The following is a 144,179-nucleotide window of genomic DNA, read 5'->3' as shown; positions in this document are numbered from 1 at the left end:
TCAACAAGTTGAGCACTGGTGATGTCAATACTTTGCTCCATCATGGGCTCCCCATATAGGGTGAGTACACTTATGTGTTCAGTTTTTCTAGGAAAAGTTTTATCTCACAACAGCAAGTACTGCACCCTTTTGAGCTTTTTTTCCCAGCTGTTTTAGTTAGAGTTTTATTTCTGTGAAGAGACAACATGGCCAAGGCAACTCTTTAATGGAAAACATTTAATCGAGGCTCTGTTACAGTTTCACAGGTTCAGTACATTATTATCATGGCAGGAAGCATGACAGAGTGAAAGCAGATATGGCACTGAAGGAGGAGGTAGGAGTTCTACATATTGATCCAAAGGCAGTCAGAAAGAGTCTAGCTTCTCCAGGCAGCCAAGAGAAAGGTATGAATCACACTGTCTAGACTTGAGAATATACTTAAGACCTTAAAGCCCCACCTCCACTGTGAAACACAATAAGGGCATACTTTTCAAAAGTCCCACTTCTGATGGGCCAAGCATATGTAAACCACAATAGCAACCTAACAAACTATTGATTCACTACTTTTCCCAATGTTGCAAAGATAAATTTTCTTTTTTGTTGTTTTACACACAGATACACTCACACACACCCACCAACCCCCCCCCCCCACACAATAATACTAAAGAGTACATCTGAATTTCTCAATTGGAGTAAGTAATAAAGTTTTAATATAATAACTATACACCAGTGTACCTATTATTATATGTATCACATCCAAAATAATACATGTTTGCATAAGATTAAATAAATAACAATTACTAATTAATTCTAATCAGTACTAAAATGTATGGTTCCATATATTTTATTATTCATGCCAATTAATCTTAGATTTTAAATTTAAAAACAGCAAATTTAATCTCACTTTGTAATGTTTTAATTAAGAACAGGATATTCAGGCTAACACCTACTTCATAATAAGTAGAGTATTATTTCAAATTCCAGGTGGACCAATTAAAATATTCTTTTTGATGTAGGTATCTGTTTTTATCTAAATTTAAAAATATACTACAAGAATATAAAATTATTTATGTATATGTTAATGAAGTACCTTTAATTTTTTACTACAGAGTGTGAGCAAAATATTAAGTAATTTTTCCATTTTAAATTCCCCAGGAAACCCCCCCCCCAATTCAGTGTTGTATTTCAATTTCCTTGTTATTGGGAGGTTAAACATTTTTAACTGTGGCTAACTGAAGTTACATATTACAGTGAAAAATTATACCCCTCCCTTCATATCAAGAACAGAAGCCTATTTTAAAGTAAAAGCAAATAAAAATTATACTTCTCAGAATATGAATGCCATTGAAAACTACAGGCCAGATTTTGTATATAAATACTTTGTAAAACCTACCTACACCTTCTATCAGATCAGTTGGTTGTACAAACTAGACACAATTTACTCTAGCAGCATTATAGACATGAAGACAGAGAATAGGGTGGAAGATTAATATCTGGAGGTCTTCCACAAAGGATAAAAATACTAGCATGCAGAATAAAACATACAGGAATGCAGAAAGAAAAGTTTTCACTATAGGATGTCTGGAAGTCTTTCTTGTCAGAAGCCCAACCTTCTGATATATAATAGAGAGAACATAGGCAAGAAAAATCAGACTTTACTAATGACACAGAAATTCTACTCTTTGACACAAAAATTACCAAATGCATAATCAAGACTGTTGTTTAAATCTTGAGCTTATTCTTGTCCACTTCCTCCATGAAACTACTCCTTTTAAACAAAGTATATTGCTTAATCTCTTGTCTAGGGACATTTTTATGGTTACCTACCTAATCCTAGTTCCAATCATCAGTTGGTGAGCTAGTGTAGGAGTGAAATTTATGTTCACTTATACATTGCACTAATTTCTGGGTCGGTCAAGAAAAGTCATTGTAAACTGTAGGCCTGATTTAGACAGTACTCCCTCTGTTATCCTTTACTGCTCATATTGGTTCCCAGACCCCTGATAAAAAACTAATCAGCCACTTCAAAGGAATTGTGTGTCCTTTTCAGCTTTCTCTTCTCTGATATGTATGCCTTGACCAACAACTTCTATCTTGCTTCCTTCCTTGATTACCTCTACTCATTCTTTCAGAGCACTATGAGAAGCAGAGATTGGGTATAGGGAAGGGAGTCATGTCATTTTGGTGTGCATATTCTTTGCTTGATAACAGTCCAGGTCATTGCCCCCAGAAAGTGTAGCAGTGGGGATATCATCACTTGAGAGCCTCCTCTGTTGCCTCTAGATAGAAATGGTGGTATGGGGCTCCAGTCCATCCACTGGATCCTGAAAACTTCAATCTTCTGTCCTTTGCTCCTGCACATTCACCGCATATTCCAATTTACATTCTTTGTGGTACTCCTGTTATATTCCAAACTTTTGCACTGCAACTTTGCATGTTTACATTTTGTTTATTTATACATCAATGTATTCAGTTAGTCAATTAACTCCAAAGACTTCCGTCCACCAACCGCTAAGGATAAATATTTCTGTCACCTCAAACTAACTGTGAATTTGGCTTTAAAGTATCCAACAAAACTAATCTTCTCTAGCATAAGCATTCTAAGCTAAAAACAAACAAACAAAACAAAACTAGTCCAACTGACACAGCCTTAATCTTGGAAAGAGTTTACAACTTCAAAGACGCTCCTGATAAGAAGCAGTGTTTAAGACAGCTATTAGATGCTATGGAACTAGAAAATCAGTGTGCATGTATGCGTGTGTTGTGTGTGTATGTGTGTGTGTGTGTGTGTACAACTATTAAAAAGAAGCACTTCAAGAAACTGCTACAAAACAAAAAAAATTCTGGGTAGGGTAGACTTTCCCTGAAAAATAAGATGGCAATGCTAGACACATCTAGAAGCACCCCACTTAAGAATCTTGCATTAATAGCACATATTTAGAGGGAGTGTTCTATACTATACCCTGAGCAGTGAAAAAAGGAAGCTTTTAAAATATAACATCTTATTTCTGTAATAGTGACTGTAAGCAGATACTCTTTGAAGAGGATATCCCATCAATCTATGACATGAGAGATGCTTAGTGTAGTAAATCTATTCCAGCTTAGAAAATATTTGTTAAAATATAAACCAAGAAACAGTGTTCATTTATTCTAGAGAGCATAATATGTTACTATGCCTCAACATTGCATATATTATCTCCTGTATTTTTTGCTCTGTTCTAGCTTGTCATAACATGTGACCCATACATGTTTCAGTAGTTCCACATAAGTGTTTTAAAATTACTCCAGAAATAGAAGCTCATGTACTTCTTTTTCAGTGCATACTCTTCTATAAAAATCACTTATACAGTGTATCTTATACTATAGTTTGTCTTCCTTCTACTTCTCCCAGTGCCTTCCATCTTCTAAGGGCCATCACCCATCTTCCCCAGATAAGCTTCTCCTCTGTTTACCTTTTGAAAAGAGCAGGATTACCAGAGATATCAACTTAACAAAGTATAATAATTCACAGTGAACCTAGGTGCAACATGTCATGTGCAGGCTGGGCAGGAAAACCCAGTAGGATAAAGGTTCTAAGGCAGATCAAGGGACCAGAGACATGACCTCTCCCAGTGTTAGGAATTCTACTAAAGCACTAACCTAAAAACTACAACATATTTACAGAGGACCTAGCACAAACACCTGTAGGTTCCTTGAATTTCAGTCTCCATGAGCCTTCTTAACCATCTTTAGTTAATTCTCTGGGTTTTGTTCACCTAGTGTTCTTGACTCCTCTGGCTCTAACCAATTGACTCTCCTGTCTGGGCTCTTTCTCTCTCTCTCTCTCTCTCTCTCTCTCTCTCTCTCTCTCTCTCTCTCTCTCTCTCTCTCTCTCTGTCTCTCTCTCTCTCTCTCTCTCTGTCTCTCTCTCTTCTCTCTCCCACCCCCACTATTGTGTGGCAGTGGTTCTCTGCATCTCGGCATCTCCTTCCATTAGCTGGTGGTGGAAGCCTCTCTGATGACAGTTGATATCTGCATAGATCTATGAAATAGCCGAATACCATTAGGGATCATTTTATTGATTTTTTTTTTTTCTATCCAGCCTCTCCTTCCTAGTTTTTCAGGCAAGGGCTGTTTCAGGCAAGGGCTGTATTTTGTGTCATGGGTCTCAGATTAGACCAATCATTAATTGGCCGTATCTATAAATTCTGTGCATCCTTTTCCCCACAAAGCTTGCAGGCATTATATATTGTACTTCCAAGGTTCTCTGGAAAGATTGGTATCCCAATATCTCCACCTGAAATTGACTGTTTACAGAAGATGGCTCAATATCTTGGGCATCAAATTAGGCCAATTGCTGGCTGTCCATTTTCTCAAGTCCTATGCCTCTTTGCTCACAAACATAATACAGGCAGTATATATTTTAAATCAAAGTTTGGGGTTGGTTTAGTGTGCCAATCCCACCACTGGAAGTTGACTGTTTGAATTTTTTTTTCATTACTTAGAGTCCTGTCTACGGTTAACCTCATAGAATTCTGCCAGTTTCTAGTGCACATCCACCCACAAATACTTTCCAATTTTAGTCTTCTCTTCCAATACTTTCTCCCTTCATTCTTAACACCCTCCACTTGATCTCCCCATTGCCCATTCACAATCCTATTTGCTGAGAATCTACCATTAAATTCCATTGTGTTTTAATTTACATGGATATTCATCCATCTCCCCAAGAGCCCATCTGGTAACTTACACTCTCTGGATCTGTGGAATATAGCATCATTATCATTTACTCAAGAGCTGATATCGACTATGTTTGTCTTTATGTCTGGATTACCTTATTCAAGACAATTTGTTTGAGTTTCATCTATTTGCCCCCAAATTTCATAATATTCTTTTTTTTTTTATTTTAAATTTAAGACCTGAGTAATAATCTATTGCGTAAATGTCTTACATGAAATATTGCTCAGGGAATATTCTTATGGGCTTTTACTGTTGAAGATAACAAAAAAATCTCATTTTTTTCTTTATGAAGTTCATTATGAATTAATTTAATGTGTAAAAAAATCACTTTCGTGAAACTCACAAAAAGAAAACTCAAGTTTCAATCTGTTCAGATGAATGAGTATATTAAAGCCAAGCACTGTTTTCTTTTAGGCTAAGGTGTATGTAGTTAGACATTCCTGGATCTTTTATTCTTGCATTTTTTCATTATCTTTAATCATTACTCAAGAAATCATTTTTCTTTCAAATTTATTGGATTTATATTATAGTAGAAACATAGTAGCATCAACGTTTTATTCATTTTAAAGGATTTGCTTATTAAGTAGCTTTCATCAAAAAATGAGTAAGTAAAGCTATATTCTAAAACTCATGAGTTATACAAAATTTTTTTAAGTATTTTTTCCTCAATAGCCTATTTTTTTCATAGACCGTCTTTTATTGGTAAAAAGGCACATAGAAGCAATTAAAACCACAATGGGGTTTCCTAGAAAAAACAATAATACACAAAACATCTAAAGGAGAAGCACAGTGTTTCTAATACACAGAATTTAACCAAACTTTTTCCACATGGTAAATAAGGCAGTGAAAAATTTGCAGGCAATAGTCTCCTGGTTGTCCAAGACTTTAGAAAAACATTTTAGAGAGTTTAACAGAAAGAAAAGAATGTTGTATAAAATATTTATCAATACAATTTTTTTTTTTACAATGAGCAAAAGGTATATGCAATACAGGGTGTAATACTGGGTGTAACACATTGACATATTTGTCAATGTGTTATTGGTGTGTAAGGATTGAGCATGACTTCTTTTGTTTTGTTTTGTTTTGTTTTGTTTTCTTGGACTTCACACTGGCTGTGAGTTGTTTCTGGGGCAGTGCGAGACTCTGGGGTTAGCATCCCACTATCAGTGACTGCATATTATGTCTGTTCTTTTGTGACTGGGTTATCTCACTCAGGATGATGTTCTCAAGATGCAGCCATTTTCTTAAGAATTTGGTTAAGTCATTGTTTCTGGTGGCTGAGTAGTATTCCATTGTGTAAATGTACCACAATTTTTGTATCCATTCATCTACTGAAGGACATCTGGGTTCTTTCCAGCTTCTGGTATTGTTGTCTTAGGACCATTACCTGTACAACACTCACCTTTTCTTTTATAGCATTATAGCTTCGTAGCTGAGCTATTCCTTCATAGTAAGGGGGGTTGGAAGCAAAACACAGCCAGCAGGACTGAGTAATGGCAGGGTTAGTACGGTTTAAAACAACAAATGCACTATCAAGCAGATTGAACAGGCAGCCCTCAGTTCTCATAGGGAGATAGGAGGGTGTGGTCAAAAGGGGATACAAGTCCTACTTTGGTGACAGAATGAGACAAGGAGGTCTCCCAGGGCTGGGTACAGGGTTATCAAGCACCGAATTGGGGCCTAAGGGTTTTGTGGGCAGACTCTCTATCTTTATCTTAATAGTAAAAAGGAATCCAGGGTCCTCTCTGCCAGTATAGACTCTCCATCCCCAACACGTTCCTCTTACCCACTGACGATTTTGTTTTCCCTGTGGGGTGAAGCTGATATTTAGAGGTTACAATAACTGTCTTTGCACGGTCCCTGAGGGCTACCCGAACTTTCAGAGGCACACCCAGTCCTATAAGCCGGGTATTTGGATGGATCTCTTTCCCCTTTTTCTGGCTCCCCCTGGCTTACAGCCCTTTTTAACTATAATTAGATCCCAAGCAGAGGAAGGGTTCCAGTAGGCTTCTCCCGTGGTCTCACATCCCCATTTACTACAAAAATAGTCTGAGGCCCCTCCACACCGTCTCTTCATTTCCCTGGTGTGTCCCTGTCCAGGGCAGACATAGAAGTCTGCTGCCTGAAGGTTGGCTTGGAAAAACTGTTCTGAACACCCCAATGTGCTCCTATGCCATGAGGGACACACTGTTCTTCTGGGGGTGGCTTTTCTAAATTGGTATAACTGGAAAGATCCCAGGCCATAGAGCTGGCTGCTAACTTACAGACATTGGGTGCAAGATCAGGCCACCAAGTCCAAGGGGGGTGCACTGCGGTTGTTGACCACACGACGTCGCCCTCTTCATTAAGCACTTCCCAGGTTAATTTTTGGGGGGCATGGGGGTTATTACCCAAGGTTGAGGCCACGACGAAGGCGCAGCTTAAGAGGATTGTCACCGGCTGCCACTGTCCAATTGTCTTCATGGTTATCTTTGCCTTGACTGGGTGTCTTCTTTACATGGGTGGCATGGACCCAAGCAGTAATCCCATCGACCTTGACTGCCGAGGGGGTAGTTAACAGCACCAGGTAGGGTCCCTTCCACTGGGGCTCAAGTGTGCCAGCGTGATGTTTTCTGACCAGGACTGAGTCTCCGACCTGGAACCCGTGGGGCACTGCGGTGGTTCCTGGAGCATAGGCCTCTTTGATTCGAATCCAGATCTGTGTTTTAATAACATCTAAAGCTTTTAAGTGGGTAAATAGAACAGAGGAGGAGGGGGAGTTAGTGCTAGGATCCAATATCCTGCACGACTCCATTAAGGGGGGCGGTCCCCCATGTAGGATTTCATAAGGGGTAAGGCCAAAACGCCCCTGCGAGTTTCGGACTCGAAGAAGCTCAAAGGGGAGGAGGGTCACCCAGTCTTTGCCGCCGGTCTCAATAGCTAATTTAGTAAGGGTCTCTTTTAGAGTTCTATTCATTCTTTCTACCTGTCCTGAGATCTGGGGTCTGTAAGCATAATGTAATTTCCAATTAGTCCCCAATAAACAAGCTAATATCTAACTTACCTGGGCAACACAGATGGCCCAATGTCTGATCCAATTACCTTAGGGGTGCCAAACCTAGGGAAGATCTCTTCTGGAATCTTCTTAGCTATGAACGCTGCTGCCATTTCTCTCTTTGTGGGGAGGCTTTTACCAGCCCAGAAAAGGTATCTATAAAAACTAATATATACTTATATCTATATCTTCTTGGCTCAGTTTTGTAAAATCCACTTCTCAGTAAACCTCAGGTCTATCTTCTCTCCTCCCGGCCTTCTACATACATTTGCTTTCTAACATGGCACACAGTTATCTAGTCAAATCTGGCACAAAAGAATTTGAGCTCAAGACAGTCTTTACAAGTTTGTCTACCTCTAGATGAGTCCATTGATGCATTTTCTTCAAGTCCAGTGCTGTACACCAGGTCCTGGATAGGGCAATGAGCTGAGCAGGTTATAGGGGTTAAGTACTGTGAGGTGGAGTGCTGCCACCTATTTGTTTACCTCTCAGAGATCTTGGACTGTCCAGTAGTCATTGGTTCCATGTTTCCACACCAGTAGGAGAGGCACACTTCAGGATGATGGACACATACGAAGTTGTTGGAGTAACTGAATGATGAGTGTCTTGATCCCGTCTCATGCCTCCTTTGATATGGGGTACTAACACACTACTAGCCTGGACTTTCAGCTCCATATGGGCAGGGGCTGGTTCTTAGTCTTCCTCATTTCTGCAGTCTCTGCCCAGGCCTGTGGATATGCCTGCACCCACCAGTCCATCTGATCTGAGGCAGGCTGTTTAGAGTTAGTACTCGTCCTCCAACTGGATGGTTAGAACCTGCACAGGCTCCCCTTCTGGACCTCTAAACTGTGGTCCATCAGAGTAGAAGTGAATCTGTGCCCAATCTTAGTCAGAATGTCTCGCCCCAACAGGGTGCAGGGACAGTCTGGCATTACAATGAACAAGTGGGATACCCGGGCCACTCCAAGATCCACAGATCTTCAGGTAGTCCATAAATATTTAAAAGTTTGGAGCCACATGTCCGAGGCTTCTGTTGCTGGTGTCCTCTTTTTTTTTCTTGTTGGGGCAATTTTTGTCTCAGTGCCCTACTTCTTTATAGTAAGCACATTGATCTTTGTCCAAGAGGCTCCCTCCTAGTGCCAGACTTGATTCCTAACTCCCTGGCCCTTCACTACTGTGGCCAAAATCCTACAAATTCCTTTTTTGTCTACTACCCTCTGGACCTCTCTTTCCTCTGCCTTCTGCTTCTCTCTTTCTTGTTTCTCTTCCTCAGTATCCTCCTTATGAAACACCTTCTCTGATTCCTTCACCAAATCCTGCAAGGTATAGTTTTGGAGCCCCTCTAGCCATTTCAACTTTCTCTTAATATCTGATGCTGACTGCTGTATAAAGGCCATAGCCACCTCTGCCTGCTGACCCTCAGAGGTTGGGTCAAAGTATAACCCCTGTAAGCTTCCATTAAACGTTCAAGAAACACAGACAGCGGTTCAACAGGTCCTTGAAGAACCTCTCTTACCTTAGCCAAATTTGTGGGTCGCCTTGTTGCTCCCTTGAGACCTGCCACTAGAGCCCGAAGGTAGACCGTGAGACCTCCCTACCTTCTGCAGAGTTGTAATCCCAGTCAGGGCGGATCATGGGAAAAGCTGCATCTATAAGATTAGGGAGATTGGTGGGGGTCCCATCTGGTCCTGGAACATTTTTTCTAGCTTCCAGAAGGATCCTCTCCCCCCTCTTCCATAGTAAAAAGGACCTGCAAAAGCTGCTGGCAGTAGTCCCAAGTGGGCTGATGAGAAAACATCAGTGACTCAAGGAGTCCCGTCAGGCCCGAGGGGTTCTCTGAAAAAGAGGGGTGGTTAGTTTTCCAGTTATACATATCGGCTGATATAAATGGCCAATACTGTAGCGGGACTAGTTCTCCCGGAGCTGGAGCAGGTCCATAAGCCCATAATGGTAGGGCAATAGCAGAGCCAAGCCCCGTGCCAGTTCCCTCTGGACTAAGACCTCGGTGGCTTCGGGTCCTGGTTGCTGGTCCTGTTTCAGAGGTTGTCTGGGAGTCAGTGGGATTTGGCACCTGTGGGGGACTTGCATGAGAAACTGGTTGAGGATATGGGGGTGGAGGGTGGTCGAGGAGAAAGGAACCATCATCAGTTTCAGGATAAATCTGCGTGGGGGCAGATGGAGCGGGTGCCAGCTTGTCTGGAGGAGCTACTTTTGGTTTCGCGGCCACGGCCACCATTGCCATTTCTGCCCCCGCTGTCCAGGGTCTCACCCAGGATGTCGGCTTTGGACCAGGTCCTCCCACACAATGATATATGGAACCTGATCGAGGTGTCCCCCTGAAGCCTGAAAAACAATTCGCTTAACAGCGGAGATGAGAGATAGATTAAAAGTTCCCTCCGAAGGCCTTCCTACGCCAAAACTCGGCCATTCGGAGGAGCAGAAAGTCTGCCACGGTCCTTTCCTAACTTCAACAGAAAGATTATGAGCGCTTGTCTTAACGTCTATCCAATGGTGTAAAGTCAGTGTTAGTGGGGTCGTCACAGCCTGGCCTATTTCCAGTTCTGACACACACACAGAAAACACTCACGAATACTACAAAACAGAGAGACAAAGTCATTTGCCGACCTCGAGTAGACCCGAAATCCTGAAAAGAGCCAGATGGCCCAGAATTGGCCTTCTGACACAGATCGTTAAGGAGAAAAACTGATCTCCTGACTTTCCCCGTGGGGTCCACCAGGCATCCCTGGTCCTCCCCCTGTCCTCCTGGGACATCTTCCAGGGCGAGCAAACGGCGGACACCTGGACACGTCTATTCCCGTCCACGCTGCTCCTCCATTGGAAGAGCAGACTCTGTTAGAGCGTTTGCGAAAACAGAACTCTGAACCATCTGTTCAGACCTCTGAACAATCCACAAACACAGAATCATAATCTACAAACACAGAACCACAACAGGACAACGAGGAAAGAAAGGAAAGAAAATCCTTACCTCCAAGTAGGTCTAGGACCCCTGGGTGGTTGAGCAAATCCCGGACGAGCCCCCAAATGAAAGACGCTCAAAGGGAGACCGTCACTCAAATCTCAGGAGAGGCGCACACCCAGCGAGGCACCAAGACCAGACTTGCTGCAATCACACGAGGAACTTTATTGAAAGTGAAACAGAGTGAGATCTCAGGCCAGCATGCTGGGGTCGAGACTCATACACCACGCAGGGGTAGAGGAGTTCGACCCCGGGCTGATCTTGTAACGGGCTTATAAAGGCAAAAACCACAAAAGAGGGGGAGGATGGGGGAGAATGATGAAATTCAAAGGGGACAATGAGGAAATTCAAAGGGGAAGAATCATACATTTTTTATCAGTACACCCGGGGCACGCCTAGGGCATTGAAACATTCCACAGAGGTCATCAGGACCTTCTGTGTTTATTTGGGGAACTCAAATCTCAAGAAAGTTCTGGTTTCCTGCAGAGGAGAGGTCCCTAGGGCAAGGAATCAGTGTCCTTTGACAACTTTTTACTTTTCAATAACTCTTTAGACAAATGAGTTGCAATTAACATAGCCTCTTAGGTTGAGATATATACACTAAAGAGAATATTTTTTTAATGAAGAACTTCTGTAACTTCACAGAAAAGCAGATACTTGCAATGGTAATTATAATATAAATATTAAGTAAGTACAGTTAATAAATACAGTAGTTTTGTTCTTTATGCCAATTCCTCAATAATGCCACAGACAGGCCAAGTTGTATTTAATCAATCATTACCACAATACCTGAGCAATTATTTGCTGAGGACCAGCCTAAACTTAAAGAAGGTTTTTTGAGAGAAGGTGTTTGTGAGCATGAGAATAAATGAGTTAAAGTCAAATCATGGGTGAAAGCTGGATGCTCCAGAATAGGGTGAAGCTAGGGCTGTGAAGTGGGTGTGGGTCAGTGGGGGAGATTCCTCATAGAAGCAGAAGGGAGGATGGGATTGGGGTTTGCATGGGGTGAACAGATTTGACATCCTAACAGCCTAAGTTCTGCTTGAGACAGCTTTCCAAATTGCTCTCTCTTCTCTTTCTGTCTCTCTTTGTGTTTCTGTCTCTGTCCTCTCATCCCATGTGCACATACATGTGTGTGTGTGTGTGTGTGTGTGTTTGTGTGTGTGTGTGTGTGTGTGTGTGTGTGTGTGTGTGTGTGTGTGTGTGTGTTCTGCTTGACACAGCTTTCTCTTACTATTCTAAAAACTGTCTGGATAGATCATCTCTTGCATATCAAAATTCCACCTTTTTAGTGACATATCATTTCAGTCATTATTACAAGTTCAAAGGAATTCAAAGCTCTTCCTGCCCCTGGTTAAACTAGCTGGATGAGTCCATACGATGAAATTTATTACCATTACAACCAAGCCTGGTCCTAGACTTAAACTTCATATGTTCCAGACTGACCCTGAATTCAGGAATCTGCCTACTCTTGTATCTAACTGCTCCTGCATCTTTCTGAGAAGTTGGCTCATAGTGGAGTTGCCTCTGTTTTTCTAGTTCCTTGAAGCCCCTTGTATAATTTATATTGCATTCTTATATTTTACAAAATTGAAAGAGAATTTTTTGAACTCATGTTTTCATCATTCTTTCTCACAGCCTTATGGGCTGTCCTGAAGGTCAGTGCATCTTTACATTTTCCTGAGGCATTAGTCACACCCTTTACTACCATACTCATCTCATGATTCTTCTGATTATCATGGATTCAGAAAGAATATAATTGGAAGTACGTGAAACAATAATCTATCTATTTCTCTATCTGTCCTTTTTCCTTTCTTTCTTTGCTTCTTTCTTTCTTCTCTTTTCCTTCATTCTATCCATATCTATCTATCTATCTATCTATCTATCTATCTATCTATCTATCTATCTATCTATCTATCTATCTACCTACCTACCTACCTACCTACCTATCTGTACATATATACATACATATATGTAAAGCAATCATTTGTCCACAGCAACTATCAACACTCTTTTAGGCCATAATATTTTGCCTTTAGGGCCTCTTATGCTGCAATGGGATTGTTACAATGTCTCCTCTCCTTCTTCTTCATGGCTCAATTTGTTGTATTTTTTTCTCGCCCTTCCCTGGCTGGCAGAAGTCCTCTCCTATTTCCTTTTCTACTTAATCATTTGGTGAACAGCTTCTATTAACAAAGCAGAAAATAAATTATAACTATTATTAATGCAGACTTGAGACAGGAAATCTTGACAAAGTTCTTCACATATTACAATGCCATATCTGAACTGAAACAAGATATGATGGCAGAGAAATCAGCCTTTGAACAACACAAGTATATACTTTACACAATGTATCATAACATTATACTTACAGATTCTTTTAACTGAGGGTAAAGAAATATAATTGAGAAAATGTATATGGTATAAGAGCTGATGGCATGAGAGAGTTAGAGTGAATATAATCAAAGTACATTTAATGCAGGAATGAATTTCTCAAAGAATAAATAAGTACATTATATAAAAAATGAATATTAAAAAATCTTGAAAGGTGAACAAATGCTTATTCAACTTAATTATGTAACTATGGACCTAAAGCATATTAAATGTCAGCAACTAGTTTTAAAGGTGCAGAGAGTCTAAGATAGCATCGCAATGCATGTCAACCATGCAATTATGGATCTTCATGTCCTGCTTTTCTGTTAGCACCTAGTAATTAAAACTAAAAGGACTCCATGACTGCTAGTCATATCTTAATATTTAGTGTTTTGGCAATTATGTGATGTAACAAAAGTCCTTGCATTTCTATAATTAATCCAAGCTTAAGAATTCTCTTTTAGTGGATTTTATTTTGTTTCATGGCTACAACAAAGAGAATATGGGGAAAATTTAGTGGCACAAAACTAACTTTCATCAATATGATTCTAATTTAACATTCAAGGGCATATGAACCGTATGCTTGAAGGCCTTCTGGCTATATCTTTCATTAACTGTTTTGTCTTTATTATTCTACCTCATGTCTAATAGACATGTTATAGCATGTCTAGGAGTTTGAAAAATAAATGATTGCAGCTGCTAACACTTCCTGCTTAATTTTGTGTATTCGTTCATGTAGATCTTGTTTTTCTGTTGCTTTTTAGGACCAATCTGTTTCTGAAGGAGAAAAAGGCATGAGAACTCTTAATGTAAATTAACTTTTACAGTTGTAAATTCCACACATTGCCTGAGGATCTTGTAAGTTTAATATTTATATTAAAATTAATATTTTGAGAATAAAAATGTATTTTATTGAGTTTAACATTAACTCATTAGAGATAGCTTGAAATTATTACAGGACATACATTTCTAAGACTATAAATTACCATGTCTGTCATAAATAATTATTTGCTAACAATTTTGTTCCTCTGGGTATTCTCAAAACAGGATGATGTTTCAAGTGAAATATCTTTCTGTGTATTTTCCCTTGACCTTGTCTTGCCTCAATCTCTTTGCTTTTTCACTAATTTTTTTTTTTTTTTTTTTTTTTTTTTTTTTAGTTTTTATTCAACACATCCTCTACTTTAAATTAAGATATGTTACTTATTGAGTTGTTTTGGAAACTCAACCTGTCCAAAATTGCTGGGCTCATCTTGGACATTTAGTGTGTCATATTAAATATGCTTCATAATTATAATATTACTTTCTGACTTTTATCTAAATTGTCTCAAAATGTCACCAATGGCAGTGATTTTTAAATGATAACCTAGTTTTCCAAAGTTTACATGTCATTAATATTATTTAGTCTCATTAATAATTTTATACAATATTTACTTTTCCCAAATGACATTGTTTTAATTACCCTTCCAGTACCTTGATAAGACACTATGAGCATGCCAATTTATTAAATAAAAATATTTATTTGGGATCAGGAGTTCAGATGATAGACTCCTCTATAGCCTAGCAAATGCATGGTGAAAAGAACAGCTTAGAGGTTACATCTTGACCCAGAACTCAGAGCAGAACAAGAGTTACTTGGAATGTCATGGATCTTATTAAACTCAAAGCCCATAACCAGTGACTAGCCCCCTTCAGCAAGGACCACCTCTTAATCATTCCCAAACTATTGCACCAACAGTGAACAAAGTATTGAAATATACTAGTTCATATGAATCAGTCTACATCCTGCTTCCCATGCTGGTGGCCATAGCAGACTGCATAATGCATTTAGTCCAAACCTAAAAGTTTCGATATTCTTCCAGCTCAACACAGCTTAGAAGTAAAAAGACTCATGAAAAACACAATAATCACTGAACTGTATCTACCTATAAATTCAACAATAAAGTGCAAAATGCATATATTTCCAAGATAATGTGGCACCAAATACCCATTACCATTCCAAAGGGAAGCAATGGGGGACATATTGAGGAAACTCCTCAAATAAATTTCAAATCATTCAAGTCTGAACTCAGTGTGTTTGTATTGTTCTGCCCTTCCAGTGTTGCTAACTGCAACAGACCAATAGACTTCCTTCTTTCACCCCCCCCCTTCTCGCTCTCTGGTTTCAATTCTTCTCTGCAGTTTTGCTTGGCCAATATCTTATTCACTAAGCTTACTAACAGCTGTCCTAAGAATTGTATAACAATTATTTACGTTGTCTTCACAAATAATGTTTTAATGTTTTCACATGTACATAAAATGTAATCATTAAAGAATAAAGTTCATGAATTTGCAAGGAAGAAGGAGCTGTAGGGAAGAAGGGGTGGGAATAACAGATGTGATGATAGTTGTGCATGAAGTTCTAATTCTTTTCAGTTCTGAATGTGATGTTCTTTTGAATATTCTATACATTTGCATTTTAAGTGTACATTTATTAATCATAAATAAACATAAGACTTGTTTTCTCAAACACTTAATTGAGAAACATTTCAAAATAATTACAAGTCAGAACAGCTGGTGTTGTGGTTCTTTTTAATATTTAGTGAAGAGAGAGGCTCAATTGAAATGCCATTGATAGATTAACTAGCAGAACATCCAAGTGTCTCCGTAATAATGGCTTGCTAGAGGAAGTGTGTAACTGGGGGCGTGCTTTGAAAGAATATTCTTCTTCTCTCTCTCTGATCCATGTTTGTTTTAAAGGACACAACTCTCAGTGCCACAGCTGCCTTGTTTGCTGCCAGCTGCCATGGTTCTCTAGGTGTTATGGAAAAAGGCTTTGGAACTGTAAGACAAAATAAAATATTTTCATGAATTGCCTTGGCTGTGTTGTTTGAACACAACAAGAGAAAAGTAACTAATGCAACATTTATATTTGCTGACCACTTTTAATTCTCATTCTGTTTAATGAATATTGACACATTTTACTTTATTTTGGGCTGGTTCTTTCTCACTACCTTGTATTGTTAAGTAATTGAAAAAAAATACTTACTCCAAATACTTAAATATATTAGTACTCTTGGGATAAGTCTTCATTTATCATAGTACATAATTTTTAATATTCTGAAATGCACATGTTTATACTTTGGTTAAAATTTTGATTTTACTCATGTGTGTATGTACATATATTATATATAAATATACATATACTTGCATTATACATTAATTATATATGTATATATTTGTGTGAGTATGAAGCAGACAGTCTCACATAATGGTAAATGTTGGAAGAAGTGCTTCACTGGGGTAGGGGTTTAATGTTTCAAAAGCCTAAGCTGGGTCTTGTGCCTCTCTCTGCTGCATGAAGATCTGGATGCAGAACTCTAATATGTCTGTCTGCATACGTCAATGTTCCTTACCATAAGAATAATAAATTTAATCTCTAAAATGGTAAGCAAGCCCCAATTAAATACTTAAGAGTTACACTGGTCTCAGTGTCTAGTCATCGCAGAGGGAAACTAAGATACTTACTGACCTTGCTTACCTTTCTTGTACCAACCTTTCCCTCCACCACTGATTTGACAGAGATTTCTAATTTGGATTTATACAGGAGTACTTACATGGGTAGTAGATTAAAGAACACTACTACCTTTCTTTACATTGAGTGCCATTAAAAGTAAAAAGTCCCCATTACATGAGGACACATTCCTGTAAGGAACTGAAATCAATTCTGGGAACTTACCTTGCATTTATTTTTTTCAAGAATGGATTTTATAATACTTACATAGACCATAAGTTAAAATAAAATATTTATTCAAAGGCATAAAAGAAAAGTATCTACTAATACACAATTAAATTTGCTCAGAGGGAAAAATTAAAAATACTACACACTTAATTTTAAGGCCACATATATATTGCTCTGAAATGTTTATAACTAGTAATAGTATGTATTTCCATGGCTCCAGCCACATATGTAGCAGGGGATGGCATTTTCTGGCATCAACAGGAAGAGAAAACCTTGGTCTTGTGGAGGTTTGATTTTCAAGTGTAGATGAATGCCAGCGGGTGAGGTGGCAGTGGGCAAATGGAAGAAGGAGCACCCTCACAGAAGCAGAGGGAGAGAACATGAGATAAAGGAGTTCTGAAGGAGAACTGGGGAAGGAAATAACATATGAAATGTAAATTCATAAGATATTCAATAAAATATTTTTTAAAAATGATGAGATTATAGATTCAAATATTCTTGTAGTATTATTCAAAGAGTCAGTTAAATCTTCACTAAGAATTAGATTTTAAATTTTTAACTAAAAATTATAATAACATGCATTGCCATAGTAAATAGTTAATTTATCTTTTCAAAGAATGTTATTCTAGAACAGCTCCAGAGAAGCAACCTACAGATGCTTCAGCCTTCTCTCGCAGACACAGACGCTTCTATTGGACCTGTTCCTTCTGATCACTCCTCAGATGGTTCCACAGACACTGGACAACAAGGAAACAGCCAACTCTAAGACTGGACAAACATCCTTACCCCCAATTTTCTGGACTCTCTAGAAATATTACCCCAACAAGTGTGAAGCAGTCAAGAGATCACAATGACCCTATTCCTGGTCCACCATCACCTCTAATTTTTCTTTTTAATTAAACCAAAACGGGGGAATGTGGGGATTCTGTAAACCCCACTTCTCAATTACCTGGCAGTAGCCAGGTATGCACCACCCGCCTCAGTGCCCTGACACTATAAAAGGGGCTGCTTGCCCCTCCTCTCTCTCTTGGCCTCTTTTGCCTCCTGCCTCACTTGATCTCCCAACAGTATCCCTCCTTTTCCCCTTTCCTTCCCCCCTCTCCCTTCATGTGCTCATGGGCACCCTCTACTCCTCTATTCCCCCCCTTCTCTCTGTGCCTCTACACCCTCTTAACTCTCCCATGACATGAATAAACTCTATTATGTACTATAAAAGGCTGTTATTCTAAAAAAGATATTATTGTCTAAATGAAAAAGATTTAATGAACATCAAAAATAATGTACTAAGATTAGTTTACTACCTTTTTTTTTTTACTCTTTATTCTTACAATTACTTTTACTAATCTATGGTGACAATGCTAGAAGTAGGTAAAGCCAGGTATAAAATCCCCCCTACAAATGTAAATTTCTTCTTTTGTTGGATGGATATGTTGCTATGTTTGCCTGACTTTAATTAACTTCAGTCAATTAACATAGAAGTAGTCATTTTAATACTTAGCAAGAATTTTCTCACTGTAATTTTAGAGGTAATGATAAAATAAGATTCTGAACATATGCATGTCAGTTTTTTTTGGCAGATTTAGCTTCTCTATCAGCTCTCAGGTATTAACATAAGCAGAGACGATGTGGGCATCAAATTTCGATACTGTCATCCAATGTGGTGAAACATGAACCAAACTGTTATATAGCTTAACACATGCAAAGCAAGATAAGATGCTTAGAACTGCAAGCTAAATCATATCTCCAAATGATCTGAAGTTGAGAAATTATGAACAGTACAAAACTCTATTCTGGAGAATATACTTTGATTCAAATGTAGTTACTGAATATTTACCAGGTGTCACACTATCCCTGAAGCTCAAAAACTCAAACTGAAATTTGGCTATGCCTATTATTAGAAGATCTCACTATTTAGTAACTGTGAACAAGTAAAACCACAATGTAGTGGTAAATTCGGAATTGGGCTTTGCAAGATGAAGTTCAAGAGCTCTAGTCTGCACAGGAGAAACAACACATGTTTTCTAAAAGAGGTAATATTTTAATTGATATTTAGTCAGCCTACTAGAAAGACTGTGAATTAGAGATATCAAGTGCATTTCAAGAGAGAAGGAACACAATATATTAAGGTCGGGAAAATCTAAAAAGAATGATAGAAACTTTCTAGTAGATCAGTGTGGTTCGACTTTATATCATATATGTAAAATTAGTTGTAAATGAAGCTGAAGTGTTAGAAAGCAAAAGTTGTCAGTGTCAAACAAAGTATCATTTCATAAAAGGACTCTATGAAAAGAACAGACAAGTAGTATTGTACATTTTTAACTTACAGATCTTGCTTTAACTTACTTCTATGTCCAATGTTTTTTTTTTTTATTTTTCAAATAAAATGCCAAATAGGTATTAACTTGCATTATAAAATTAAAGCCTATTTTCACAAAGATAAATTCCAAATATCATTGTTAGTTAATAGCAGCTACAGACTATAAACTTTGGAAAACAATACTTTAAATGCTTTTAAATTCCAAAACACCCTCATGTATAATTTAATCTGACTATTAGAAAAGTCAAATAATCTATTACCAACACAAAATGGCCATTATGATAGCAGTAGTGTGTGAGTTGATTTTCCAGTCATAGAAAGAGATGACAGAATATTTTAACATACTTTTTCAGTGTAGCTATTATACCTAGCATATTTTTGAGCCAAAAATAAATGAGTAGAAATGCAAAATGATTCACTAATCAGATCTCTGAAAGAAGGCAGAAAATATATAAAACATTCAAACTTGGTTCCTTAAAAAGCTTTACAAAAGAAACTCTGAAAGGATTTGAGCACAGTGTAGAGAAATTTTCAAGTTCTTTCTTTCTATGATTCCTCTTTCATGTGTTCCCCAAAACTCTCAAATTGACACCCTTTTTCTCTTTAATCATACTATCATAATTTCTATTCATATACACACATACTCCCAGATATTTTTTATTACTGTTAGGATGCACATACGCACAGATACATACACACACACACACGTGTGTGTGTGTGTGTGTGTGTGTGTGTGTGTATGTGTGTGTGTGTGTGTGTGTGTGGAGAGAGAGAGAGAGAGAGAGAGAGAGAGAGAGAGAGAGAGAGAGAGAGAGTTAAAACTGGGAAAGCTAGAAGAAAGACTCAGCAGTTAAGAACATTAACTGCTTGTGTACAGGAAGCAGATCTGGTTCCAGCACTGACATGGTAGATCACAACTCCATTTCCAGGAGATCTGATTATCTCTTCTCCTCAGGCAGCAGGCACACACATCTTGAACGTACATATATGAGAAAGCACTCCTACAGGTCAAATAAATGAAAATGTTTAAAATGTCCTTTGACCTCCACAAATCAGAAATTAAAATTTATCACTAATTGATATTAATTTGATAATTATTAATTATAGAAAAATTTTCAAATGTAAAACAAATAGTCAACATGAGCTTGGTAGTTTCCCAAGATCACTGGTTAATGAATTTAACTGAAATCATGATCCTTGATTTTTCATGTCTCTATCAGGCCTTCTTTGTAGAAAATATTAAAACATTTATTGGTTTTACTGCTTATATCGTTGTAATGAATTAAATTTGACAAAGTTTATTGTCCATTTTCTTTTTTTAAAAAATAGAATATAATACAAAGTTTATAATGTAAAAATATTCTGTGAGGGAATAAAATCTCAGTTCTTTAATACAATCTGAGATTGTTATAATTATTTTAAAGTATTTTTAAATATCTCTAATAATATTTAATACTAAATTGTTATTCTCCAAGAAATAATATGAATGATAATAATAATGATAATCATAATTATGATGATGATGATGATGATGATGATGATGATAATAATAATAATAATAATAATAATAATAATAATAATAATTTCTTTTATTTTCACTGTGCCTCTGTTCAGTTTTTGCTTTCATAATCTGTCCATTGATCAGAGTGGGATGCTGAAGTCTCCATTATTATTGTATGTGCTTCAATATATGCTTTAAGCTTTATTAGAGTTTCTTTTATGATTGTGGGTGTTCTTGTATTTGGAGCATACTTGTTCAGGATGGAGAGCTCATCTTCATATATTTTTCTTTAATGAGTAAAAACTGTCCTTCATCATCATTTTTTATGACTTTTGTTGCAAATCTATTTTCTTCTTTATGAGTATGGCTACTCCAACTTGTTTCTTGGGACTATTTTCTTGGAAAGTATTTTCATCACCTTTTAGTCTGTGATAGTGCCTGTCGGTGTTGCTGAGATGAGTTTTCTTTATGCAGCAAAATGATGGATCCAGTTTACATATTCAGTTTGATAATCTGTTTTTTTTTTTTTTTTTGAGGAATTGAGTCCACTGATGTTAAGAGATATTACGAATAGTGATTGTTGCATCCTGTTATTTTTGTTGTTATAGGTAGAATTATGTTTGTGTGTTTATCTTCTTTGGGTTTGTTGCAAGATTAATTTCTGACTTTTCTTAGAGTGAAATTTCCCTCTTTGAGATGGAGTTTTTTACCTAATAATCTTTGTAGGGCTGGATATGTAGACAGGTATTGTGTAAATTTGCATTTGTCCTGGAATATCTTGGTTTCTCCATCTATGGTAATTGAGAGTTTTGCTGGGTATAGTAACCTGGGTTGAAATTTGTATTCTTTTAGGGCCTGGAAGATGTCAGTCCAAGATCATCTACCTTTTACAATCTGTTTAAAATTCTGGTGTAATTCAGATCAGTCCGCTTTTATATGTTACTTGTTCCTTTTCCCTTACTACTTTTAGTATTCTTTATTTGTTTTAAACACTTGTTTTAACACTTGTTGTTTTAACTATTTATGTGTTGGAAAGAATTTCTTTACAGGCCCAATCTATTCGGGGTTCTTTAGGGTCCTTTTATGTCCGTAGGCATCTCTTTCTTTAAGTTAGGGATCTTTTCTTCTATAATATTGTTGAAGGTTTTACTGGGCTGTTTTTGTGGGAGTCTTCCCTCTCTTCTATATCTATTATTTGTAGGTTTGGTCTTCTCATTATGTCCTGGAACTCCTGGATGTTTTCGGATAGAAGCTTTTTGATTTTTGAATTTTCTCTGACAGATGTTTCAATGTTTTTTATGGTATCTTTTGCCCCAGAGATTTTCTCTTCCATCTCTTGTATCCTTTTGGTGGTACTTGTGTCTATGATTTGTAATGTCTTTCCTAGTTTTTACAACTTCAGATCTGTCTCCTCTTTGTGATTTTTTCACTGTTTCTGTTTTCAATAACATTATCTGTTTGGTTGTGCATTCCTGTTTCTCTACGTGATTTTTGTGTTTTGTTTTTTTTTTTTTTTTTTTTTTTTTTGTTTTGTTTTCTTTAAGGGCTTCAACGTGTTTGCATGTATTCTTCTGGCTTTCCTGTACTTATTTAAGTGTGTTATTTATTGCTTTTTGTAGACTTCAATCATCATCCTGAAGTATGATGTTAGGTCTAAATATTGAATTTCTAGTGATTTATGATATCCCCTATTTGCTGTTGTGGGAAACTGGGTTCTGATGTTGTCGGGTTGTCTAGGTTTCCATTTCTTATATTCTTGTGTTTTCCTCTTGCCATTGTGTTATGCTTGGTGATCTTGTTGTCTCTGACTAGAGCTTGTGTCTCCTTTGGGTCTGTGGGCCTGTGGTCTCTGGAGGGACAATGCTGGTGAGTGTTTAGCTCTCTGGGTAGGCTGTGAGTTTTGATGGTATTGCCTAGTCCTTTTGCAGCTGGGCTGGCTCTTTCATTGGCTAGGAAATTTCTGTTCCCATGTAGCACTGCTACCTGCACCTTGAGAGTTCTGTGTGTCTTCTCCCAGGATAGTCAGTGGAGAGGGAGCATGGACTTACCTGTGGGCCCTGGAGTGAGAATAGTCCTGTGGTTTTTCTGGGAACCCAGCAATCTATAATGTCTATGCAAAAAATGGAGTTCCTAAAAGTTAAATGAAACAAACTACATAAGCTTCTTACCAAAGTATCTATTTAGCACATGATTCGTTTTGTTAATGGCTTAGATCAAGTTAGTCAAGAACACTCCCATATATAGAAACAATATGAACAGTGTAGCTTCTCCAAGATTCTTTAAAGAGAATAATTGCTTAATTATGATCATTTCTTTAAATGCCATATTTTGGAAAGAATTCATTAGGGATTTACATACTGTCAAATGAAAGTGATGTTCATTCATCCTTTGATACTTACAATGTATCATCATTGAAATATGCAGTGGTGCATAACAAGTTTACTCCAAGATTGAAACATTTAAGCCTACAGAGATGGTCTTTAAACAGGAAGTAAAATAATTCAAAATAGCTTCAGAAAGTTTCTGAAAATAAACAGATTCAGTAGAACCTTCTTCCAGAGTAAGCAATAAAATCTGAGAATCTTTGTCTAATAAAAGGGACTGAGAAGATGATTATCAGAAAATAAAGGATGCAAGGATTACAGACATCAGACTGGTTGCCCAGAACCAGGCAAAACCTATCTGAGCTGCATAGAAGAAGCTTATATTACCTGTGTGACTCGGAATAGACACTCTTCAACATTGTGACCTCCTTACAGGCTGTTCAGTGTCTTCCAGTCCTCTGCTTTGGAGATCTGTCAACCCTGCTGTGGTGGGATATGTTTATACAGCTGATTTTGAGTCATTTCTGCTCCTTGAAGTAACACCTACCCATATTCCTATGTGTAATCCCTAGGAAATGCATTGGTAAACCAAGTTGGACTTTGGTGGTATTTGTGCTCTGGTTTGTCATGGGATCTCTATCTGGGGTAAGTAAATGTGTGTTCTGACTCCCAAGGAAAGATTTTGTCACACAGCACTGGAAAGCATAAGAACCAGTGCAGAAAATATAAGTCTTTTAAAGCTGTACCTTGATCATAAACAAGAATGGCAAGCCTGTGAAATAAGAACTAAGTAATAAGATCCCTGTAAAATTAATCTATCTGGGTTTTAAGGATTGTGAACAGCATGATATTTTATCGGTTAAAGACCAAGTATTAGGAATGCTTATCTCATCTCTAGAGGAATAATAATATGAAGAGTAGAAGCAAATGAGTAAATAACAGGTAACACACATATGAGAAAACCAAGACTGTACTGGAGGCCACTCAGTGACTCAGGGTGTCAGCCTGAAGCTGATCCAACCAATCCTCTCACTCATCTGGTGATGTGAAGTAACCTTGTTACCTCTGTTTTCAATATCCTTATTAAATGAAATGTATCTTAGTTATTTTAAAGATTTTATAGTTGTTCTAATGAGTAAAAAACAAAAAAAAATCCTTTGTTGATAATCACAAGGGAATATCAGGTGATGTTTTCTTAGTTCTCAGCTTGTTTGGCTATAAATAAGCACATTTTTTTCTCATAGAAATAAAGCATTCAGTAGCAGATTAATGGATTAATGTTAGGAAAACAACAAAATATTACCAGAGTCTTAAAGAAAATTAATAAAGCCCATAATTACAATTACCTAATGTATTGCTCAATTTTTAATAAGTTATGATGGGATTTGAATGAGGTTGGTAGTAATTTCTGTGAAAGAAGTAGTCTTTTTTGATGACAATCAAGATGGCTCCACTTAGTCTTATACAGAAATCATAAATGCAATGTTTTATTGTTTTTGGTAGAAATTAAATAAGAAACTTTAAAGGAACTCAGAAGTAATAACAATGTATAAAATTGACTCAAATGTACCAAAAATTGCATACCACTTTTCTTTTTCTATCTTACTTATCTCTCTTTATAAATTAAAGACAAATTCAACTTTTAAAATGTTGCATGCAGAACCCTGTAATCATTTAATTCTGTAGAAAGGTTGTCCTTTCAGTGTCTACTTTATATACCCAACACAATCTTGAATGGAAGAAAATGGCAGCTCATCTTTTAAAACAAATTGTAGTAAGTACAATGAAACACCAAAATTTAGGGAATAACATCAATGAATAAAGGGCCTATTTTTTTCAGTTTCTATACACAATGCAAGCTATTTTAAAAAATCAATATTGGTCACAATTCTCATTTATCCATTTAAACTATCAATCCAGATGTTTTTGTTGCCTTAAAATTTTTGCAACAAATTGCTTTTACTTTAATTTTTGTTAAATTTTAACTTCAGTGAGTAACTCAGAGCACTTGAGATTACTCTAATAGTTTTCCATCATATAAATCATATAACTGACATGATGTCTATTGAAATTTGATCCAAATTTATTGACATTTGGCTAGGGGAAGAGATATTTTGGTCATATTGAAGCATATTATACAAATATAAAGCTCTCAGACCCTAGCACTTTGAGCAATATTTTTCATTCTGAGTTTTTCAGCATAAGTTACAAAGACATTTGTTCTCTACATTTATATAGAAGATAAGCAAATTATATATATATATATATATATATATATATATATATATATATATATATATATATATATATATATATATATATATATATATATATGTGGCATGACCACAAGGAAAGCCACGACATACTTATAAGCATATATGAAATTTAAATATACATAGTACTGCTTTTTGTTTTTGTTTGCCTTTAAGAAAAAGCCAGTTTTATCAAGTTTTGTGGGATTTTTTATACTACATATTGGTTGTTCATCTTAATACTGTCATCACACATATAGTTCTCTCTTTCCAGATGGGGGTCCAGCAAATGCACAAGGGCAACCTTTTTTTGGCTCCTGCATTAAGATAAAACTGTAGTAGAAATACATAATAACAAATATGTAATTAAACAATTTCTACTCACAATTCTTATTGTGTTTTCATACTATTTTAAGACATAAAAGTGTAGAGTAAATCGAGAAGAATTTGAGAGGGAAATGTAAGCTGATTCATTTAAGGAAAACCTAAGGCCGTGGGATTATAGAGCCTTGTCATGGGTCTGAAACACATTTCTTACACTTTCAAATCTTTGAAAAAATATCTAGAAACTGTTCACTGGAATCAGAATCATATTATGAGACACGAATATGAAATGCCCATTTTAGAATATGGTTTTTAACTTCTTATACCCTAAGCAAAACTTGTAGCCCTCATGGCTCAAAGTGAAGATTTAAAAGGCATTAGTGCCATTGTTTATTTTTTAAATGTCATAATGTAATATTAAGAAAAAGGATAACTGCTGTATGACCTGACAGAAGAGGATGGTAGTTTATCTTCATATCTGAAACTTTCACCCTTTACTCTGTGACTCATCAGGGAAGAGAATGTTTTCAAGAAGTCCTGCCAGTTACACTCAACCCTAGATCTTTCCACAGTTACTAGGACTGCTTGAAAAGTTTTGAAATGGGAAGAAGATATAGTGGCAAAGAACTGATTCATAATATTAGGCTTCTAAAAATCAGGATGAGACACATAACAGTAAGAATCCTAGCAAGAATAACAAGAGTGAAATTATCTCCTAACATTAAAATAATAGACTCAACGTAAATGAATATGGTTTCTCAAACATTTACTCCGAATTGAATATATTAATGTATTAACCCATATGCCTAACAAATATTGTTAGTATCTGTAATATATATGGAGTTACAGTGTGTATGTAAGTTAATGCAGTACAAAAGTGATAGTTTCTAAAATACTGGGTGTTTGGAGAAGAAATACCAAAGTAAAGTCCATAATGTGTAACTAGATCAGAAATGCCATCCATACATGGAGCCATATGTGGTGGAGTGGCAGGGCAAGATGAATCTGAAATCCTTGAAATGACTTTAGTGTACAAAAGAAACCAGTACAGTTATTTTAGTTTCCATGGAACAAAAGCTTTGGTTTTGGCAAGATGGTGAGTGGTGGGGGTGAAGAAGTAGAACCAAAGAACATGTTAGATCACACAGAAAACTCAGCATGACAATGCCAGGCCTAAAGTTTGTGAACAGAGACTGAGTGATAAAAGGATAGGATAGGATAGGATAGGATAGATAGATAGATAGATAGATAGATAGATAGATAGATAGATAGATAGATAGATAGGCATGCAGGCAGGCAGGCAGTCAGCCAGCCAGCCAGACAGACAGACAGACAGACAGATAGATAGATAAGAAAGACAGATGGAAAGAAGAAATGAAGGAAGGAATAATAGAGCAAAGGAAGAAAAAATGAAAAGAGAGAAAGAGGAAATATCAAATGAGGAGGTCTAAACATCAGTCACTTAGACAGATAGAAATAAGTCATAATAGGCTAAAGTCAGGTAAAATAATTTAATTTAAAGGGGAAACCAGAGAAATTATGAAATGTTAACACTGAAGGGATTTGTGGAAGATAGATGTTTTTTATTGAATATTTTTTAATTTACATCTCAAATGTTATCCCCTTTCTCGTTTTCCCTCCACACTCCCTTTCTCATCCCCCTTCCCCTGCTTCTATGAAAGTGTTCACCCATCTACTTACCCTTTGCCCCCTCCCTACCCTGACATTGCCCTACACTGGGGCATTGAGCCTTGGCAGGAACAAGGGTTTCTCCTCCCACGGATGCCCAACGATGCCTTCCTCTGCTACATGGAGCTGGAACTATGAGTCTGTCCACTTGTACTCTTTAGATGGTGGTTTAGTTTCTGGAAGATCTTTTGGTTGGTATTGTTCTTATGTGGTTGCAAATTCCTTCATCTCCTTCACATTTTTTCTCTAACTCCACCTTTAGGGAACCTGTTCTTAGTACAATGATTGGCTGTGAGTATCTGTCTCTGTATTTGTCAGGCTCTGGCAGAGTCTCTCAGGAGACAGCTATATCAGGCTCCTGTCAGCATGCACTTCTTGTCATCAGCAATATTGTCTGGGTTTGGTGGCTGTATATGAGCTTGATCCCCAGGTGGTGCAGTCTCTGGCTGGCCTTTCCTTCAGTCTCTGCCCCAAACTTTGTCTCCATATTTCCTCCTGTGAATATTTTTTGTTCTAACTTCTAAGAAGGACTGAAATATCTGCACATTGGTTATCCTTCTTCTAGAGTTCAATTTTTTTAAAAAAAATTCACATTGAATAAATATACATTCGGAACAATTCAGATTCATTAAACACACTGTCTTTAAACTTGATGGGTCACAAAACACATTGAAGTAGAATGAAATAGAAAGAATTTGAGAAGAATGGGATGAACTGGAGTGTAAAGGTAACAACAATGGATAGTGGAGATGATTATGAATGAAATACATTAAGAACATGAATGAAACCACCACACCTGGACTCATTGTTATGTATAATTAATATACATTAATATGTACCAAAAGACAAAAAGGAATAATCTTGGGAATATTTAAGGATCGATATCAAGATATAAAAAATGCTATGCAATGAGTCCAAGATGGCTTTTAGAAGAGGGAAGGAAATTTTATGCCCATTCTCTTCTGTTCTTCAAAAGTTAAAGCAAATTTAGAAAGATCACCACTCTGTGCCTGTAGTACTACATGTTAATATATATGAGCATGCACTAACTTCTCTGACAGAGGAGGTAATCATGAACTCCAGAATTAATATTTCTGTTGACTTTTAGCAACTGTTGATAGAAAGTTGGGAGACTTTAAAAGAACAAGAATGGCAACATACAAATTCCTGATTAAATGTATACACTTTTTAAAATTCCTACTGCACTGTTGACAATACTTATAAAATGAGGCATTTAAAATTTATCTGAAAGTAAGCCAATCAGCCAGTCAATGTATTTGTATAGAAGCCTGTGTGAATACAGATGAATGAGGTGACAGCAACAATACAACAGGACAAAAAGACACATACATCTGTGTATTCATTCAACAATGCTGTTTTACATAGAACATAACTTATATGTAATACATTGAAATGTTAAACTATTTGTCTATTATAAAATGATTACTTTAAAATATTATTTGGAACAAAGTAAAAGAAATAAACTAATAAATTAATGTGAAAACTCTGTAGTATATTTTATATCTTCCATAATGAAATTGTCTTTTAGTCTATATGTATAGGCCAAATAATTTACAACATTGTTTTGAAAATAATAAATTACATCTAAGAAGAAAATACTTTAGATTTCCACATGAAATTTATTAGATTATTATGTTTCAGTCAAGAGACATTTTATCCATTTTAATCAAGAAAGAAAATGGCAGATTGTTAAACGAGGATGCATTTTAAATTGAAATGTACATATGGTTACAAAAATGATTTGTTAAGCAACCCAAATGTAAGAAATAATGAATTATTAAAATATGAAAAAATTCAAGTAGTAATAATTAATTTGCTTTCAAAATTCAGAATAAAATTTATATATATATATATATATCTTGTTTTTTAAAATCACATTTGAGTTAAGTGTTCATGAAAAATATACTATTTGATTTTACCTAACTTTTATTTTATTTTATTTTTTAAGCATTTTTTAAGGCTTGATACTCTGCATTAAGGTCTTCCTAGTTACAATGAGCAAAAAGTACATGTAAAACAGGATGTAATCCTGAATTAGTCAACGTATGCTTAGAGTGTAAGGATTGAGTATATTTTTTTTTCTTGAACTTCACACAGTTTGTGAGTTGTTTCTGGGGTAGTGCCAGCCTCTGGGGTTAGCATCAAACTATCCATGACCGCATATCATGTCTGTTCTTTTGTGACTGGGTTGTCTCACTCAGGATGATATTCTCTAGATGCAACCATTTCCTTAAGAATTTGGTTAAGTCATTGTTTCTTTTAGCGGAGTAGTACTACATTGTGTAAATGTACCACAATTTTTGTATCCATTCATCTACTGAAGGACATCTGGCTATTATAAATAGAGCTGCAATGAACATTGTGGTGCATGTATCCTTGTTGTATATTGGAGTGTCACTGGGGTATACTCCTAGAAGTGGAATAGCTGGATCTTCAGGTAGTACTATGTCCAATTTTCAGAAGGAATCACCAGACTGATTTCCAGAGTGGTTGCATCAGTTTACAACCCCACGAACAGTGGAGAAGTTTTCCTCTTTCTCCACAACCTTGCCAGCCTCTGCTGTCATCTGAGTTTTGATCTTGGCCAATGTGACAGGTGTAAGGTGGAATCTCACGGTTGTTTTTATTTGGATCTCTCTAATCGCTAAGGATGTCAAACACTTCCTTAGATATTTCACAGCCATTCCATATTCCTCACTTGAGAATGTTTTCTTTAGCTCTGTACCCCATGTATTAATAGGGTTGTTTAATTCTCTGGTGTCTAGCTTTTTGAGTTCTTTATATACCTTGGATATTAGGCCTCTATCTGATGTGGAGTTGGTAAAGATCTTTTCCCATCCTGTTGGCTGCCCTGTTGTTCTTTTGACAATGTCCTTAGCCTTACAGAAACTTTTCAATCTCATAAAGTCCCATTTGTTAATTTTTGACATTAGAGCTTGAGCCATTGGTGTTTTGTTCAAAAATTTTCTCCTGTGCCTATGTGTTCTAAGGTTTTCCCTATTTTCTCATCTAATAGTTTCAGTGTATCTGGTTTAATATGGAGATATTTGATCCACTTACACTTGAGATTTGTACAACGTGATAAGAAAGGGTTTATTTTCATTATCCTGCATGCTGAGTGCCAGTTGGACCAAGACTATTTGTTGAATAGGCTGTTCTTTTTCCATTGAATGTTTACAGCTCCTTTGTCAAAAATCAGGTGACCATATATGTGAGCGCTCATTTCTGGATCTTCTATTCTATTCCATAGATCCACATGCCTTATTCTATACCAGTACCATGCAGTTTTCAGCACAATTGTCTTGTAATATAGCTTGAGGTTAGGGATAGTGATTCCCGCAGATGTTATTTGTTGTTGAGGATGGATTTTGCTATTCTAGGTCTTTTGTTATTCCAGATGAAATTGCACATTGATCTTTCCAACTCAGTGAAGACCTGGGTTTGAATTTTGAATAGGATTGCATTGAATCTGTAGATTGCTTTTGGTTAGATGGCCATTTTTAAAATGTTGATCCTTCCAATCCTTGAGCATGGGATATCTTTCCATTTTCTGAGATCTTCCTCGATTTCCTTCTTTAGAAGTTTGAAGTTCTTGTCATACAGTTCCTACACTTGCTTAGTTAGAGTCACACCAAGGTATTTCATAGTTTTTGTGATTATTGTGAAAGGTATCTTTTCCCTAATTTCTTCCTCCACGTTTGTCCTTTGAATATAGGAAGCCTACTGATTTGTTTGAGATAATTTTGTATACAGCCATTTTGCTGGACTTGTTTATCAGCTGTAGGAGTTCTCTGGTAGAACTTGTGAGGTCACTTAAGTACACTATCATGTCACCTGCAAAAAGTGATGTATTTACTTCTTCCTTTCTGATTAGTATTCTTTTAATTTCCTTTTGCTGTCTAATTGCTCTAGCCTGAACTTCTAATACTATGTTAAATAGGTAGGGGGAGAGTTGGCAGCTGTGTAGAGTCCCTGATTTTAGTGAGATTGCTTCAAGTTTTCCACCATTAAGTTTGATGTTGGTTGTTGGTTTGCTGTATATTGCTTTTATTATGTTTAGGTATGGAACTTGCATTCCTTGTCTTTCCAAGACTTTTAACATTAAGGGGTGTTGAATTTTGTCAAATGTTTCTCAGCATCTAGTGAGATGACATGTGCTTTTGTTCTTTGAGTTTGCTTATATGGTGGATTACATTGATGGATTTCCTTATGTTAAACCATCCCTGCATCCAAGGGAAGAAGCCTACTTGGTCATGGTGAATGATCTTTTTGATGTGTTCTTGGATTCAATTTGCAAACATTTTGTTGAATATTTTTGCATCAATGTTTTTAAGTGAGATTGGTCTGAAGTTCTCTTTCCTTGTAGGGTCTTTGTGTGGTTTAGAAACTAGGGTTATTGTAGCCTCAAAAAATAAGTTAGGTAGTATTCCATCTGATTTTATCTTTTGGAATAGTTTGGAGAGTATTGGTATTATGTCAGCAATGAATTTTTGATAAAATTCTGCACTGAACCCATATGGACCTGGGCTATTTTTGGTTGGGTGGCTTTTGATAACTTCTTCTATTTCTTAAGGTGTTATGGGATTAATTAGATGGTTTAAGTGGTCCTGGTTTAACTTTAGGATCTTGTATCTGTCTAGGAATTCATACCTTATTCCATATTTTCAAACTTTGTTAAGTGTAGGCATTTGTAGTAGGATCTGATGATTTCTGTAATTTCCTCAGTTTCAGTTGTTATGTCTCCACTTTCCTTTCTGATTTTATTAACTTGGATGCTCTCTGTATCCTCTAGTTAGTCTGGCTAAGGTTTTATTAATCTTCTTGTTTTTCTCAAAGAACCAGCTCTTGGTTTTGTTGATTCTTTCAATGGTTCTTTTTGTTTCTATTTGGTCTATCTGCCCTAAGTTTAATTATTTATTGCCATCTACATCTCTTGGGTGTATCTGCTTTCTTTTGTTCTAGAGCTTTCAGCTGTGCTGTCAAGTTGCTCATGTATGCTCTCTCCAGTTTAATTTTTGAAGTGCTCAGGGCTATGAATTTTCCTCTCAGTACTGCTTTCATTGCATCCCATAGGTTTGGGTATGTTGTGTTTTCGTTTTCATTGAATTCTAGAAAATCCTTAATTTCTTTCTTTATTTCTTCTTTGACCCTGCTATTGTTTAACAGAGCATTGTTTAGTTTCCATGTGTATGTGGGCTTTTTTTTTGTCTTTGTTGTTGTTAAAGACCAGCTGTAGACCATGGTGATCTGAGAGGATGAATGGGAGTATTTCAATCTTCTTATATTGATTGAGGCTTGTTCTGTGTCCAATTATGTGGTCAATTTTCGAGAAGGTGCCATGGGGTGCTATTAAGAAGGTGTATTCTTTTACGTTAGGATGATATATTCTGTAGATATCTATTAATTCCAGTTGTTTCATAGTCTCTGCTAGTTTTTCAGTGCCCTTGTCCAATTTCCTTTTCCATGATCTGTCCATTGGTGAGAGTGGGTTAATAAAGTCTCCCACTATTATTGTGTGGGGTCTAATGTATTTTTTGGAGCTTTAGTATGGTATGTTTTATGAATGTGGGTGCTTTTTTATTTGGAGCATATATGTTAAGGATTGAGAGTTCCTCCTGACAGATTTTCCTTGTAATGTGTAAAAAGTGTCCTTCCTTATCCTTTGTGATAACTTTTGGTTGGAAATTTACTTTTTTCGATATTAGAATAGCCCACTCCAGCTTGCTTCTTGGGGCTGTTTGCATGGAAGTTTTAATTCCAAACTTTTGCTCTGAGATAGTGTCTGTCTTTGTCTCTGAGATGAGTTTCCTGTATGCAGCAAAATGCTGGATTTTGTTTATGTATCCAGTCTGAAAGCCTAGGTTGTTTTTATGGGGAGTTGAGTCCATTTATGTTAATAGATATCAAGGAATAGTGGTTGCTGTTTCCTGCTATTATTGCTTTTGTAGGTTGAGTTGTGTCTGCGTCTCTTTCTTCTTTTGTTTTTCTTGGTTAGGAGTTTTCTTTTTTTTACTAGGAAGTAGTTCCCCTCATTGTATTGGGTTTTCCACATATAATTCGTCGTAGTGTTGGGTTTATGGTCAGATATTGTGTAAATTTAGATTTGTCTTGAAATATCTTCATCTCTCCATCTATGGTGATTGATAGTGTTGCTGGGTATAGTAGCTTTGGCTGGCACTTGTGCTCTGCTAGTGTCTGGATAATGTCTGTTCAGGCTCTTCTAGCTTTCATAGTCTCTGTTGAGAAATTAGGTGTGATTGTTTGGTTTGCCTTTATATGTTACCTTACCTTTTTCCCTTACTGCTTTTAGTATTCTTTCTTTGCTTTGGGCACTTGGTGTTTTGACTATTATGTGTCGGGAGGAATTTTTTTCCTGGTCCAACCTGTTTGGTGTTCTTAAGGCTTCTCTTATGCTCATGGTCATTTCATTCTTAAGGGTAGGGAAGGTTTCTTCTACAATTGTGTTGAAGATATTAACTGTGCCTCTTAGTTAATATTCTTCTCCCTCTTTTATTCCTATTATCCTTAGGTTTGGTCTTCTTATTGTGTCTTGGATCTCCTGGACACTTTGTGTTAGGAGCTTTTTGGTTTTTGCATTTTCTCTGACTGTTTTGTCTATGTTTTCAATGTTGTCTTCAGCTCCCGAGATTCTCTCTTCCATCTCTTCTATTCTGTTGGAAATGCTTGCAACTCTGCCTCCTGATTTCTTTTTTAGGAGTTCTATTTCTTGGGTTGTCTCTTTTAGTGTTTTTTTTTTTTTTTTTTTTTTTTTAATTGTGTCCATTTCTGTTTTAAATTCCTTATTCCATTCCTTCATCTCTTTGGTTCTGTTTTCTTCTAGTTCTTTGAGTTCTTTTAGTGTTTTTCTTGTTTCTTCTTTAAACTTCTACTTCTTTATTCTGTTCCTTCTGTACTTGTTTAAGTATCTCCATCATTATCTTGAGACAGGATTTCATGTCTGAGTCTTCTTTTTCTGGAGTGTTTTGCATTTTCTGTTTTCTGTGATGGGAGACCTAGATTCTAGTGTTGCCAGGTTTTCTTCATTTCTCTGGGATATGCTCTTTCGATATCCTCTTGCCATCTTGTTGTCAGTGATATATGTTCTTGCCTTTCCCTTGTACCTGTTCTGTGTCCCTGAATTTCTGCTGTTCTAGATGGTGGATGGTCCAAGCCCTGTTCTATGTCCCAAAGCCGCTGGGTGGGAACAGAGGTTCTAATGCTGGGTTCCTGGACCCTGGATCAGGCAGGACAGGGGCAAGCTTTCCCTGTGCACTCAGCATAGATCTCTCTGCCCCCTGGCTACTGGGATCCCCTTCTTACCAGGCCTTTCTCTCTGTGGTTCGTCTGGTCCAGGTTGTGGATGGTCTGAATCCTGTTCTGCACCCCAAAGTTGCCGGGTGAGAACAGAGGTCCCAATGCTGGGTTCCTGGTCCCTGGACCAGGCAGGGCAGGGGCTCACTTTCTGTGTGTGCTAGGCAGAAATCTCTCTGCCCCCTGGGTAATACAGATCCCGTTCTTACAGGCTTTTATCTCTGGTGTTGCATTGGCCCAGGTTGCGGATGATCTGAGCCCTGTTCTGCACCCCAAGTGTACCTAATTTTTAGCAATTTATTGAGATGGCATGTTTTCTTCTGGTAATTTATTTTAATGAACATTTTGGTTGGCAAAGTCTATCCACATCCTTATGTATTGTTGATTTATGTTCAGCTCTTCATTGTTTTAAAATCAATATATTAAACTTTAGTATTATTTCATCTGTCTATTTTTAGTTGTGAGAAATCCAGTCTTGTTTTTTTATTTATTATGCAATGATAATCACCTTCATAATTATTGTGAAAGCGTTCCTTGATTATTAAAGAGTAGGACTTTACAGCAATGAGTTATATTATGTCAGGAGCAATTTAATTTCCAAAATTTACCTTCTAAACCACATTTTCTCCAAATTAGTTGCACATGCCTCTCTTCATTCACATAACCATTGAGATTCAGTGAAAATATTATAAATATGTGTCTCAGTTAGATTTAATATTGCTGCCAGAAATATCTAGACCAAAGAAATCTGGAATGGAAAGCGTTAATTAGGTGGATATTTCCATATCACAGTTAACTGTCAAAACAAAAAACAAAAAAACAAAAAAATAACCAAAACAACATCAACAACAACAACAACAACAACAACAACAAAAAAAAACAGTAAAGAAACTCAAGTCCACAAGGGCCTGGAGTCAATTCAAAAACCATGGAGAAGTAATATTTACCCATTTTCTCATCCTGCTTTGCTCAGCCTGCTTTCCTGAAGAACCCAGGACCACCAGCACCACCCAAAATAGACTGAGCCCTCTCCCATCAATCACTAATTAAGAAAATGGCCTACTGCTTTACATAATGGAGCCATTTTCTTAATTGAAATTCATTAGTCTCAAATGATTTTAACTTTTGTCAAGTTGACATAAAACTATCCAGCACAATATGATAAAGTAAATTAATGTAATTAATATTTATGAGCCACAGCTTCTATTTCTGTGTTTATTACACTTTGGTCTTTCATGAATTACTTATTTATACTCTTTGTCAACAGTCCATTGCCATTTTTCTTTTCCTCATTCATTAGATGCACATCAGACATATTTAGGTACAACATATTTTCAGTGATTAACATCTCATGTATCATCTCCTAGACTTGGTTTTATTTTTAGACTTCTTTTATGGTAAATTTTGATAAATAGGGTTTTTTTGGGGGGTTTTGTTTGTTTTAAGCTTTTAATTTAAGCTGTCTTTGCTGATTGGGGTGTGTGGTGGCTCAGATCTGTAATCTCTCCTATCAAGAGTCTATGGCAGGATGATTGACACGTGTACAAAACCAGCTAGGGTTGCATATTGAGTTTCCAGACTTGAACTCTTGAACTACTAAGAAAGACTCAGCCTCAAGGTAAGGAAGAGCTTAACATTTTGTATGCTGAGATAACTTTATATTAAAATAGTTTTAAGAAATTAAATTTAAAAATGCCATGTGCTCCTCAACAGATGCTCAAACTGTATTAAGTTGGAAAACTAAGGCTTAGTAACATAAGGATTCATAATTTATTTGCACCTACATGAAGATCTTTTACATTATCAATTTACAGCAACATTGGCATTCTTCTCCTCTCCTCTTCTTAGGTAATGGCTAGTATGTTATCCAACTTCTTATTTTGACACTTCAAAGTTGATATTTAGTAGTAATTCAAGCATGTAAAACTTAGATATTTTCTATTCTCATTCAAACTTAATTCTCTGGAAATCATCTTAGGCTAAGATGTATAAGTGTATAATGGGAAACATTCTTTCTAACTGCATTTCTCAGTATCAGTAAGACAAAGTTTTTTCACTTGGCAAGATAATTGCATTGCTTTTTTGTAGCTAATGTGAGTAAAATTGTTATAAACATTTCTGTACAAGGTATTGTGGGAATATAAATGTCCATTACTCTGTTAATAAATGTTTATTGATATAATAACTAGATTAAATAGTAAGTGAGCATTTAATTTTTAAAGAAACTAGCAAAATATGTTTCAAAACCACTGCATTTTTAACAATACTACCAGCATGATATAAACAATATCATTTCCCCACATCCTTAATGTATTAGCACCATCATTTTTAGCTGTTTTATGGTAGGCAGTGATGGTTCCCTGTCATTTTAATTTCTATTTCTGTAGTAACTAATAAAATGAGAATATTTTCACTTCGTAGTTTGTTGTAAGATGGATGAAGAAAATCTAGTGCCTTTCATCTGTCATATATTTAGAAGAATTTACTGATGATATTGTTAAATAGCTTTCTTGAGACATAGTTGTTATGTGAACAGCAGGTACCTTCAGTTAGGTGTACATGAAGCAAGACATGTACCTATCAACCCATCACCACAATGCAATCTTGCAGTAACTTACACTTGCAAGAGATCCTCGACTGTCTCTAGCCATTGTTTCTCTGTGTCTCTTTCTCTCTTACTCTTTTTACAACTGTGAGCTTGTGTGTGTGTCTGTGTGTACACATGCGAGCATGTGTGAGTTCATGTGTATGTGTGTGTGTGTGTGTGTGTGTGTGTGTGTGTGTGTGTGTTAGCACCCTAGCAAGACATGAGAAACATGTGTAAAATATAATATTGTTAACTTTAGCTATTGTGGTGTTTCACCTTCCAATCAAACACTTTTATAACATTCTGTTTTCTGCTTTCATGAGTTTGAATATATTTAACCTTCTGGGACTTTTTCTCACTTAGTAGAGATTCTGCATGTTCATGATAAACAAACTGTAGAGTATTTTGCTGTTTTAAGATTAATTATTATTCTATCTTTGTTCATTTTACTCTTAATGAAATAATATTTTTTGACAAAATCTGAAGAAGAGGAGTTTAATTCTAATTCACAGCTCAAGTCATTAAGAGCTTGTAGCAACTGGTCACACTGCCCCTACTCTGAAGAAGTAGAAAAGGATGAATCCATACTTACTCCCTTTATACAGTCCACAATATTATGCCAGGAAATGGTTTTGCCCATAATTTAAAGGACCCCTCTTACCTCAGTGACCATAATCAAGATAATCCACCCGAGAACATTGAGAAGGCTTTCTCTCAGGTGTTTCTACAGCATATAAAGTGAACAATTAACACTAACACATATTCCACCCAATAAATATATTTTATTTCTTATTGTAAATTATACTATGACAAATGGGAAAAGACAAGTATTTCTGGGATATTCACTCCAGCCATGTTTAGACATTTTACCTAAGATATGATATAAAATGCCATATTTTATTTTATTTGCATTTAAAATATTTTAAATGAAATAGAAATAAATTACTTTCATTATCTTTCTATTTTTACAATTCGCTTTTTTATTAGATACTGTCTGTATTTACATTTAAAATATTATACACTACCCCCTCCCCTACTCATATCTTCCCTTCCCTTCTACTTGCCTTCATGAAGGTGCACCCTCTCCCAATCACCCTCTCAACCCCAGTGCCTTTGCATTCCCCTGCACTGAGAAAACACACCCTCATTGGAACAAAGGCCTCTTCTAACATTGATACCAGACATTGCTATCTTATGCTACATATGAACTAGAGCCATGCTTCTCTCCATGTGTGCTTGGCAGTTGGTGTTTTAGTCCATAAAAGTTATGGAGGGTTTGGTTGGTTAATAATTTTGCTCTTCCCCTGAGGTTGCAAACCCTTTCAGCTCCATCAGCCCTTTCTCTAGCTACTTAATTGGGGTCCCATGTTAAGTCTGATGGTTAGCTGCCAGCATGCTCAGCTGTATTTGTATGGGTCTGGCTGAGCCCCAGAGAAGGCATCAATATCTGCTTCCTGCCAGTAAGTACTTCTTGGCATCAGCAATAGTACTTGGGTTTGGTTGATGCATATGGGGTGGGTCCCCAGGTCATCCAGCCTCTGAATGATCTTTTCTTCAATCAAAGATCCTCTATTTTTTTTTTCCTTGCAATTCCTCCCATAAGTGTTTGGTTCTACATTCTAAGAAGGACTGAGGCATCCACATTCTGGTCTTCATTCTGTTTGAGCTTCATAAGGTTAGTGAATTGTTTCTTGGGTATTCAGAGATTTCTATGTCCAGTATCTCCTTATCAGTGAGTGCATATCATGTGTTCTTTTGAAACTCTGTTACCTCACTCAGGATTATAGTTTCTACTTTCATCCATATACTTAGGAATCTCATGAGGTCATTGTTTTCAATGGCTTAGTAGTACTCCATTGTGTGTCTGTACCACCATTTCTGTATCTTTTCCTTCATTGAAGTACATCTAGATCCTTCCCAGCTTCTGGCTATTATAAATAATGCTGCTGTGGACACTGTCAGACACATGTCTTTGTTAGATGTTGGAGCTTCTTTTGAGTATATGCCCAAGAGTGGTATAGCTGGGTCATCAGGTAATACTATGACCAATTTTCTGAAGAACTGCCATACTGATTTCCAGGGTGGTTGTACCAGCTTACAACCACAGCTTACAACATTGGAGGACTGTTCCTCTTTCTCAGCATCCTTGGCAGCATCTGCTGTCAACTGAGTTTTTTGATTTTCGCCATTCTGACTGATGTGAAGTGGAATCTCAGGGTTGTTTTGATCTCCATTTCCCACATGACTCAGGATGTTGAGCATTTCTTTGGGTGCTTCTCAGCCATTTGATATTTCTCAGTTGAGATCTTTTTTTTTTTTTTTGTTTTGCTCCGAACCTGTTTTTAATAGGATTATTTGATTCTCTAGAGTGTAACTTTTTTAGTTCTTTGTATATATTGGATACTAGCCCTCTGTCAGATATAAAATTGCTAAAGATCTTTGCCCAATCAGATGATTGCCATTTTGTACATTTGACAGTGTTCTTTGCCTTACAGAAGCTTTGTAATTTCATGAGGTCCCCTTTGTCAGCTCTTGATCTTAGAGCATAAGTATTGGTATTCTGTTTAGGAAACTTTTCCATGTGCCTATGTGTTCTAAGCTCTTACCCATTTTCTGTTCTATTAGATTCATTATATTTTATGGTTTTATGTGGATGTCATTGATCAACTTGGACTTGAGCTTTGTATGATGAGATAAGAAACGACCAATTTGCATTCTTCTGCATGCTGACTACCATTTGAACTGGCAGCATTTGGTGACTAGGCTGTCCTTTCTCTATTGAATGTTTTAGTTCCTTTCTCAAAGATCTAGTGACCGTAGGTGTGTGGGTTCATTCCTGAGTCTTCAATTCTAATCCATTTATCTATCTGCCTGTCTCCGTACCAATACCATGCAGGTTTTATCACAATTGATCTGTAATACAGCTTGAGGTTAGGGATGGTGTTTCCCACAGAAAATTTTTTTTAATTATTATTGAGAATAGATTTTGGTACCCTGGGTTTTTTACTATTCCAAATAAATTTGCAAGTTGGCCTCTCCAGGTTTATGAAAAGTTGAGTTGTTATTTTGATGGTGATTGCTTTTAACCTGTGAATTGCTTTAGGCAAGATGGCCAATTTTACTGTGTTGTTCATTCCAATCCATGAGCATGGAATATCTATCTATCTTCTGAGGTCTTCTTCAATTTCCTTCTTCAGAGACTTGTAGTTCTTTTCATACAGATATTTCACTTGCTTTGTTAGGGTTACACCAAGTTATTTTATATTTTTGTTTCTATTATGAAAAGTGTCCATTCTCTAATTTCTTTCTCAGTCTCTTCATCCTTTGAGCATGGGAAGGCTACTGATTTTTTCAATTTAAATTTATATCCAACCACTTTGCTGATGTTGTTTTTAGCTGTAAAAGTTCTCTGGTAAAATTTTCAAGGTCACTTGTTTATACTATCATACAATCTGAAAATAGTGATTTTTATTTCTTCCATTCCAATTTGTATCCCTTTGACCTCTTTTTGCTTTCTAATTGTACTGGCTAGTACTTCCACTACTATATTGAATAGGTAGGAAGATAGAGGACATCCTGTCCATTCCCTGATTTTATTGGGTTTGCTTCAAGTTTCTCACCATTTAGTTTGATGCTGGCTACTGGTTTGCTATATATTGCTTTTATTGTGTTTAAATGTGGGTCTTGAATTCCTAATTGTTCCAAGACTTTTAAAATGAAATGGTATTGAAGTTTGTAAAATGCTTTCTCAGCATTTAAAGAGATGATCATTTGTTTGTTGTTTTTTTCTTTGAGTTTGCTTATATAGTGGATTACATTGATATATTTCTGATTATTGAACCATCTTTACATCCCTGGAAAGGAACCTACTTGATAACCATGAAAGATTGTTTTGATTTCATCTTGGATTCAGTTTGCAAAAATTTTAATGCATATTTTTGCATCAATGTAAATGAAGAAAATTTTGCCTGAAGCTCTCTTTTTGAAGTGTTTTTGTGTGGTTTAGTTATGAGCATAAATGTGACTTGGAAGAAAGAGTTGGATAGTGTTCCCTCTGTTTCTATTTTGTGGAATAGTTTGAAGAGTACTGTTATTAACTCTTCTATGATGGTCTTATAGAATTCTGTACTAAACCCGTCTGGTCATGGGCTTTTATGATTGGTAGGCTTCTGATGACTACTTCTAGTTCTTTAGGAGTTATGGGGCTTTTAAATGGTTTATAAGATTCTGATTTAACTTTGCTTCATGCTATCTGTCTTGAAAATTTTCCAGTTTTCTTGCGTATAGGCTTTTTTTAGTAGGACCCAATGACTTCTTGAGTTTCCTCAGTTTCTGTTGTTATCTATCCTCTTTAATTTTGATATTGTTAGTTTGTATACTCTCTCTGCACCCTCTAGTTAATCTGCTTAAGGGTTTATCAATCTTGTTGATTTTATCAAAGAACCAGCTCCTGGTTTTGTTTGATTTTGTATAGTTCTTTTTATTTCTACTTGGTGGATTTCAGGTCTGAGTGTGATTACTTTCTGTTGTATACTTCTCTTGGGTGTATCTGCTTATTTTTGTTCTAGAGCTTTCAGGTGTGCTGTCAAGCTGTTAGTGTATTCTCTTTCTAGTTTCTTTTTTGAGGAGCTCTGAGTTTTCCTCTTAGGGTTGTTTTCATTGTGTCCTATAAATTGGGTATGTTGTGCCTTCATTTTCATTAAATTCTAAAAATTCTTTGGTTTCTTTCTCTGTTTCTTCCTTGACCAAGCTATCTTTGACTAGAGCGTTGTCAGTTTCAAAGTGTATGTGGGCTCTTTGTTGTTCTTGTTATTGAAGACCAGCCTTAGTCCATGGTGATATGATGGGATGCATGGGATTATTTTGATTTTCTTATAGCTATTGAGGCCTGTTTTGTGACTGAATATATGGTCAATTTTAAAGAAGGTGCTGTGAACTGCTGAGAATAAGGTATATATATATATATATCTTTAAGGATGAAACTTTCTATAGATATCTGTTAAATCCATCCTAGGTTTTCTATCTCCAGTGTTGACTCTCTTTTTGTTTTCTTTATTGATATTAGCATAGATTTAAAATCCTTATGTCTTATGATATATACTCTTGGAGCCTCAGGTTATATTTTAAAGAAAACTTTATCTTTATAGTTCCAAATATGACTTTAAATAGCACCCAGAATTTCCAAACCTTTAAGTTTTTAAACATTAATTTATTATTTTATTTTATTTTTACACTCCAGATTGTATTCCCCTACTGTTCCAACTTTCTAGTCTTCTGCATCTCATACCTTCTTCCTGCCCTTTCCGGTGTTCTTGAGGACACCACCAGATCTCTAATCTCTCAGGGGCCTCCAGTCTTTTCAGGATTAGGTGCATCTTTTTTGATTAAACCCAGACGCAAGAGTCCTCTACAGTATATGTCTAGGGCGCCTCATACCATCTGCTCTATGCTGCCTAGTTGGTGATCTAGTATCTGATAGATCTTAGCTTTTCAAGTTAATTGAGATTGCTTGTCCTCTTACAGAATTGCCCTTCTCCTCAGTTTCTTTCAGCTTTTCCATAATTCAACCACAAAGGTCAGCAGTTTCTGTTGATTGGGTGCAAATATCTGAATCTTACTCTTTCAGCTGATTGTGGGGACTTTTGTGAGACAGTCACAAACTGACACAAATTTATACGTATACCATTCATATGAATGTTGTGAGAACTGAGTCTTTTGTAATTGGGTCTAGAATTTTTTCTTTAATTAGTACTTTCATATATATATGAAATAATATATATATATATATATATATATATATATATATATATTTAAAATTTTTTTATACATTTAGACATTTTTATGATTGCTCTACTCTTTTCTGTAAATACATTTTGTAAATTATCATGGCCATGACTAAATACTATCTTTCATCTAGGTGTTAGATACTTCAATAACTATTCCTTTATGTTCATTTAAAAATTTAATTTTACTTTTAACATTGATTTTTTTATAAATGTTTCCAACCTCAGCATTTTTCTTTGCTTAAATTTTCTTTGCTTAAAGCCTCATTTTTTAATGGATCCTTCCATTTAGGGAGAAAATTTAGTAAGAAAGTAAATAGTTGATTTTTCTTTCAACCTTTTGAAAATTCTCTATCACATTGGTATATAGCTATGTGCTTAAAGATGTAGACCATCAAATATTATTAGACAATTTAACATATAATTATCCCTTTATTGTCTTAACATCTTTTTTTTATTAATTTGATGACATGAACAAATTTTATAACTCCATCTTTATTGTGGAAATATGTTTAAAATATTGTATAATGCTTATTTTTTAAATACACACTGATTATCTTTTATGTAAACCATGTAATTCTTGGGAATAGAGAGATAGCTTGGTAGATAAGAGAGAGCACTGTTGGCTTTTTCAGAAGTTCTGAGTTAATTTCCCAGCAACCACATAGTGTCTCACAACCTTTAGATACTCTCTTCTGGTATGTCTGAAGACAGGTAAAATAAAAATAAATAATTGAAAGTAAATTTTGTGAAAGCAAATAAATCTTTTAAAAATTTAATTCTTGTATTTTGATTGGAATTAGTAAATATATAGCATAGATTTCCATAATAGAATTTGTGGTTTGAATGCATTCTGTTTTGTTTAAAAAAATTTACTAGTGTTTTTAATTCCTAATATTAGCGAATATTACTGTAATCTTTTATAGTGTTTTAAGTTCTACTTTGCAAGCACATGAACTTATTTAATTTATTTCAAAGAAATGTCTCATATTTACTTACCTAAATAATCTATATTTAAGTAATAATTTTACTCTTACTTTAAAACATTACCAAGAACTAAGAAAATACTGGTTTTCTTCAGAATATTTTCTGTTTAACCATTACTATGTATATTGCATCTGAGTTTAAATATTATATTTTTAATTTCTAGATATATCCTTTATTTTCTGACCTAATGTAATTAAACTGACTGATATTCTTTACTTTTTATATAACAAGTTTATTATTTTAGTCATATTAAAATTATTTTATATTCTATACCAAATATATCATCTATCTATGGATTCTATGGAATAGATTGAAGGAATTGTATATTGCTCTTTATATGCAATTCGCCATAGCTTATTAACTCACAACTCACTATTTTTTGATGATGAGTTTATTTTCTTTTCATTAAATGTGTAATCTTTTCTCTAGAACTGTTTATAATAGTTAATTTTCTCTATCTGCTGCTTAGAAAAAAAGGGAGAGCTAGAAAATCTCCTCATAATTTTTATGTATAGCTTTCAGACAACATAGTTTCTAGGGTAATTTCTGCAAAATAGCATAACTATGGCCTGGGAATCATGAATTTTCAACCTGTAATATCTACTTCTTTCATGTAAACTCAAATGCTAAATCAAGCAGCTTCAACATCATCTGCATCTGAAGAGTATGTTTTCCACTGCTAGAGTTGGAACAGATAGAGTTGCATAACTTCACTTTTATACTTATTCACAGCTCACTTATACTTGTCTCAAGGAAAAAAAAATTCAACAAACCAATCATGAATAAATATAATAGATATGGGAATTTATTTATTGGGACAGTTTTTTGAATAAAATGATCACCTATAAAAAATCCTACTTTCTATTTATAATTATTCAACATTGACTTTTTGTAAAGTTTTGACTTATAAATGTCACTACATATACTTTCGGTTTTTTTGTGCTAACAATTTTGGGATAGCGGATTAAGTATAGGACTTCATAAAAGTCATACAACCACTGTAGCATTTGTCTTTATTAATACTGTGAAATTTCATTATTATTATTGACTTTGAAACAGAGTTTGGTAATTTTATCAGGTTGGACTTGTATGAAAAGATATCAATCCAGCAAAATGGCTCCCCTGATCACATCCAAAGATCTATGTGATCTAGCTAGAATGACACACTGTTAATCCCTCTGTCTAGGATACAAACAAACCCTTAGTATACATTTTAAATTTCAATGGATAGAGGTAAGATTAGTTTGAAAGTGACTTCTACATGAGGAGCAAAATGAGAAAACAGAAAGATTTGACAGAATGAAATAAGATATATGGCACATCCAATTCTCACTAGAACAAACAGAAAAAAAGATGATTTAAGAAACAAGGACATGGGACTGGAGAGATGGATCAGCGGTTAAGAGCACTGACTGAGCTTCCAGACGTCCTGAGTTCAAATCTGAGCAAGCACTTGGTGTCTTACAACTATGTGTAATAGGATCTGATGCTCTTTCCTGCTGTGTCTGAAGACACTATAGTGCTCTTACATATAATAATTAAATAAGTCTTTGGAAAAATAAAAAAAGACAAGGATAGATTTTCTGTATCCATTCTTCTGTTGAATGATATTTAGGTTCTTTCCAGATTCTTGCTATTATACATAAGGCTGCAAGAAACATAGTAGAGCATATATCCTTACTCTATGTTGGAGCATATTTTGGGTATTTACTCCAGAAAAGAAAAAAATATAGTAGAGGGTGGGAAGAACTTGGAAGAAAGAAAGGAGTGGGGAGAGAAAAAGGGAGGAGGACCAGGTAGGGAAGGAAACTGTGATGATATAAAGACTGTGAAAAATTTGAACAGAAATGTGTAGTAATGGTGGACGAGGAACTGGTTCTAGCCATCAGCAAGTCCCAGATGCAAGGGAAACAAGAGGTTCCCAGGATTCAGCAGGGATGAGATTAGCTATAATGCCCAACAAAGAGGAAAAAGGATCTGTTGAGACCATATCCAGAGCTTAGGCAAGGCCCCCAGTTAGGGGATGAAATCATCCACTCATCTCCAAAATTTTAACATAGTATGGATACTGTCTAAAGGAAATATTACTGTTTAAAGGAAATATTGGGACAAACTATGGAGAAAAGACTCACCAAAAGGACATCCAGAGACTGGCCCGCTGATCCATCTCATATACAGACACCAAACGCAGACACTATTGCAGATGCCAAGAAGTGCTTGCTGACAGTAGCTTGTTATAGCTGTCTCCCAAGAGGCTCTGTCAGAGCCTGAGAAATACAGATGGAGATGCTCACAGCTAACCATTTGACTAAGCACAGGAACCCCAATGTAGATGTTAGAAAAAGAATTGAAGGAGCTGAAAAAGTTTTCAACCCCATAGAAAGAAAAACAATAGTAACCAACCAGACCCCCAGAGTTCCCAGGGACAATACGACCAACCAACAAGTACACACTGAATGACCCATGGCTCCAGCCACATGTGTAGCAGAGAATGGCCTTGTCAGGCATCAACGTGAGGAGAGTTCGTTGGTCCTGTGAAGGCTGGGTACTTCAATGTAGGGGAATTCCAGTGCAACAAGGTAGAAGTGGGTGGGTGAGAGGGACAGAATCCTCATAGAAATATGGGGAGGAGGATGAGAAACAGGGGTTCTAGAGGAGAAACCAAGAAACAGGAACAACATTTGAAATATAAATACATAAGATATCCAATAAAATACCAAAAAAAAAAATACAAAAGATAAAAAAAAAACAAGGACACATAGTACTCAAGCAGGAGTGAGAAAAAGAAAGAGAGGGAGGGAAGGAGAGAGGGAGGGAGGAAGGAAGGAAGGAAGGAATGAAGGAAGGAAGGGAGAGAGAGAGGAGGCAGTTTCACCTGGACAGTTTTATAGAGCCAAGTTACAGACGACGATAGAACAAGTGAGAAATTGAGAGGAGCCAGAAAACTAGAACAGAATGCTAGTTAGTTTGAGGCTAAGCAGAGCAATTTAATCAGAAGGCAAGAGAATCTTGTTTGAATCAGTCAACTTGGAAAGGAATTTGGCCAGAACAGCTCAGTTGAACCCACCATCCAATGTTCAGAATAATCTAAAGCGATAGCTTACTCAGCAGTATGCATCTGAGATGACAATTACTTCTGATGGACAAAAGTTACACTTTTAACCTTGACTTGTGAATAAACTACAATTATCCATCCTAATGCCTAAGTCTCCTATACAGCTTGTGTTACATACGTATGTTACCAGACCTGGAATCATATTTATATTAAAAAACCAAAGTATCAAGGTTAAAATATCTTAAAGTTCATATGTTCACATTTATTCTCTTGACTTTTGAAGCATGAAATACGGTGTTAAAGATGGACTGAGCCGACTTCCGGACGCAGAGCGGAGCCTGGCCTACCTGCCAGGTGGAGCAGTGGCTCATAGAGGCTCTGCAACTGTGATTGAGAACAGAAAATTAGAACTTTTGTTTCCACCCGGAGGCGACTTCCGGACACAAAGCAGAGCCTGGCCTACCTGCCAGGCGGAACGGCAGCTCATAGAGGCTGAGCAACTGGTGAGTGGGAGACCAAGATTGCAGGGGAGCAGAGAGATCCCTGCAGAGTGCACACGGAAAGTGCACACTGTAACTCACCCTGCCCTGCTCTGCCCTATCCAGTGATTGGGAACAGAAAATTAGAACTTCTGTTTCCACCCAGAGGCGACTTCCGGACGCAGAGCGAAGCCTGGCCTACCTGCCAGGCGGAACAGAGGCTCATAGAGGCTCTGCAACTGCAATTGGGAACAGAAAATTAGAATTTCTGTTTCCACCCGGAGGCGACTTCCGGACTCAGAGCGGAGCCTGGACTACCTGCCAGGTGGAACGGCGGATCATAGAGGCTGAGCAACAGCGATTGGGAACAGAAAATTAGAACTTCTGTTTCCACCCAGAGGCGACTTCCAGACGCAGAGCAGAGCCTGGCCTACCTGCCAGGCGGAGCGGCGGCTCATAGAGGGTGAGAAACTGCGATTGGGAACAGAAAATTTAGAACTTCTGTTTCCACTCGAAGGCGACTTCTGGACTCAGAGCTGAGCCGGGCCTATCTGCCAGGCAGAACAGCGGCTCATAGAGGCTGAGCAACTGTGCCTGAACCAGCAAACAGAAACAGAACATTGGAACTTCTGCTCACACCCGACGAATCTGAGGCATAAAACAGGGCTTGACCCATCTGACACCTCAACCAGTAGAGAACTAGGGATACTGACCAGATACAAGGAAAAGGTAAGAACATATCACTGACAACAAAATGGCAAGAAGAAAGAGAAAGAGTATATCCCAAGAGAACCAAGACAATCTAGCAACACTAGAGCCCAGCTCTCCCATAACAGCAAACATCGGAACTCCAAACACTCCAGAAAAAGAAGACACAGACCTGAAATCATGCCTCAAGACGCTGATAGAGTTAATTAAACAAGAAAGGGAGAAAAAGCAAAAAGATTCAGAAGCTTTTAAAGAAGAAACAAGAAAAACACTCAAAGAACTCAAGGAACGAAAGGAAAACAGAATCAAAGAAATAAAGGAATGGAAGAGGAAAATTAAAACAGAGATTGACACAATAAAGAAAACACTAAAAGAAATAACCCTAGATTCAGAACACCAAAAAAAAAAAAAAAAAAAAAATCAGGAGTCACAGAAGCAAGCATTTCCAATAGATTACAAGAGATCGAAGAGAGAATCTCAGAGGCAGAAGACAACATTGCAAACATAGACAAAACAGCCAGAGAAGACGCAAAAAACAAAAAGCTCCTAACCCAAAATGTCCAGGTAATCCAAGACACAATGAGAAGACCGAACCTAAGAATAATAAGAATAGAAGAGGGAGAAGAGTATCAACTAAGGGGCACAGTAAATATCTTCAACAAAATCATAGAAGAAAACTTCCCTACCCTCAAGAATGAGATGACCACGAGCATAAAAGAGGCCTTCAGAACTCCAAATAGGTTGGACCAGAAAAGAAATACCTCCCGACACATAATAGTAAAAACACCATGCACCCAAAGTAAAGAAAGAATACTAAAAGCAGTAAGGGAAAAAGGTCAGGTAACATATAGAGGCAGACCAATCAGACTCACACCCAATTTCTCAGCAGAGACTATGAAAGCTAGAAGACTCTGGACAGACATCATGCACTCCTTAAGAGAGCACAAGTGCCAGCCCAAGCTGCTATACCCAGCAAAACTATCAATCACCATCGATGGAGAGACGAAGTTATTTCAAGACAAATCAAAATTCACACAATATCTGACCACAAACTCAGCAATACAACGAATTATAGGTGGAAAACACAATACAATGAGGGAAAATACAGCCTAGTAAGAACAAGAAAACTTCTAAACAAGAAAACTAAAAGAAGAAAAAAAACACAGACACAACTCAACCCAAAAAAGCAATAATAGCAGGAAACAGAAACAACTATTCCTTGATATCTATTAACATAAATGGTCTCAACTCCCTAATAAAGAGACATAGACTATCAGACTGGATACATAAACAAAATCCAGCCTTTTGCTGCATACAGGAAACTCATCTCAGAGACAAAGAGAGACACTATCTCAGAGTAAAAGGGTGGGAAAAAAACTTCCAAGCAAACACCTCCAAGAAGCAAGCTGGAGTGGCTATTCTAATATCAAATAAAGTAAATTTCCAACCAGAAGTTATCAAAAAAGATAAGGAAGGACACTTTTTACTCATTACCGGGGAAATCTGTCAGGAGGAACTCTCAATCCTTAACATATATGCTCCAAATAAAAAATCACCCACATTCATAAAAGAAACCCTACTAAAGCTCAAAAAATACATTTCATTCCACACAATAATAGTGGGTGACTTTAATACCCCACTCTTACCAATGGACAGATCAAGGAATCAGAAACTGAACAAGGACACTGCAAAACTAGCAGAGATTTTGAACCAACTAGAATTAATAGATATATACAGAACATACTATCCCAAAGTACAAGAATACACCTTCTTCTCACCACCCCATGGCACCTTCTTGAAAATTGACCACATAATTGGACACAGAACGAGCCTCCATCGATATAAGAAGATTAAAATACTCCCATGCATCCTCTCAGATCACCATGGTCTATGGTTGGTCTTTAAAAACAACAAAGACAACAAAAAGCCCAAATACACATGGAAACTAAACAACGCTCTGTTAAAGGATAGTAGGGTCAAAGAAGAAATAAAGAACGAAATTAAGGATTTTCTAGAATTCAACGAAAACAAAAACACAACATACCCAAACCTATGGGATGCAATGAAAGCAGTATTGAGAGGAAAACTCATAGCCCTAAGTGCTTCCAAAAAGAAACTGGAGAGAGCTCACATCAGCAACCTGACCGCACAGCTAAAAGCCCTAGAACAAACGGAAGCAGATATACCCAAAAAGAGTAGACGGCAAGAAATAATCAAAATTAGGGCAGAAATAGACCAAATAGAAACAAAAAGAACCATTGAAAAAATCAACAAAACCAAGAGTTGGTTCTTTGAGAAAATCAACAAGATTGATAAACCCCTAGCCAGACAAACTAGAGAGCAAAGAGAGTGTATCCAAATTAACAAAATCAGAAAGGAAATTGGGGACATAACAACTGAATCTGAGGAAATTCAAGAAATCATCAGATCCTACTACAAAAACTTATACTCCACAAAATTGGAAAATCTGGAGGAAATGGATGAATTCCTAGACAGATACAAGGTCCCAAAGTTAAACCAGGACCAAGTAAATCATCTAAATAACCCTATAACACCTAAAGAAATAGAAGAATTCATCAAAAGCCTCCCAACCAAAAAAAGCACAGGTCTAGTCGGGTTCAGTGCAGAATATTATCAGACTTTTATTTAGGATATAACACCAATACTTGCCAAACTATTCCAAAAGATAGAATCAGATGGAATATTGCCCAACTCATTTTTTGAGGCTACAATAACCCTCGTATTTAAACCACACAAAGACCCTACAAGGAAAGAGAACTTCAGACAAATCTCACTTATGAACATCGATGCAAAAATACTCAACAAAATCCTTGCAAACCAAATCCAAGAACACATCAAAACGATCATTCATCATGACCAAGTAGGCTTCATCCCTGGGATGCAGGGATGGTTTAACATAAGGAAATCCATCAACGTAATCCACCCTATAAACAAACTCAAAGACCAAAATCACATGGTCATCTCACTAGACACTGAGAAAGCATTCAACAAAATCCAACACCCCTTCATGTTAAAAGTCCTGGAAAGAACAGAAATCCAAGGCCCATACATAAACATAATAAAAGCAATATACAGCAAACCAACAGCCAACATCAAACTTAATGGCGAGAAACTTGAAGCAATCCCACTAAAATCAAGGACTCGACAAGGCTGCCCACTCTCCCCCTACCTATTCAACATAGTACTGGAAGTCCTGGCTGGAGCAATTAGATAGCAAAAGTAGATCAAGGGGATACAAATCGGAAAGGAAGAGATAAAAACATCACTCTTTGCCAATGACATGATAGTGTACTTGAGTGACCCCAAAAATTCCACCAGAGAACTCCTACAGCTGATAAACAAGTTCAGCAAAGTGGCTGGATACAAAATTAACTCAAACAAATCAGTAGCCTTCCTGTACTCAAAGGACAAACATGTGGAGAAAGAAATTAGGGAAAACGTACCCTTCACAATCTTTACAAAAACTATGAAATACCTTTGTGTGTCTCTAACTAAGCAAGTGAAGGACCTATATGACAAGAACTTCAAACCTCTAAAGAAAGAAATTGAGGAGGATCTCAGATAATGGAAAGATCTACCATGCTCATGGATTGGAAAAATCAACATCTTAAAAATGGCTATCCTACCAAAAGCAATCTACAGATTCAATGCAATCCCCATCAAAATTCCAACCCAGTTCTTCATGGAATTGGAAAGATCAATGTGCAATTTCATATGGAATAACAAAAGACCTAGAATAGCGAAATCCATCCTCAAGAACAAAAAAACATCTGCGGGAATCACTATCCCTGACCTCAAGCTATATTACAAGGCAATTGTGCTGAAAACTGCATGGTACTGGTACAGAAATAGGCATGTGGATCAATGGAATAGAATAGAAGATCCAGAAATGAGCCCTCATTTATATGGTCACCTGATTTTTGACAAAGGAGCAGTAAACATTCAATGGAAAAAGGACAGCCTATTCAACAAATGGTGCTTGTCCAAGTGGACTCAGCATGCAAAAGAATGAAAATAGACCCGTTCTTATCTCCTTGTACAAAGCTCAAGTGTAAGTGGATGAAAGATCTCCACATTAAACCAGACACACTGAAACTATTAGATGAGAAAGTAGGGAAAACCTTAGAACACATTGGTACAGGCGAAAATTTCCTGAACAAAACACCAATGGCTCAAGCTCTAAGGTCAAAGATTAACAAATGGGACTTAATGAGATTGCAAAGTTTCTGTAAGGCTAAAGACATCCTCAAGAAAACAACAGGGCAACCAACAGAATGGGAAAAGATCTTTACCAACCCCACATCAGATAGAGGCCTAATATCCAAGGTGTATAAGGAACTCAAAAAGCTAGACACCAGAGAATCAAATAACCCTATTAAAAATAAGGTACAGAGCTAAACAAAACGTTTTCAGTTGAGGAACACGGAATGGCCGAGAAATGCCTGAGGAAGTGCTCGACATCCTTAGCCATCAGGGAAATGCAAATCAAAACAACCCTGAGATTCTACCTCACACCAGTCAGATGGGCCAAGATCCAAAACTCAGATGACAGCAGATGCTGGTGAGGCTGTGGAGAAAGAGGAACACTTCTCCACTGTTGTTGGGGTTGCAAGCTAATACAACCACTCTGGAAATCTGGCTGGCGATACCTCAGAAAATTGGATATAGTACTACCTGAAGACCCAGCTATTCCACTTCTGGGCATATACCCCAGAGACACTTTAACACACAACAAAGATATATGCACCACAATGTTCATAGCAGCTCTGTTTATAATAGCCAGAAGCTGGAAGGAACCCAGATATCCTTCAGAAGATGAATGTATACAAATATTGTGGTACATATACACAATGGAATACTACTCAGCAACCAGAAACAATGACTTAACCAAATTCTTAAGAAAATTGCTGCATCTAGAGAATATCATCCTGAGTTAGATAACCCAGTCACAAAAGAACAGACATAATATGCAGTCACTGATAGTGGGATGCTAATCCCAGAGGCTTGCACTCCCCCAGAAACAACTCACAGACTGTATGAAGTCCAAGAAATAAAGAAAACAAAAAAAAATATATACATATATTTACAAAACAAGAAGAATTTGACTATTTCCATGTTGCGTTTTGTTTTGCATGTACTCTACGCTTATTGTATCTATTAGGTTTTCAATGCATACTGTCAAGCCCTTGAAAAAAATCAAGTACTGAGTAAAAAAATATATTCACATGGTTTTATGTAAAAATTATTTCAATGTCTGAAAAAACAGTTCTGACAAAAATGTATAATTTTAAGCAAAACATGTTTAAAATTTGTACATTTATCTTTGTTTTGTAAAATAAAGCCTTTAAAAAAAGATGAAGACTTTCACTATTTCCATGTTTTGTTTTGTTTTGCATGTACTTTATGCTCATTGTAAATATTAGGTTTTCAATGCATACTGTCAAGACTTTGAAAAAATCAAGTACTGACTAAAAAATATATTCACATAGTTTTATGTAAAAATTATATTAATATCTGAAGAAACAGTACTGAGAAAAATGTATAATTTTAAGCAAAAAATGTTTAAAATCTGTACATTTATCTATTTTTTGTAAAATAAAGTCGTTTAAAAAAAAAAAAAGAAAGAAGCCTGGTATAAACTCCAAAAAAAAAAAAAAAAAAAAAAAAAAAAAGAAAAAAGATGGACTGAGCCATAAGCCATATCTAGTTTGGCATATTTTCTGAGTAGGTATATACTTTGCAAGTTTCACTTTTATTTCAGTTACAAGTAGTAGAGTAAACCACTAAAATGGTAAGTTTTTTTAAATGTTCCATAGGCCTATAATACAATTTTAAAAATACAATCATTAATCTATTGAGAATTTCATAAATTGTATTTTGAATATATTTATCTCATTTCTATATATTCCTTTATGTCCCCGTAGTCCATACCTACTGAGCTTGGTGTCTTCATTTTTTTTATAACCTTTGAATCTAATTAGTGTAACATGTATGGTCTTATTTCATGACCATCTACTGGAGAGTGTTACAAACTGTCTTAACTTCACTCATTATCCATTCATACTTAGACAAATTTGAGTTTGTTTTAGTCTTAGTTTGCAATATAGATTCCAGGCAATACTCCTGGCCTGTCTCACAAACAGTCATCACTTGCAAAATATTTTATTTCAACATATATTTTGAACATTGGCAAAGATTACACACTCTCCACTTAGTTTCATTCTCAAAAATGAAAATGTAATTAGAAAGACTGTGAACTTTTTGTTATATTCTGAAACATGAACTTATTTTATCCATTTAACAGAGGAGTGTTTCAATTTCAGAATGCTTCTCTTCAGAACCATAAAACTTGATGAAGAGCATACAAAAACATTGATCAAGAGTTACTCATGGAAGTAACTATGTAGTTTTGAGAAATAATATGAATTTCTGGAAGAGTATTTTATGGTTTTATTTTTAAACATAAGAAAAAAATTAAAACAAATGTGACGATTTTCATTAAAATAGAGAAAAACAAAGGTTACAAACAATTTATTCCTTTAATCTTTCTTCATTATCCAATTTATTCAATTTCTCCTACACTGTTTTTATGTTCTGAGCATATTCAGTTTGCATTCAGCAAAAAGAAACAGCAGGACTTTCTTAAACCTGCCATCAATGATTTATTAAACTCATTTTCTATTCATTTGTTTATAGATAAAATGCAGGAACAAAGGCTCTACAATATTGAACATATTTAATAAAACACACACATACACTGAGTATTTAAACTTTACATTGTGCTAGCTTAGATATTTTGGAAGTAAGGCAATGATTATACATAGGCAATTGCTTTAATGCAGCTTCTTGAATCAATATAGCTACTTAGTACAAGGTAGGCATTTCTGTATGTTTAGCATTGGCACTCATTTCACACTATGACATTCAGGTGAATGTGCTTTATTGCAGACATGGGAAAATAGATAAATGAACTTTTTATTGACAGTTTGCTAGCCTTTATAAATGGGATGTCATTAATCTTCTATTTGCTGTAGCAGCAGTCTTCACATTGGCTGAATGTTCACTCTATTAGTAAGACATGTTCTTTTGACTACCCTCTTTATGAATAACAAATGAATCTTTTATGTGCTTTCTGAAATATGTAAGAAATGACAAAATAGCTATTTTGAATGACTGATAAACTCTTGACAAAATAAAAGTCCTATCTTTTTCTTCCTGTCCTATATAGGTTACTTTGTTTACACTATCTGTGTATTAGTTTTATGACCACTGTTTTATAAACACAGTGTCTTTGAAAGTTTCATCACACAGTTGAAGAGAACAAGCTACTAAATATTGATACACACTAGAACACTGTTTTTAATGGCTTTCTTGCAATCTAAAGATTTTCTTTAATATATATATTCAGTGAGTAGTATGACAATATCAAATCATTTCTACAAGACTTCAATATCATCACTGAAGGATGTACATGTTCCAGATTATTTTATTGTTTTTACATGGCTGTTTGAAGCACAATGGCCTTCATAGGCTAATATTTTGTACACCTTCTCTCCTCTTGGAACAACTGTTTGAAAGTTAAGAGGAGTGCCATTAGAGGCAGGCTTTGCACTTAGAAATGACTACTCTTTATGTCTCATGGTTTTGTATGAATATGTAAGCCCTCACCTACAACTACAGTGCCATGCTTGCCATGATGATAACATACTCTAACCTTCTACAACTAAGTTACAAATATACTCTTTCATATGTAAGTTGAATGTGTCTTATTTTATCACAGCAAAAGAAAAGTAACTAAAACAAAACTAATCTTTAAAATTAAATGATTAATTCATTCATTCTAAAAGAGACACCATATATCACTGAGCTGGAATCTTATTCTAGTGCAACTACAGCTCTGCAGATACTAGGTAATATCATGTGATCTTATTTGTAGGTGGAAATGAAAACTAGTGAATTAAGGAAACCAGGGGTATAGTGGTTACCAGAGTCAAAAATCAGAAAAAGATGGGGAAACAGTAAACATTTTGAACACAGTTTGTTGTAGACACAAGAAATACACATGTGAGGTCTATTACATGGCAAGTTGTCATTAATCACCTTATGTTTATGCTTCAAAAACCTACAGAATTCAATCTAAGTCCTCACCCAAATTAATGGGTAATTAAGAAGATGAATATTCTAATTTGCTTGAATTAATCACTTCACACTGGGAGCACAACAATATATATATACTTATTTATTTTACTTAATATAGAGCTGTGATTTATCAAATGATAACTATAATTTCAAAATATCTGTGTGTAATTAAATAATTTCTAGCCTCTTACATTTATGGAGTTTTACCATTAGTTTCAGTGGTCATAATGAGTCATTGTACTGAATGACCAATAAGGGCCAAATGTGCTTAATTCCATAAACATGATAGCCAAGTCTTGTAAAGTGTCAAATTATGATGGAGGTGTTCCTAGCTACTGAGATAGCTTAAAATTTTAGTCATTAAATTTTATATATTTAAAAATAAAATTATATGATTCATTAATCTCACTAATGGATAGATGCATAGAATGAAATAAGAACAGCATGTCAAAGGGATATATACATGTTCACATTTATTGCCAAGTATTAGTAATATGTAGAAAAGAGCCAACAGCTAAGGGGCTCTCAGCTGATAAGTGAATAAAGAAAATATTGCAAACACAATAAAATTTCATTTTACATAAAAATGAATGAAACCCTCTCATCTCTGAATATAGATAAATATAAAGACCATTCTACTAAGTGAAATAAGCCAGGCAAAGAAATACAAGAACTTTATAACCTCAGTAATATATAAAAATCGAAACAGGTTTTTTTTTTTTTTTTCCCAAAAAAGATGATATAAGATCATTGCTATCAGGTGATGAGCAGGGCAAGAGAAAAGGCTGGGGAGAGAGAGAGGTTGATCAGGTGTATAAGAAAGAGCCCGGCCCATCTGCCACGCAGACCGCCAGCTCCTAAGGTTGAGAGACTGGTGAGTGAGAGATCTGGGTGGCCAGGAAGCAGAGAGATCTATGCGGAATGCACACGCAGAGCACACCCTCCGACCTGCCTGATCCAGGGACCAGGTACAGAACTTTGGAACTTCTGTTTCCACCCGGCAGCAACTTCAGGGCAAAGAACAGAGCCTGGCCCATCTGCCACGCGGACCGCCAGCTCCTAAGGTTAAAAAACTGGTGAGTGGGGGACCTGGGCAGCCAGGGAACAGAGAGATTTCTGTGGAGTGTGCATGCAGGGTGCACCCTCCGACCTGCCTGATCCAGGGACCAGGAACAGAACTTTGGAACTTCTGTTTCCAACTGGTGGCTACTTCAGGGCTCAGAGCAGAGACCAGCCCATCTGCCACACAGACCACCAGCTCCTAAGGTTGACAGACTGGTGAGTGGGAGATCCGGGCAGCCGGGGAGCAGAGAGATCTCTGCGGAGTGCGCATACAGGGCGCACCCTCCGACCTGCCTGATCCGGGGACCAGGAACAGAACTTTGGAAACTCTGTTCCCACCCGGCGACTCTGAGGCATAGAACAGGGCTGGGCCCATCTGCCACCTGGACCAGTGGAGATCCAGGGACACAGACCAGATACAAGGGAAAGGCAAGAACATATCACTGACAACAAAATGGCAAGAGGAAAGAGAAAGAGTATATCCCAAGGAAACCAAGACAACCTGGCAACACCAGAACCCAGCTCTCCCATAACAGCAAACATCGGAATTCCAAACACTCCAGAAAAATAAGATGGAGACCTGAAATCATACCTCAAGATGCTGACAGAGATACTTAAACAAGAACGAAAGGAAAAGCAAAAAGATTCAGAAGCTTTTAAAGAGGAAACAAGAAAAACACTCAAAGAACTCAAAGAACTAGAGAAAAACAGAACCAAAGAAATGAAGGAATGGAAGAGGGAAATTAAAATGGAAATTGACACAATAAAGTAAACACAAAAAGATAACCCTAGTGGCAGAACACCAAAAAAAGAAATCAGGAGTTACAGAATCAAGCATTTCCAATAGATTACAAGAGATCGAAGAGAGAATCTCGGGGGCAGAAGACAACATTGTAAACATAGACAAAACAGCCAGAGAAGATGCAAAAAGCAAAAAGCAAATTCTTGGTTGTGGGTCTCTGCATCTATTTTCATTAGTTACTGGATAGATTCTGTCAGAAACTTAAACCAGCTCTCGCTTATAAATGAGGCAAGACTTCCAGTGAAGGGACTTAGATACTAACTGTGTTTTTTTAGGGTTTCATTGCTGAGAAGAGACACCATGACCAATGCAACTCTTCTAAATGTAAACATTTAACTGGGGCTGGTTTAAGTTACAGAGGTTCAGTCCATTATCATCATGATGGGGAACATGGGCATGCAGACTGACATAATGTTAGAGAAAGTACTGAGAGTTCTGCATCATCATCCAAATGCAGCCAACTGGAGCCTGTCTTCTGCAAGCAAGAGGGGGCAGTCTTCCATACTTGGCAGAGCCTGAGCACACTTCCTCCAATGAGGCCACACCTCTGAATAGTTTCACTTCCTATGGTTTGTGCACACTTCAACCCCACCACAAGAACGTTTGACCTATAGTTTTTCCTCCTATTATAGTGTACTGGAGTTAAAGGTGGCACAGCCATTGTGGGAGTAGATTAACAATGACTGGTCCATCTCCAGACACATGCTATGAGAGGGATCCTACTCCTGACACTCTCTGAGGGCCAGACACAAAAACTAAGATAGAATTTAACATGCCCAGAAAAAACAAAGCAAAATAAAACAACAAAACAAAGACAAAAACAAAACAACCAAACAAATCCATGATTTGATTCTTTTGGGTTTGAGTTTGGTACAGCGTGAGAGGTAAGGATTGAATTTTACTCTTCTATGGATTGCTATCTAGCATAACCATTATCATTGGGTGATTATATTATCTTTTTTAATGTGTCTTATTGACTACTTTTTCAAAATTTAGAGATATGTAGAAATTGTGAATGTATTGTCAATTTTAGATATATTGGTCAATGAGTCTTTCTATGTGAGTAGCATGCTCTTTTTGTTACTATGGTCCTGTAGTATAACTTAAAATATGAGTGGTGATATTTTGATCAGTTTTTTGTTAAGGATTCTTAGGTTACTCTGGTCCTTTGTGTTTCCCTATGAAATTAGAGATATTGTTTTCAATTGCTCTGAAGACTTGTACCAGAATTTTTATATGAATTGTTTTGAATCTGTAAGCTACTTTTTATAAGATAGATAGGTTTTTATTGTTCTTTCTATGGGGTTGCAGAAACCTTCTACTCCTTCAGTCCTTTCTCCAACTCATCCATTGGGATTCCTCTGCTCAGTCATATGGTTAGCTCCAAGCATCCTCATCTGTATCAGTAAGGCTCTGGCAGAGCCTTTCAGGAAAAAACCATATCAGGCCCTCATCAGCTACAACACTCCAGGACATAAACCTAAAAGATGCAAACATATAACAAAAAGACAAGCTCCACTATGTTCATAGCAGTTTTATCTATAACAGCCAGAATCTGGAAAGAACCCAGGTGTGCTTAAACAGAGCAATGGATAAAGAAAAAATGTGGTAACTTTCCACAATGGAGTACGACTCAGCTATTAAAAGCAATGCCTTTATGATATTTCTAGGCAAATGGATGTAACTAGAAAATATCCTGAGTAAGGTAACCCAAATTACAAAAGACTACATGTGGTATACAAACTGACTGATAAGTGGACATTAGCTCAAAAGCTCATAATAATCAAGATACAATTCACAGACCATATGAGCTCAAGAAGGAAGACTCAGATATGGATGCTTCAGTCCTTCTTAGAAGGGAAAACAAAATATTCATAGGAGGAAATATGGAAACAAACCGTGAATCAGAGACTGAAGAAAAGGCCATCCAGAAAATTGCCCCACTGGGGGATCTATCCCATATATACCACCAAATCCAGTCACTATTGCTCACAGGATACATAGTTTTCTACTGTTTATTTTATCAAGACATGCGAATGAAAGTTCCTGTTATTTGGGATCTTCTTCAGTTAAAATGATTCCAAGAGTGCAGAAATTAAGACTACAATAAATGAATAGAGCCTCATGTAAAATAATTCCATACTGCAAAAAGGAGCTTTATGTAACAGAACATTTTTGGAAAGGTTTGCAATTGATGGTGAATAACACACAGGTAACAATGGAGCAAGGTGCAGATAATAAGTAATTCCAAAATGGTTATCCAGAAATATAGCATATAGACTAAAACCCTGCCTTAGTTATGGTTTTACTGTGTGAAGTAAACACTATGACTGATATAAGTCTTATAAAGGAAAACATTTAACTGGGGCTATATTACAGGTTCATTATCATCAAGGTGGGAGCATGGCAGCATGCAGCCAGGCATGGTGTTGGCGGAGTTGAGAGTTCTATATCTTCATCTGATGGCTGCTAGAAAAATATTGACTTCCAGACAGCTACAATGAGTCTCTTAAAGCCCACACTCAGAGTGACACCACTACTCCAACAGGGCCACACCGAATAGTGCTATTCCTTGGGACAAACTTACAATCCATCACAAATTCCTTCTTCAAATTGTCAGGAAAGACTGCAAAAGAGGAATTAAGATGAACATTAAGAGACATAGGCAATGGATTCCTAGAAAAGTTTTCAGTGACTTCTGGACATAGGAGGACAGCTGCACATGTGAATATCAATATAAGGAATTGTCAAAAACTCAAGGCTCACCAGTAAATCATCAAAAAGTATTGCTATAGACACGATGGTATACATATTTTAAAAATCAGGTATCATATTGGGAAAAGCTATGTCTAAAGAAAACTATCATCACCAGAAATAATCATCACTTTAATGTAAAATTTCCACATTCACTAAGTGAATGAAACATACTAGTAATCTTTTTAGGTTTCTGCATTCTAAAATATCAGGGAGGTTAAAAAAAACTATCTTTTATCACTTTAGCATTGGAATCCACTTGGGGAAAATGAGCATCGTATGGAAAGGCAGCTAGAAGAATGGGGAAATCCTAAACTAACTATAGTGATTGTGGCTGTTGCCATTGTCCTCAGTCCATTCTGCATGGTCTTTCAACATCTAATGTGCAGAACACTCACATTTGTTAGTGCAATGCTTCTCAATTACACCCCCCCACACACACACACATTGCTTGGCCTGGCATGCTACACGTGTCAGAAATTTCAACATGAAAAATATTCTCATTCTCTCTCTGTTTACACCTAGCCACATTCTGTGCACTGCTGTCCTAGAAAAAAATATCGCAAATTTTGTGATATTCTGCACTGGGTTTTAGGACTTTGATTGAAATGAAATATATATTTCTTCAAAGGAGCTACCAAATATTAGTTTCTTTTATCTGTTACTTCTACAGATTAAGCTCAGTGGGGAAAAAGACAAAATGTTGCTAAATGATATAAATGCAGCACAGAACATCAACATCAAAACTAATACTATGAATTAGTTTTGATATGGAAGATTCTTATATTAGTGAAGTAAGTAAATGTATTATAAGTGCTAATTAGATATATTATTTATTGATATTTTTATTTGTGGTAACATCAATAAGTGTGGTGATATTTGTTTGATCTTTCAAAACAAGGACAAGTAATGTCTGTCTCTGTGTGTTTTCCTATTAGATACTGAAAATTATTTCATTTAATATTATCATTACGAAGTATATTTTAGTGCTAGACATAGTTAGACAAGCTTGTAATCCCAGAACTCAGGAGACTGAGGCAGGAAGCTTATGCACTCACCGCATCTTCCCATGCAAGGCATGACTGTATTGTATAATAAGTCTCTGTCTCAAAAGAAAATGACCACAAAAGTGGCTATAACAAATTATTTGAATGTTTATTATGTTTTGTATCTAGGCTACATAGAGTCATAGACTCTTTATTCTTATCACTTTTCTTCTCTCCATTTTTGCTTAATTGGGTTTCCCAAAAAATTTTAAGTGATCGATGTTACCTATATTACATTTCCTTTTTTGTCCTATCCCCTCAACTAACATGTTCATCCCTCTTATGCATCCAGTTTCATGATCTGTGCACAAAAACATTCAATAAAAATATTTATTGTTATTTTCGTGTGTGTGTGTGTGTGTGTGTGTGTGTGTGTGTGTGTGTGTGTGTAAATTCATGTATATAAGCATGTGAATAAGTGTACCTTCAGAGAACAGAGGAAGCTAATATATTCCCATGGCACTGAAGTTAAGGAAAATTTAGAGCCACTCAATATAGGTATTTTAGATCTGAACTTTGATTTTTTTCTTCTCTGCAAGAACATGTGCCCTTAAACACTGAGAAATCTCTCAGGATGCATACACACATGCACGCGCGCATGCACACACACACACACACACACACACACACACACATAAATAAAGGCCACCTATATAAGAGGAAAAATACAGCTTTTGTCTTTCATTCTGGGTTATTTACAGTAACAATAATTTCCAGCCTGATTCACTTTCCTATAAATGTCACAATTCAATTTTATTTATTACTGAATAATGTCTGTTGTCTATTTGGAGAACATTTTCAATCTATTCATCTGTGAATGGACTTCTCACTGGTTTCATTTCTTAGTGCAGGAATAGCCATGATGTGCAAATGTCTCAGTGGAACAACTACAAATCCATTGGTAACTTGCAGAGAGTAGTGTAGCTGTGTCCCATGGCTCCATTTTACTTTTTAAAGCACTGCTCATGCTCTTTCCCAGTGATCATTTTACTTTCCATTTCGTCCATCAATGTGTGCTGCTTCTCACTTCCTCACAACCTCAGCAGCACATTTAACTTCTCTTTAAGATGCCAGTACAAGATAGAAGGGAGACAAAAGTCACAAAGTAGAGGAACTCTTACTTTCTGTCTAATTAAAATATAATTATGTCATATACCATGTCCTCCTTTTCCATCTCATCCTGCTCATACTCACTACATCCATCTCCAGTGAACAGGCACACTTTTCCCTTAATGTACATTGATATGTGTACAGGTGTCATGGTACAAATGTACACAGACAACCTGCTCAATATATTTTGTGTTTCTTATCTGTATATAGTTTAGGGCTCAACACTTGGAATTGGGTAAACAAATGAGGGGCCATCCCTTTGGAAAGCAATTTCTCCTACTCTTAATTTATGTTTCATTATTGAATAAAAATGTTCACCCCCTTCTCTGCTCACGTTCAAGAAACACCGTCAGAATAGGCAAGAACTCTATCTCTACTTGGAAGTTTTTTATATTATTTTAAATCCCAAATATCCACACGTGCAGTCCTTTATGTGCATCACTGCTATGCTCCTACACTCCCCTGGGGCTTGTATCTGCTGCTCAGGTACAGGCCACAGCAGCCTGAACAGGTAAGACCCACTGTCACTCTCTGAAATCTCCCAATCTATAGATGGGAGCAAAAAACCCATGCTTTTGATATTATGACCACCAGCCAAGCCCACTGATAATCCTGCTGTCTTGCTTCCACTACTACATGGGTGTATAAGCATAACTTTTTATTTGTCAAATGTATTTGTCATCTCAGAAGCTAACTGCTCAATAAGCTCTAACTTTGTCCTAGCTCCAACAATTCTCCAAGCTGACTGATTCAAACTGGCTTCTATCTGCTTCTAACTGAATTGTTCTACTTGGCCTCAAACTAATTTGGGCATTTTGTCCTAATCTTCTTCCTACTTCTTATACACTGGCTTTAACTACCTTTGTTGACCTACACTACATGAACTGTACAAACTGATCAGAACTCATGAATGATCTCAACTAAAATCAGCAAAGTAAATGAACTCTACTGACTAAACAAGTTCAACTCTATGCTCTCTTTCTCTGAGCTACTATTAGGTAGCTTCCTATTCTACTGTTGTTTTCTTGAGAGTTGGGTGTATCAGATCTCTGACTCACTCTGTGAAATACTTTTCTAATTTGTTACTTTGTCTGCTACTCTTTTAGGTGTTGCTTTCAAACATGGCTGCTTTTCTCCACAAACTAAATTTACCTACATTGTTTCGATTCAAGGATATGTATCATGGGCATGTCTGTATTCTAATCAGAGGGATTAAAACATTTGTGTCTTGGGTGCATTCCAGCTGGATCACCTATATCTAAAAGGCTTTTGCTTGTGATTCTTTGCCAAAGCAGGCAAGTTTATGAATCATTAACCATACAACATATACCACCCAATATGAAGCCCCTAACACACATACAGCAGAGGCCTGCCAGGTCTGGATTCAGTGAAAGAAGATGCACCTAACTGTCAATAGACTGAAGGCCCCAGGGAGTTTAAAAGTATGATGGGGAGGTTGGGGTGAGGTTGGGGACATCTTCGTGGAGGAAGGAAGTGGAATAGGGAGAAGGTATGGGATGTGGAACAGTCAGAGGGTGGACTGGGAGGAAAATAAAACCTGGAGTTAAAATAATTAATTCATTAAAAATTATTCCACATGGATAAATATCCACTGCTCAAATGCAGGCCATGGCAGTCAGAAGAAAAGAGATCCTCTATAAGACCAAAGGCTACTCTAACTACCAAATAATTTGAACACAGCTGAAGCACAAGAAATCAAATAAATTCTAACGTCATGTCAGAGACTGCCCATATTCCCACAGTAAGAAATCCTACAAGAAAATCAAGTTATGTAACATTCATGCAGAGAGGTCCTAGGTAAGTCTCCTGCAGACTCCCTTGTTGGCAGTAAAGTCCCTGTGAGCTACTATAAGACTAGATTAGTTGATCCTGTGGATTTTCCTGTGGTGTCTTTGACACTTTTGGCTCCTACCATTTCTCCTTTCCCTCTTCCACAGGTTTTAAAATATTCTGCCGAATGTTTGGCTGTGGCTTTCTGCAACACTTTTCATTAGTTTCAGGGTGAAGTCTCTCTGATGACAACTAGTCCAATGCTGATCTAAGCATATAACAGAATATCATTAGGAATTTGTCCATTGAATATTTTTGTTGTTGTTTTGTTCTTAAATCTCTGAATTATCCAGTTTTTGGGTCCTGGCCTTTAAGGCAGGTTCAGGAATGGCCTCCTCAGAGCATGGGACTTAAGATGGAATGAGTAGGTGTCTAGTCTTACTGCAACTTGATACACTGTGTCTACTTGATATCCATGAGAGGCATTCTCATTTCTGAAGAGAAATTGAGAAGGAGTGGTGGTAAGGATAATGCAGGAGAAAGACCGTGACGAGAGAAAACAGGCAAAATGTGGTCAGGATGTAAAATTATTTATTTATTTACTAAAAACATTTATGAAGATAATAGAGATTCATAAAAAGGAATGAATAAATCCCTTAAGAATTCCAGAAAAACACAATACTCAATTAGAAGGACTGAATGAACCCATTAGAGAAATTAAAACACAAACAACAATGGGAAAAATGAATAAATTCTCTTGAATAAATCAAGGATTACATAAGAAAACAACAGAAAGAAACATATCATTTAAAAAAATTGTAATTGAATTTGTTTTTTACATTTCAAATGTTATCCCCTTTCACCAATTCCCCTCCATACCCACTATCTGATTCCTCTCCCCCTTCTCCTATGAGGGTGTTCACTACCCCACCTACCCCCTCCTGCTTCAACACACTGACATTCTACTATTCTGGGGAATAGTGCCTTGGCAGGACCAGTGACTTCTACTTTCACAGATGCCCAGTAAGACATTCCTATGCTAGGTATGCAGCTGAAGCCATGGGTATGTCCATGTTACTCTTTCTATGGTGGTTTAGTCATTGGAAACTCTGATTGATGGGTATTCTTGTTCTTATTGGGTTAGAAACCCCTTTAACCTTTTCAATTATTTCTCTAACTCATCCTTTGGGGACCCCATTGTCAGTTCAATGGTTGGCTGTGAGCATCTACCCCTGTAATTGTCTTGCACTGGCAGAGCTTCTCAGGAGACAGCTTTATCAGGCTTTTGTCAGCATGCATTTCTTAGACTCAGCAAACTCTGAGTTTGGTGACTGCATATGGGATAGCTCTCCAGGCTTAGCAGTCTCTGGATGGCATTTTCTTTGGTCTCTGCTCCAAATTGTCTCTGTATTTCCTCCTGCAAAAAGTTTTGTGACCCACATCTTCAATTTGGTCTTACTTCTTCAGCTTCATGTGGTCTGTGAATTGTATCTTGGGTATTCTAAGCTTTTGAGCTAATATTCACTTATTAGTGAGTGCATATCATGCAAGGTTTTTGTGAGCTTTGGTTGTTGTTGTGGTGGTGGTCGTTTTGATTTGGTTTTGTTTGTTCATTTTGTTTTTGTGATTGGGTTACCTCAGTCTGGATGATAGTCTCTAGTTCCATCCATTTGCTTAGGAATTTCATGAAGGCCTTGTTTTCAATAGCTGAGTAGGACTCCATTGAGTAATGTACCACATGTTCTATATACATTGCTCTGCTAAAGGACATATGGGTTCTTTCCAACTTCAGACTGCTATAAGTAAGGCTGCTATAAACATATTAGAGCATATGTACTTGTAATAAGTTGAAGAATCCTTTGGGTATATGTACAGGAGTTGTATAGCTGGGTTCTCAGGTAGTACTATGACCAATTTTCTGAGGAACTGCCAGACTGAATTCCAGAGTGGTTGTTTCAGCTTGCAATCCATAACAATGGAGGAGTGTTCCTCTTTCCCCACTTCCTCCCTAGCATCTGCTGTCACCTGAATGTTTGATCTTAGTCATTTTGAATGGTGTGAGGTAGAAACTCAAGATTGTATTGATTTGCATTTTCTTGATGATTAAGAATGATAAGCGTTTTGGCCATCCTACCAAAAGCAATCTACAGATTCAAGGCAATCCCCATCAAAATTCCAACCCAGTTCTTCATGGAATTGGAAAGATCAATGTGCAATTTCATATGGAATAACAAAAGACCTAGAATAGCGAAATCCATCCTCAACAACAAAAAAACATCTGCGGGAATCACTATCCCTGACCTCAAGCTATATTACAAGGCAATTGTGCTAAAAACTGCATGGTACTGGTACAGAAATAGAATTGTGGATCAATGGAATAGAGTAGAAGATCCAGAAATGAGCCCTCATGTATATGGTCATCTGATTTTTGACAAAGGAGCAGTAAACATTCAATGGAAAAAGGACAGCCTATTCAACAAATGGTGCTTGTCCAACTGGCACTCAGCATGCAAAAGAATGAAAATAGACCCGTTCTTATCGCCTTGTACAAAGCTCAAGTGTAAGTGGATCAAAGATCTCCACATTAAACCAGATACACTGAAACTATTAGATGAGAAAGTAGGGAAAACCTTAGAACACATAGGTACAGGAGAAAATTTCCTGAACAAAACACCAATGGCTCAAGCTCTAAGATCAAAGATTAACAAATGGGACTTAATGAGATTGCAAAGTTTCTGTAAGGCTAAAGACATCGTCAAGAAAGCAAAACGTCAACCAACAGAATGGGAAAAGATCTTTACCAACACCACATCAGATAGAGGCCTAATATCCAAGGTGTACAAGGAACTCAAAAAGCTAGACACCAGAGAATCAAATAACCCTATTAAAAATGGGGTACAGAGCTAAACAAAACGTTTTCAGTTGAGGAACACCGAATGGCCGAGAAACACCTGAGGAAGTGCTGGACATCCTTAGCCATCAGGCAAATGCAAATCAAAACAACCCTGAGATTCCACCTCACACCAGTCAGATTGGCCAAGATCCAAATCTCAGATGACAGCAGATGCTGGCGAGGCAGTGGAGAAAGAGGAACACTTCTCCACTGTTGGTGGGGTTGCAAGCTAATACAACCGCTCTGGAAATCTGTCTGGCGATACCTCAAAAAAGTGGATATAGTACTACCTGAAGACCCAGCTATTCCACTTCTGGGCATATACCCCAGAGACACTTCAATACACAACAAAGTTATATGCACCACAATGTTCATAGCAGCTCTATTTATAATAGCCAGAAGCTGGAAGAAACCCAGATGTCCTTCAGAAGATGAATGGATACAAAAATTTTGGTACATATACACAATGGAATACTACTCAGCCACCAGAAACAATGACTTAACCAAATTCTTAAGGAAATGGCTGCATCTAGAGAATATCATCCTGAGTGAGATAACCCAGTCACAAAAGAACAGACATAATATGCAGTCACTGATAGTGGGATGCTAACCCCAGAGGCTTGCACTCCCCCCAAAACAACTCACAGACTGTATGAAGTCCAAGAAATAAAGAAAACAAAAAAATATACATATATTTACAAAACAAGAAGACTGACTATTTCCATGTTGCATTTTGTTTTGCATGTACTTTACGCTTATTGTAACTATTAGGTTTTCAATGCATACTGTCAAGCCCTTGAAAAAAATCAAGTACTGACTAAAAAAAATATATTCACATGGTTTTATGTAAAAATTATTTCAATGTCTTAAAAAACATTACTGACAAAAAGGTATAATTTTAAGCAAAAAATGTTTAAAATCTGTACATTTATCTTTGTTTTGTAAAATAAAGTCGTTAAAAAAATAAAATAAAAATTTTCTTTAAAAAAAAAAAAAAGAATGATAAGCGTTTTTTTTTAGGTGTTTGCTGCCATCTGGTATTCTTCAGTGGAGAATGTGTTATTTACCTCTGCCCCCATTTTTTTATAGATGTTTGTTTCTTTGGAGTCTAACTTTGTGAGAACTTTGTACATATTAGATATTAGCTCTCTATCAGAAATAGGATTGGTAAAGATATTTTGCAAATCGTCGATTACAATTTTATCCTAATGACAGTGTCATTTGCCTTTTAGAAGCTTTCCTATTTTCTTAGATTCCATTTGTATATTCCTGATCTTGGAGCATAAACCATTGTTTTTCTGTTCAGGAAATGTTCCTCAGTACCCATGTGTTTCAGGCTCTCTCCCGCTATCACTTCTATGAGCTTGAGTATATCTGTCTCATGTGTAGGTCCTTATTCCACTTGGACTTAAGCTTTGTACAAGGCAATAAAAATGGATCAATTTGTGTTCCTCTACAGGCTGACCACCAGTTGAACCAGCACCATTTCTTGAAGATTCTGTCCTTTTTACATTGAATATTTTTAGCTTCTTTGTCAAAGATCAAGTGATGATAGGGGTGTGGATTAATTATTGGTTCTTTTATTCTATTTCATTTCCTTAACTTCCTGTCTCAGTACCAATACCATACAGGTTTTTTTTTTTTTTTTTTTTTTTTTTTTTTTTTTTTTTTTTTTTCTTATCACGATTGCTTTGTAATACAACTTGAGGTCAGGGATGGTGATTCCCTCAGAAGTTTTTTATTGTTTGTGATAGTTTTTAATATCCTGAGGTTTTTTTTTTTTTTTTTTTTTTGTTTGTTATTTCAAAGGTATACTCAAATTGTTCTTTTTACCTCTATGAAAAATTGAGTTGGAATTTTGATGGGAATTGCTTTGAATATGTAGATTTCTTTTGGAAAGATGGCCAATTTTACTATACTAATCCTGTAAATCCATGAATATGGGTGATCTTTTCATCTTCTGAGTTCTTCTTTGATTTCTTTCTTCAGAGACTTTAAGTTCATTTCACATATATCTTTCTCTTTCTTGGATTGAGTTACACCAAAGCAGTTTATATCCTTTGTTACTATTTTGCTGGATGTTGTTTTTCTAATTTCTTTCTTTGCCTGTTTATCCTTTGAGTAGAGGAAGGCTACTGATTATCTGAGATAATTTTATTTCCAGCCACTTTGCTGAAGTTGTTGTTCAGGTTTAAGAGAGTTTTCTTGTAGAACTTTTGAGGTCACTTAAGTATACTATCATCTGCAATTGTGATATGTTGAATTCTTCCTTTCCAATTTGTATCTCTTTGACATCTTTTTGTTGTCTAATTGCTTTTGGCAGGAACACCCCAGAAACAACTAACAGACTGTGTGAAGTTCAAGAAAAAAAAAAAAAAGAAAAAAATATTATGCTAAATCCTTACACACCAAGAAAACTTTTACTAATTCCTGGTTACATCCTGTTTTACATGTACTTTATGCTCATTGTAACTAGTAAGACCTTTATGCACACTATCAAACCTTTGGGGAAAAAAAGCCAAACAATGACAAAAATGTATTCGTATACTTTTACGCAAAAATGCTTAAAATTTGTACCTTTACCTTTGTTTTTTGAAAATAAAGTTGTTCAAAAAAAAAAAAGAAAGAAAATATCCTGAGTGATGTAACCCAATCAAAAAAAAAAAAAAAAAAGGAAGTGTAGTCCTATATTTAATAGAGACAGTGACAGCTGTATATACTCCCTGATTTTAATGAAATCGCCTCAAGTTTCTCTCCATTTAATTTGATGTTGGGTGCTGGTTTGCATTTTGTTGCTTTTGCTTTGTTTTCATATGGGTCTTGAATTCTTGATCTTTCCAAGACTTTTAACATGAAAGTGTATTCAATTTTATCAAATGCTTTCTAATCATCTAATGAGATGATCAGGAATTTTTGTTTGTTTGTTTTCCCTGTGAGTTTTTCTATATAATGGATTAAGTTGGTGTATTATTAAAAACATTCAATAACAAACAATCTAACAAGTGAAGGAAATATATGAAAGTATTCAAGACAAAGAAAAATAACAGCATAAAAATAATAAAAATGGTAGGAATCCTGGAAATGAAAAACCTATGTAAGCAATCAAAAGCTATAGATACAAGAATCAACAATAAGAATTTAGAAAAAGAAAGGAGATTCTCAGGTATATAAGATATTTCAAAAAACATTGATAAATAATTGTTCAAAGAAACTGTTATATCTAAAACGTTTCTGATACAAAACTCATAGCAGCTCTAGTACACTGTGATAAAGTCAAACCCAGTAATAGTAATCAATGCTTAAAAATGTACAAGAACCACAAGGTAAACCAAGTAGAATGAATTAGAAAAGAAAGTCCTCATGCCACATAGTACAGAAAACACTAAACATACAGAACAAAAAAAGAATACTAAAAGCTACAAGGAAAAAAAGTTAAGAAAATCACAAAGGCATGCCTTTTAGGATTACATCTGAATTCTCTAAAAAGAATCTAAAAGTCAGAAAGTCCCAAACAGATGTCTCAAAGAAATAAAACTTCACAGATTCTAGGCTAGACTAATAAACCTATCAAAAATTCCAATTACCACAGATGAAATAAAAGAAGATATTTATTGACAAAGTCAAACTTGAACAGTATCTATCAGAAACAAAAAGTCCTATAAAAGGTAATAGAAGGAAACCTCCAACTCAAGTAGATAAACTATTCTCAGAAAAATACAGGATATAAGTAATTTCACACTAGAAAAAGCCTAGGAAGGAAAACACACATGCAAAGTATCATCATCATCATCCCTGGAATAACAGGCTGCAACAACACTTGTCTTAATACCTCTCAATATTAATGGAATCAATAACTCATTAAAAAGGCAGAAGCTAATTGAATGAGTTAAAAAAATCCATCTTCTGCTACAAACAAAAAATAAACCTCCACATCAGAAATAGACATTACCTTTGAGTAAAGGATTTGAAAAACATTTTGGAGCAAATGGTTTCAAGAAGAAGGTTGGTATAGTCATTCTAATAGCTAATAATTTATTTAGACTTTCACCCTAAATTAATCATTAAATATGGAAAGAACAGGTAACAGTCTTCAGATACAAAAATTCATCAAGAAGATGTTACAATTCTTAATATTGATGTCCCAAATAAAAGGGCACAAGCATTTGTAAAAGAAACACTACTAAAGTGTAAATCACATATTGAACTCCACATATTAATAGCAGAAGACTTCAAAACCCCACTTTCATTATTTTACAAACAAAGAAGACAAAATTCAAACAAAAACAATATAGGGGAACTAACAGATATTATGACTCAAATGGACAAACATAGGCCTAAAGAACATTGAACCCAAACACAAAAGAATATACCTTCATTTTAGCACCTTACTGAAAGTGTTTTAATTCTGATGACAAACAAGTTGAAATACCTACATATATGCTATTATACCACCATAGATTAAAGCTAGATTACCTCAACAAAAATAACAGAAAGTCTACAAACTTATACAAACTGAACAAATTTATACTGAATGACCACAGGACCAAGATAAAAATAAAATAAAGCCTCCCCAGAATCAATGAAAATGAATGCACATCATATGCAAGATTATGGAACACAATGAAATTGATGCTTAGAGGAAACTTTATAGCACTAGGTGTCATAAGTAAATTAAAGAGATCTCACCCTAGCAATATAACAGCACATCTAAATATTATAGAACAAAAAGAAGGAAATACACCCCGAGGGATAGAGAGCAGAAAATAAATTAGTGACCAAAATCAACAAAATAGAAACAAAGAGAACAATACAAAGAATCAATGAAACAAAGATTTTTTTCTTTAAGAAAATCTACAAGATAGACAAATTCTTATTTAAACTAATAGAGAGAATATCCCATAACTAACACAGAAATGAAAGACAGAATGTAAGCAGAGACAGCAAGAAAATTTGAGTAATCAAAAGGTTATATTTCAAAAACCTGTACTTCAAAAAATTTGGAAAATCTATAAGACATGGACAATATTCATGATAGATACTTCTTACAAAAGTTAAATCAATATTACATTAACAATATAAATAGAACTATGGCCACCAAAGAAATAGGAGTAGTCATCAAAATCTTCTAATCAAAAGAGCTGGGTCATATATTATAGCTCTGAATTCTACCAGACTTTCAAAAAAGAGCATAAACCAATACTTCTCAAACTCTTCCATAAAATATAAACAGATGGACTATTGCCAAGTTTATTTTATAAAGATAAAGTCACATTCATACCCAAACAACGTATGGATTTAGCAATAAGAATTACAAACTAATTTTCTTCATGCAAATGGAAAAATAATCAACAACATGCTGGAAAATGCAAGAAGACATTACAAGGATCCTTCATGATAATTATATAGGCTTCATCTCAGAGATACAGGGATGGCTCAATACACAGATCTGTCAATTTAACCCATCATATAAACAATGTAAAAGAAAAAAAAAGATTGTGCCATTAAATTATGAAAAGGCATTTGACAAAATCCAATATGCCTTCATGATAAAAGCATTAAAGAGATCTGGAATACAAGAGACATTGTAAACCAAAGGCAATTTGAAGGAAACCAAAATCCAACATATAATTAAATTGAAAGAAACTTAAAGCAATTCCATTAAGATTCTGAGCAAGAATAGGCTGTACACACTTAACATATCTATTCAACATGTGTTCATGAATGTCTAGCTAGAACAACAAGAAAACTAAAGGAGTTCAAGAAAATAACAAAGAGAAAAAAAAGAATCAAAGTATCATTACTTGCAGATGATATGATAGTATATATAAACAACCAGAGCAATTTTATTAGGTAACTCCTACAGCTGATAAAAAACTTCAGCAAAGTGGCTGGAAACAAAATTAATTAAGAACAAGCAAGCAAACAAACAAACAAACAAAAAAGAAAACCTGTAACTTTTTGTACACAAATTAGAAATGGGGTAGAAAAAAAAAAAATCAGGGAAACAATATCCTGCACAATAGCCACAAATAATGTAAAAGTATGTTAGTGTAACCCTAACAAAACAAATGAAAGACCTGCTTCATGTTTTTGGGAAAAAAAAGCATTGGAGTAAATATCAATTGGTAAATTTTTGCTACTGTCTCCAAGCAGCAGAAAAAGGAGCGATGACACAGCGCTCTTCTCAAAGGAGTTTATTAAGGAACCTTACAGCATGCCAGTGAAAATCTTTCTGTCCCCTTTCTGTCTCTCTTTATGTTTCATTTTCTCCCTTCTCCACCCGCAAGTGCAGTCCCTTTATCCTCTCTCAACTCCACCTCTTCAGTCCATGTTGTGTGGCTGCAGTTCATAGGTCTGCATCATCTGGCCTGATCTTGAGTAATGGGTGCGCCTGCTCAGCTCAAACGGTGGGAGTGGCTAATCTTGGGGGCAGGAGAAAGTCAGGTGCTAGTCACAAGACTATACCAGAGTCCCAAGTGTCATCTTGGACTGCCACCACACCTGCTCTCCACAGTAAATGAAATGATCCTCTCTGTTTATTGATTAGTAGCATTAACATAGTAAATATGGCCACTTTACTAAAAAAAAATTCAACACAATTTCCATAAAAATTTTGACACAATTCTTTATAGACTTTGAAACAAAATTCTAAACTTTACATTGAAATTCAACAACTTTAAGCAGAAAAGCTTAAAGAAACTTGTTTGATAATGTAACTCTTGAAGTTTCACCTCACAATTTCAAGCTTTAATATAGAATCATAGTAATAAAATCACATGGAATTGGCATAAAAGATATAAATCAAAATACCTATAGGCAAAGTTTTGACAAAGAAGCCAAGATTATGTAATGGATAAAATACATATCTTTAACAAATGACTCTTTGCTAACTAGATGTGGCAAACCAATATGTTAGGGAAGAAACCTCCAAAAAGATAAGAATTTCAGCCTAATAAATAGAGAGAAATTTTTATTTTTTTATTTGTTTCTTTTATATAGGTACTGTGCCTATACAATACATTTGGAAAGACAAAACTTAGACCCAGTCCTATAACTGCTATTATACACTGATTTTAGTTGAATGTACACTACAAATTAAAGGCCATATAGTAATCTCATGGTTCTGAGTTAATTAAAGGTCTCTTTTTGAGATATTTCAATTAGAAATAGCTAAGAGTAGTCAAAGTGTGACAGTTTAGAAATGCTTTTTATAGTTAGATAGTTCTCAAAAATATCAGAAATCCATAAATCATGACATTTAATGTTATTTATCTTTTGTGGGGACATACCTGCTCCTTACCAACGTTTCCCTTTTGTGATTTAATGAAGATACTGAGCATCTCTACCCCTAGGTGAGGTATAATTTGTGGCTAGGCAGCCATTGGGCAGAAACTGTCCATTTCATCAACACACAAATACTGCCCAGAATAGGACACATTACAAAGAAGAGTTGACTGATAATCATTGCCCAGTCAAAATTATCAGCCTTTCAAGATATCTGCACTTCGAAGGTCTGTTAGTTTATTATGGGCCAGAAGGGTCAAGACTTGCTCTCCCATGTTGTTTCAGGAGACTGTTATTGGAGATTTGTCTCTAAAACCTGTGTCATTTCTGGAGGATGTATTAGGCTTCAAATGTTTATAGATATTTGGCAATTCTCAGATTTCTAATGGAGTTGAAGACTAATTTATTTTTATAGCCTACCCAAGCAGATTAACTTTGAAAAAACATAGTCAGTTAGAATATTTTCAAATGATAATAGTTGGACACAGCTTACATTTGAGTGAAAAGATTTTTTTCTTTAATTAAAAAGAAAGTGTAGAAATAACGACTGAAACTGAGGAAACTCAAGAATTCATCATATCCTACTACAAAAGCATATACTCAACAAAGCTGGAAAATCTGGAGAAAATGGATTAATTCCTAGACAAATACAAGATACCAAAGTAAAACCAGGATCAGGTAAACCATCTAAATAATCCCATAACAAATAAAGAAATAGAAGAAATTATCAAAAGCCTCCAAAAAAAAAAAAAAAAAAAAAAAAAAAAAAAAAAAAAAAAAAAAAAAAAAGCTCAGTTCAAGATGGGTTCGGTGCAGTTTATCAGACATTTATTGATGACATACCAATACTATCCAAACTATTCTACAAAATAGAATCCGAGGGAACACTACCTAGCTCATCTTTTGAGGCTACAATAACCCTCATTTCTAAACCACACAAACACCCTACAAAAATAGAGATCTTCAGACCAATCTGACTTATGAACATAGATGCAAAAATACTCAACAAAATCCTTGCAAACTGAATCCAAGAACATATCAAAATGATCATTCACCATAATCAAGTAGGCTTCATTCCTGGGATGCAGGGATGGTTTAATATAAGGAAATACATCAATGTAATTCATCATATAAACAAACTCAAAGGGAAAAAAAAACAAATGGTTATCTCAAAAAATGTTGAGAAAGCATTTGACAAAATCCAAAACCACTTCATGTTAAAAATCTTGCAAAATAAAGGAATACAAGACCCATACCTAAACATAATAAAAGCAATATACAACAAACCAACAGCAAACATCAAACTTAACAGTAGAAAACTTGAAGCAATCCCACTAAAATCAGGGACTTGACAAGGCTGCTCACTCTTTCCCTACCTATATATCATAGTACTGGAAGTCCTGGTCAGAGCAATTAGACACCAAAAGGAAATCAAAGGGACACACATTGGAAAGGAAGAAGTAAAAAAATCACCATATGCAGATGACATGACAGTGTACTTAAGCAACCCCACAACTTCCAGCAGAGAACACCTACAGCTGATAATCAAGTTCAGCAAAGTGGTTGGATATAAAATTAACTCAATCAAATGAGTAGCCTTCGAATATTCAAAGGACAAACATGGAGAAAGAAATTAGAAAAAAAGATACCCTTCACAATAGTCACAAAAACTATGAAATACCTCGGTGTGACTCTAACTAAGCAAGTGAAGGACCTGTATGACAAGAAGTTCAAAACTCTAAAGAAAGAAATCGAGGAAGATCTCAGAAAATGGAAAGATCTCCCATGCTCATGAATTGGAAGGATCAACATTTTAAAAATGGCCATCTTACCAAAAGCTATCTATATATTCAATGCAATCCCCATTAACATTCCAACCCAGTTCTTCATTGAGTTGGAAAAAGCAATGCACAAATTCATCTGGAATAACAAAAGAACGAGAATAGTGAAATCCATCCTCAACATCAAGAAAACATTTGGGGGAATCACTATCCCTAACCTCAAGGTATATTATAAGGCAATTGTGCTGAAAAGTGCATGGTACTGGTACAAAAAATAGGCATGTGGATCAATGGAATAGAATAGAAGATCCAGAAATGTACCCTCATGTATATGGTCACCTGATTTTGACAAAGGAGCTGTAAACAGTCAATGGAAAAAGGACAGCCTATGCAACAAATGGTGTTGGTCCTACTGGCACTCAGCATGCTGAAGAATGAATATAGACCCTTTCTTATCTATTAATACAAAGCTCAAGTGCAAGTGGATCAAAGATCTTCACATTAAACCAGATACACTGAAACTAGTAGATGAGAAAGTAAGGAAAACCTTAGAACTCATAGACACAGGAGAAAATTTCCTGAACAGAACACCAATGGCTCCAGCCCTAAGGTCAATGATTGACAAATGGGACTTAATGAGATTGCAAAGTTTCTGTAAGGCTAAGAAAATTGTCAAGAAAACAAAATGGCAGCCAACAGAATGGGAAAAGATCTTTACCAACCCCACATCAGATAGAGGCATAATATCCAAGGTATACAAAGAACTCAAAAAGCTAGACACCAGAGAATCAAATAACCCTATTAAAAAATGGGGTGCAGACTTAAACAAAAAGTACTCAATCTAGGAATATCGAATGGCTGAGAAACATCTAAGAAAGTGCTCACCATCTTTAGCCATCAGAGAAATGCAAATCAAAACCACCCTGAGATTCCACCTCACACCAGTCAGATTGGCCAAGATCCAAAACTCAGATGACAACAGAAGCTGGTGAGGATGTGGAGAAAGAGGAACATTTCTCCACTGCTGGTGGAGTTGCAAACCAATACAACCACTCTGGAAATCAGTGTGCTTGTTCCTCAGAAAAATGGACATAGTACCACCTGAAGACCAAGTTATTCCACTTCTGGGCATTTACCCCAGAGATTCTCCAACATAAATCAAAGATACATGTACCACAATGTTCATTACAGCTCTATTTATAATAGCAAGAAGCTGGAAAGAATTGCGATTTTCTTCAGTAGATGAATGGATACAAAAATTGTAGTATATTTACACAATGGAGTACTACTCAGCTATCAGAAACAATGACTTAATGAAATTCTTAAGAAAATGGATGCATCTAGAGAATATCATCCTGAGTGAGATAACCCAGTCACAAAAGAACAGACATAATATGTAGTCACTAATAATGGGATACTAACCCTAGAAAGCTCTGAACACTCCAGAAACAACCTGCAGACAATGTGAAGCTCAAAATAAAAAAGAATAGATTTTAATTAAAATAGAACTGTATCACATCCCCTTTTCCTCCCTACAGACCCTCCTAGTCTCTCTCTTATTTTCTCAAATGAATAGCCTCTTTTCCTATATTATTGTTACATATAGACATATGTGTATGTACATATACCCACAAATACTTAATTACAATCTTAATAAATGTATTTAAAAAAATAAAAATAAATTAAAAATGGCACCCTACATACTGGAAAGTGATTTTAATAAACTCCACATTTAATATAGCTGATATCCAAAATTTATAAAGAATTAAAAAACCAAACACCAACAAAGAAATATTAAAATTAAAAAAATGTGGTAGAAATCTAAACAGCAACAAAAATCTTCACAGAGGAAACACCGTTTCAATGGCCAAGACACACTCAAAGAACTGAACCATATTTTAAGCCACTGGCAAGATGTAAATTAAAACAACTCTGAAATTCTATTTTACACCTGTCTGAATGGCTAAGAGCAAAATCACAAGTCTCTGCCCTTGAGGATATGCAGAAAAGAATAAAATCTAGGACACAATGAGAAGACCAAATCTAAATATATGTATGAAAGAGAGAGAAGACTCCCAACTAAAAGGCCCATTAATATCTTCAACAAAATCTAAGAAAACTTTGCTAACCTAAACAAAGAGATGACCACGAACATATAAGAAGCCTACAGAATTTCAAATAGATTGGACCAGAAAAGAAATACTTTCTGATACATAATAGTCAAAACAACAAATCTTCAAAACAAAGAAAAAATACTAAAAGAAGTAAGGGGGAAAAAGGACAGGTAGCATATAATGGCAGACCAATCAGAATTACACTAGACTTTTCAACAGAAAATATGAAAGCCACAAGATCCTGGACATTCTATAGACCCTAAGGGAACACAGTGCCAGCATACATTAATATAACCAGCAAAACTCTCATGACTATAGATGAAGAAACCAAGATACTTCAGGACAAAACTAAATTTACACAATATTTTTCCACAAATCCAGCCCTACAAAGAACAATATATGGAAAACTCCATCACAACAAGAGAAACTTCACCCTAGTGGAATCAAAAAACTAATCTTGCAACAAACATCAATGAAGGAAAACACACAAACATAATTCTATGTCTAACAAAAAAATAGCAGAAAACAACAATCACTATTCTTTATTATATCTTAACATCAATAGACTCAATTCCCCAATAATAAGGCAGACTATCAGACTGGACATATAAACCAGACCAAGCATTTTGCTGCATACGAGAAACTCATCTCAGCAACAAAGACAAATCTTACCTCAGAGTAAAAGTTTGCAAAAAAACTTTCTAAGCAAAGGATCCCAAAAATCCTAATATTGAATAAAATACATTTTTAGGCAACAGAAATTCTCAGAGCACAGAGAGTGTGGTGCTCTCTGTAAAACGGTCCTTTTCATCTCACAGTTGGGGCAGGGTCTCTGTCATTAAGATCTGCCCTGGGAAGGTTGTGCTCGCAGATCAGCTGCACAGGCTCTTTCAACTTGTACCAGGGAAGAGCATGGAGCACAATCCTGGGGAAGTCACACCAAAAGTTCTCAGGTCACAGAAAATGTGGTACTCTCTGGAAAAGTGTATTTTTTGGCCCAGGGAAAGAGCCAGGTTTCCACCAGTAGGATTCAAAACCTGTAGGCAGAGAGCTGAGCTCCCAAAACAGCATCACAAGAACTCCCACACTTGAGTCCATGAAGATAGAACTGAGTCACTGCCATCAGAAACAACTGCTTACCCACGAAGAGCTGAACACCCAGAAGCATTTTCCTTCCTGAGCACATGAGCTCTCAGATCCACAGGAGAGAAGTGCCAGTCAGTGACAACAAGATCACCTATGATCACAGATAACAAGATAGCAACAGGAAAGCAAAAGAACTTAAGCAATAGAAACCAATAAAGTAAAATAACTTAAACAATGGCAACATCAGAACCCATCTGTCCCACCACAGCAAGTAGTAGATTGACAAACGCACAAGAAAAACAAGACTTGAACTTGAAATGATACTTCATAATGATGATGGAGATCTTCAAGAAGCACATGAATAACTCATTTAAACAGTTACAGAAGATCAAGGAAAAATCACTCAAAGAACTACAGGAAAACACTGCCAAACAGATGATGGAATTGAAAACAGAAAGAGAAGCAATAAAGAAAATCCAAAAAGAGACAACCCTGGAGATAGAAAACTTGAAAAATAAATTAGGAGTCATACATGCAAGCATCAGCAACAGACTACAAGAAATGGAAGAGAAAATCTCAGGGGCTAAAGACAACAGAGAAAACAGTCAGAGAATGTGCAAAACCCAAAAATCTCCTAACCCAAAATGTCCAGGAGATCCAGGACACAATGAGAAGACCAAACCTAAGAATAATAGGTTTAGAAGAGAGTGAAGAATACCAACTAAAAGTCACATTAAATATCTTCAATAAAATCATAGAAAAAAAATCTCTACCCTTAAGAACCAGTTAACCATGAACATTAAATAAAAGTCTACAGAACTCCAAGTAGATTGGACCATAAAAGAAATTCTTCCCAACACATAATAGATAAAACACTAAATGTTCAATACAAAGAAAAATACTAAAAGCATTAAGGGAAAAGGACTTGTAACATATAATGCAGATTGATCAGAATTGCACCTGACTTGTCAACAGAGACTATGAAAGTTGGAAGATAATGGACAGACATGAATCAAAATCTAAGAGAACACAAATGCCACTCCAGGTTACTTTATCCAGCAGAACTCTCAATCACCATATATGGAGAGACCAAGATATTCTAGGACAAAACCAAATTTACCAAAGATCTAGCCCTACAAAGATAAGAGATGTAAAACCCAACACAAGGAGGAAAATTTTACCCTAAGAAAAGCAAGAAAATTACATTGCAAGAAAAACAAAAGAAGAAAGAAACAGAAATATAATTCTACATCTAACAACTAAAATAACTGGAAAAAAACAATAATTATTCCTTAATATCTGTTAACATAAATTGACTCAATTCCCCAATAAAGAGACATAAATTATCAGACTGGAAATGTAAACAGGATCCAGCATTCGACTGCATACAGGAAACTCATTTCATAGACAAAGACAGACACTGTCTCAGTGTAAAACCCAGGGGGAAAAAAAAAACCTTCCAAGCAAGTGGCCCCAAAAAACAGGCAGGAGTAGTTATTCTAATATAAAATAAAATTGATTTTTATTCAAAACATATCAAAAAAGATAAGGAAAAAAACTTTTTATTCATTACAGGGAAAATTCATCAAGATTAATTCTCAATCCTGAACATCTATGTTCCAAAACGAAGAGCACCCACATTCATAAAATAAACCCTACTTAAGCTCAAAGCATATATTGCAACACACAAACTAATAGTGGGGGACATCAGCACCCCACTCTCATCAATCTCCAGATCATAAAAGCAGCAACTATACAGGGACACAACAAAACTAGCAGAAGTTGTGAACCAGTTAAATTTAAGAGATATCTATAGAATATTTAATCCTAAAACAAAAGACTGTACCTTCTTTTCAGCACCTCACCGCATATTTTCCAAAATTGACTTAATAGTCATTCACAAAAAAGTTCTTAACAGATACAAGAATAATAAAATAATCCCATGGATACTATCAGATCACAATAGACTAAGTCTTCCCTTCAATAACAATAAAAACAACAAAAAGCCCAAATACATATGGAAGCTTAAACATGTTCTGTTTAACCAAAGTTTGGTCAAGAAATAAATAAAGAAAGAAAACAAAGATTTTTTTAGAATTTAACAAAAATGAAGGCACAACATACCCAAACTTATGGGATGTAGTGATAGCAGTGGTAAGAGGAAATCTAATAGCTCTGAGAGCTGCCAAAAGAAATTTGAGAGAACATTCACTAACACTTCCATAGCAAAGCTGAAAGCTCTAGAACCAAAAAAGCTCATATACCCAAGAGAAGTAGATGGCAAAATATTATCAAACTCAGAGCCAAAATCAAACAAATAAATAAAAAGAAGTATACAATGAATCAACTAAACCAAGAGCTGTTTCTTTGAGAAAATCAACAAGATTGATAAACCCTTAGTGAGACTTACTAGATGGCACAGAGAAAGTATCCAAATTAACAAAATCACAAAGGAAAGGGACACATAACAACAGAAATTGAAGAAATTCAAGAAATTATCAGATCCTACTACAAAAGCCTATACTCAAGAAAACTGGAAAATCTAGAGGAAATGGACAATTTTCTAGACAGATACCAGGTTCCAAATTTAAATCAGAATCATAAAAACCATATAAACATTCCCATAAGCCCTAAAGAGATAAAAGCAGTCATAAAAAACCTTCTTACCAAAAAAGGTCAAGGAGCTGATGGGTTTAGTACAGAATTCTATCATATATTTATAGAAGACCTAATACCAATACTTTCCAAACTATTCCATGAAACAGAAAAAAAGGGATTACTACCCAACTAATTTATTGAAGCCACAATTACACTCATTCCTAAACCACACAGACCCTACAAAGAAAGATAACTTTATACCAATTTCTCTCATAAACATTCCTCCAAAAATACTCAATGAAATTCTTGCAAAGCAGATACAAGAACATATCAAAATCATCATTCATCATGATCAAGTAGGACTCACCCCAGAAATGAAAGGATGGTTCAATATATGGAAATCCATCAAGTCAACCACTATAAAAGAAAACCTCAGAGGGGAAAAAAAACATGATCATTTCTCTAGATGCTAAGAAAGCATTTGAAAAAAGAAAAGTTGAACACCCCTTCACGTTGAAAGTCTTGGAAAGGTCAGGAATTCAAGGCTCATTCATAAACTTAATTAAAGCAATACACAGAAAACCAGTAGCAAACATCAAACAAAACACTGAGAAGCTTAAAGCTATCCCACTAAAATCAGGGACTAGACAAGGCTTCCCACTCTCTCATTACATACTGAATATAGTATTGGAAATGCAAACCAGAGTCATCACACAACAAAAAGAGGTAAAAAAATTACAAATTGGAAAGGAAGGAATTAAAAATATTACCATAAAAAGTGACCACAAAAATTTCACCAAAGAAATGTTGCAGTTACAGTTGATTATTAATTTCAGCAAATTGGCTGGATATAAAACTAATTCAAAAAACAGCAGTAGCCTTCTTCTACTTGAAGGACAAATAGGCTGAGAAAGAACGTAGAGAATCAACACCCTTTACAATAGTCACTAAGAATGTAAAATACTTTGATGTGACCCTAACCAAGAAAGAGAAGAATCTGTATGACAAGATCTTCAAGTCTCTGAAAAAGGAAATTGACAAACACCTCAGAAGATGGAAAGATCTCACATGCTCAGGTATTGGAAGGATCACCATAGTAAAAGTGGCCATCTTGCCCAAGGAAATCTACAGATTCAAAGCAATCCCAATCAAAATTCTACTTCAATCCTTCATAGATTTAGAAAGAGCAATTTGCAAATTCTTTTGAGATAATAAAAAAGCCAGGATAGTAAAAAACATTCTTGACAATAAATAAGCTTCTGGGGGAATCATCATCTTTGACCTCAAACTGCATTACAGAACACTTGTGATAAAAACTACATGGTGCTGGTACAAAGGCAGGCAGGTAGATCAACTGCATAAAATAGAAGATCCCAGAAATTGACCTGCACACCTATGAATACTTGATCAGTGACAAAAGAGCTAGAAACATTCAATGTCAAAAGGACAAAATGCCAACCAACAGATTGGAATAGATCATTACCAATTCTACTTCTGATATAGGGATAGGATCAAATATATGCAAAAAACTCAAGAAGTTAGACACTAGAGAATCAAATAATCCTATTTAAAATGAGGTACAGAGTTAAACAAAGAATTCTCAGCTGGAAAATATTGAGTGGCTGAGAAACATCTAAAGAAACGCCCAACATCTCTAGTCAACAGGGAAATGCACATCAAAAAAAATTCTGAGATTTTACTCATACCAGTCAGAATGGCTAAGATCAAAAATTCACGTGACAGCAGATACTGGCATGAATGTGGTAAAGGAAGAACTCTCTTCCACTCATGGTGAGACTGTAAACTGGTACAACCACTCTGGAAATCTGTCTTGTTGTTTCTCAGGAAATTGGACATAGTAGCACCTGAGGACCCAGCTATATCTCTCTTGAACATATACTGTGCCCCCGCCCCCGAAAAAACCCTCCAACGTCTAACAAAGACACATGGTCCAATATGTTCAGATCAGTCTTATTTATACTAGCCAGAAGATAGAACGAACCCAGATGTCCTTCTACAGAGCAATGTCTACTTCGGTACATACTATGGAGTACTACTGAAAACAATGACTTTATAAAATTCCTAGGCAAATGGATGGAGCTTGCATCTATCATCCTGAGTAAATTAACCTGTCACAAAAGAAAACTCATGGTACAAATTCACTGATAGACAGATACTATCTCCAAAATTTGGTATACCTAAGAAACCTTCAGAAGAACTTAAGAAGCTCAAAGAGAATGAAGGCCAGAAAGTTGATGGCTCAGTCTTTCTTATAAGAAAAAACAAATGTTCATGGCAGGAAATAAAGGAACAAATAGAAGAGCAGGGTTTGAAAAAAAGATCATCCAGAGAACGCCTCACCTGAAAATATACCCCATATGCACCCAATAAACCCAAGCACTATTGCTGATGTCAAGTAATGCTTACTAGCAAGAACCTGATATTGATGCTTCCTTAGAATCTTTGCCAGAGCCATGATGATAAAGAGGAGGATACTTAAAGGTAACCATCAGACTGAACAAAAGTACCTCAATGAATGAGCCAGAGAAAGGACTGAAGGAGCTGACCCACAGGAAGAACTAAATTTTCAACTATCCAAACCTACCACAGCTCCCAGGAACTAAAACACCAACCAATGAGTTTGCCAGAAAGACACGAGGTACAATATTCAGCAGAGAATAGCATTTTCTGACATCAATGGGAGGAAAGACCTTTGGTCCAGCAAAGGCTTGTTTTTCCAGTGTAGGGGAATATCCAGGTGCTGATGTGGGAAATTTTTGTTTAAGAGGGAGCACCTTCATGGAGGCAATAGAACACAGATAGGGGAATGGGATTGTGGAAGAAGGAAAACATCTGAAATGCAAATGCAGAGAATTTCCAAGCAAAAATTTTGGAGGGGGACAAGGAAGGAAAGAACAAAATAAAAGGCAGACAGAGAGAAAGAGATGAGGAGGGAAGGAAAAAATTCAACTGGAAATCTGTTGACACTGCAGGAGTAATTCAGATACAGTTGAGGATGCTTTCAGCTATCCATTGTACTGAACATATTGAGTCGCCAATAAAGGAGTTACAGAAAGCACTGGAGGATCTGAAAGGGTCTACAAACCCATGGGACAAACAACATTATCAACCAACCAAACCCTCCAGATCTCCCAGGGACTAAAACACTAACCTATGAACACACATGGAGAGACCCATAGTTCTAGTTGCATATGTAGTAGAGGATAGATAGCATTGTCTGGCATCAATGGGATAGGAGGTCTTTGGTCCAGTGAAGGCGTGTTTTTCCAGTATAAAAAATTCCAAGGCACTGAGCTGGAGAGGGTGGTTGGGAGTGGGGGCACCTTCATGGAAACACGTGGAAGGCAGGGGAGATGGGAGTGGGGGAAAGGGAAAGGGGGATGATATTTAAAATGTAAATTCAGAGAATATCCAATTAAAAAAATACAACTGAGTTCATTTTGTATTGGCCATATACTTCTGCACACAGGTCTTAAACTTAAATAAGGTTTGATTTTACTGAAGAATTTTTTTCTTTTTATTTGGTTAAGAATTGGAGATTGCTTTTAGGTAGGTTATAGAGTCTTATGTCTACTTATCCTTTCACTATTATGATCCTGTCTGACCTAGACTTTTCTGATCCCTATGCATGCTGCCACATTCTTTGCTAATTCATAAGTGTCTTGCTGCTGTTTCATCAAGGCCTTCATATCTTGTATCTCCTTCGATTATTGCCTCTCAATATTCATTCAGCCTCATATTCTGCAAAATTTTCTGAGCTTTGTGTTGAGGGATTTTACAAAGACATTTCATTTAAAACTTGGTGTTGCAAAGTCTCTCACTCTGTTCACACTGTCCCGTCTCTATTTTTCTCATCAAATGCTGGAGGGAGCTTCAATGACAAATGTTGGTACATGAGCATAATGGAATGTCATTAGAAAACATCACATTTTAGTGCTACAGTCCATTTGCATAATAATAGTCATGCAAATTTTCCTTAGGTCTATGGCCTATATAGTCTCAGGTCTTTAGCCATGAAAGCAATGTACAAGCATTTTTAATGTTTAATGAATTTTTTTCTTTATTCAAATACATAATGTCTGGTAACTATGACAACTTTGTGCCACTATCACATCACCATATTTTGCAGCCAGGTTAGCACTGTGAATTGCAATATTTGTAAATGGGTTCTACCCACCTTTATCATCTGTTAGTATGTACAATATTCTCCAGGATCACAAATACTAGTCATTATGGGTGACCGATTTAGCCTACATCAGCTTGCTCTTTGCCCTATAGAAGCTTTCCAGTTTCACGAGATACCATTTATTAACTACTGTTCTTATTGTCTTTGCTATCAATATTTTTTCTTCAGGTTTTTTTTTTTTAAGTCAGAGAGTTCAAGAATATTCAGTGTTTTCTGTCAGATTCTGTGTACTTAATTTTACATTGAGGTTCTCGATCCATTTGGACTTAAATTTTTTGCAATGTGATAAGTATACATTTATTTGCATTTTTCTACTTGTGGTCAAATAACTTGATAAACACCAATTGTTAAAGATGTTGTCTTATTTTTAGTGTGTGTGTTTTTACTTTCTTTATCAAAACCCCAATGTTTATAGGTTTGTTGAATTATGCCTGGATCTTCATTTTTATTCCATATTTAAACTTTCTGTTTTTATTCCATGCTGTCTGCATTATTATGACTCTGCAGTACAATCTGAATTTGGGGGAAATTATTTCTCCAAAAGTCCTTTTATTATTTGAGATATTTTTTTAAGTTAACTTGGATTTTCTGTGTCTTAATATATAGCTGAAATTTGTTCCTTTAATTTAAGTTAAAATTTGTGTAGAAAAAATTTAATATGGAATACATTGAATCTGTATATTGCTTTTAGTAGAATGACCATTTTCTCCATATTAATACTAACAAAACTTGAGGATGGCTGGTTTTCGAAATTCTACCTTCTTTAATTTAATTGTATAATTTATTAAAATTTTATTATACAAGTTTTTAATTGCTGAGTTAGATTTACCCCAAGATATTTTTGAGGTTGTTGTAAAAACAAAATTTCCTACTCAGCCCATTTGTCACTTGTATATAGAAAAAAATACTGACATTTGAATATTAATTTTATATTATGTAACTTTGCTGAATATGTTTATCAATTCTAGAAGCTCCCTTGTGTCTTTTGAAAAGGTGTTCATGTACACATTTGCATCAATTACAAATAAAGATTCCTACATTCTTTCATTCTAATATGTATCCCCTTAATCACTTCAGTAGTCTTATTATTCCAGGAAAGACTTCAAATACTATTTTCAATAAATATGGAAAAAGTGGACATCCTTGTCTTGTTTCTTAGTTAGTGGAGTTACTTCTATTTTGTTTTAATTTATGTTGATGTTGCTGTAAATGATCTTTCTTATATTGAATTATTTCCATTGTTGCTTTTATGTCTCTACGGCTTGTTTCATGAAGGAGTATTATATTTTTTCAAAGGTGTTATTTTTTCTGCATCAAATCACTTGTTTTTTTTTTCCTTTCATTCTTTTTATAGCATATATTACATTTGTTGATTTATACATATTGAACCATTCTAGTATCTCTAGTATGAAGCCTACTTGTTCATGATGGATAATCTTTTTGTTGTATATTTGAACTTAGTTTGCAATTACCTTATTGGGAAGTCTTGCATCTATTTTCATAAGAAAAAATTGTTTGTGATATCTCTTTTGGTTTTCCAATGTGGTGTAGTAGTAACTTTCATATTATTTATGTATAGTTCTTTGGTTTGCTTCATTATCTACTGTTATATATTCCTTTCCACTTCTGATTTTGTTAATTTAGATAATTATTCTCTGCTTTTAATTAATTGGCTAAGGGTTGTCAATTTTATTGATTTCCTCAACAAACACTTTGTTTCATTGATTCTTACTTTGTTTTCAATTTTTTTGATTTCAGCTTTGAGATTGATTATATTTTTGCCATCTACATCTTTTGAGAGTGATTTTTTATTTTCTTGTTTAGAGCTTTCAGATGTGCCTTTCACTTACTTATATGAGATTTCTAGTTTTGTATATAGGTACATGTTGGTATGAAGTTCCCTCTTTATACTGCCTTGATTGTTTCCCATGTTTGTATATCTATTTTCATCCTTATTCCAGACAGTTATATATTTTTTTAATTTTTGTCTTGACCTATTCTTTATTTAGCATAAAATTATTGTGTTTCCATGATTTTGCAAGCATTTTAATGTTTTTTTATGCAGCTTTAATTCATGATGGTCAGAAAAGTCTCAGGGTAATATTTCCATTTTGTTCTATCTGTTGAAGCTTGCTTTGTTTGCTCATATGCAGGAGGTACACAGATGAAGGTATATTCTTGGATTCAGAAAAAAAATATTTAGTAAACATGTTAGGTACATTTGTTTCACAACATCAGCACCAGAATTTCTCTGTTTTTGTTTGGATGACCTGTGTATTAGTGAATGAGGGGTTTTGAATCACTTACTACCACTGTATGAAGGTCAATAATATATTTTATCTTTAGTAAGATTCCTTTTATCAACATGACTCAATTTTTGTTGGGTACATCAGTGTTTAAAATTGCAGTGTTTAAAATTGGTGGATTTTTGTCTTCAACGAGTATGTAGTTCCACATGATCTATGGATCTATGATTGGTTTTGATTTAAAATTTATTTTGTCAGATAAGAAAGTGGCTATACAGCCTGACTTTTAAAAAATTTGTTTGGAACATTTTTTTTTTTTGTCTTTTTAAGGTGAAGTAATGTCTACCTTTGATGTTAAAGTGTTTCTTTGATGTAGAAGAATATTTCATCAAGTTTTCAAATCCAATCTATCAGCCTGTATCTTTTACTGGGAAATTCTACTATTGATGTTGATGGGTACCACTGAATAGTATTTGTTGATTCCTGTTATTTTGTCATTAAGATGTATGAATTCCCACACTTCTGATTTATTTGTTTGACATTGTTTATTTTTTGTTTTTTTGGTTATCATATTCAGATTAAAGCTTTTTTCTAGAACCTTCTGTGTAGCTGAATTGGTATATAAGTACTGCTGAAATTTGGGATTATCATGGAGAGTCTCTCTTTTATTTTTGTGACTAAAAGTGTTACTGGTATCTTAGTCTGAGGTGGCATCTGCGTTCTATTAGTGTTTGTATAATAGCTAAGTGTTATTCTGACTTTTATAGTCTTTATTTAAAAGTCAAGTATTATTCTAATTGGCCTGCCTTTATATATTATTTGGTCTAGTATACAATTTTAAACTAATGTATATTCATATTTAATTTATTGTCACCTTGTGGCTTTCTGTAATTAGAATGATAGCAAAACACTGTGTCTTTCATCTCATTATCCTTACTTATTAAAGAAGTAAAAATTTAGAATAGTTAGTAAATTCAGCATATTTTATTTTAAGTATATTACTAATTTATCCTAGTATAGTTCCCATTAGTATAGTTCATATTAGGTATATTTTATTTTAAGTTTATTACAGATTTTTCCTAGTATAGTTCCTATTAGTATAGTTCATATTAAGGTATGACTTAATGAAGACTTTTAATCACTTAAGTTGTCATTGTGTAATGAAAAGTATTTTTTTTCCTTTTCTGTCTTGGATAATCAGTTCTGCTACAAAAAAATAATAATAAGGTAATTTTTCATTGCAGGGAATTCATGCCATACTCCAGCTAGAAAATTAGAAACAATACTCAAATAATTGTACAATTGTGTGAAAAACATCAAAGCAGTTGTCTCCTTCAAAATGTTAACTGAAAACACAGGGGAAATGTGTGACAATAAATTCTAAGGAAGAAAGAACACAGTTGCATTTGAGAAAGAAATAGCAAGTTAAAACAAGAATCTGATATCAAAGCAGGAAACAGCATAAAGGTCAAAAGGGTGCATGAAGCCTGAGCACCAGCAGAAAGGTTCACAGAAAACTGAAATCTGACTTAGACTGCTTTTTCAAAAAGTTACTAAAGTATGCTAAAAGATGGTGCTTGTGCTACAGGTGACAGGTAAGACATCTTGGAGCTGACTACTGCATGAAGAACCCAGGAAGCTAAACCATTATTACTAAAGACATTTTGCTTATTGAACTGAATGTTTAAATGGTTTCTGAACTTGTGAAATCAACTATGCAGTAAAGGCTACCCTCAGCTCTCACATAGGAATTGTTTTGTTCTTCTTTATCTACATAGGTTTCCAGAGATTCCTTCATCTGGATTTGATAAATGGAGACTGTGATAAAAATGTATGTATTGATTTAAAGATTTAATAGGGAAACAAATGCAACTTATATTTACGTTGTGTGTGTGTGTGTGTGTGTGTGTGTGTGTGTGTGTGTGTGTGTGTGATTATCAGTTGTGTGCACATGCATGTCCTGCTACACCTGACTGTAGGTATGTTGTGAATGTCAGTACTCACCATTAACACACTGTTTTCTTCTATCAAATTCTCTACTACTACTGTTCAGAAACAGCCTGTTACTGAAATTATAGTTTAGTTATTGTTAAGTCTACCTGGCTACTGAGCTTCTAAGATACAACTATATTTGACACCTAATGCTGGAGTTAAAATAAATGCATGCGTTACAGTTTTGTGTATTAGTTCTGGAATCTAAACTCTTATCCTCATTGCTAACGCAACAAAAATCATCTTCCACTATCAAAATTACACTTTTATTACCAGTATCTGTTATTCATCAAAGTGCTCCAAATTTTCATATTTACTATTGTACAATCCATTTTTCTACATGGTTACTAATATCTATAAATTTTCTGCTTAGATCATCAAGGGTGGATACTAGCATCAAAGATATATACTATCCTAACACTCCATTTACTTTTGAGCCTCTGAGCCATCTCCTCATTCTGTTTAATTTTAAATTATTTCATTAAATGTAAATTTAAAGCATTATTTTGCTTATTATTATTACTGTCTATTGACTGGTACGTGTATACAGATGAGCTATAAAAATTGGTAAATACAATACATTTTATCATTCCCTTAAACTTGTTATGAATGTACATTCAACTTTATTTTAATCATAACATTTATTTGTGTGATGTAAATGTTGTCTCTGAGGAATGCTGGTGAATAAGCTCACCCTTTCTAGTTCTTTTTGAATTTTAGCTGGCTGATTGAATTCAGCTCTTCGGAACCAAACGATTCTCCAACATCACAGATTCAATCTGAATTGTCTTAGAATCACACTGACTTTCTTTGCTTGGTCTCCAACTAACTCTGCCAATCTGTTATAATCTTCTGGTTTCTCTTCATTCTCTGGATTTTTCTATGTTCACCTATATCTAGCTTGTTCTTTCTGAAATCTGCCTTTGTAAAACTGCCCTCTGTAAAATCTACATCAGAATTGCACTCCAGTGTACTGCCACTCAATTCACAGAGTAAGAAAAACTGATTGGCTAAAATTTAGAAATCTGTTTGTCTTTATCTCCTGGGGCTTAAGGCATGTTTGTGTTCCAGTCAGCTTATAAAAACCTAGAATGTATTTGGATGTGATCCTTCACCAGAGCAGCCATATTGCTGGATTAAAAATTCTCTATGTTTTTCTTATACTTTCTTCATGATGAGAAGCAAATAACATATCAAATGGCCCAAGATAATAATAAATCTGGAAAATTCAAAGTAAGAATTAAGGAATCAAAGGTGGATACCCTAAATGCTAAGGTACCCAAATTCACAAAGGCAACTTTGCTAAAGGTCAAAAGGCACATTGAACCTTACAAATAATAATGGGAGACTTCAATCCCCACTCTTACCTCAGGAAAGATTGTGGAAATAGAAACTAAACAGAGATAGAGTGAAACTAACAGAAGTCGTAGACCAATGGTTTTAACAGATGTCTACAAAACATTTCATCTGAAAACAAAAGAATATTCCTTCTTGTCAGTACTTCATGGTACCTTCTCTGAAGTTGACCATATAATTGTTCACAAAACAAGCCTCAAAATATGCAAGAAGATTGAAATAAGTCTATGCATTTTATCAGATCACCATGGACTAAGTCTGGTCTTCAATAACAATAAAACCAAAAAAAGCCCACATACACATTGACTCTGAAAAACTGTCTACTCAGTGATAATAAAAAATAATGTAAATAAATTAAATAAACAATAAAAAATTAAAAAGTAGTCTTAATATATTCAACTAATGAACGTATGAAGATGCTCTCTTATTCATTGTTAATTCCACTAATGGTGGACATGCAAAATAGTTTTAGTTATATTTATAAGAACTTACAGTATTTTGAACAGTAAATAATAGTGTTTTTCCAGGAAGCATCTGTGAACCCAAAAAGACCAGCAAGGAGCCAACTCAGATGCAATCACATTAGGGTCTCTTTATTACAAACTCAAGTTTGGACTTATTATACTATTCAAAGGATGGTTTGTTGAAATTGACAAGAATTCTCATCTGATCAAGGTTTTATAGAAAAAAATGGGAGCAAATGAGGAGGTGTCTATTCTGGCCAGCATCTTGGAGAATGACTATAGTAAGCTGATAGGTGTATGCTATGAAGTTAGACCAGGAACAATCACAAACTCTGAAACAATCAGACTAATCTTTGGTTAGCTATTTCTAGCAAGTTGGTAGGGAGTAACTTTTGGATATTGGAAAATGACAAGCCATGGAGTTTTTCCTGGTACTTGGGTACAACTTGAGTTTATCTGTAGGTCATGTTCTCTGGCCTTTTCTCTTTTAGGATGAAGTATTGTCCCAAGATGAAATAGTTCAAAGGTTTGAACTCTTCATTGGGATCAATTTATGATTACTGGCTGAATTAAATCCTCACAAGAGACTTGACTTGTCACTGAATACTATGGAGCTGAGAATGGGATTATCTTTGATGTCATTTTTTTTCTAATATCATAATGATTTCTCTAATCTTACTAAAATCTGTTATTACTTCCAAGAACCATCTTTCTATATTGTATGCAAATCATGAGCAGCTATATCACAATACGGTCTTCACTCTGGACACTCATGTGCTAAGATGGCTTTTCCCTTAAACCTCAGGACATCTTTGCCAGTATCAAGCATTTCTTCTATATCCTCTACCTGCTATAAAATCAATTTGCAAGCCTCAACAAAATTGAAGAAATTATAATGTTTATTTTACTTAAATATTTTTATTAACTACCAGAATATTTATAAATATTTAATATAAATAAAGTTGAACAACAGTTGGAAAATATAATTAATAAAATCTTTATGTTTATAATCAAAGATAAATGGTGTTCAAATATTATTTTCTTTCCCCAGCATCAAACAAAAAAAAGTTTCAACCCTAAATTGTAACTTAATTAAATCAATTAAGACTCTAGAAAGTCATTAAGTTTAATAAGGAACCAAGAATAAGATGGACATTTACTGTAAGTTAAATGACAAAGGAAAAAGAGACAATATTACATTATTTTTAGGCTTACAATTAATTTTTGTTGTTACCTATTGTGCTGGAAATGCTGAAGGCATTGTGAGGCACTTATTCTGATGTGCCTGTAAGAACACTTCATTTTTGTTGACATTTTATTGGATATTCTCTGTATTTACATTTGAATGGTTATCCCCTTCCCTCACCCTTCTCCCATCCCTCCTTTCCTTCCTCTGTCTTTACAAATGTGTACTTGCTCATAATCATACTCTCCACCCTTGGAATTCCCCTTCAGTGATAAAACATGCCCTCCCTAGACTAAAAGCCTGTTCTCACATTGATGTCAGACATTGATATCTTCAGCTACATATGCAACTGAAGACATAGGGCTCACAATTCGTACTCAGTGGTTGGTGTTTTAGTGGAAGGTTTGGAAGGTTAGGTTGGTTGATCATTTTGTTCTTCCTATGAGGTTGCAACCCTTTCCAGCTCCTTCAATCATTTCTTTAGCACCTTCCTTGGGCTCCCTGTGTTCAGTGTGATGGTTAGCTAAAATCATGCTCAGGTGTGCCTGTATGGCACTGGCAGAGCCCCTGAGGAGACATCTCTATCTGGTTTCTGAAAACAAGTACTTCTTGGCCTCAGCAATAGTGCTTGGGATTTGTGGCTACATATGGGGTGAATTCCTTGGTGAAGCAGCCTCTGAATGATCTTCTCTTCAATCTTGCTTTCTCTATTTGACCTTATTTTCCCTCCTGTGAGTGTTTTGCTTTTTTTTCTAAGAAGGACTGAGGCATCCCCATTTTGGCCTTCTTTCTTTTAGAAATCATAAGATCTATAAATTGTTTCTTGGGTATTCAGAGCTTTCTAGTCCTAGTAAAAATGGGGTACAGAGCTAAACAAAGAATCATCAGCAGGGGAATACCTAATGGCTGGCATGCACCTGAAGAAATGATCAACATTCCTAGTCATCAGGAAAATGCAAATCAAAACAACCCTGAAATTCCACCTCAAACCAGTCAGAGTGGCTAAGATCAAAAATTCAGATGACATCCTATTCTGGTGAGGATGTAGAGAAAGAGGAAGACTCATCCACTGCTGATAGTGTTGTAAGATGGTACAACCCACTCTGAAAATCATTCTAGCAGTTTCTCAGAAAATTGGACAAAGTACTACTTGAAGACCCAGCTATTCCACTCCTGGGCATATACCCCAAAGACCTTCTAAAATATAACAAGGATATATGCTTCACCATCTTTATATCAGCCTTATTTATGATAGCCAGAAGCTGGAAAGAACCATGTTCTTCAACACAGGAATCGATACATTAATTGTGCAACATTTACACAATGAAATACCACTCAGCTATTAGAAACAATGACTTCATAAAATTTCTCCACAAATAGATGAAACTAAAGACTATCATGCTCAGTAAGGTAACCCAGTCACAAAAGGACACACATGGTATGCACCCACTGATAAGCACATCCTTGAGATTATTGAAGTAGAATTTTAAGTTGTCTTTAAAGATTTTTTTAACTTTCTGTGAACAGCTTGATTAATAATTTGATATAAAAGGCCTAGCTTTTTACAAGCCTGAGTCATCAGGCTGAATAATTTTGAGCTTTTAATTTAAAGTAAGATGTAAAAGCCACTATGTGAATATTTATGGATAAATTTTATATTTATGCTTCAGGAAGCAGGTTTATCTGAAAAATGGAGAGAGTTCATGCTGGAGTCAGATGGCAGAGTAGTCAATGCATAAATATTCTTTTTCCACAGTGTTATATGTGGGCATTTATTTATACTGCCACAAAGTAATTTTAACAGGATGCCATTGGCCAGTATCATAGGTAAGCTAATAAAGACTTTGTTTTAAATACTCTTATAATTATGAAAACATAAAATATGCTCATGCTACTCAATGTTTTTGTACTAACAGAAAATTTTGACAAAGTAAATTCCATAGAATATTATTTTGTAAAATGGATTTCAGTATGTATGAAGCAAAAAAGTGGGAAGCATAATAACACAGGATCCGCCTGGACATTTCTTAGACTTTCCTATGGTTACCAGTAGATGTGTAACTAATGTATACAATATCTACATCATCTTAAAAAAGAAACATGATAACCTTATATTTTTTTATTTTTTTCTAGAAGACATAAAAATTCTCATATTCTATATTACAATAATGTAATCTTTACTTAGACATCCTACTCCAAACTGGATGGCGTTGACTAGAATGTGCTCAGTGGTTATGGAAACATGAAGTTCCTTGTGCCCACAGATTTCTAGGAAATCCAAGTGATTAAGAGCCTTACAGTATGCATTATTTGAAGGGGCAGAACATATTCAGTCTCCCAAAACCAAGAATGGAGGGGGCTAGTAGTCTAAATGACACATTATCTTTATAGCCATAGACCACCCCCCAAGGTTACACAATCTACATGGGTGATTGCTAATGACCTCTACTGCATTTGTATTAAAAAGACCATGTCAGAACTTTCCCTGATCCCTTAAACTAATACAGGCAGCTAATCTCTAGAACAAATATGCTTGGAAGATATCACATTTACTATGAGTCGACTTTATATTTCCCTATCTGTATGAGAGAACCCTAAAGGTGATATTCCCTGAAGAAGCTCTTATGATTTCTTCTGTATCAGTGAAAACCAAAATAATATCAGTTTTCCATACAAACCAGTACTAACACATCCTATTGATTCTAAAATCTAAGATTAGACTCAAGTAAAAAAAAAAGACCCTAATGTTGAAATTATAACTCATAAGGAGTGTTCTGGTTACTTTATGTCAGTTCGATAACAGGTATAGTCATCAGAGAGGAAGAAACCTCAAATGAACAAAATGCCTCTAGAAGATAAGACTGTATCAAAGCTGCTTGTCATTTTTAAAATTAGTAATTGATGAGGGAGGCCCTAGCCCATTATGAATGACCACCCTGAGTAATGTGGAAGTATAAATCAAATAAACTTTTTCTTCTCTAATTTGTGTTCATCATAGTAATAATAAATCTCTAACAAAGAAAAAGTTGGTGCCAGGATAATATGGAATTGCTGTGAAAGACCTAACAATATTCTGAGGAAGATTTTGGAAGGACTGTAGAACTTTGACCTAAAAATGCCACTGAATGCTGAATGCTCAGTCTGATGTCATACTGTTTCATCACAACAACAGTAATCCAAAATAAGAAAAAGATGTAATCCACAGCAAAAGAGCTTAATTTTCAATTTATATCGATTTAAATTTGGGGAATATTTATCGGAATGTATGTGAAATAAAAGTAAGCCTGGGGTTTTCTAAACCAGAGCTCTATGTTTAATCTTGCATTTTGGGCTAGGTTTAAAAGCGTTTCCAATAGTTGATTCTATTAGTAAGTCATATGGACAAATTGTTAGTGCAAACTGAACTTTTAAAATTCAAGTCACTATATTTTAAAAGGAGATTATAATTATGGAGATTTTATAAATGGATTTTTCACTTAAAACCTCCTTACCTATAGTTACTGTTTCAAGAGAATTAAATTTCGAAGGAACTTCAGCATTTTGAAGAGCTCTTTTTACCTTTCTACATAAGACTGATTTTACATGGAAATCTGCATTATATGATTTTTTTAAAAAAATTATTCAAGGATTATAGAAGTCAGATTTAAGCCTCAACTTCTAAAGACATGGAAGGTATGGCTACTTTAAAAGATAGCAGACCCAATACTTCATCTGACTACTGTCTTAGAGTTTCTATTTCTACAAAACATATCATGTGGGGTACAAAGAGTTTATTCAACTTACACTTTCACACTGCTGTTCATCACCAAAGCAACTCAGGACTGGAACTTAAGCAGGTCAGGAGGCAGGAGTTCATGCAGAGGCCATGGAGGAATATTAGTTATTGGGTTGCTTCCTCTGCTTGGCACAACTTGCTTTCTCATAGAATCTAGGACCACCAGCCAAGGCATGACACCACCCTTATGGGGCAAAGCGCTCCTGTGACTAGGACCTTCTTCTAATGAATTAAGATTTCATGGGACAATCACTGGGCAAGGAGTAGGCTGGACTTCCAGGTGGGAGTGAGGAGGAGGAAAAAAGATATTGGAGACATTTGGGACAGGTATAGATTTTATGGTATAGTATATAACAAACTAGAGGTCCTCAGTAAGATGGCAGATCCAACATGATCTGCCACAGGAGGATTAATTTTAGTGTGGTTCACTAATTAGAATGTTAGTTGTTAAGCCCAGTGATTGAGTTACTTGCTGATTTTAAACTAAGTTTGCATGGTGTTTTACTATACACAGCAACTTAAATGAATTCAAGAGAAAGGTAGTGTGGTAGGATGCATCAAAGCCACCACATAGCATTGAGATTTGTAGGGATGGTGTGGCATCTGCACTCCATGGAAACATAGCAAGTTAGATGAAAGGGTTTCAGAAGCTCCTGGCCAGAGAAAGTGCCAATATGAGAACAGCCCACTGCTGATGGTGTTAGTGTGACATGGTGCCTTTTTCATTTTTTATTATTTAACACAACAGGTGGCCACCCAATTTGTTAGGCAACAATCCACTAGAAATGTAAAATTACCACCCTGAAAAAGTTTTATTTTCTAAGTGAAAGAAAGGTGTCAATGAGATGAGTCACCTGAACCCAAGAGTAAGAACCTTGAAACACAGAAACACAGTGGAGTCTCTGCTCACAGGCTCTGAAGTCTCCTGCTGTGAAAAGAGGCAAGGTGACTATTTTAAATCATAGGGCTGGAGAATGGAAGATGCCTGCTTCCTTAGCAGATGTTGATTGGGGTATGATTTAATTCAAAGGCTGGTTTATTTGCTTTTAAGATAGATTTATGTACAAAGAATCTCTGAATCATGTGGGGGTTTTACCCTTGCTTTGGAATTAAAATAAGAAAAATAGAATTCAATAGCTCCAGGTAGATAATATAACAGATAGATATTATAAAAGTTATTAATAAATAAAAATCTGAGGTTCCAGGTAGAGAGCACAATAAATAGATGGAATATTATAGGCTGCAGGAAACTCGCGTTCTCTAATGTGAGCTTCATGAGAAATTGGGGTTAATTTCCTGACATGACAAATTAAAAAGCTTAAGAAAAGGCTCATACAATATTTTTGTTTACTTTATTGTTTTGGATTGTTTTAACTTTCAAAATGTGTGTGATTTTGACTTTTGTGGTTATATAATTTTTCTGCAAAAGAATATAAGATACACGCTATTCTGGTTGCTGACAACAGGATATGCTGCTACGGGAAAAGCATATGTTTGTGCTTTTAGAAATGAGGTTTAGACTCTGGACACTTTCCAGAGTTATGTAGATCATATTTGATAAATGGAGACCTCCGGAAGAACTATACTCAAGATAATAAAACAAAAATGAGCAGAATTTCATTCTAACCAGTCTGTAACACTACAAACACTGATACAATTCATGTTGATATTATTATAATACTTAAATTTTGTTTTGAGATTTGCATATTGCAGAATGTAGAGTTTTGGTGAGATCTATTATTAGACATGCAGAATTGACAGGCTTAAACTCCTGACTTCAGGAATTTCTAGCTCCATCCAGTCAGGACAATCATCAGAGACTATAATAATCATTGGTGTGACCTAAACAACTCCCTCATCTACTCACCCCTTCGACCTGCTTCAAGATATCTCAATGTCCACATTCAGCCAGAAGAAGTTAGAAAGTCATTGAGCCTATGTCCTGCACTTTGGGGGGTTGAGGGTAGTTATTCTAAGGTTATTTTGCGGAGTGTTAGAAATTGTCATAATTTAACAAGGAGGAATTAACTAGAATAAATTTTACAGCAATAATCTCATTTGGTAGAAATCCTCATAAGTGTTTCTAAGTTGAACTCATAATTTCTCACATTGGTAGAGAATTTGTTTGGATAAAGAATCAGGGTTTTCATTCACATAACTTTCTTCTACTGATCTAAAAAAATTAAAAGTACAAGGGTTAAAAATAGTCTTTCTATTGATGACATTACAAACTTTTTAAATTATTAAGAAATATGAGTTAAAGGGCAAAAAGCATATTCTTGATTCTGAGCTAATAGCTAGAGTGTTTGCTAGATATTTTATATATAAACAGCAGAGAGTTATTGATGGACAATAATCCAGATTACTTTTAATTAATTTATTTATTTGATAAAACATTATAGTTCACAAAATTTGATAAATTTTAAAATATGATAAATACACATTTTTTTCTGTTTTTTCTTTTTGTATTTTCACAGAAGGACTGAGGCTTACCCATTTTGGCCATTTTGCGGGGGGCTCCATAAGGTCTGAGAGTAGTTTTTTGTGTATTCAGAGTTTTTTTGGGCTAGTATCCAGTTATCAGTGATAGCATATTATGTGTGGTCTTTTGTGACTGGGTTACCTCAGTCAGGATAATATTTTCTAGTTACATCTATTTGGCTAGGAATTTCATAAAATCATTGTTTTTAATAACTGAGTAGTTCTCCATTGTGTAAATGTACATAATTTACTATCTCTATTTCTGTTCAAGGATAGCTGGGTGCTTTTAAGCTTTTGGCTATTATAAATAGGGCTGCTATGAACAAGGTGGAGCATGTGTCTTTATTGCATGTTGGAGAATCTTTGGGGTATATGGCCCAGGAGTGGAATAGTTAGCTCTTCAGATAGTACTATGTCAATTTTCTGAGGAACCACCAAACTGATTTTAATAGTGGTTGTATCAGCATACACCACCACCAAGTGGGGGAGTTTTCTTTTTCTCTGCTTTCTCGCCAGGATCTGCTCTCATCTGAGTTTTGATATTAGCCATTCTGACTGGTGTGAGATGGAATCACAGAGTTGTTTTGATTTGCACATCTCTGATCAATAGGAATGTCAAACATTTCTTTAGGTGCTTCTCAGTCATTTGATTTTACTCAATTGAGAATTTTTTGTTTAGCTCTGTATCCAATTTTTTAATAAGACTGATTCTCGGGAGTCTAGCTTCTTGAGTTCTTTTTATATATTAGATATTAGACCTTTATCAGATATGGAATTGGTAAAGATACTTTACCAGTGTCTTGGCTGCTGTTTTGTTTTCTTGACAGTGTCCTTATCCTTACAAAAAAATTGCAATTTCATGTGAACTCAATTATCATTTCTAGATCTTAGAGCATAGGTATTCCATTCATAAAATTTTTTCTGTGCCTATATGTTTTAAGTGTTTCCCTACTTTCTCTTCTAATAGTTTCTGTGTACTGGATTTTATGTGGAAATTTTTAATCCACTTGTACTTGAGCTTTGTACAAGGAGATAAGTAAGGATCAATTTGCATTCTTCTGCATGCAGACTGCCAGTTGATGCAACACCATGTGTTGAAGAGGCTGTCCTTTTTATATTGAATATTTTAGCTGCTTTGTGAAAGATCAAGTGACCATATGTGTGAGGGCTCATTTCTGGGTCTTCAATTCCCATTGATCTACATGCCTATCTATTTATCAATACCATGTGTTTTTAAACAAAATTGCTTTGAAATATAGCTTGAGGTCAGGGATGGTGATTCTCACAGAAAATTTTTTGTTGTTGAAAATAGATATCTCTACCCTATATTTTTTTGTTATTAGATGATTTTGCAATTTTTCTTTCTAACTCTAGGAAGAAATCAGTTGAAATTTTGATGTGGATTGCATTGAATTTGCAGATTGTGTTCGGTAAAATGGCCATTTTTCCTATGTTGATCCTTCCAATGAATGACCATGGAAGATCTTTCCATCTTCTGAGATCTTTTTTTCCAATTTCCTTCTTCAGAGATTTGAAGTTCTTGTCATATGGTTCCTTCACTTGCTTAGTTAGGGTCACACTGAAATCTTTTATATTGTTTGTGAGTATTGTGAAGGGTATCTTTTCCATAATTTCTTTCTCAGCACATTTATCATTTGAGTAGAAGAATGGTACTGATTTGTTTGAGTTAATTTTATATCTAGCCACTTTGCTGAAGGTGTTTATCAGCTGTAATAGATCTCTGTTGAAATTTTTGCAGTAACTTGAGTTACTACGATGTCATTTGAAAATAATGATATTTTTTTAAACGACTTTATTTTACAAAACAAAGATAAATGTACAGATTTTAAACATTTTTTGTTTAAAATTATACATTTTGTCAGTACTGTTTTTTCAGACATTGAAATAAGTTTTACATAAAACCATGTGAATATGTTTTTTAGTCAGTACTTGATTTTTTTCAAGGGCTTGACAGTATGCATTGAAAACCTAATAGTTACAATAAGCATAAAGTACATGCAAAACAAAACGCAACATGAAAATAGTCAAAGTCTTCTTGTTTTGTAAATATATGTATATTTTTTTGTTTTCTTTATTTCTTGGACTTCATACAGTCTGTGAGTTGTTTCTGGGGCAATGCGAGCCTCTAGGGTTAGCTTCCCACTATCAGTGACTGCATATTATGTCTGTTTTTTGGGACTGGGTTATCTCACTCAGGATGATATTTTCTAGATGCAGCCATTTTCTTAAGAATTTGGTTAAGTCATTGTTTCTGGTGGCTGAGTAGTATTCCATTGTGTAAATGGACCACAATTTTTGTATCCATTCATCTTCTGAAGGACATCTGGGTTCTTTCCAGCTTCTGGCTATAATAAATAGAGCTGCTATGAACATTGTGGTGCACATATCTTTGTTGTGTATTAAAGTGTCTCTGGGGTATATGCCCAGAAGTAGAATAGCTGGGTCTTCAGGTAGTACTATGTCCAATTTTCTGAGGTATCGCCAGACTGATTTCCCAAGTGGTTGTATTAGTTTGCAGCCCCACCAACAGTGGAGAAGTGTTCCTATTTCTCCACAACATCTCCAACATCTGTTGTCATGTGAATTTTGAATCTTGGCTAATCTGACTGGTGTGAGGTGGAATCTCAGGGTTGTTTGAATTTGCATTTCTCTGATGTCTGAGGATGTCGAGCACTACCTCAAATGTTTCTCAGCCATTCGATATTCCTCAGCTAAGAATGTTTTGTTTAGCTCTGTATCCCAATTGTTAATAGGGTTTTTTAATTCTCTGGTGTCTAGCTTTTTGAATTCATTGTATACCTTGGATATTAGGCCTCTATCTGATGTGGAGTTGGTAATGATCTTTTCCCATTGTGTTGGCTGCTGTTTTGTTTTCTTGACAATGTCCTTAGCCTTACAGAAATTTTGCAATCTCATTAAGTCCCATTTGTTAATCTTTGACCTTAGAGCTTGAGCCATTGGTGTTTTGTTCAGAATATTTTCTCCTGTGCCTATGTGTTCTAAGGTTTTCCCTACTTTCTCATCTAATAGTTTCAGTGTATCTGGTTTAATGTGGAAATCTTTGATCCACTTACACTTGAGCTCTGTATTAGGAGATAAGAAAGTGTCTATTTTCATTCTTTTGCATGCTGAGTGCCAGTTGAACCAGCACCATTTGTTGAATAGGCTGTCCTTTTTCCATCGAATGTTTATGGCTCCTTTGTCAAAAATGAGATGAACATATTCCTGAGGGCTCATTTCTGGATCTTCTATTCTATTCCATTGATCCACATGCCTATTTCTGTACCAGTACCATGCAGTTTTCAGAACAATTGCCTTGTAATATAGCTTGAGGTCAAGGATAGTGATTCCCAGAGATGTTTTTTTGTTGTTGAGGATGGATTTCGCTATTCAAGGTCTTTTGTTATTCCATATGAAATTGCACATTGATCTTTCCAATTTAATGAAGCACTGGGTTGGGATTTTGATGGGCATTGCATTAAAACTGTAGATGGCTTTTGTGAGCATGGCCATTTTTAAAATGTTGATCCTTCCAATACATAAGGATGGGAGATCTTTCCATTTCATGAGATCATCCTCAATTTTTTTCTTTAGAGGTTTGAAGTTATTGTCATACAGGTCCGACACTTGCTTAGTTAGAGTCACACCAAGGTATTTCATAGTTTTTGTGACTATTGTGAAGGGTACCTTTTCCCTAATTTCTTTCTCCACATGTTTGTCCTTTGAGCATAGGAAGGCTACTGATGTGTTTCAGTTAATTTTGTATCCAGCTACTTTGCTGAACTTGTTTATCAGCTGTAGGAGTTCTCTGGTGAAATTTTTGGGGTCACTTAAGTACACTATCATGTTATTGGCAAAGAGTGATGTTTTTTCTCTTCCTTTCTGATTTGTATTCCCTTGATCTCCTTTTGCAGTCCAATTGCTCCAGTCAGGACTTCCAGTACTATGTTGAATAGGTAGGGCGAGAGTGGGCAGCCTTGTGGTGTCCCTGATTTTAGTGGGATTGCTTCAAGTTTCCCACCGTTAAGTTTGATGTTGGCTTTTGTTTTGCTGTATATTACTTTTATTATGTTTAGGTATGGACCTTGGATTCCAGTTCTTTCCAAGACTTTTAACATGAAAGGGTGATGAATTTTGTCAAATGCTTTCTCACCATCTAGTGAGATGATCATGTGACTTTGTTCTTTGAGTTTATTTATATGGTGATTTACATTGATGGATTTCCTTATATTAAACCATCCCTGCATTCCTGGGATGAAGCCTACTTTGTCATGATGAATGATCCTTTTGATGTGTTCTTAAATTCAGTTTACAAAAATTTTATTGAGTATTTTTGAGTCAATGTTCATAAGTGAGATTGGTCTGAAGTTCTCTTTCCTTGTAGGGTCTTTGTGTGGTTTAGGTACGAGGGTTATTGTAGCCTCAAAAAATGAGTTAGGTAGTAATCCATCTGATTCTATCTTGTGGAATAGTATGGAAAGTACTGGTGTTATATCTGCAATAAATGTCTGATAAAATGATGCATTGAACCAGTTTGGATCTGGGCTTTTTTTGGTTCGGAGGCTTTTGATGACTTCTTCTATTTCTTTAGGAGTTATGGGATTATTTAGATGGTTTACTTTGGCCTGGTTTAACTTTGGGATCTTGTATCTGTCTAGGAATTAGTCCATTTCCTCCAGATTTTCCAATTTTGTGGAGTATAAACTTTGTAGTAGGATCTAATGATTTCTTGAATTTTCTCAGTTTCAGTTGTGATTTCTCCAGTTTCCTTTCTGATTATGTTAATTTGTATACTCTCTCTTTGCCCTCTAGTTAGTCTTGCTAGGGGTTTATTAATCTTGTTGATTTTCTCAAAGAACCAACTCTTGGTTTTGTTAATTTTTTCAATGGTTCTTCTTGTTTCTATCTGTTCTATTTCTGCCCTAATTTTGATCATTTCTTTCCATCTACTCTTCTTGGGTATATCTGCTTCCTTTTGTTCTAGGAATTTTAGCTGTGCTTTCAGGTTGCTGATGTAAGCTTTCTCCAGTTTCTTTTTGGAAAAACTTAGGGCTATGAGTTTTCCTCTCAGTACTGCTTTCATTGCATCCCATAGGTTTGGGTATGTTGTGTTTTCATTTTCATTGAATTGTAGAAAATTCTTAATTTCTTTGTTTATTTTTTCTTTGACCCTGCTATCATTTAACAGAGCATTGTTTAATTTCCATGTGTATATGGGCTTTTTGTTGTCTTTGTTGTTGGTAAATACCAGCCATAGACCATGGTGATCTGAGAGGATGCATGGGAGTATTTCAATCTTCTTATATCGATTGAGGCTTGTTTTGTGTCCAATTATGTGGTCAATTTTCGAGAAGGTGCGATGGAGTGCTGATAAGAAGTTGTATTCTTTTATTTTAGGATGATATGCTCTGTAGATATCTGTTTATTATAGTTGGTTCAAATTCTCTGCTAGTTTTGCAGTGTCCTTGTTCAGTTTCTGTTTCCATGATCTGTTCATTGGAGAGAGTGGGGTATTAAAGTCTCCCACTATTATGATGTGGGGGAAAATGTATTTTTTGAGCTTTAGTCGGGTTTCTTTTATGAATGTGGGTGCTTTTTTATTTGGAGAATATATGTTAAGAATTGAGAGTTCCTCCTGACAGATTTCCCCGGTAATGAGTAAAAAGTGTCCTTTCTTATCTTTTTGATAACTTTTGTTTGGAAATTTACTTTATTCCATATTAGAATAGCCACTCCAGCTTGCTTCTTGGGACTGTATGCTTGGAAGTTTTTTTTCCCACCCTTTTAATCTGAGATAGTGTTTGTCTTTGTCTCTGAGATGAGTTTCCTGTATGAAGCAAAAGCCTGGATTTTGTTTATGTATAGAGTCTGCTAGCCTATGTCTCTTTATTGGGGAGTTGAGTCTATTTATGTTAATAGATATCAAGGATTAGTTGTTTCTGTTTCCTGCTTTTATTGCTTTTGTTGGTTGAGTTGTGTCTGTGTCTTTTTCTTCTTTTGGTTTTCTTGCTTAGGAGTTTTCTTGTTTTTACTAGGATGTAGTTCCCCTCTTTGTATTGGGTTTTCCACCTATAATTCATTGTAGTGCTGGGTTTGTGGTCATATATTGTGTAAATTTAGATTTGTCTTTAATATCTTCATCTCTCCATCTATGGTGCTTGATAGTTTTGCTGGGTATAGCAGCTTGGGCTGGTACTTGTGCTCTCTTAGGGTGTGCATAATGTCTTTCCAGGCTCCTCTATCTTTCATACTCTCTGTTGAGAAATCGGGTGTGATTCTGATTGGTCTCCCTTTATATGTTACGTGACCTTTTTCCCTTACTGCTTTTACTATTCTTTCTTTGATTTGGGCACTTGGTGTTTTGACTATTATGTGTCAGGGGGTATTTCTTTTCTGGTCCAACCTATTTGGAGTTCTGAAGGCTTCTTTTATGCTCGTGGTCATCTCATTTTTGAAGGTAGAAAAGTTTTCTTCTATGATTTTGTTGAAGATATTTACTGTGCCTCTTAGTTGATACTCTTCTCCCTCTTATATTCATATTATCCTTAGGTTCAGTCTTCTCATTGTGTCCTGGATTTCCTGGACATTTTGGTTTAGGAGCTTTTTGTTTTTTGCATCTTCTCTGGCTGTTTTGTCTATGTTTACAATGTTGTCTTCTGCCCCTGAGATTCTCTCTTCCATCTCTTGTAGTCTATTGGAAATGCTTTCTTCTGTGACACCTGATTTCTTTTTTAGGTGTTCTACCTCTAGGGTTATCTATTTTAGTGTTTTCTTTATTGTGTCAATTTCTGTTTTAAATTCCCTCTTCCATTCCTTCATCTCTTTGGTTCTGTTTTCCTCTAGTTCTTTGAGTTCTTTGAGTGTTTTTCTTGTTTCCTCTTTAAAAGCTTCTGAATCCTTTTGCTTTTCCTCCCGTTCTTGTTTAAGTATCTTTATCAGCATCTTGAGGTATGATTTCAGGTCTGTGTCTTCTTTTTCTGGAGTGTTTCACATTCCAATGTTTGCTGTTATGAGAGAGCTGTGTTCTGGTATTGCCAGGTTGTCTTGGTTTCCTTGGGACATACTCTTTCGCTTTCCTCTTTCCATCTTTTGTCAGTAATATGTTCTTGCCTTTCCCTTGTTTCTGGTCTGTGTCCCTGGATCTCCACTTTTCCAGGTGTCAGATTGGCCGAGCCTTGTTCTGCGCCCTGAAGTCGCCTCTGGGTGGAATCAGAAGTTCCAAAGTTGTGTTCCTGGTCTCTGCATCAGGCAGGGCTTGGTGTGCGCTTACCATGCACACTTTGCAGAGATCTCTCTGCTCTCTGGCTGCACAGTTCTCCTACTCACCAGTCTTTAAAGCTTTAGGAGCTGCTGATCCGCGTGGCAGGTGGGCCGGTCCTTGTTCTGTGCCCTGAAGTCGCTGCTGGGTGGGAACAGAAGTTCCAAAGTTGTGTTCCTGGTCCCAGTCTTAAAACTTTAGGAACTGCTGATCCGGTTGGCAGGTGGGCCAGTCCCTGTTCTGTGCCCTGAAGTCACTGCCGGGTGGAAACAGAAGTTCCAAAGTTGTGTTCCTGGTCCCTGGATCAGGCAGGGCTGGGGGTGTTCTTACCGTGCACACTCGCAGAGATCTCTCTGCTCCCTGGCTGCTCAGATCTCGTACTCACCATTCTTTAAAGCTTTAGGAGCTGCTGATCCGGGTGGCAGATGGGCTGTGCCCTGTTCTGCACCCTAAAGTCACCGCAGGCCTTCACTATTATTGTGTATGTTGTAATACATGCTTTGAGCTTTAGTAGGTTTTTGTTTTTTGGTTTTTTTTTTTGTTTTTTTTTTTTTTTTTATGAATGTGGCTGCTTTTGTATTTGGAGAATAGGTGTTTAGGATTGAGAATTCATTGTGACAAATTTTTTCTGTGGTGAGTAAAAAGTGTATTATCTTTTTTTTATAACTTTTAGTTGAAAATCCATTTTATTCAATATTAGAATGCCTACTCTAGCTTCGTTCTTGGGACCATTTGCTTAGAAGATATTTTTTTCTTCTTTTTCTTTTTTTCCCCAGCTTTTTACTTGGATTTAGTGTCTAACTTTGTCGCTAAGATAAGTTTCCTGTATGCAGCAAAATACTGGATGTTGTCTGATAGTCTATGTTTTTATATTGGGAAATTAAGTACACTGATGTTAATAGATATTAAAGGATAGTGATTGTTGTTTCCTGATACTTTTGTTGTTAGAGGTAGAATTATATTTGTGTGTCTTTATTCTTTTGGGTTTTTTTCATAATTATTATTATTATTATTATTTTACTTTTCCTAGGGTATAGTTTTCCTGCTTGTGTTGGATCTTCCACCTATTATCCCTTGGAGGGCTGGAGTTGTATAAAGATATTCTGTATGTTTGGTTTTGTCCTAAATACCTTGTTCTTTCCATCTATAGTAATTGAGACTTTTGCTTGATATAGTAAACTGCACTGGCATTTGTGTTCTCTTATGGTCCATTTAATGTCTGTCCAGGACCTTCTAGCTTTTATGGTCTCTGTTGAGAAATATGGTGTAATTCTAATTTTTCTGCCTTTATATGTTACACATCCCCTTTCCCTTATTGCTTTTAGTATTCTTTCTTTGTTTTGAACATTTGGTGTTTTGACTATTATGTGTCAGGAAGAATTTCTTTACTAGTTCAATCTATTTGGAGTTCTGTAGGCTTCTTGTATGTTCATGGTCATCTCATTCTGAAGAGTAGGAAAGTTTTCTTCTTTGAATTTGTTGAAGATATTTACTGTACATTTAATTTATATTCTTTGCCTTCTTCTAAACTTATGATCTATCTACAACTCTTCTCATTGTGTCCTGGATTTCTGGGACATTTTGGGATAGGAGCTTCTTCTCTGACTGTTTTGTCTCTGTTTTCTATATTGTCTTCAGCCCCTGAGGTTCTCTCTTCAATCTCTTGTAGTCAGTTTGTGATGCTAGTATTTATGTCTCACAATTTATTTCTTGAGTTGTCTATCTCCAGAGGGTTTTATTTTTTGAGATCTTTATTTTATCTATTTCCAGTTTCAATTCCTTTACTTGTTGAGTTGTGTTTTCCTGTAGTTCTTTGAGTGATTATTCTTGGTTTTCTTGTGATTGTATAAGTAAATTATTTATGCACTTCTCAAAGATTTCCATCATCATCATGAAATATGAGTTTAAATATTGATTTTCTGGAGTGTTGAAAAATCCACTACTTGCTATGGTGGAAGAACTGAGTTTTGATGTTGCCAGGTTGTCTTGGTTTCCATTGCTTGGGTTCTTGCACTTTTTGTTGCAATATTGTTTTCAGTGATTATAGGATTTTCTGTTTGTTTGTTTGTTTGGTTGTTTGGTTGGTTGATTTTTTGTTTATGACTGGTGCTTGTATCTCCTATGGGTCTGAAAGCCTGTCGGCTCAATAGGGAGATTGCTCCTGGGTGTTCAGCTCTTTGTGGGCAGGTAGTGAGTTCTGATGGCAGTGATTCAGTCCTTTCATTCTGGGCTCTGGTGTGACAGTTCTTGCAACATTGTTCTGGGTACTCAAACCTCTGCCCATAGGTCCCGAGTCCTAATGATGGATACCCAGATCTTTCTGAAGGCCAAAGAGATTCCTTTCTAAGAGAGCACCAAACTCTTTGTTCTTCAAGAACTCCTTCCATTCCCTCTCAGGTCAACCAGAGGGCCTGTGTTTCAGAATCCTCCTTGGTCCAGGTTAAAAAGTTCCTTTGCAGCTGTTCTGGGAGCTCAGCCTTCAGTAGGCAGATCCTGAGTTCAGATGACAGAAAGATGACCATCTCTGTGGGCCAGAAATGATCATTTTCCAGAGAGCACCGCACTCCCTGTGTTCAGAGAACTCCTAGAGGAGTCTTTCTCTGGGCCTATGTTTCAGGCTCACCTTTGGTCCAGGTAGAAATGCACCTGTGCAGCTCTTCTGGGCACTCAGCCTTTTGAGGGCAGATCCTGAGTCCTGATGATAGAGCCACATTACTTTATATAAACACCTGATTTTAAAAAATTTAGAAATCCATAAAATGTAACATTTAATGTTATATATATTTTTTGTTGTTGAGACATATATGCTTCTAGCAGCTCTGCTTGTGGATTCAAAGACTATATATGTGAGGACTAAATTCTGAATCTTCTATTTTATTCCATTGATCCACATGCCTATTTCTGTAACAGTACCATGCAGTGTTTAGCACAATTGCCTTGTAATATAGCTTGAGGTCAGAGATAGTGATTCCCACAGATGTTTTATTGTTGAGGATGGATTCCACCATTCTATGTCTTTTGTTATTCCAGATGAAATTACACAGTGATCTTTCCAATTCCATGAAGAACTGGGTTGGAATTTTGATGGGGATTGCATTGAATCTGTAGATTGCTTTTGATAGCATGGCCATTTTTAAGATGTTGATTCTTCCAATCCATGAGCATGGGAGATCTTTCCATTTTCTGAGATCTTCCTCAATTTCCTTCTCTACAGGTTTGAAGTTCTTGTCATACAGGTCCTTCACTTGCTTAGTTAGAGTCACACCAAGGTATTTCATAGTTTTTGTGACTATTGTGAAGGGTATCTTTTCCCTAATTTCTTTCTCCACATGTTTTTCCTTTGAGTAGAAGAAGTCTACTGATTTGGGTGAGTTAACTTTATATGCAGCCAGTTTGCTGAAGTTGTTTATCAGCGGTAAGAGTTTTCTGGTGGAATTTGTGGGATCACTTAAGTACACTATCATGTCATCTGCAAATAGTGATTTTTTTTTACTTCTTCCTTTGCAATTTGTATCTTCTTGGTTTCCTTTTGCTATCTAATTGCTCCAGCCAGGACTTCCCCTACTGTTGGAGAGAGTTAGCAGCCTTGTTGAGTCCTTGATTTTAGTGGGATTGCTTCAAGTTTCCCCCTGTTAAGTTTGATGTTGGCTGTTAGTTTGCTGTATATTCCTTTTAATATGTTGAGGTATGGGCCTTGGATTTCTGTTTTTCCAAGACTTTTAACATAAAGTGGTGTTGAATTTTATCAAATGCTTACACCGCATTCAGTGAGATGAACATGTGGTTTTCTTATTTGAGGTTTTTTTATATGGTGGATAACATTCATGGATTTCTATATATAAAAGCATCCCTGCATCCCAGGGATGAAGCCTACGTAATCATGATAAATGATCATTTTGATGTGTTCTTGGATTTGATTTGCAAGTATTTTGTTGAGTATTTTTGCATCAATGTTCATAAGTGATATTGGTCTGAAGTTCTAATTCTTTGTAGGATCTTTGTGTGGTTTACAAACGAGTGTTATTATAGCCTCAAAAATGAGTTAGGCAGTGATCCATTTGATTCTCTTTTGTGAAAGTGTTTGGAGAGTATTGGTATTAGGTTGTCAATAAATGTGTGACAAAATTCTGCACTGAACCCATCTGGACCTTAGATTTTGGTTTGGAGGCTTTTGATGACTGCTTCTATTACTTTAGGTGTTATGAGATTATTTAGATTGTTTACCTGGTTCTGGTTTAATATTAATATCTTGTATCTGTCTAGGAATTCATCCATTTCCTCCAGATTTTCCAGCTTTGTTGAGTACAAGATTTTGTAATAGGATCTGATGTTTTCTTGAATTTTCTCAGTTTCAGTTGTTATTTCTCCACTTTCCTTGTTGATGTTGTAAATTTTGATACTCTCTTTTGCCCTCTAGTTAGTCTGGCTAATTTATCAAGCTTTTTAATTTTCTCAAAGAACCAGCTCTTGGTTTTGTTGATCTTTTGAATGATTCTTTTTGTTTCTATTTGGTCTATTTCTGCCCTAAATTTGATCATTTCTTTCCATCTATGCCTCTTGGGTGCATCTGCTTACTTTTGTTCTAGAGCTTTCAGCTGTGCTGTCAAGTTGCTGATGTATGCTTTCTCCAGTTTCTTTTTGGAAGTACTCAGCGCTATGAGTTTTCGTCTGAGTATTGCTTTCATTGCATCCCATATGTTTGAGTATGTTTTGTTTTCGTTTTCATTGAATTCGTAGAAATAATTAATTTCTTTATTTCTTCTTTGACCCTGGTATCATTTAATAGAGCATTGTTTAGTTTCCATGTTGTATATGGGCTTTTTGTTGTCTTTGTTGTTATTAAAGACCAGTCTTAGACCATAGCTATCTGAAAGGATGCATGGGAGTATTTCAATCTTTTATATCTATTAAGGCTCATTTTGTGACCAATTATGTGATCAATTTTTGAGAAGGTATCATGAGGTGCTGAGAAGAAGGTGTATTCTTTAGTTTTAGGATGATATGTTCTGTAGATATCTCTTAATTCCTGTTGTTTCAGAACCTCTGCTAGTTTTATAGTGTCCTTGTTCATTTTGTTCATGATCTGTCCATTGGTGAGAGTGGAATATTGAGTTCTCCCACTACTATTGTGTGGGGCACAATGTATTTTTGAAGCTTTAATAGGGTTTCTTTTATGAATACTGGTGCTTTTGTATTTGAAGCATATATGTGAAAGATTGAGGGTTCCTCCTGACAAAATTTCACTGTAATAAGTAAAAAGTGTCCTTCCTTATTTTTTTTGATAACTTTTTCTGAAAATCTACTTTATTCGATATTAGAATGGCCACTTCGTGTTGCTTCTTGGGACATTTTTCTTGGAAGTTTTTTTTCCATCCTTTTTACTCTGAGATAGTGTCTGTCTTTGTTTCTGAGATAAGTTTCCTGTATGCAGCAGTATGTTGGGTTTTGTTTATGTATCCAGTCTGATAGCCTCTTTATTTTTATTGGGGAATTGAGTCCATTTATGGTAACAGGTATCAAGGAGCAGTGGCTTCTTTTTCCCGCTATTTTTGCTTTTGGAGTTTGAATTATGCCTGTATGTCTTTCTTCTTTGGTTTTCTTGCTTAGGAGTTTTCTTGTTTTTATTAGAATGTGGCTCGCTTACTTGTAGTGGGTTTTACCCCGATAATTCATTGTAGTGTGGGGTTTGTTGTCAGATATTATGTAAATTTAGTTTCATCTTGGAATATCCTAGTATCTCCATCTATGGTGATTGAGAGTTTTGCTGAGTATAGGAGCTTTGGCTGGCACTTGTGCTCTCTTAACATCTGCATGATGTCTGCCCAGGCTCTTCTAGCCTTCATAGTCTCTGTTGAGAAATCAGGTGTGATTCTGATTGCTCTTCCTTTATATATTACATGACCTTTTCCCCTTACTGCTTTTAATATTTTTTCTTTGCTTTGTGCACTTGGCATTTTGACTATTATATGTCGGGAGGAATTTCTTTTTTGGTCCAAACTATTTGGAGTTCAGTAGGCTTGTTTTATGCTCATGGCCATCTCATTATTAAGAGTAGGGAAGCTTTCTTGAACAATTTTATTGAAGATATTTACTGTGCCTCTTAGTTTATATTCTTTGCCCTCTTCTATTCCTATTATCTTTAGGTTTGGTCTTCTCATTGTGTCCTGGATCTCCTGGACATTTTGTATTAGGAGCTTTTTTGTTTTTGTATTTACTCTCACTGTTTTGCCCATGTTTTCAATGTTGTCTTCGGCCCCCGAGATTCTCTCTTCCATCTCTTCTAGTCTGTTGGAAATGCTTGCATCTGTGTCTCCTGATTTCTTTTTTAGGTTTTCTACTTCTAGGTTTCTCTCTTTTTTGTTTTCTTTATTGTGTTCATTTTCGTTTTAAATTTTTTCTTCCATTCCTTCATCTCTTTTGGTTCTGTTTTCTTCTAGTTCTTTGAGTGTTTTTCTTGTTTCCTCTTTAAAAGCTTTTAATTCTTTATGCTTTTCCTCTTGTTCTTGTTTAAGGATCCCTACCATCATCTTGAGGTATGATTTCAGGTCTGAGTCTTCTTTTTTTTGAGTGTTTGGAATTCTGCTCTTTGCTGTGTTCTGTTGTTGCCAGGTTGTCTTGGTTTTCCTGGGGTACGTTCTTTTTCTTTCCTCTTGCTATCTTGTTGTCTGTGTTTATATGTGGTCTTGTTTTCAGTCTTTGGTTCTTGCCTCACCCTTGTACATGGCCTGTGTCCCTGGATCTCTTGTGGTAGATGATCTGAGTGCCCATTCTGCACTTAATATCCTCCAGCTGGGAATAGCCTGGTGCTGGGTTACTGGTTTCCTGAACCAAGCTGAAGACGGGGGATGTGCAGTTTCTGCATGCTCGGCAGAGATCAGAGATCTCTGTGTACCTCCGCTAGTCGGAACACCTTCTCACCAGGCCTTTGTCCTTGGATCTCAGCTGTTCCTGGTGGCTGATGGTCTGATTCTTCTTCAGAATCTGATGGTTGTATGATAGGATATTCAAATTGTTTTATTTACATTTTTCTGATGACTAACATCATTTTTCAAATGATTCTTGGCTATTAAAGATTCATCTGTTGAAAATTTTGTTTAGTTCTGTAATCCATTTTTAATTGGGTTATTTGATTTGTTTGTTTCTAACTTTTTGAAATATTTGTAAATTTCTGATACTGGCCATCAGTGAGGTTCTGTTAGGTACCATGCAAAGTGTTCTTTACATATCATTTTGGTACATTTGGTTGCTAAGATCTGTATTTTCAATACTTCTCTGTTTAGTTTCAGGTCAGATGACCTATCCATTAGTAAAAGTATGTTGGTAAAGTTTTCAACTATCCATTTTTAATGTTAAATGTATGATTTAAGCTTTAGCAATGTTTCCTTTATGAACATAGTTGTCCTTGAATTTGAGGCATAGATGTTGAGAATTAAGATTTGATCTTGGTGGGTTGTTTTCTCTCGATGAGTATGAAGTGCCCTTCCCTGTCTATTTAGAATTTTTTTTTGGTCAAACATCCATTTTATTTTATAAAATAATGGTTACGCCAGTTTTTTTGGGGGGCGGTTGGTGGTCCTTTACTCTGAGATACTCTTTATAGTTGTTGTTGAGGTTCTTTCTTTTATACAACAGATTGATGGGTCCTATTGATGCACCCACTCTTTTAGCCTTTCACGTTCTATTGGTCAATTGAGTCCATTGATGTTGAGAGAGTTTAATGATGATATTGATTGTTAGTTTCTATTACTTTGAGTATATTGCTGGTGGTGTTGATGGTGGTAGTGCTGGTGTGTTTGTGTGTGTGTGTGTGTGTGTGTGTGAGTGTATGTGTATGTGTATGTGTGTGTGTGTGTGTGCTTTGTGTTTTATTGAGTGTTACTGGGCTTGTGTTGCAGTTTTTCTTCTAGCATCCTCTATAGGTCTGAAATAGTAACATACTATATGTGTGTGTGTGTGTGTGTGTGTGTGTGTGTGAGTGAGTGTGTGTGTTAAATTTGGGTTCGGTCATAGAATACCTTGGATTCTCCATCTGTTTGGTGTTCTATAAGCTACTTGTACATTTATAACCATCTCTTTCTTTAGGTTAGAGAAATTTTCTTTATGATTTTTCTAAATCTTAGATCTGAGAATACTCTCCTTTTGATTTCTATTATCTGTAGGTTTAGTCTTTTCATGGTGTCCAAGTTGTTTTGGATGTTTTAGGTTAGAAACTTTTTAAGTTTGTCATATTCTTTGACTGGTATATCAATTTCTTCATCATGTCTTCTCTTGAGATTCCTTCTTTCATCTCTTGTATTCTGTTGATGATTCTTGTCTGTAGTTCATGTTGTCCTCCAGATTTTCTATTTTCAAGATTGCCTCAGTTTTGGTTTTCTTTATTGCATCTATTTCCATTTTTAGGCCTTGAACCATTTTACTCATTTGTTTCACCTATTTGACTGTACTTACCTGTATTTCTTTGTATCTATTTATTTGCTTTTTAACAGCCTTTACTTGTTTGATTGTACTTCCTTTTATTTTTCCTTAAGGGATTTATATGTTTTCTCATTAATGGCTTCTTTTATCTTCAGAGGATCAGATTTAAGGTCATTTTGTGTGTGTGTGTGTGTGTGTGTGTGTGTGTGTGTTTGCTTGTATATGTGTGGGTATGTATGTTTGTGTGTGTATGTGTGTTTGTATTTGTGTGTGTGTGTGTGTGTGTGTGTGTGTGTGTGTGTTTCAGCATGGTGAGGGTATCTTTGGCTTATTATAGAATAGCTATTACCCTGGGTGTTGTTGTTTTCTTGTGCTAACCTGTAGCTATCTTGTCACCCTTGATGTTGGCAGACCTGCTACTCCCCAATTGCAAAATTTCTCTGAGGATACTACTAGAGGTGGAACTCCTTGATGGCAGCAGACCTCTGGAATTGCAAGTAGAGGTCATTATACACTGTGGCAACAGGATTGCTTCCCATAAGGCTGGCAGAGCTGGGTGTTCCCGATGGCTTCAGCCTTCTAGTTCTTCCAGGTTTCACCAGGCCTCCATGGATGCAGACAGAGCTGTGGCTTGGGAAATGGAGTGCAGAAAGAACAGGGCAAAATATGCTGATATTGTGTTTTTCCAGAGTGGGTGGCTGGCAGACAAGGGTAAGCTCCCTCACCTGGTGGTTCATGAAGTCTGTACATCTTGGGATTGTCAAGAGATGTGGTAACCAGAAGATGGAGCATGGAGGGGACACAGCAGAACTCAGACTTTCTGGGCTTACCAAGAGACACTAAAGTAGCTACTTTAAGAAAATTTGCAAACTTAGAGAAAATGAAGATAATCTCCCCAATTAAAAAAATATTGACTTAACAGGATAGTGATTTTTAAATTTATAATAATTATGATGATGGTGACAAAAGGAAAAAGAAACAACTCATTCTTAGAGCTGAAGAAACTTTTTTAAATGCCACCGAAAGCACTGACAGCTGGCTCGTTATCTCAGAAAATGTTAGCTATAAAGGTGAAAAAAAGTTATTTGAAAACACAAAGGAAAAATAAAAACAGAAGAAGCTTTCATGATATATGCCATTACCTTGAAGAGTTAATATACAATCATGAAGAAGTACAGAATGACAAAGAGGTAGAAAGCCCATTTATAATATTACGAGAAAAAAAATTTCTAACATGTAGAAATAAATAAAATGGCATAGGTAAAAAGTTTCAATTAGGTTTAATCTAAACATGTTATGTAAGACATAAAATTAAATGGAGAAAGATCAGAAAATGAAGTATAATATAAATATATAATACAGTACACAATACAAGTATGCATGCATACATATGCACATACACTTATACAAATATGTTCATAAAATACAGTTTAAAGGATGAATAAAGATGTAAAAGGCTACAACAGAGTTGAAGTGTTTTTAGATATACATTGATATTAAGGTATGTAGAATCTGCATTATTAAGATGAGAAATGTAAACCAGACTCACAAAAAAACTGTTGCTATAGGGATTAAGCCAAATGACAGTCAAGGTCAATAGTAAAAGTATAACCAGATGCAAAGTTGAAAGGACAGGATCAGGAATGAAGCCAAACCAGTTGGTTCAGGTCTTTACAGGCTAGCAGGCAAATAGACAGATCACAGACAGACATTTAACTTCAACAGGTCATTCATAATGATTATAATATTGTAGGTTAATATATGGCAAGTTGTTATCATAGGAACAGTTATCCATATTTTTTGATACAAATGAGGAAACTAAATTCTTTCTTTGTTTAAATATGTATAAACCAAGTCCTGTTTTTCTGATATAATTTTATTATGCCTATATGCTTCTGTTTTAATTCATCATAAACATTTTATAGGATGGCACATATTCTGCTCCCAAGAAAAACTCATTTCTTAGTTTAACACATCAGTAGTGTTTGATAGATGGTGGTGTGTGTGTTGGCTAACTCTGGTGTTCAATAATTCTCCATTAGTCTGAAAAGGGTAGTTTTATACAATATGGAACAATAGGATGGTCTGTAGGATTACCTTATCTTAGCAGTTATTTAGAATTTCAGTAATATCAAGTTAAAATGAGATTCAACATAACTGATATTCTTTCAAGAAATGATAATGGTGAAGACCCATTCTGTGGATAGACCACACAAAAACAAAGACATGCTGGTCATAAGGAAGACAAATTGAAGAGCTTGTAAACATGGCCATTTGTTGTTATCTTGGGACTCTAATTATAAATTTGAAATATATAGATATAGATTTTACATTGATGTTATTACTATTTGTTTGTTCATTTATTTTAGTTTAATTTTCTCTTCTGTGAATGGGTGCTTTGCTTAAATGTGTGTCTATGAAATATGTGCATATAGTTCCCGCCTTTGTTAAAAGAGGTCATGTTCACAGTAGACTTATTTAAAATAGCCAAAATCTGGAAAGAACCCAGATATCCTTCAACAGAGGAACACATTCAGAAAATGTGGTATGTTTATGAAATGGAGTACTACTCAGCTATTAGAAACAATGACTTTATGGAATTCCTGGGAAAATGGATAGAACTAGAGATTATCATCCAGAGTCAGGTAAACCAGTCACAAAAGAACACATATGATATGCAGTCACTGTTAATATTGATAGTAGCCCCAGAAAGCTCTGAATACCCAAGAACAACACACAGACTTTATGAAGCTCAAAAAAACGAGAAAGCCAAAATGTGGAAGCATCAGTCCTTCTTAGAAAAAAAAAGTTGTGTATTCATCATATATTATTATGTAACAAATTTTGTAAGCTATTATAATATTTTATAAAATAAATATATTAACAAAAAATAGAGTTAATGATAGTTTTGAACTAAGAAGTAGTTGTAGGGAAGTAAACCCAGGTCCTCTGGAAAAAAAAAAATAGTTGGTGCTCTTAATCATAGAACAATCTTTCTGGATCCATATTTTTATTTTTTGATAGGATCACACCATGTTTCTCTGTAATTTCAGTACAAGCAACACAAACTCATTTTCATTGGCTAGAAATGATCGTGTCTTCAATATCAATGTTCCACATCAAATTTAAAACATGTTTAAAATTTAAGCCAAGAAATGTCTAACTGGCTGATTATATGGATTTTAACAAAAGCCATTTATTTGAAAGACAAGAAATTTTAAGAATGAGATTGCAAAGTTTATGTTATGCAAAATAAATATGTCAAAGGTGCCATAACCTCTCTATATATGTACCTCTAATTAATTCTGTTCAAAAGCATGGCTTTGCGTTTGGACTCAGGTAGCAAGGCAGATCTCTGAGAACTGTTAAAGATGACCTAATGTTTGTGATATGCTCATTAACAGATTGTTCCTTAGCTCTCAGGTAGTCAGACATTACCCCTTTCAGATATCAGTAAACATAAGAATCAAACACTTGACCTCACTCTGCTTCTAAGATTTCTGTTTTTTCACTCAGATTTGAAATGTTTTGAAGCTGTTAAAATGCTTATATGAAGCAAATACATTTTTCATTTACCAGGTACACACAGAATAACAAATATTTAGCAATATTTATTCATTTACAGAAATAAAAATTACTTACTGATATGTTTGCCTCTCTATTTTTCTGTCTCTTTGTCTTGCCTTTTCTCTATCTCATCTCTACACAACACTATATACACATCAGCATAGGCTCTGAAATCACCTAGCCAGCTCTACATTTGTAGATCCATGGATTTAACACAATGTTTGATTGAAAATATCTAGAAAATAAACCTACTCAAACCTGAAATGCATATTTTATTGTGATTTTTTTTAAATAATATAAGATAAGCAACTATTTTCAGTTTCTTGTCATATGTATTTTAATTAATTTAGAGATGACTTAAAACATATGCGGAGGAACACAGGCCTGCCAGCAGACCTTGCTTGCAGAACAGGCGCTCAGGCCATCTGCCACCAGGTTCAGCGGAGATCCAGGGACACAGGCCTACTGAGACAGTGCTCTGAGTATCAAAGTAGTGGGGAAACAGAAAGGTTTGTGCCTAGCATGCAGAAAGTGTGCCCCCCTCCCAGGTTGGTGCAGGGGAAGAGATACCCTGCTTTGGGCTATTTGTTTCCAGCCGGAGGCCTGTGTGTGCAGAACAGACTCTCGGGTCATCTGCCAAGAGAAACAGTGAAGATCCATAGACATAGACCTAGTGAGAAGGCCTTCAGATTAGCAGGGGAGTAGAGAGGTCTCTGCCAAGCACACGGAAAGTACAGTCTTCCACCGACTAGTTCAGAGGGGCAGGAACTAGGCTTTGAATTGGGTATTTCCAGCCTTTGGCCTGGGTGCGAAGAACAGGTTCTCAGGCCATCTGCCACCAGGAACAGTGGAGATCCAAGGACACAGACCATTTAAAAGGGAAAGGCAAAAATCAATCACTGACAAGACCACGTATAAACACAGACAACAAGATAGCAAGAGGAAAGTGAATGAACTTACCCCAGAGAAACTAAGACAACCTGGCAACATGAGAACCCAGCTCTCCCATTACAGCAAAGAGCAGAAAGCCAAACACTCCAGAAAAAGAAGACTCAGACCTGAAAACATACCTGGGGATGATGATGGAGATCTTTAAATAAGAACAGGAGGAAAAGCATAAAGAATTAGAGGCTTTTAAAGACAAAACAAGAAAAACACAAAAAGAACTCAAAGAACTAGAGGAAAACAGAACCAAAGAAATGAAGAAATGGAAGAAGGAATTTAAAACAGAAATGGAAACAATAAAGAAAACACTAAAAGAGACAACCCTAGAGGTAGAAAACCTGAAAAAGTAATTTTTGCAAGCATTTCCAACAGACTATAAGAGATGGAAGAAAGAATCTCGGGGGCCAAAGACAACATTGAAAACATAGACAAAACAGTCTGAGAAGATGCAGAAACCAAATAGCTCCTAATCCAAAATGTCCAGGAGATCAAGGACACAATAAGAAGACGAAACCTAATGATAATAGAAATATAAGAGGGCGAAGAATATCAATAAGAGGCATGGTAAATATCTTCAACAAAAATGGTGGAAGAAAACTCCCATACCCTTAAGAAGGAGATGACAATGAGCAAAAAAGAAGCCTACAGAACTCCAAATAAGTTGGACAAGAAAAGAAATTCCTCCCAACACATAATAGTCAAAACACCGAGTGCCCAAAGCAATAAAAGAATACTGAAAGAAGTAAGGGGGAAAAGTCATGTAACATATAAAGGCAGAGAAAACAAAATCTCACCTGATTTCTCAACAGAGACTAAGAAAGCTAGAAGAACCTGTAGAGACATCCTGCAGACCCTAAGAAAGCACAAGTGTCAGCCCAAGCTGTTATACCCAGACAAACTCTCAATAACCATAGATGGAGAGACAAAGATGTTCCAAGACAAAACTAAATTTACAAAATATATGACAACAAACCCAGTACTACAATGAATTATAGGTGGAAAACCCAATATAACAAGGGGAACTACATCCTAGTAAAAACAAAACTTATATGCAAGAAAACTGAAAGAAGACACACAAGCACAATTCTACCTCCAAAAGCAAAAATAGCAGGAAACAGCAACCAATATTCCTTGATATCTGTTACCATAAATGGACTAAATTCTCCAATAAAAGACATAGGATATCAGAAGAGATACATAAACAAAACCCAGGATTTTCTTGCATAGAGGAAACCCATCTCAAGACAGACACTATCTCAGAGTAAAAGGATAGGAAAAAATTTACCAAGCAAAAGGTCCAAGGAAGCAAGCTGGAGTGGCCATCCTAATATAGAATAAAGTAGATTTTCGATCTGCCACGGGGACCGCCAGCCCCTAAGGTGGAAAACCTGGTGAGTGGGGAATCTGGGCAGCCAGGGAGCAGAGAGATCACTGCTGAATGCGCACAAAGGGCGTACCCTCTGACCTGCCTGATCCAGGGACCAGGAACAGAACTTTGGAACTTCTGTTTCTACCTGGCGGCGACTTCAGAGTACAGAACAGAGCCTGGTCCATCTGACACGCGGACCACCAGCCCCAAGGGGTGGAGAAACTGGAGGGTGGGAGATCTGGGTGGCCAGGGAGAAGAGAGACTCTTCGGAGTGCGCACGCAGAGCGTGCCCTCCAACCTGCCTGATCCAGGGACCAGGAACAGAACTTTGGAACTTCTGTTTTTCACCCGGTGGTGACTTCAGGGGGCATAGCAGAGCCCGGCCCATCTGCCATGCTGACCGTCAGCTCCTAAGGTTGAGAGACTGGTGAGTGGGAGAACTGGGTGGCCGGGGAGGCAGAGAGATCTCTGCAAAGTGTGCACGCGGGGCGCACCCTCTGACCTGCCTGATCAGTGGAACAGGAACAGAACTTTGGAACTTCTGTTTCCACCCGGCAGCGACTTCAGGGCGCAGAAGAGAGCCCGGCCCATCTGCCACAAGGACTGCCAGCCCCTAAGGTGGAAAAACTGGTGAGTGGGGGATCTGGGCAGCCAGGGAGCAGAGAGATCTCTGTGGAGTGTGCACGAAGGGCAAAACTTCCGACCTGCCTGATCCAGGGACCAGGAACAGAACTTTGGAACCTCGGTTACCACGCGGCGAATATGAGGCATAGAACAGGGCTGGGCCCATCTGCCAGTTGGACTAGTGGAGATCCAGGGACAAATACCAGATACAAGGGAAAGGCAAGAACATATCACTGATAACAAAATGGCAAGAGGAACGCGAAAGACTATATCCCAAGGAAACCAAGACAACCTGGAAACACCAGAACCCAGCACTCCCATAACAGCAAACATCAGAATTCCAAACACTCCAGAAAAAAAAGACATAGACCTGAAATCATACCTCAAGATGCTGATAGAGATACTTAAACAAGAATGGAAAGAAAAGCAAAAAGATTCAGAAGCTTTTAAAGAGGAAACAAGAAAAACACTCAAAGAACTCAAAGAACTAGAGGAAAACAGAACCAAAGAAATGAAGGAATGGAAGAGGGAATTTAAAACGGAAATTGGCACAATAAAGAAAACACTAAAAGAGATAACCCTAGAGTCAGAACACCAAAAAAAGAAATCAGGTGTCACAGAAGCAAGCATTTCCAATAGATTACAAGATATTGAAGAGAGAATCTCGGGGGCAGAAGACAACATTGCAAACATAGACAAAACAGCCAGAGAAGATGCAAAAAACAAAAAGCTCCTAAACAAAAATGTCCAGGAAAGCCAGGACACAATGAGAAGACCTAACCTAAGGATAATAGGAATAGAAGAGGGAGAAGAGTATCAACTAAGAGGCACAGTAAATATCTTCAACAAAATCATAGAAGAAAACTTCCCTACCCTCAAGAATGAGATGACCACAAGCATAAAAGAAGCCTTCAGAACTCCAAATAGGTTGGACCAGAAAAGAAATACCTCTGACACATAATAGTCAAAACATGATGTGCCCAAAGCAAAGAAAGAATACTAAAAGCAGTAAGGGAAAAAGGTCAGGTAACATATAAAGGCAGGCCAATCAGAATCACACCTGATTTCTCAACAGAGACTATTAAAGCTAGAAGAGCCTGGACAGACATCATGCACACCCTAAGAGAGCACAAGTGCCAGCCCAAGCTGCTATACCCAGCAAAACTATAAATAACCATAGATGGAGAGATGAAGATATTTCAAGACAAATCAAAATTTATGCAATATCTGAACACAAACCCAGCATTAAAACGAATTATAGGTGGAAAACCCAATACAATGAGGGAAAATACAGACTAGTGAAAACAAGAAAACTCCTAAACAAAAAAACTAAAAGAAGAAAAAGACACAGACACAACTCAACCCACCAAAGCAATAATGGCAGGAAAAAGAAACAACTATTACTTGATATCTATTAACATAAATGGACTCAGCTCCCCAATAAAGAGACATAGGCTATCAGACTGGATACATAAACAAAATCCAGCCTTTTGCCGCATACAGAAAATTCATCTCAGAGACAAAGACAGACACTATCTCAGAGTAAAAGGGTGGAAAAAAAAAACTTCCAAGCAAACAGCCCCAATAAGCAAGCGGGAGTGTCTATTCTAATATCAAATAAAGTAAATTTCCAACCAAAAGTTAGCAAAAAAGATAAGGAAGGACACTTTGTACTCATTACCTGGGAAATCTGTCAGGAGGAACTCTCAATCCTTAACATATATGCTCCAAATAAAAAAACATCCACATTCATAAGAAAACCTACTAAAGCTCAAAAAATACATTTCATGCCACACAATAATAGTGGGAGACTTTACTACCCCACTCTCATCAATGGACATATCATGGAAACAGAAACTGAACAAGGACACTGCAAAACTAGCAGAGACTTTGAACCAACTAGAATTAATAGATATATACAGAACATATCATCCTAAAGTAAAAGAATACAGCTTCTCAGTACACCATGGCACCTTCTTGAAAATTGACCACATAATTGGACACAGAACAAGCCTCAATCAATATAAGAAGATTGAAATATTCCCATGCATCCTCTCAGATCACCATGGTATACGGCTGGTCTTTAACAACAACAAAGACAACAAAAAGCCTATGTACACATGAAAACTAAACAACGCTCTGTTAAACAATTGCAGGGCCAAAGGAGAAATAAAGAAAGAAATTATGGACTTTCTAGAATTCAAATAAAACGAAAACACAACATACCCAAACCTATGGGATGCAATGGAAGCAGTACTGAGAGGAAAACTCATAGCCCTAAGTGCTTGCAAAAAGTAACTGGAGAGAGCTTACATAGGCAACCTGACATCAAGCTAAATGCCCTTGAACAAAAGGAAGCAGATATACCCAAGAAGAGTAGACGGCAAGAAATAATCAAAATTAGGGCAGAAATAGACCAAATAGAAACAAAAAGAACCATTAAAAAAATCAACAAAACCCAGAGTTGGTTGTTTGAGAAAATCAAGAAGATTGATAATCCCCTAGCCAGACTAACTAGAGGGCAAAGAGAGTACACAAATTACCAAAATCAGAAAAGAAAGTGGAGACATAACAACTGAAACTGAGGAAATTCAAGAAATCATCAGATCCTACTACAAAAACTTATACTCCACAAAATTGGAAAATCTGGAGGAAATGGACAAATTCCTAGACAGATACAAGATCCCAAAGTTAAACCAGGACCAAGTAAACCATCTAAATAACCCTATAACACGTAAAGAAATAGAAGAAGTCATCAAAAGACTCCCAACCAACAAAAGCACAGGTCCATATGGGTTCAGTGCAGAATTTTATCACACATTTATTGCTGATATAACACCAATATTCCCCAAACTATTCCAAAAGATAGAATTAGATGGAATAATACCCAACTCATTTTTTGAGGCCACAATAACCCTCGTACCTAAACTACACAAGGAAAGAGAACTTCAGACCAATCTCACTTATGAACATTGACGCAAAAATACTCAACAAAATCCTTGGAAACCGAATCCAAGAACACATCAAAACAATCATTCATCATAACCAAGTAGGCTTCATCTCTGGGATGCAGGGATAATTTAATATAAGGAAATCCATCAACGAAATCCACCATATAAACAAACTCAAAGACCAAATTCACATGGTCATCTCACTAGATGTTGAGAAAGCATTTGACAAAATTCAACACCATTTCATATTAAAAGTCCTGGAAATAACAGGAATCCAAGGTCCATACTTAAACATAATAAAAGCAATATACAGCAAACCTACAGCCAACTTCAAACTTGACGGTGGGAAACTTTAAGCAATCCCACTAAAATCAGGGACTCAACAAGGCAACCCACTCTCCCCCTACCTATTCAACATAGTACTGGATGTCCTGACTTTAGCAATTAGACAGCAAAAGGAGATCAAGAAGATACAAATCAGAAAGGAAGAGATAAAAACATCACTCTTTGCCAATGACATGATAGTGTACTTGAGTGACCCCAAAAATTCTACCAGAGAACTCCTTCAGCTTATAAACAAGTTCAGCAAAGTGGCTGGATAAAAAATCAACTCAAACAAATCAGTAGACTTCCTATATACGACAAGAACATGTTAAAATTCTTAGAAAGAACAGGAATCCAAGGCCCATACCTAAACATAATAAAAAAGCAATATACAGCAAAACAACAGCCAACTTCAAACTTAACATGGGAAACTTGAAACAATTCAAAATCAGTTAATTGACAAGGATGCCCAGTCTTCCCCTTCCTACTCAACATAGTATTAGAAGTCCTAGCCGGAGCAATTAGACACTAAAAGGAAGTCAAAGGGATACAAATTGGAAAGGAAGAAGAAAAAAGAAGAAATCACTATTTGCAGATGTCATGATATTGTACTTAAGTGACCCCAAAAATTCAACCGGAGAATTTCTACAGCTCATAAACAATTTCAGCAAAGAGGCTCAATATAAAATTAACTCAAACAAATCAGTAGACTTCCTATATACAAAGGACAAACATGTGGAGAAAGAAGTTATGGAAAAGATATCCTTCACAATAGTCACAAAAACTATGAAATACCTTGGCATGACTCTAACTAAGCAAGTGAAGTACCTGTATAACAAGAACTTCAAACACTTAAAGAAGGAAATTGAGGAAGATTTCAGAAAATGGAAAGTTCTCCGATGCTCATGGATTGAAAGGATCAACATTGTAAAAATGCCCATCTTACCAAAAGCAATCTACAGAGTCAATGAAATCCTCAACAAAATTCCAACCCAATACTTCATAGAGTTGGAAGGAGCAATGTGCAATTTTATCTGGAATAACAAAAGACCTAGAATAACAAAATCCAAACTCAACATCAAGAAAAAATCTGCAGGAATCACTATCCTTGACCTCAAGCTATATTAAAAAGCAATTGTGCTAAAAACTCCATGGTACTGTTAAAGAGATACGCACCTGGATCAATGGAATATAATAGAAGATGCAGAAATGAACCTTCACATAAATGGTAACTTGATTTTTGACAAAGGAGATATAAACTTTCAATGGAAAAAAGACAGCCTCTTCAACAAATGGTGTTGGAGCAACTGTTACTCAGCATGCAGAAGGGTGAAAATAGACCCTTTCTTATCTCCTTGTACAAAGCTCAAGTGCAGGTGGATCGAAAATCTCCACATTAAACCAGGTACACTGAAACTATTAGATGAGAAAGTAGGGACAAATTTAGAACACATAGGCACAAGGGAAAATTTCCTTAACAGAACACCAATGGCTCATGCTTTAAGGTCAAAAATTGACAAATGGAACTTAATGAGATTGCAAAGTTTCTGTAAGACTAAGGGCACTGTCAGGAAAACAAAACTGCAGCCAACAGATTGCGAAAAGATCTTTCCCAACCCCACATTAAATAGAGGCCTAATATCCAAGGTATAAAAATAACTCAAAAAGCTAGCACCAGAGAATCAAAAAACAGTATAAAAAATGAGGTACAAAGCTAAACAAAAAGTTCTCAATTGAGAAATATCGAATGGCTCTGAAACATCTAAGGAAGTGCTCGACATCCTTAGTCATCAGGAAAATGCAAATCAAAATGACCCTGAGATTCCACCTCACACCAGTCAGATTGGCCAATATCAAATATTCAGATGACAGCAGACATTGGTGAGGTTGTGGAGAAAGAGGAACACTTCTCCACTGCTGGCGGGGTTGTAAACTGGTACAGCCACTCTGGAAATCAGTCTGGCAATTCCTCAGAAAATTGGACATAGTACTACCTGAAGATCCAGTTATTCCTCTTCTGGGCATATACCCCTGAGAAGTTCCAACATACAACAAAGACACATGTACCACAATGTTCATAGCAGCCCTATTTATAATAGCCACAAGCTTTAAAGAACCCAGATATCCTTCAGTATATGAATGGATACAATAATTGTGGTACATTTACACAATGGATTACTACTCAGCTATCAGAAACAATGACTTTATGAAATTCTTGCGAAAATGGATGCATCTAGAGAATATCATTCTGAGTGAGATAACCCCGTCACAAAAGAACAGACATAACATACAGTTGCTCACAATTGGATACTAAACCCAAAAAGCTCTTACAGTCTATATGAAGTTCAAGAAAAGAAAAAAAAAAGAAAATAATAAACCATTATGCTTAATCTTTACACACCAAGAAAACTTTGACTAAATCCAGGTTACATCTGATTTTACATGCATTTTATGCTCATTGTAACTAGTAAGATCTTAATGCACACTATCAAACCTTAAAAAAAAAAAAAACTGACAAAATGTATTTGTATACTTTTATACAAAATGCTTAAAATCTGTATATTTATCTTTGTTTTCTATAATAAATTTGTTCAATTAAAAAACCATATGTGAACAGAAGGCAAAATTTTTAATAAAATTATTTCTTGAATACTCCCGTGTTTAAATTATTTTTTTTATTTACTTCACATCCAAATCACACTTTTTCTCTTCCCTCCGTCCTATCCTTTTAAACCTCTCCCCAGTTATTCTCCTTCTCCTCAGAAGGGTAGTGCCTTCCCACAAGTATTCCTTTGGACTTCCAGTTGCAGTAGGTCAAAGAACATCCTCTCCAACTGAGGTCCAACCAGACTGTCCGGCTAGGAGAAGGAGATACAATGTCTGGCAACAGAGTTTTAGACAGCCTCCGCTCCAATTATTATGGGTCACATGAATAACAAGCTTGACCACTGCTACAAATATGCATGGGACCTAGCTATAGCTCCACCATGCTCCCTGGCTGGTGGTTAAATATCTAAGAGCTCCCATGGGCCTAGGACTGTTGACTCTAGGTCTTCTTGCAGTGTCCTGGATTTCTCTAACTCATCCAATTCTATCCCCCACTCTTTCACACAATGCCCCTACCACTGCGTGACATTTGGCTGTGGGTCCCTGCATTTGTTTCCATCTACTGCTGGATGAAGCATTTTAAGAGACAGTTATATAAGGCTCCTGTCTAGGACTCATCACAGCATACCTACTTTCCCTGAGGCAGCATCATTTATAAATGACCAAATCATTCTGTAACATGAGCACAGGCCTATATATAGCTACACTATTTCTTGTATGAATTTAGTCACACTTGAACCCAAAACATGGAAAAACATTTCATCAGTACCAGGGCCAGAATTTCTTCTGTAACAATGATACTTTTGGAATAGTTTTTATTCTGAATTAGGTATCATCAGTACTTCAGAGACATCTAAAGTCTACAGGAGTATGTAAATGTTTTATTTTCAAACACTTTAGCATTCTTGTATTAAAAATCTAATCACAAAAGGCTAAATTTACACATGAAATTCTATAGCCTTATTTCAATCTGTGCTCAGCATTTTACAGAATGAGTTGGTCATTTACAAAAGTAGCTGTCTCAAAGAGGGAGCTATGCTATGATCAGTCCTCAGAGAATGCAGAAGGGTATTTGTATTTATCAAAATTCTCAATGAGCACTGTGCTTTGGCTTTGACTTTGTACTCAGTCCTCATTCTTAGAATATTTTTGTTATCACATAGCTTGCAGATGTTATTAACTCTCATCTTTAAAAAGAAATTAGATTCAGAGCTCAATTTAATCCTAGCTCTTTTGTAAGTTTATTTAATCATGCCAATTAAACTATTAAAACATTTAACCTCTCTGTGCATTTTATCTTTCATGAGAAAATTTCTTAAATAGATAAAATAATATGATTTAATGTTTTAATATTAGTGAGTAAAATGTATCATTTAAACATGTACAGAGTTTATTATTAAATTCAATATAATTTAATTGTGTCTTACATCTGCCCAAAATCTCATGAGGAAAACAGGAAATTATGGCTCATATCTTTAGTTTTTTAACAAATATGTATTTGCTATAATTCCTCTTGTATGTTGATAAAACAAAATATTACAATTAGTTTATAAATGATTTTATTTTTCTGTTTAAATTTAATTATTGAAAGAGAATGCTAGTAATACAAACTTTGAAAAGGACCCAATAATGTCAAATATCCTTCTACATTTTTTCTCAGAAATCAAATACATAAGAAGAATAAATTAGAAATGTAGATTATGGCCTCAATAAGAGTAGAAAATTAACTGTCAAGCACAGAATACATTCATAGAGTGAGGAGAAAATTGGAAGTAGCATATGTGGAAATGATGCAAAAGCAGAGAAAGGATTTAAACATAAATATATCAGCATGAGGTAGAAAATTATATGTCTCCAACGTTAAGTGTCCAGCATGAAGAACAAAGTGGGCCCCTCTATTTATCACAGCAAGGGAAGTATAACTTCGAGATAGCAGATTCCCTGGATTCCCTACTTCTGTGAAGCAAAGTGAAGGTCTTGAAAAAAAAAGCACATAGAATTGACAGTGATTGCTGGAAGCACCCATCCAAATGACTAGATGAAAAGATTCTGCCACACTTCTACCAGAACCACCCCACACACCACAGGGGTACATCTAGAAAGAAATTGAAATGTTAAGATGTCACAGAGATTCACTAGGGAATAGAACAGGTGAACAACTTTCCCATGCAATACCTTATAAGAACCATTTAAATTATATATGAACACTCTTGCTTCAGGCATGATCTATGAGGAAAACATTAAATTATATAAAATAACATAATAATATATAAGACATTAAAACACAAAATTTATGTCAATTATATGTCATTTAGTCATTTAAATGAAAAAAAAATCTTAGTCCAGAGAATAAAGGTAGGGAGAAGATTCTTGATAAGACAATATAAGAACAGGAGGGCCGCATGCTTACTTACATCCAAGCTTTTCAGTAACTCAGTGACCCTGACCCATCTCAGAACTTTGTGCCTAACATTTTGTCTTTTTTTAGACAGCTTATATATTCACATTTCAAATGCTATTCCCTTTCTTGTATCCCCCTCTCCCATCCCCTCTCACCTGCTTCTAGAAAGATATTCCCCTTCCACCCAACCACTCCTACCTCAACACCCAGGCATTCCCCTACACTAGATAAATGAGCCTTCAGAAGGCCAACGGCTTTTCCTCTTATTAATGCCAGACAATGGATCCTGTGCTACAAATGTGTTTAAAGACATTAGTCCACCCAGGTGTATTCTTTGGTTGGTAGTTTAGTCCCTGGGAGCTGTAGAGGGTCTAGTCAGTTGATATCCCTGTTCTTCCTATGAGATTGAAAACCTTTTCAGCACCTTCAGTCCTTTCTCTTACTCCTCTATTGGGTCTCTATGCACAGTTTGAAGGTTAGCTGCAAGCATCTATTTTTTTTTTTTTAGCATGAAATTCACTTAACATTTTGTGTGTACAGATATGCATGGGCAGAGGCTAGATTTGTCAGTAAATATTTTCAATACATCCTTAGTTCGGTGGGTTTTTTTCTTCCATTTTTTTAAATTGGATATTCTTTGTATTTACACTTCAGGTGTTATCTGCTTTCTGCCAATACCATCCACAGTCCCCCTCTCATTGCCTCCACGAAGGAGCTCCTTCTCTCAACAAACATCTCCCACTTCAGCCATTCTCCTACACTGGGAATATCACACTTTACTAGCTCAAAGTTTCCTCCTCTCATTAATGCTAGAGAATCACATCCACTGCTGCATGTGCACCTGTAGCCATGGGTCTCTCCGTGCAACATCATTGGTTGGTGTTTTAGACAGTGGGGAGCTGTGGTGGGCTTGGTTAGTAAATAATTTTGTTCTTCCCATGGGGTTGCAGACCCTTTCAGCTCCTTCAGTCTTTTTCTAGCTCATTCATTGGGACCCCTGTATTCAGTAAAATGGTTAGCTGCAAGGATTCTCCTGTGTATTGGTATGAATAAGGTAGAGCCTCTGAGGAGGCATCCTTATCAGATTCCTGCCAGGAAACACTTCTTGGCATCAGCAATAGTGTGTGGGTTTAGTGGCTGCATATGGGGATAGACCCCAGGTGAGGCAGTGTTTGGATAATCTTTTCTACAATCCCAGTTCCTCTATTAGTCCCATTATTACCTCCCATGAGTGTTTTGTTCTCCCTCCTAAGAAGGACTGAGGCATTCACATTCTGACCTTCCTTTTTTTTGAACGTCATAATTTCTGTGAATTGTTTCATGGTTATTCCAAGCTTTTTGCTCTAGTATCTGCTTATCAATGAGTAAATACACAAGTGTTCTTTGTTACAGGTTACCTCACTCAGGATGATAGCTACAAGTTCCATCTATTTGCCTAGGAATTTTATGAAGTCTTTGTTTTTAAAAGCTGAGTAGTACTCCATTGTGTAAATATACCACAATTTTTGTATCCATTCCTGTGTTGAAGGACATCTAGGTGTTTTCCAGCTTCTTGCTATTATAAATAAGGCTGCTATGGTAGAACATGTGTTCTTGTTATATGTTGGAGCATCTTTTGGGTATGTGCCCAAAAGTGGAATAACTGGGTCCTCAGGTATGTCAATTTTCTGAGGAATAGCTAGACTGATTTCCAGAGTGGTTGTACCGGCTTACAATACCACCAACAAGAGGGGAGTGTTCCTTTTTCTCCACATCCTCACCAGCATCTGCTATTACCTGAGTTTTTGATCTTACTCTTTCTGATTGGTGTGAAGTGGAATCTCAAATTTGTTGTGATTTGGATTTTCCTCATGACTAAGGATGTTGAACATTTCTTTAGGTTCTTCATGATCATTAGATATTTCTCAGTTGATAATTTTTTGTTGAGCTCTGTACCCCATTTTTAATAGGGTTATTTGGTTCTCTGGAGTCCATCTTCTTTTGTTCTTTATATATATTGGATAATAGCCTTTTCTCAGAAGTAGGATTGGTAAAGTACTTTTCCCAATATTTTGGTTGCCGTTTTTTTCTATGGACAGTGTCTTTTTTTAATTGTACAACTTTATTTTAAAAAAAACAAAATAAATGTACAGATTTTAAGCATTTTTGCATAAAAGTATATGAATACATTTGTCCCTACTTGATTTTTTTAAAGGTTTGATAGTATGCATTAAAATCTTACTAGTTACTATGACCATAAAGTACATGTAAAGCAAGATGTAACCTGGAAATAGTAAAAGATTTCTTAGTGTGTAAAAATTAAGCACAATGATTTTTTATTTTCTTTTCTTTTTCTATTTTTGCTTTTGTTTTTCTTGAACTTCATATAGTTTGTGAGTTGTTTCTGGGGTGTTTAGAGCTTTCTGGGGTTAGTATCCAATTATCAGTGACTGCGTATTATGTCTGTTCTTTTGTGACTGGGTTCCCTCACTCAGGATGATTTTGCCTTACAGAAGCTTTGCAATTTTATGAGTTACCATTTGTCAATTCTTGATCTTAGAGCATAAGTCATTTTCTGTTCAGAAAAAAAATTTCCTTGTTCTCATGTGTTTGAGGCTCTTTCTTTCTCTTCTTTTACTTTCAGTGTATCTGGTTTGATATGGAGGTCCTTGACCCACTTCAACTTGTGCTTTGTACAAGGAGATAAGAATGAATTGATTTGCATTTGTCTTCATGATGATCACCAGTTTAACCATTTAATTGTGTTCTCATTCAAGTGTAATATTTTATCTTAAGAGCAAACACTTAGGCTAAAGAGATGGCTCAGTGGTTAAGAGCACTGGCTGCTCTTCTACTGGTCCTGAGTTTAAATCCCAGCACCTACATGGTGCCTCGCAAACATCTATAATGAAATCTGATGCTGCTTCTGGTGTGTCTGAAGATAGCTACGGTGTACTTTATGTATAATAAATAAATCTAAAATAAAGGAAAGACACTTGAAATTTTTTATTGATGTATGCAAAGTTGAAGCCTAATAGAGTACCTAATATAAAATATGTTCAAAAACATTTGTATTTCTTCACATGGCATATGAAATGACAGATTTCAAAGGAGCAAAAATCTGCCTGTATATTTCTAGTGGCCTAATAAATAATTAGATTTAAAAAATTATAAACCTGCACTACTTAACCAAATAATAATAATATTTGTTATTATTTGTTGAAATGTCAGTTTTTATTGATTACCTGGAAATATGTTAAATTTCCTGACAAAATAACATCACTGATCAATCTAAACCAAAAATGGGCACCCACCTAAATGTTCCTGAAATTCCAAGAGCATAGTGAATGATTTTAGGATATAGTAGCAAATTAACCATTAGGAAAATTGATACATAATTATTGGCAACAGGTCTTAAAATATGTATCAATTATTCTTATCCTAAAATTTGATGAGAAGAATTATTTGGATTGACAGGCAAACCTCAAGTAGCTTTTATCTTCTAGGAACCGATGCTACAGCAATAAAAGCAGGAGTCAAATAAGCCAAGGAGTTTGTGTTATATCCACCATAAAGTCACCAAGAGGGTATGCTTCACAAAGGAGTGGAGAAAACACGAATGCAGACCAGAGGCATCAACAACTCCTTCTTCTTGATGGGAACTGTGACAGACAGTGTGATAATAAATCCTTATAAGCTAGCTACCTAGCCCAAACAATGGAGCAAGTAAGAATATGAATGCTTAGTTTAGGCAAAAGAAATGACACAGTTATACAAAATGAAAATGAGCTCTCTCCAGTGTCAACAGGAATACAGCCACTTATAAAAGGCTGTTCAACACCTTTTACATGTTGAAGAGAATTGTCATAAATGACAGGTGAATCCCATTGGCCCTCTACTGACAGATTGAACAAGGGTGCAAAGTGTAGTAAGCAAGGAGTAACAGCTCCAGGCTTGCCTTGTGTTGAAACAAAAGCAGTCACAGGTAGATTGCCCAGTATGTCTTTTGAAGACGGCATAATAATTACTGCCCCCAGTGTACACAAATAAGGAAGGAAGTATTCTCAAACATCCCACATTCTGCTTCATTCTGAGCAGAGGTCTCATTGAAAATCAATAATGAACAATTGCTTAATAATGAAAATTGATTTGCAAATATTTTATTGATCTGTTTCATTTTTAAATAATTATCAAAATCAATTTGAAGAGTGGTACAAGATATTCTGCTAATAAAAGTTCTAAAACTGACTTCTGTATTGAAGGAGCTGCTAATAAATTCTAAGAGTCAACATGAGTCCCAAAATTCACAGCAGTCCTCCTGGTTCTAACTGTCTGCATGGACATTGGGAATGTGATGAAAATATTAAGGACAGATTATTAATACCACAGTATTTTATAATAAAAATTTGTCAATAAAACTTGTTATTAATTTGTTGTCATACTAAGTTAAGTAAAATAATGAGTTTATTTCACTCCCAAGGTCAGAAAATTATGTGGTCAGTCTTTAGATATGAGCTCAAACATTAGCCCAACAGGAGGTCAAAGAAGTACAGGTCTATAGAGATTATAAAGTCTATGTATGTCTTTTGCTGCTCTTTTTTTGGGTTAATGGAAGGGAGCTATCATTTCTGCTCCACCACTGGGGCTCCGGATGTTGGTGGGGAGGGGAAGACAGAGAGAGGGGTGGGAACAACTAGGGAAGTCTGACTGTGCTTACTCCATGCCATTGCTGGGCAGGTGTGGGGCATAGGGCAGCTGCAGGACACAGGTGTGTAGGTAGGGGAGCACAGTCTGTGGTGCAGGGATAAATAGCTGAGGCTCACTTAGGGGCTCCCTGGCCTGCCACTAAGCCCAGATCCATGTGGTTTCTAGGCTCTTGGTTGTCCAGGCGCCACTGGATGCATGCCAGAGAAGCTGAGCAAAGAGTAAGCAAGCGACTGAGGGGGAAGAGGGGAACTCCCGCATGTTCTACCGCGGGAGTCCTTGACTTGATGGTGGCAGGCTGGCTGCAGGCTTGGATTTGGTGGCAACCACAGCTAGGAACACAGGGAGGCCATCTGCAGGAGACTAGGCTGTGGCCTTACTCTCTATGCGAAGACCTTTTCTACAGAACCCGATAGCGGGTCCCAATGAAAGGAAGCAGTCCATGGGCTTAAAATGTTTATTGTCATGGCCACAAATCTGTGGAGAGTTGTGACTAGTGATGGGCACCTGATTTCGGTGGTAAAATGGGACTCCTACTGTCACTTAGCGTCACCAGGGTCTGAAGTCTGTCGACCGAGAACAAGGATACCTACCGTTCTTAGTCCACAGCCCCATTTGGTGTTTTTAGAGGCAGAATCTCCGAGTGTTGCCCCAGTTTGTAAGAACTCTTAAGCCTTCTTTATTCTCTCTCATATAACAGGTATATGCTTCCTGGCCAGATTAAGTACAATCTTGAACCACATGACTTGAACATGGGAAATACATGGAAATGAACAGAAAAGGTGTTTATACGAGGAAGATAACTCAAAATTAAAAACAAAAATATAAAACAAAACAACACATTTCTGAGAATAGCCCAGAGAGAGAATGCTCCTTTAGGCTACCACTAAAATTTTCTGCTAACTAATTACCAAGAGAAAACACAAATAAGATTAAACAAGATACAGTGTAAGCAATAATAAGTCTCTTTCATTCAGAGAAGATAATTAAAGAGATGGTTCTAATTCTTTGACTTAATCTAAAATCTGTATATACTGATGCTGAAGGTCCTTGTCCCCAGCTGGTTTTTAATCTATCAATAAAGTGGTCAGTAGCCAATGGGTGAGGAGAGAGTGGGATACAGGGAAGTACATGCTAGAAATCTGGGAGAATTGGGGGGACTGAGGGAGGGGAGAGGGGTGCAGTAGTGGGGAGATAAAGCCAATCAGCCATGTGAGATTTATGGCTTCTGGCCACTTCCACAATCAAGTCTATGGTAGTAGGGGATGATTTAGGAGTACCCAGTCATTAAGTTAGCAAAGGCATAACTTTGTGTGTGTGTGTGTGTGTGTGTGTGTGTGTGTGTGTCTGTTTGTCTGTCTGTCTGTCTGTGTGTCTGTGTGTTTTCTATTCTAGGATCTGAGATAGCTCCTGGGTAGATGTGCACAAACAACAAGCCAGGAGCAAAACGTGGTGTAGACAAAACTACATGATACAGGTAAACTACTAGTTTGTGATTTGTGATTTAAAATCTATATGTAACAGTTGAGAAATTGAATGGCAAATTGAATTCAATAATTCCACCCAATTGTAATAGCTATAGCTATTATTTAGCTGTATTTTTTAAAAGCATAATTTTATTAATTATATGAGAATTTCACTTATTTATACAATATATTTTGATCATATTCATCCCAAACTTCTAAATTCTTTCTATTCTATCCTCCATTTCTTCAACCTCCAAACTTAGTTCACACAACAAGACATATATATACAAACCTATACCATATCACATATATATAAATTGCTGGCATAAATATTATCTAGGTATATTCAAAGAGAATATGATTAATTTCTTTTATGAAAAAAATTATTGGGGAAATAAAAAGTTACAGGAAGGATAAGGCATCAACAATAAAGGAATTTATAATATAGAGTACAGTTTCATGTATAGATACCTGAAACCCTGTATAGGAAAATCAATATATTTATCTCTTATTTGAATTATTATACAATGGCTTTACTAGAAGTAGAATGTAGAAACCAGTTGGAGGACCTAGGTCATGAAGGTATATCCATAATACACCTCACCTGCTTCCTGGCTTTTATTAGGTGAACAGCTTCCTCTCCTACAAGCTCATATCATCATTATGTTTGTCACAATTCTACTGAAGTAATGGAACCAGCGGTCCTTAATCTGAAATATCTGAGTTCCTGAATCCATTTGAATCCATCACTTTTGTAAGTTTTCTTTCAGATACTGATTCTAAGTGATGGAAGTCTAAAATATCATACTGCCCAGGATAATATTGCAATAAAAAATTACAAATGAGAATGAGATCAAGAAAGAAAAACTGTATGAAGAAGCAAATAAAGTACCTGGTCTAGGAGATAGATTAAGGTGAAACATATCTGGGGAAGCAATAATGTGCTTAATTATGTCAGAACTTTATTAGAGCCTACAAAACTCCCTATTACTTTTTAATACCCTAGGAATAAAAACGTAAGAGTTTTTAAAAGGTGAAGTTATTTGTTCATTACCTAAAGAACTGTGTTAATAATATTAGAATGTGAACTATTGTAAACACAGGAACCACATTATCTGAGACAAGCTTATATAGTTACTAATAATGGCTAAAATCTCCCCCTATTCAGTTGCAATATATGGCTTACTACAACAATCATTCTGATTTGGAAAAACAGAAAAAACATATTGTAATTTTAACTATACAGGTAATCTCCTTAGCATGGTGTTAAAAGAAATCACCTTCCAATAAAATGTGATTGGCAAATGAACTGAGATAAAAATGATTAGAGGGTTGGACATCCATGTTACATTTTGTTTTACATGTACTTTAGCTCATTGTAACTATTATGTTTTCAAGTCATACTATCAAACCTTGAAAAAAATCAAGTACTGACTAAAAATATATTCATATAGTTTTATGTAAAAATTATGTTAAAATCTGAAAAAAGTACTGACAAAAATGTATAATTTTAAGCAAAAAATGTTTAAAATCTGTACATTTATCTTTGTTTTGTAAAATAAAGTTGTTTAAAAAAAAAAGAAGGTTGGACATCTGGCAGAAAGAGAGAAAGGCATCTCTGGTTTGAGCCAGGCACAGGGACATTTGCCGGGACACAGAGGAAGACTGAACCATGAACCAAAAGAGAGGTTAATAAGCATGGGGCATGACTTTGATTAGGAAACAGGATAATGGTGTTATGAACTCATAGAAATAAACAAACGCTATTTGTCTAGACATTAATTCATATTTAAGATGTCTCAGAGTTTTTAACATTGGAGCAAAGAGGCTGGCTGGAAAAGCTTGCAGTTTCATTTATCTGATATACATCATGTTAAACATGTCTCCATAAGTATGTGGATGAGTAAAACTAAATTTAAAACAGATATTTGCAGGTGACTGTAGTAGAATAGGTATCAGAAAAGACTAATTTACAGTTTCTAAAGCCAAGTATAAGAACACAGAACTACGGAATTATAAAAAAAATGTACTTTGGTTCATGTTCAGGAATTGTTACAGGAGGGGAAAATAAATGAGTAGAGAACAATACTGATTCCCAATAATTTATGAAAAACTGAAGATTTATGTTTAAAGATTAAGGCAGAGAATGAAAGGGAAATTAAGTCAATTAAGCAAGTGGCATGGGATCTAACTAAACTGACTACGGAAAATTTTGCTAAAGACATGGTGATTAGCCACCACACAAACACAAATATTTTGATCAGCACCTGAAAATAATCAGATATTGGGAGTGGGGGGATTTTCACTAAGATTCTGGTTATAACTATATAACGGAGGTCCAGCAAATATCAACAACAAGACAGATGCTTGGGACATGGTTCAGTTCCGTTGGACAGTTCCTTTTGAAATTATCCACAAGAACCTGTTCTGTGCATGAAAAATCTTGCTTGGACCTCACAAATGTTATTGATCATTTTTTTATTTTACAAAAATGTTGTTTGTATCTTGTGTAGTTCAAATCCTACTCATGAATGGAATATTTTTATGATTACCTTTTGTAAAAGTACTTGTGAAAATTCCTCAAAGGGCAAAGAACACAAAGTTTAAAAAGTATCACAGAGGATTATAAGCTGGTATAACCACTCTGAAAATTACTCTCGCAGTTCCTCAAGAAAACTGGACATAGAACTACCTGAAGACATAGCTAGTCCACTCCTGGGTATATACCCAAAAGTCATTCCAAAATATCATAAGGACATAGTGCCTTATTTATAATAGCCAGTGCTGAGAAGAACCCAAATGTCCTTCAACAGAGGAATGAATACAGAAATCATGGTATTTTACAAAATGGAGTACTACTCAGCTATTAGAAAACAACAATTTTATGAAATTCCTAGGCAAATTCCTCAGTCTTCCTTACAAGGGAGAACAAAACACTCATGGGAAGAAATACAAGGTGAAATGGAGTGGCAGGGATTGAAGAAAAGAACAATTGGAAACTGCCTTATCTGGGGATGCACCCCATATACAGCCACCAAACTCATGCACTATTTCTGATGTCAAGAAGTGTTTACTGGCAGGAACCAGATATGGATGCCTCCTCAGAGGCTCTGCCAGAGCAATACAGATAGAGCTGAGTATGCATGCAGCTAACCATTGGACTGAACACAGAGACCCCAATGAAAGAACTAGAGAAAGGACGAAAGGAGCTGAAAGGGTTTGCAACCTCATGAGAAGAACACCATTATCAACCAGCCAAAACCGCCACAGCTCCCATAGACTAAAACACAAACCATTGAGCACATGTGGAGAGACCCATGGCTCCAGCTGCATATGTAGCAGAAGATAGAACTGTCTGCCATCTAGAAGAGGCCTTTGGTGCAGGGAAGGCACATTTTTTTAGTATAAGGGGATGCCAAGGCACTGAGGTAGAGAGGGTGGTTGGGAGAAGGAGCACCTTCATAGAAACAAGTGAAGGGGGATGGGGAACTGGAGCAGTGCATGGCAGGGATAACATTTGAAATGTAAATACAGAGAGTATCCAATATATAATAATATTTTTTAAAAAGCAGCACAGAGTAATTTGTTTTTATTTAAAGGGATATTAAAGAACCCCATAGTCACAGTGGTCACCCACTTTTCATAATTTGTCTATGTGCTAGACAGCGTGGCTCAATCATATTTTTAAAAGCTCAATTTTGTCCCTATGTTTTGTTTTAAATTATTTTAAAAAATAGTAGAGTATTTTTGGTTGTGAGCCTAGCCTTTAACAGCTGAGCCATCTCTCCAAAAGGAACTAATCTCAACAACAACAAAAAAAAAAATAGTAGAGTAAAAATCACATCATTTTATCTACATATTTATTCATAGCATTTGCCCTTTTTCTACATTTTCTCAACAGAAAACATTTACTTTCTAAATACTTAGAAGACTTCAATGGCTTTATGTCCTTTGAGAGGAGAGACTAGTACTAGTTTATCAAGTTCTATTGACTCTTTTAAACCAGGTGAGCAATGATGCTTGACTTACTTTATACTGTGCCATATATCCATACATTATATACCACCATTATCCCAAGACATAACCTTTCTTGTTTGTCTCCTAGACAAAGAGCTCTCCAGCTTCTTTCTTTTAAGGAAAGCTGATTCTCATTTGAGACTCTGGGACTCTCTTTACCCAAGTTTACACAGGTCAGCACACTTCTTAATGCAGCTTATCAAGCAAAACCAACAAGCCCCAAAGTTTCTGGAACCAGTTTATTATATTATAACTTCAAGCTTCCTGAAACTGACAGTACATACTTCAACTTATGAATATTGTGGGCATAATGTGGATTATTTTCAATTTTATTATTTGTTAAATTATATTAGACATATCAAATCACCCACTGTGAAATTCAGTAACAAGTTCAGTGGACAAGGATTCTGGAGTTTAACTCTGTGAGTGACCTTCATTATTTCTGAAAATCTAGAGTGTGTTCAAAACACTTCTCTCTGTCTCTCTTTTTTTCCCAGAAATTAAAACTTGATTAAATCTCATATCACAGTCTGGACCAGTTGAATCACAGTTTAACATATTACAGATATAAACCTGATTTTTTTTCTCCCCAGTAAAATTTGGGTATAAATCCATAGAACAAATCTCTAAATGACTAACTTCCCTTTCTTCTCTCACCTATTTCTGTATCAGCAAAGAAACTCTACAGACTCTTTTAATGTCAAATAATTTAAATTTTAATGTTATATGCATTTCACAACTTAGGATGTAAAGTTTTCTCAGATATTCAGTGTTTGATATTTAAATAGATATGTTTGTCTTGGAATTTCTTGTGTTCTCTCTCTTTTAAAGTAGATATGTTTAAAGTACCTAACTTTCAGTCCCCTACTTTGCAACAAGATCTCTGTAGTTAGATATCTACTCCCTGAATATAGATATAGAATATAGATGTAGAATATTTATCATTACACCTTGGAATTCATCATTGAGTAATACAATTTTCTTACCAAATTGTCTTGGGACAAGGTTTTTAATTATTTTACCAAAACAATAAATTATCTTATTAAAGTGCAAGTTTATCATATGTGTTACTGGTACCTTTATAGTTCAAAAGGGGGGTATATGAGCCACTGGAACTGGAGTTATTCATGGTTATAAGCCACCCTCTGGACGTTGGGAAAAAAATCTGAGTCTTCTGCATGAACAACAACTGCTCTTACACACAGGCTCTGAAATTTGGACTTTTTAAAGGAAATTAATTATCTTGTAGCCAGATATGATCTAACCAATAATCACACATCCAAAGGTTAGTTTGTGTAGTTTCTTGTTATAATTTCTACTGAACCAATTTTATAAAGTCTGTATGTTTTTCAAATATGACTTCAATGGGGTGGAACATGATAGCACAGGTTAAGCAATGTGTTCTTTTTCAAAGCAATACTTTAGAAGAGGTCTACCTGCATTCCTTTTACCAAATCTAGGGAAAAGGGGCTTTTATTTTTCAAGTATTTCAAAGAGCTAAATCACTAGCAATTGGACTGAAAACAACAGCAGCAAAAATGTGGCTAAAGTCAGGAATTTTCATTGAAGAAATGCTGTCCAAGGTACATTAAGGTTACAGGTAACTTCCAGGGTTATCTCTGCATTAACTATGACCACTTTGATGTAGTTTGTTGTTATTTTGTGAAGGAAGGACCTTACTGAGGTCCTCACTTTGTCCTGGTCACTGACATTGCCACCTCTGACATTTTATGTTTTATTCACTGCAAGGACTTAGAGATAGTGACATTTGAAGAGGCACATTCATGTATCTTAAAAGTCTGTGAAATATCAAGTTCAAAAAACTGCAAATTAATGTTTTGGGTATTTTTATTGAGAAAAATTTAACACTGTAAAGATTTCTATCAGAATTGCCATCTGAGAAAACGTTTCTGCTTTGGACTGAATTTGAATGATACACTCAATGACTCTCTGTGATACACTTCACGAAATGTTTATTTAGTAATAGAAATTTCATCTAAGCCAGGCACTGAATTTGTAAAAAGATGTGAAGTAGAGGTGCTTGATTTCCATAGGGGGCTCAGTATCAGTTAAACATAATTTTATCTGACATTTTCTCTGTCAAGTTATTATTTCTGCCAGATGCATGAAATATTTTAACATCCATATGGCAATCTGACTCTTCAAGGTTTGAGTTATTATATGATGAGTAAATTATCTTGTGTTAAAGCCAATAACACAAAACATGAAAGTTGGATACAGAATCAAAAGATATTCGTACAAAAATTGGCATATTGCAATATAAACTATTGAAGTGTGAAAAATTACAGTTCTACATTCCGATTTCTTTCTCAAACCATAGGTATTTTATATAAGATGCTGTAAGATTACATATGCATAGAAAATATGTAGGTAATTTATATTATATAATCACTAAATCTTGGCTGATCCAAGTTGAAAAAAAGAGTAGGAAATCAAGAAACATCACACACAAAGAGGTATGTAAGCTAAATATTTAAAAATTAATAGAAAAACATCATATAATTTAAGCCAAGAGTCTTCCAGATGTAGAAAACATAAATACCAAATATTATTTATTATTGTAGTTGCCCAGAACATACATCTCTTATTTTTATAACTCTAGTTTCTTATAAAATTACTCCCTTAATTTCGATATTTTTTTTTATAGAAATATGAAAGAGCGTACATCTTCATAATTGAACCTAATTGGTCTAACGGTAATGAAATGAAAATGTGGCACAATTCTGACCAATGTGATGGGAAAAGAAAACTTAATGAGGAGGTTCAGAAAAAATGACTGCAGACTCTCATAGAAGGCTGAAAATAATAATCAAATTTATTCTTCTAAAAACTCTCATCTCTAAATCTAATTCTTGGACAACAAACACCATATAAACACAAAGGCAAAATTTAAAAAGCTAAACAGAGAATGTAAGATGCTGATCCACACAACCGTACCGTATGTACTGGCCAAATTAAATCACCTTCTCCAAACTCAACATGCAACATTAGGTTGTTGGGAGGTCAACTTGTTTTACATTTGACATGTAAGGGAGAATGAAGTTCTTCAATTTCGTACTAATACAGGCCTTAGAACTGAAAGGGAAGTTGACCCATGCCTGGCTTCTTTACCCAGAAACTAAAAAAAATATTTTTTTCTAAAATAAATTTCACAAAGGAAGCAAACTACTCTTGAGAATAAGAA

This window comes from Micromys minutus (assembly GCF_963924665.1).
Source record: "Micromys minutus genome assembly, chromosome: 1".
Lineage (NCBI taxonomy): Eukaryota > Metazoa > Chordata > Mammalia > Rodentia > Muridae > Micromys > Micromys minutus.
Note: the sequence above shows the minus strand (reverse complement) of the source record.